This window comes from Papilio xuthus, unplaced genomic scaffold, assembly GCF_000836235.2.
Source record: "Papilio xuthus unplaced genomic scaffold, Pxut_1.1 DF828142.1, whole genome shotgun sequence".
NCBI lineage: Eukaryota > Metazoa > Arthropoda > Insecta > Lepidoptera > Papilionidae > Papilio > Papilio xuthus.
In genome coordinates, this window is record NW_013530507.1 from 3,571,856 (window position 1) to 3,716,034 (window position 144,179).

The window sequence follows — 144,179 nt, forward strand, 5'->3', positions numbered from 1 at the left end:
TCTATAAGCTGCATTTTAAATATAGGTTTTGAATTGAAAACTTATCAACAACCGAAAAAAAACTTGTAAATATTTTATTGATAGCCCCGTAAATACGGTTTAGTCTAACTAAAAGATTTTTGGATCTAGTTTCATAATCTGTCTTATTTTTCGTGGGATATATAGTTTTCAAGTTAAGTTTACTTTAAGCTAAACAACTTAGATGTATCAATTGTCGATTCATAAGACAAAACCTTGTTATCAATTATCAGGGAAATTAAAAAAAAATAAACATAACGAGCGATAAGTTTTAGGAGCTTTCGCTAATTGCATAGAATTGCAATTAACTTCTAACGCTATTTCTATAGCATAGCGTTGAATACTGATTAGGTCTATTTGGATTGTTTATGATGCGGCATTATCAAAGGCGTTTGATAAGACCTGTCAGAATACGGTAAAAGGCGACTAATTTATAGTTTAAGAAGATTGTTTTTGATTGCGTTTTATCTATATAATTTGCACATAAGAGTTTTGTGTATCAATGCGCACATTATAAGTAATTAACTACGGTGTAGCTTTCTAGATTGCAATATTTGTTTTATTAGACATATTACTATTATTATTTTATTAAGGACATTTCCAAAAAAAATATCGACATCACAGGGGACCGAAGAGCTGGCAGCTACCTCGGTCAAAGAATTAGTTTAGCTGTACAGAGGGGGAACGCTGCCAGTATCTTCGGGACCTTAGATAAAGGGACTCCTTTTAATAACATATTTTAGTGAATTATTCGTTTTTTTTAATACTTTATTTTATATCATAGATTTAAGACTATATGTAATTATAGAAATAAGCATGTATATTTTAAATTGCTTATACTAATAATATAAATGCGATTGTTTAGATGGATCGCAATAAAAATAGGTATAGATATAGAACATATATAGAAGAACTTATAGGCTACTGTTTGTCTTTTATTAAATCCTCACGCTATCGCGGGCGAATGCTAGTATTAAATAATTTAATAAAATGTCAATGTATGGATTGTTATTGCTTTTTTTTATTTGGAACAACTAACGACTACATAATTTATTATATAAAAAAATGTGTCTACATTTTACTCTGTGGTTGGGTTGTATGATATAAAGAAATATTCTAGTCTCAATAGCGGCTAAAATAACTGAATATATAAAAGGTATCTGCGTTTTCTTAGAATAGACAATGAACAATGTACCCGTGTGCCTCCGGGAGACAATAGCCCGCGCTCGCGCCTCCCGATGTTGAGTTAGATGTGCCCCGGGAAGCAACGGGAAGTTATCTATAGTCCGCATTCAATTTCCACGACTTTCTTAGCGATAGTACGGTGCAATGCAATACACTGGATTATACTAAACATGTCATGTTTTAAGGGTATGATACTTAGTCGTGGTAAATTAGTTAAGAATGCAACGATTTCGACTGTGGTTATAAATTGTAATCTATGGATGGAAGTACAATGACCCAAGAATACTTTGAAACCTTTAAACTAAGTTTTAAATTTAACTAAAGTTTAGCTCAAAGTTCCGATTGAGTGCTGTAAACAGTCTGACATACGTTTTAAACGTACGCATAGCTATGTTGGTGTAAAGAGGGACACTGAGCGTTACCTGTTGCGTAATTATTGGGAAATTCGCTTTTCATTTCCACACACCATTTAACTGCGCTGCGCATCGCTGACGGCGTCTGTCGGTCCTTCTGATGGTAAATCGCACAATCGTAACCACAACAGACTGACATCACCTTAGTGTTTATGCATTCATGTAAGGGTTTAAAGTGAAAACAAATAATGTTTGTAATTCCTATTAAGTCACTATAATCGGCCATTGACAGGACAGTAACGTTTGGTGGAAATATGTCATGGTTTAGACATATTTCTACAATGTATTATATTTAAACACGTTACATATAAATAATTAACTTATTCCCATAATCGATTAATATCGGATCACATAAAAAAAAGATCACATATGGATTTTAGCCCTCTTTTAAGGATCTTTGCTTTTAAGGATGTGTAGAGGAAATGGATTTGACGGAGAAAATGCATACGACGTAAACTTTTTTTGTGTGTAAATCCTCTGTAGATTTAAGGTAGGTAAAGCATCTGCGATTATTTCTATGGGCAGCAGTCGCTTCGCTATATCGTATTCAAGTGGTCATTTGCTTGTTTAACACCTTATAATATAAAAAAAAATCCAAACAAAATCAACACCTTTGTCGATCGATCACATTGAAAAATGATATGCTTAAAAATATGATATTTTATTCCGTTAAACTTAACTTTTATATAGGTCATAACTTTATAATGTAGATTGTAGATAGATTAGCGAGTAGCCTAGTTGCGGTTGTATAAACAACCGTACGACCCGCAGACTGTCCCAGTAGCAGCAATCGTCAGGAACTATCTATAACGGGAAACAAAAGCCTTAACAACTGTCGAACTAATTAATGATATCATTGTGAAGGTATTTAAAAATGCAATTACAATGCGAAAGTTTATGGATATTTGTTAGAAGGCAACTCCAGAACCGCTATACAGACCTCGCTGAAATTTGGCACAAAGAACATAGTTTGGACAAACACTAATTAAGTTTTTCTTTAAGTCTACGCGGACGGCGTCGCGGATGACAGATGGTTATAAGTAAGTCTAAAACACAACACACCCCGAGTAACCAAGAGAAGACAGACTGATTTCCATTTGGCTTAGTTCTGACACACCATTTACGTACGTAAGAGTTTCTCCACTCATATGTAAGCAATGAAATAGAAACAGTGTATTGAGGAATTAAAGATCTTTAACTATAGATATTTTTATCTAGGTTTGGTAGTGAATCACAATATATATCTTTCGTTCTTTCTACTTACTTTCGTAACGCACCCTTTGGTTTTTTTGCCTGCTTTGTAATGTCTTTTTAATATTTCTATAATTAATAGTAGTCAATAAATATGTTAATTAAACCACAGACACAGTTCGAATAAATACCGATTGGTCAATTAATAACTGTGAAGAAACGCATGTCACACACGAATGATTTAGTCGGAAGTTGTTGTAACATGGTGATTTTGTCGCTTCTAATTCTGTCAAATCACTCAAGTTATATTTAGTGGTCACGAGCTCAAAGTTGAAGGGAATTTTGGTAATGAGTGTGATAAATGATATGATTCCGTATTCGATTACCTGACGCACTCCGTGAGAAAAGCTTCGCCTTTTGTGAACATCTCGTGTTACAAATAACAAGTCGGGACTATTTATAAAGCGTCGATGGCTCAGAGGTTAAATACTTGCAATTTGCAGGTCTTGGTTTCGAATCCAATGTGTTTTTCGATTTACATATGCATCCGACGTTCTTACGATGAAAGAAAACAGTGAGTGCGTCGGTGGCTCAGGGGTTAAAGCACTTGTCTTGCAATCTACAGGTCCCGGGTTCGAAGCCCACCGTGTACTAATGTGTTTTTCTATTACATATGTATTATCCGACGTTGTTACAATGAACGAAAACATTGCGATGCAACCTACAGTTATCTGCGATGAAATTCAAAGATATATGTGAAGTCAACCAACCCATACTGGGCCAACATGGTTGACTATGACCTAGTTAACCCAAACTTACCGTGAGTGTGGACGTATAGTGAGCTGGTGATGATGACCTACCTCCATAACTTTTGTAAATAGTTTGTAAATAGTTTTTATTTCTTTTGTAAACTGTATTTTTAAATTAATTTTAATAATATTTAGTTTCATTGTAAAAGTTTTCCTTTTACAATGGTAGAGAAAATTCTGATAAAGTATATATTGGTTGCATTGGAGTTCCCGCTAGAAAATCAATCCGCCTAAAGCTTTGTCTACGTGCATATCGGCCTTAAACATTTAATTGCTACTCATAAAGTCGATTGTATTCGGCGCTAAACAATTTCCACAACTCTAAAGTTAGATTCTCCTTTCATTACCGTATTAAATATGTCCGCTTATAAATAATCGTATATCATATGTATTGAAACAAGATGTCATATTCTTGTACACTTCGCTTGTTATTATGTTTATTTTAATGGATTTAGTAACTATGTCAAACGACAGTTAAGCTAGTCCGTTATTATCCCAACAGTTTAAGGTTACATTAGAAATGATATGTTCTTTCTATTCGTTAACATTTGTTTAAGAAGGTCAATTTAATTTGAATAACTTTCGCTCTGTGCAACAGATATTTATTTCAAATAGATATTATTTTATGTTCAAAAGGGTATGGATAAAAAAATCGCGAATTCAAAATTTGTAGTGGAAGCTCACGTTTATTTTCTGTGTTTGTAATCTTGAATTTAGTAAGATGCTTCTAGCAAAACAAAAGTAAGTAAAGTTATTTGTGTAACATTTATACGCAGTGTCACAAAGGAAGAGCTATAACTTGGATGTGTTACCGCCAGATTATGGAATTCGTCAGCTTACAATCTGGACAAATTAGAAAGTTTGTAAATTGCGAACGTTTGCTTTCGATAATACATTATAAATTAAGTTATAATTTAAGTTTAAGTTATAATAAAAAAAGTAAAGATTAGGATTGTTATATTGGACAGTTATTAAAATATTGTAACCATTTTAAAAATAGACTTGTTGGCTTAAGTAAAATGGTTTGATGAGTTTCGAATTTCCTGGCGATGAATGATGCTTAGTCGGATTATAAACTGACGAAGTTCACAATATATCGTTTACAGATGCACGGCCGTGCTCGTACGAGATACAGATATATTGCCGTGCATATCAGGAACTCAGCCTTTGAACTTAGTCCGCTGGAATGCAACATTCGTTCGGGAAATAATACTAATTGTGATGTTAAGAAAAATATTGTATGTCCCAACGAGAAGGACTGTGGATAAATGGATGCTTTTCTGATTTTTCTCTACTGTTGGTTCCTTGGATGTAATATCTTATATCTTCAGAATATAATTTTACGCTAATTTTCTATTCAAATTATGTTTATTTTTAGCTACAAAACTAAAGCCGTGTGATATAATTAAAATAGACGACAGAGTTAATTCGAATAGGTAATCAAACGAATGTTTAAAAAACATTTCAACATTTATAATATTCAATGAGAAACGATCTGGTTGCAATCAGTTCGCTCGTTCGGAAATGGCGTGCGACGTTGACAGATGAAAGGGAAATGTAAAATTTCAATCGTTCGAATCTGTTCCACATCGCTATTAGAAATTATGCGATACTAAAAAAAACTAATTTCCGCTTTTCAATACAAACGTGAACTAGACGAAGGTTAGTAAAAAGTCTAAAGTCCAAGACAGATAGACGTAAGGCGATTTGTTCCGATCGTGTGCGAACTCGTAGAAAGAAATGTTTCAATCTTTGAAATATTCGAACGTATTGAATGAGATCAACAAACCATCAGAGGTAGGCTACTTTTTTGCGCAAGTACATTCGAAATTGGAGCACAAGCATAAAAGAAACATATACTATTGTAAAATTCTAGTTAAAAGTTGGTGCCGGCGTGGGTTCATAGCTCGGTATAGTCGATTACACGACGCGGCGGAGTACACACGTGCCGTACAGTTTTCCGACGCGCTCTCCACGCGGTTTGCACTTCGTAATTAAACACGATACCAACATCAAAGACAAGAACTTTTTCATAAGTTTTTAAACACAATTATCTATAGTTCCAAGTATTTAAACATTTTCTAGTTTGTGATTAGATAGTGTATTATTGTCCTGTGATCCGAGAATAAAAAGGTTAGTATTCTGGATAAATTACAATTATAAATAAATAAAAAAATGACATTTAATTTAATTACATATGTTTTTAATTCTAGTGTAGACCGGACACATCGATTATTCAACCTTAACCCTTGCCCAATCAAATTTAAATATTGTCGAAACTAGTTCAACCCATTTTAATATTGTGAATAATGTTCATCTAATTAACTAAGCATAATTTTGTTTACAATGCATTTATTCGTATATAAGTAAAAAACAATGATGTAACGAAGAAAAAAAACACGTTGAGGACACTTGTGTAATGCATCTCTACATGACAAATCTTTACTCTACTTTTTAACGATTTTTGCATCTGTAGAAAATTTAAAAAATATAATATTCGTTTTTTAAATACTGTTCTGATGGTAGATCTCTCTCAGGTAAATGATGTTCATGTCAATTATGTTTTCACGCTGGCACATAATCAATTATCAGAAAGCCATTTACAGCACGTATGACACAAAAAAAGAAACTTCCCAATATGTTGCAGTTGTGGATATACAAAGAGTTTTTATGAAGTTGTATAACCTGCCAGTTCGATAATTAATAAATATGATTATTAAAAGGCTTTCAATTAATATTAATGTATGCAATACATATCGTGGCTTATCACTTCATACGTGTTTTTGACAACTGTTTTTGCTCCTCGATATTCAAATTGACAACGGTTGGTTTTTTTATTTGAGTATTTTCGTCCTGAACGTTGGACGAAATATATATAATTTCTTAGTAATAATAGACTATTGATCTTAATTTTTTCCGGTATTCAATGATTTTTTTCTTACGCTTTATTTTTTTACGTATCTCGTTCTAAGTAAAGTTACCAATAATTTTGTTTTTAGTATACTTCTACCGTATTTTCATTAAAAATTATTAGTTTTAGATAAGTGATTAATTTAATATTTTTCTCATTAGAATTGTGTTATTCATTAAAAAAATATATTTTAAAGTTGAACTTGAGAGTAGAACATCATCAACCTGTCCTTGTCCTTAGAGGGTCGGCACAGTACGTACTACTCTTCCATACATCTCTATCAGCAGTCATATCTGAATTCACTACCTTCTTACGCATATCCTCTTTCACACAATCCATACATACATTTTTCGGTATTCCTCTACTTTTGTAGCCATTCATATTCAATTAAATTAAAAAGAAAAATAAAATGACCTTATTTGGTTTACATTAATTACTAATGAAAACTTAATGGACACATTTTAAGGATAGCTGCCAGCTGTACCCCGCGACTTCGTTCTTGTGGTATTAAAATTTGATTAACTTATGTGTTCTTCCAGATTTCGTTCTAGATCCATGCCAAATATCATCGAGATCATTCATACATACGAGCATTCGCACTTATAATATTAGTAAGAAGTGAGATTATTCAAGAAATTATTGTTATATGCGATCATCTCTATTTTGCTATCTTTGTACCTTCTATACTTTTTAATTATTATTTAGGAAATGCAATTGTAATTATCGGTTCAATATGAAATCAAATAAAATCGAATGGCGGTTATAAAAGTTCATTGAACTCTATATTACATAAGTTGTATCAAGTCACGCGTTTAGTTTTAATCAATGGACTTAGTTTTTGTTTGATCATTTAATTCTATTACTATCAATGTATTAATAATGATAAATAATAATGATTACACTCAATTGCAAAAAAAACGATCCATCAATTTTATATCTCTCAAACTCGAAATAAAATATGTCATGTGGCGCTTGAAATATGTTTGCTCCTCAAACAATCTTACTAATATTATAAATACTAATGTTTGGATGGATGGATGTTTGTTTAAAGGTATCAGAATGCGTGCATGGATCTCGCTGAAATATGGCATAGATGTGTAGAGCATAGCCTGGAAGAACACGTTAATTTTTACTTACATACTAACTAAGTTTTTTTACTCCGCGCGGAATAAAAAAACTTAGTATGTCAGGGTCGGACAGATAGTTGAATAATAAATTTAAAAAATCATTCAGTCTTAATAAAATGTATCAAAATTCCAATGCTCAAAGATGAGCGAAGAGATTAATTTACAGTACATTGCGGGTTCTCTGATAATTCGCTCAAAGTTGTGATATTTTGCGCGTAATATTCGCGTAATTCGGTCGGAGTGTCATTAAGGCTATAATACTGGTTAATCTTAAATGCTGATACATTGTCGTGCGGTGGGAGTGTAATTACAGTGTGGCTGTTACAGATAACATCTGCCGCATACCGCGGCCGTAATCCAACCCGCTAGTATTGTCCTAAGCAAATCACCGTGAATATTAATGGTGTTTCGAAGGTTTAACGATCATCAGATTCTTTCTCATGTTTTAGTATCCTTTAGTTTAGTAAGACAACAACTATCGTATTGAGTGTGATCATCCAAAGCAATCGTAGCAATCTTAGTAAACTTTTTAACACGTTCAGCGCTAACGATTTTATAGATCTTTTCTCGTATACCATATGTACATTTTACTGGACTTCTTTGAGCTTGCTAGACGAGTTGTCGATAATCAACGCGTTAAAATCTTTTCCCAGTAGATAAGCTTAATTAAGATATTAAAGTAAACAGTCGTTGACGCGAAAATTGACAACTACTTTAATATTATCCTATTCCGATGTCTATTTCCTTTTCCTGATTCAGTAGCACAAAAACAAACAAAATAGACACTTAGAAATTAGGAAGGCCTTTATTGAAGATTTAGTACGAGAAATCTTCACTAAAAGACCATTAAAAGCCCTCAGTGAGGCAATTAAATCTATTTTTTTTGTTTTATCAAAAAAAGGTTCTTTGACAAAACTGCAAAGAGTAACTCTGAATAACGAACACTGATTTAATGGGTTCGATCGTGTTATTTTTCTATTGGCCCCTCGGAAGTGGGTCGCAGTAGTTTCGATAAGCTGTATGACGCTAGCTCGCTGCGAAGGGCAAGCTGTTACGCCACAGGAAGTATTTCAGGAATGCGCAATACGAACATTAACACGCGTAATGACTTGTTACTCGTGTTCTCCCTTTTGTCCATACTTTTATGTACTATTTCGTTATAGGGAAATGGTTTTTACAACTTTAAAGTGACTCCTGTTTTTGATATAGCAGAAGTAGAGCTTCTGGCATTATTAAAAACGATTACCATGTTATCCTTGACATTGTATATTTGACAATTTAATCGATGCGAATGTTTAGATGGATGGATGTTTGAAGGTATCTCCGGAACCGTTCAACGGATCACGATGAAATTTAGCATGGATATAGAACATATTCTACGCGTTAATTTTTTAATCCTCATGGACGGAGTTGCGGGCGACAGCTAGTGCAGTCATATTGAGGAATATTTTTGTCATCATCAGCTCACTAAACGTCCCCATCGAGGGGCTCGGAGCCTACCCTAAGTTAAGTGTGATTAGGCCATAGTCAATCACGCTGGCCAAGTGCGGGTTGGTTGATATCACACATATCTTTGAATTTCTTCTCAGATATGTGCAGGTTGCATCACGATGTTTTCCTTCAACTTAAGAACGTCGGATAAATGTACATATGTAAATCGGAAATCGAAAAACGCATTGGTACATGGCGGGATTCGAACCCAGGACCGGCAGATTGCAAGTCAAGTGATCCCTGACCCACCGACGATTCTCGATATTTTTGTACGGAAAACTTTTATGTTGTATAATTTATTCTGGCATCAATTATAAATTTGTTAAGTATTGTATATCTTAATATGTACTGAGAGTATTGATTAATTCATTTAGATAATAAACATGAGTCTGGTTTTATACCTATTACTAAATTATAATTTTATCTTTTAATTAACATATCGATAATATCATATAAGTTATTGAGATTTGTGTTCATTTAATTGGAAATATTTTAGATATATATTTTGTATTTATATTTTTATAATCAATTAATTAAAAACCAATTAAAATATATGTGAATTCTTTAGATATTAGTTTTTTCGATGATAATTTTAACATTTTTGTTTATTTACTTATCACGTAACTAGCTGTTGCCCACGACTCCATCCTTAATAAGTAGACTATGTGTTCTTCCAGATATGTTCTACATCTATGCCAAATTTCAGCGAGATACGTGCAGCCGATCCGGAGTTACCTACAAACAAACATCTATCCATCAATCCATGTGAACATTCGCATTTATAATATTAAGTAAGAAGTAAGAAGAATGCGTTCATTTTATTTTTAAATGAAATCCAAACTTATTAAAATAATTGCCGTAGTACATTGTTTAAACTTGACATTAAAGTGAAATTTGAACAGTGTACCACGTCGTTGTATACCCGACTACTGGACCATTGGTCTATAGCGATTCTAACGACATTTACTTGTCAGTAATTAGCAGCTGTAGACATTTATTTTGTCATTGACATATTTACTGATGGTACAGAAAAATGTCGATCTGTTAGTTGTCTTGTACTCTCCAGCTGGTCAAGGTCATATAAATTTTCCCACAAAACAAACAGCTGTTAGTCACTATGATATATGAATGATTTTTTTATTAAAAATTAATTTACAGAAAAATTGTGACCTTCGTCAGTTTATAATCAGACTAGACATAAATTTAACTATCCATTAAATTTAAACTGAATAAATAACTATTGTTGTGTACTATAACACAGTTAAACTGAACGTAGCTTTTCACTGCCGACGCACCTCTACGTGTTTTACTTCTTACTTATATTATAAACCTGAAAGTTTAGATGAATGGATGTTCACATGAAGGTATCTCCAGAACGGTTCAATGAATTTTGATGAAATTTAACACACATGTAGAACATAGTCTAGAAGAACAAACAGGATACTTTTAAGATTTTTTTAATTCCGCGCGGAGGATGTCATGGGCAACAACTAGTCTCAAAGAGGGACAAAATATTTTCCTACTTTTCTTTTAAATATTGTTTAGTACATTCAGCTTTTGTGTGTAAAATCTTACTAATATTATAAATGCGAATGTTTTGATGAATGGATGTTTGTTTGAAGGTTTCGCTACATCTCCTCAACGGCTGCATGGATCTCGATTTAATTTGACATGGATGTAGAACATACTCTAGAAGACTACATATGTTACTCATTAAGTTTTTTTTTAATTCCGTGCGGACGAAGTGACGGGCGATAGCTAGTTAATAATAAAACTAAGTACGCGTGTTCCAACATGTATCTTATGCTCCATACTGTCCTATAGATTTTGTCATGAAATAAGTAAGAGCGACTATGATAACCCAATTAAGCGTGCTTATCACAGCAAATTATTTTTAAACGTTTTTTAATGTTGTCGGTCTCACACTACGGAGTCAGAGCCATGTCACAACATCGTCTAGTTAATGAATATCGTATTTGTTACGTAACTAAGTTCATTGAAAAAAAAAAGATTTCCACAATCGCATATGTTTTTAGATTGAGTGTAAGATGCACTGATATAAATGGATAGGCGATTGCTTGGAAATTAAAGCTTCGATCCATTTTGTGCATGTTGATGTCGTGGCTGTTAATTTTATCTATATTATTAGTTTGCATCCACACCATCGTTTCATACCGTGCAGCGCGAAAATGGCGAAAATCAAATAGGCACAAAATGCTATGTCTTATAGCCAGTCCATTTATATAGGTCAGTGGTGAGTTATGCGATAGAAGCGAGTGATTTCAAATAGGTTGATAGAGATGTTATATATAAAAGTAGTACTTATTGTGCCCTTTCGTAAGGAAATGGGCAGGAAAAAGAAGAAAGGGTTTCTAGATTTTTTACGTCATCTCTGTAACAATCTGTTGCTTACTACTTTTAATTAGGACCAAATAAGAGTGCAAAGGTTATCTCTGGCCGAATAAATTAGTGACTAATTACTGTATTGCAAACATGAAATGCTAATAAATATTTTTTGTTATTTTGCTATATAAACGTTACTAGTCTTTGGATTGAATTTAATTAATTTATATTTTTATTTTTAATTATCATTTAAATTTGGAACCGAATGATTTGAATTTAAATATGTTGTCACTTCTTTCTTCAAAAGAGTTAATAATTTTTAGAGCGGACAATGTTAAAACCTTGTCCGCTCTAAAAATTATTAACTCTTGTTGACATATGTAAGTAAATCGATATACCCGTATTGTAAAACGGTAACAAAAAACACATTCTTTAATATCTAAACTTTTCCACGTTGAATTCAACCGATCGATATTTGTTCAAGAATTTTTAAGGACGATGACTTCTTATGTCCATTACTAAATTAATGAGTAATAAATTTACTATAATAATTAGAACGAATGTTTGGCAATTTATTTTTTAAAGAAAGATAAAATGGCGTTCTGCAAATAATAAAGACTAAAATTATCTATTTTATTATTAAGATTATAGAAAGATCAAATTATTTTTAATATATTTAAAAAATACAGATGAAACCATCCAAAAAGTAACAGAACACTATAATTTATAAATAATTTTAATGCTTAATTCGCCAATGATTTAAGCGGAAAGATATTTAAAAAACGATTCATCATCATCATCATCTAAATCATCAGCTCACTATACGTCCTCACCGTGGGGCTGGGAGCCTACCCTATATTACGGGTGATGAGGCCATATTCAACCATACTGGCCAAGTGCGGGTCGGTTGACTTCACACATACATATCTTTGAATTTCTTCTCATATATGTGCAGGTTGCATCACAATGTTTTCCTTCACCGAAAGAACGCAGGATAAATGTGCATATGTAAATCGGAAATCAAAAACACATTGGTACATGGTGGGATTCGAAACCCAAGACCAATTGCTTAGATTGCAAGCCAAGTGCTTGACCCCTGGGCCACTGACGCTCTAAAAAACAACTCACAATTAGTTAAATTGTGAATCAAAATTAACTATGCGAGTTTAAAATATGTCACGATATATAATGCATTTAATTACATTTAATTATTCACACAATTAAATATTAACTATTAAGATAAAACTATTAACAAGGTGTCGTAATCTGCTCGTCAAAGAAGAGTACACAGCGGAGATAAGAATTACGCAATGTAACCTAATCGGGCACAGATAACGTAAACACATGAATCATTTTATTTTGATTTCATTTGTTTACATCGTATATAAAACGTTTGTAAGCACATGCTTTCTCTTTCCTGTTACACAGATAGAAAGAGAAAGCATTTGAATTTGAAAATGGAAACTGTCCAAATTTACTGCGTCTAAACCGTGGGTTTCTGAGACCATCACTGTATTAAACATATTGTTATATCTGTTTTGTCAAATCAATGAAAGGGATTACGATACATTTTATACAGATATTTGGTCTCAGAAACTAACGGTCAGAGTCGTCCAAGGGTTTAAGGATTCCTTACTGTATATTTCTCATATTTAGTATACACCAAGGTTCTCCAACAATGATCGCTTACCAAGCCATAGTTATTAGGTAGTGGTATTAAGCAGGGAACGGGAGATGATAATAAATAAGATGATTAATAGAACACATCACATCGCCTTCAAGAGGTATTTACGGCTTCAAGGGGCTTGAGGTGGCTCTTAGACTTCATAGACCCTTACAGATATAGTTTTAGTCAGCCTCATCTAATGGCTAGTTAAGATAACAAACGCATCAAACAGAAGACTTGGGTTATCCGATCCCATCATTCGATGGCCACACTTCCTTATTCTTACATTAATCAATATTTACAAAAATTTCAGTTTCCTTTTAAGTAAACAGAATAATGAAACTCTGTTTATTGTATACAATGATGACGTAATTAGTGACGTCACGGTCGTCCCTGTCTGTGAAGCGAGACTTTTTGTCCGAATATAGGTACGGTACCGATATTTAAACACATAACAATAGCTCGCGTCAGGTCATGGATGTTTGTTATTTATATGCAATTCTGTATACAAATTCTTATACATATGTATGACGATATAATGATAAGATAGTCTTTTTGAAGACACATTGTGCTTGCATTAATATATCCTTGTTATTTGTGTTCTTTATTTAACCGATTAACAAAAGAGTAACGCTATATTGACTGTGGATTTCTGGGTATCGCATGATTATATTTCCTATGTTATTCTAAATCAGGCCTAGCACAAATTTATTGTGTTTAGTATGAGATTTTTGCTGTACTTTACGACCCATATGCGCTGCATAAATTGTGATACAAATTTTGTCGACACGATGGCGCTTGTCAATGCTCCATTCCAGAGGGAGACCAAAGCTTCGATAGATAGACAGCGGATATCAAGATGCGAAAGTTAGCATAGCAAATTGGAAGTCCGTGGTCTGAGATAGACCGAAATTGAAAAAGTTGCTGAACCAAGCCAAGACCCACAAAGGACTTTAGGGCTAGAACAACAAGAAGAACATGGGTGATTATTCTAGCTAGGCCCACAGAATTATCTGACTTTCATAGTATGTCATATTTCCTCATGTGTAGTGTGACGGTCATGCATTTTATTACTGTAGACTTAGAAACTGTCCACAAAAGTTATATGAGAATAGGGTCTTGTGCATTTTAATTAAGTCTTTTATTTAGAATGTAATTTGGTTCATGGCGGTGTTGTGTTTGCTCAGTTGGCGCTCAGTTGGTGAACAAACTGAGCACAACTTAGACAATTGTTGTAACAGTAGATTTAACATCATTTTTCTGACGGGTCAGGGTTGCCTGTTGTGAAAATTGTCAAACACAAATTTAAAACAGTAATATAATTCAATTAAATATTTTGATAGAGTTTAATCACGGCTTACGTTCTTGTTAATTAAAAGAATATGAGCTCAAACTCGAATAGGTTGTATTATCATTGCAAAGTTTCTATTGACACCTTCCGGCTCCATCATCAGATCATCACCAAGTCAATATTTCCATTGTGATGCAATTTACAAATTGCAAAATTTCGACTCCAGCGGGAACCGGGACAAAACTAAACAAAAGCTTGTAAATGAAAACAAACTTAGCAAGAAGATTAATATTTTTTTTATTCTTTTTGACAATTCGTAAACGTGATATACGATAACATATTCAAATCAAAGGCGTACGACGACAAACGTAATTTTTTTATACGTATATTGATAGGTAACATTCGGTATATTAACTTGTCGAAAGTCTAATGGAAAGTTGGCATTGAAAAAAGAAAAAAGTTATATCCATCAGCACAATCAATAAAAGTAAGCATTGATTTCAATGTACAATAAAACAAAAGTATAATTTATAAGTATAATCTAAAACCAACTCTTCATTCCTTTAAACGTTCCACGTCAATTACTATACGTAATGGTCCCACGTCGAGGTGTAAAGTAAATTTGTTTTCATGATTGATTTTTGTAATACGATGCGCTACAAGTATCAAACATGAAACAAAAAGAAAAGTATAAAAGCATCAAGAAGATTTATAGTTTACCGTTCGTCGACAGATCGCGTTCATGCATTGTGGTATGTTAGAAATTTATTAAGTCTTGTACCGAACGAGCTTCCGAAAGCATAGACAATGAAGATTAAAAACGTGTCAATAGACAAATTGAAACGTCAGTTGTATTGATTTGTTTGGACGCCGCAAGGAGCGGAGGTCAAACTTTTCGACTATATTTCATTTAATAATTGAGTTAGATGTAATGCGATCATGGTATAGATTAACAAGTCAATATTTTTGTAGCAAAAATAATTGGCTTTTAATTTATTGAGACAAGTTAGTATTGAATTATGAGCATTTTAATTTAGGTTAATTTGCTGTTAGGTAATTATTGTTTGGATTGAATTATGGTGTTATTCAAAGAATAAATAATTTATTCATATAGGACTACGTCGTTTAGAAAATATATTTTTAACAATATTAATAAGGGGTCCAAAAAATAAAAATTACTTTTACTGACTACTGTACTTGCAGGCTTGTGTGTGGTTTTTACTTGACATAAAATAATATGACATGTTCAAAATTTGACATCATCTGCACAGATCTGATATTACACACCTAACCGCAAATTAATACCGAATTAAAATCAATGTAATAATACAGTAATGTGATTATGACATGAATAATCGTATTTTATTTAGTGACAACTAGCTTTCGTCCGCGACTCCGCTCGGCATTAAAAAAACTTAATTAGTAGCCTATGTGTCTATGTGTCCTTTCAGACTATTCTCTACATTAATGTCAAATTGCAGCTTGATCCATATAGTCGTTCAGGAGATATCTTCCAACAAACATCCATCCATCCATACATCCGAATATTCCTGTTTATAATATTAGTAAGCAGTAAGATGGTCGGTGTTCGGATTAGTAATATAGGTAATATTAATAATATGTTATTTGATAATCATTTTAAGCAAGATTTTTACAAGCAAGCTTAACTTATTTCTTCTATTAACAGTAAAGCATAATACGATCTTCGAACTAACTCAATTGAATTCCGTTTTAATAACTTAAACAACTATTTTAAAGTTTACATTAAGTTCATATCTAAGTTAAGACTGGCATAATCTGTATTTCAGTCTCCTTGTAGTTTAAATATAAAATGTTAATGATGAAAACGAACCAACAAGTCTTCGTTCAAAATAGAATTAGTTTCAAGGAAATGATAAACATCAGGTGCCGAGGACCAGAAATAGATCGTTCAGAATACCATTAACATAGTACTTGTCGATTCACCTGTCCGGTAGAAACTGCAGTACAGTTCTGCACAAATGTTAAAATATTCATAATTTGTATCATTTTGAGTATATGTAATAATTGCAACAAAATACAACAGTAATAAAATAAACGTAAAAAAACTATTTTACTTGTTAATTTTATTAATCTTGCTAATATTATAAATGCGAATGTTTAGATGGATGGATGTTTGTTTGAAGGTTGTGAAGAACGGCTGAATGGATTGCGATGGAATTTGGCATGCATATAGAACATAGTCTTTAACAAATTATGTTTTTCTTTGTTTCGCGCCGACGGAGTCGTTGCGATCGCTATATTTCTAGTCCTAGTAATGATGCTTGTTTATAATCCTTTAAATAAAACGTGTGTTAAAAGTTACATTTTTGCTTCCTATTTTTTAAATTTAAAAACAATTAAACTCCGATTACAACTTGTTTTATCTTTACTGCCAATTATATACCTATATCAAAGTGATTTTATTAGGCGTTAACTGTTGTTAAGCTGTTAAAGAATGATTTCACAACAACGTAATAAAATAAATGTTCGCAAAAACTTATGTTTAAAAGCGTTTGGAAAAAAGTATCCAACGCGTGACTCATTGCCAACGGTCGTGATTATTGAAAACAACTTAAATAAAAAGACCGTTACATACACGCTACTAGAGGCCGACGATCTGACTTCGACTCTATACAATTCTAAACCAAAATTAAAGTTTACGTAATATAATTGTCATCGTCAAATATAATTTCCTGTGACAAGCCTCATCTATGGATTTTACGGCAGCTTTTGTACTCAATCCATTATAATCGATGTCAATACATTTATAAAAAATCGATTTATTTTTCAATGTAAATAGAAATCAAAGTAGCGTGTTGCGCACTTGACAACACATTTATCAACTAGGTAAAAATATAGGCGTATCTTCACTAACCATAGTTTTAGACATTATTAGTTACAATCCTTTGGCACGAATGGCGCGCTTTCGTTACAAAGTCAAGTGTCAGAATGATTAGTGAGGGGACATAAATATCGACATTTTAGTAAGGCTAGTGTTGCTCCAGTACACCGGTACAGTGCCGGATTTTCATCCTAACAATAGGTATTATAATTGACCATTAAATGGCTATTTTATGAACTATCTGTGCTGAGGGATCAAACCTATAATTAATTAATTTCATAGATGCATCTTCACCACATACCAACAAAGTTCTCTATTCAAAACTGTAGGTAAATAAAATTAATTGTTGATTAAAAAATTACATTGCGACACCAATCTTAAAGATAAAACGAACAAAACCAAATCAAACTTTAAAGTAATAAAACTAAACATAGTAAATTAGTTAAACTTATCTAATTTTAAAATCAATCTAATTATAATACGATCATTGCAAAATATTTCGTAACAACCATCTGTTTTATTAAGGTGTTCTCAAAAAAGATGTTATATTTTACGAACGTGTGGGAAACCGAGTTATTCAGTGAGATCAGACGGCCCACGTTTACAAACTGAGTTATTTATTTTACATCACAAATTGATCGATCATTGGTTAGCTGTAGAGTTTTTCTATTTCTATATAGACGGCCGACACGCGTCGCAACTTAAGACTATCCTTTCGTACGCACGATATCAATAGATGATTTATTTATTTGAGAAATAAACTTATTGGTTATAATTAATTATTATGAATTGGAATTTTTATCGAGGAGATGCCTCGCGTCTATCAGAATTCTTAAGACTTTGACATGAAATAAGATTTGAGAGCGTCGGTGGCTCAGGGGTCAAGCACATGACTTGCAATCTGCAGGTCCTGGGTTCGAATCCCGCCGTGTACCAATGTGTTTTTTCGATTTCCGTATGTACATTTATCCGACGTTCTTACGGTGAAGGAAAACATCGTGATGCAACCTGCACATATCTGAGAAGTAATTCAAAGATATGTGTGAAGTCAACCAACCCGCACTGGTCCTGCGTGGTTGACTATGGCCTAATCACCCTTAACTTAGGGTAGGCTCCGAGCACCTCGGTGGGGACGTATAGTGAGCATCAGCTCACATCATCATCAGATGATGAAGATTTGAAAAACTGACCATGTGTTTCTGACATCAAAACCTATGTATGAAATATATCGTCATCCTATTTTTCATCTTTGACAAAACAGAGGATTTTGGTCTCAGAAACCCAGGGTGAATCTTACAATTTTATTATATCCATGATAACTGGCCATGCATGAACTTTAACGCATCTTCAGATTGTCTAGAGTTGCAGAATTCGATATGCGTCAATGATCACCTCTGTGTTCGAAACTCTCGTTTGCCTTATTCTCTCATAAAAAAAACGTGCAACATGAACAACAAACTGAAAGCTTTCATGTAATTTTCAATCATTACATTACCACTGAAGTTCTAAAACAAATGTGTATTTTAAAATCTACAGCTCTACTTTTACAACGTTTGTGATTTCAGTAATGCCAAAGTTTCTACATTGCTTCTAAACATATGTTATTCTTGTTTGACTTTCATAGTGACGAAATCTTTCTGTTTTCAGATCCACGAGAAGATGAGCTATCATTCGAAGTTACGAAAATGTCAAAAGAAGGGATCACTTAATTGAACGACATTTTAGTGTACAATGTCAGTTTAGTGTTGTGTTACATTAAAACAGAAGTGATACGTAAGTGTATGTGAAAGTTCATTAATATGGCGCTTCAAGGGCCTCTCCTGTTCTACGTATTTACAACGTGAGTATACCGCGCGTGCTTTGATTCTGTTTAACGTTATTAATCAAGATGTTCTTTGTTTAAAGTGGATTTGATATAAAGCTCTTTATCCCTAAAAGGGTAAGCAGATACCATGTATATATAACTAAAAAGCTGTTTGATATGTTTGATAATTAACCAGATCAGTGGAGAAATTTAACCTTTTTAAATATATTTTAAAACTTTCGTAAAATGAAATCTTACTAATATTATAAATGCGAGTGTTCGGATGGATGATTGTTTGAAGGTTTCTCAAGAACGGCTAAATGGATTTCTAATAAATGGCATACATATAGAAAATAGTCTGGAAGATTACGAAGCCTGTTTTTTTTTTATTCCGCGCCTGCGAAGTCGCGGGCGACAGCCAGTTAGTAACATTAACGTGATAGGAGTTGACTTACTGACAATATGCCGTATAGAGGTATACACAAAAATGTTAGGTTTCAATTTTCTATGCTTTACTTCAAGAAGATTAAACAAAAGACGTGGATAGCTTTGATTTTACTCTAGGGATACAATTAAATTAAATATATCCGTACGTCTACTGTTTCAATTGTTGGCTTTTATTGTTTACAACACCGACACTAAACATAAAACAAAGTCATAAAATAATCGTAAACACAGCTTTAAAGTTATCGTAAAAGAATCGGTATTTCTTTACAGATTGACACCTTAAAAGTAGTACTTACAATAAGATTTTAATGTTATGATTTATTCATAGACCACGGGACATCATTATAAAGTCAGGCAGGTAAAAGGATCGAATAAATTAAATTTAACACATTTTAATTAGACGAATAATGCTTATGTGGACTTTAAAAACTGTCAATTATTATTTTGTTTAAATAAATTTTGTCCTTAAACTATTTACTAAAATCTTATAACAAGCAAGCTTTCGTACGCGTGTCCGTCCGCGCGGAATTAAAAAAAAACTTAATTTATAGTCTATGTGTTCTTCCAGACTATATTCTACAACTATGTTAAATTTCAACGATATTCATGCAGCAGCTCAGAAGATATCTTCAAACAAACATCCATCCAAATATTTGCATTTATAATATTAGTAAGATATAACTGAAAATATGCTTTAAAAGCATTATTTCCAAATGTAAAACGTAGAATAAAGTTCAATGTATTGATGTATCTTATGTCTTAAGTATTTAATTGAATAGTTTAACGATGAGTATATTTATGACAGCTTGAGTGTAACTTTAAGGACCGTTTAAACATCCACTTACTATAGACGCGAAATAAGTATGCTTGGTTACTTCTAGTTAACAAACAGGTCTTCTAGCACATATCAAATTGTGTATCATTATACATCGCATGACTTAAATGAAAAGATGCTACTTATTTTTAATATTTTACGTATATACACTTATATAAAAACGGCTTAAACTCACGTTTATTCGTCCGATGGCGGCACCTACTAGTTTTGAGCCTTTCATCTTTGACGCGGCCCTTTGGAGCAACGGGCCGCGTCCCCGAAATACTACGAGTACCAGACCCACTCACCCTGATGAAGGGCGATGGGCTCGAAACTAGTCCCCACCGGACGAATATACGTGAGTGTTTAGCCGTTTTATATAAGTTTATTATAATGTCTCAAGAAAGTTTGAACAATTTAATATGTATAATACGTTAAGTACTCACATTAAGATAACTGATGTTTGGTTTCTAAGACCAAAATTCTTGTTTAAAACATACGTCATCATTGAGTTTATCTTTGGCAAAACAGAAATTTTAAGAAAGAGAACAGAGTTTTTTTTTTATTATAGAAGGTTTTTGATTTCAGAAAGCAACGGCAAAAACGAATCGGTTTTACAAACCATTATAAGTTTAAAGTGATAAAAGCTCATATTACACCAATAAACTTCAATAAATTAAATACGTAATGTCGTCATAATAGTACAGCAATTATTGGTCTAAAAGATTCCAAATTTCGTAAACGCGTGGTTTGATATTTATGAATGGAGCATTCGCGAGACCGTGGGCGATCTGAATAGGGTTGTCACCACTGTGGTTAGACTCGAATTCTTCGAGTTTCAATGGCGCATATTTATACTAAGAGTTGGTGTATTCGGGTCAGAGTGAGTTGTTTGAAAAAAGTCAGTAAAGTTTTTTCTTTCAACGGCCCAAATTTTTGATTCAGGGTTGGCAAGAGTCAGTTTTTCGTTGATAGTGTTCTACGGTTAGTTTGATTGACAGCCCTACGATCTGGACTAGAGACCAGTGGATTCTGTGTCGCCAAGTGATACAAGCCTTATCTCTTTCCCAACTAGTCAGTGAAATGGTCATTTTGAGAATGTCAAAATACTGGTCTTTACCTTATTTATGGGACTTGTTTTTGTTTGATAGTATCAGATATCACCATTGGGAATTAAGTGAAATAGCAAATTCATTAGTTCAGTTAGTCATTAGTTGTAATTATTTAAGAAGGTAAAGGGATAATTTTGTCAGAACTTTTTCAACAGTAATTTAAGACAATTAATCGTTGGTTTCTGAGATCAAAATCCCTGTGATTATTTCTGACAAACCTAAGATAAGAAATATTTTCAAAACTAGCAATTTTTGTCTCAAAACCCACTGTAATACGTTAGTACCATATTAGTTTGTTTCATAGCTTATCATTAGTTTACATTGTTTAAAAACGAACTAAAAATGTCTAACGTTGGTTTTGAGTTTCTCTCATAATAATTTATTCAGTGGTCAAATGTTCGTAATCCGAGCCACTTTCTTGACCAACTGTCAGAATGAGCATTGGCTGGCATTAGCATAATTGTCGTTAGTTTTAATTTATTTTGACTATACCAAGTTAAGATCTTGCTAATTGAGTACCGACCTACAAGATAAACGATTAATCAATGTTCCTTAATTATGTATATTTAACACTGGCTTCTGATATTTTTAAAACAAAATGTTGTTTATATTTCACGTATTATAAATTTATGTACAACTTGTTACTCTTACTAATATAAATGCGAAAGTTTAGATGGATGGATGTTTGTTTCAAGGTATCTCCAAAAGATCTGAATGGATTTTGATTAAATTTAGCAGACATGCAGAACGTAGTCTGGAAGAACTCATAGGCTACTTATTAAGCTTCATATAAATTCCGGGCGGACGGAGTCGCGGGCCACAGCTAGTACAATTATAAATGTACAATTAAATTGTTTCCTGTAAACATTTTCTTCTTTGTACATGAGCAACAAATTACTTTTACAAATAGGTCATATAATAATTTAACTTTATTTGCATAGCAGCGAAATCTTTGCAAAGGCAGACGGAATCACGTCTATTAATAATTCCACGCCTGTCATTCGTAGTATCTTGACCTATCAAAGATGGCAGCTAGTAGGAGGAAGAAAGTGTCGCTGCGTTTACACTTTCGTTCCGTTTCGTTTACTACTTAGTTGTTGTAGTTTATATTTTCATTTGCATGACTAATAGTGAATTATAAAAATTATAGACTAATTGTCGTCATCATGTCAGTTTAAACTTTATAGTTTATGCTGAAAAACGGTATGTCTCCGTCCCATCAACTGTTGGTTTCTTCCGAGATGACTGTTTATTTTCATCCAAATAAACAGAGTATACTCATCCCTGTCTTTCTCTTTAGATAAGTAGAGTTAACAATAGTTTCATACATTGTTTCGGCAGTGAAAACACAAATTAAGGAGTGTAAGCAACCAACAAGATTGTCAATGAAAGCAGTCGTAAAACACACAGATGTGCATATGTTTTTTAGCCGGTATACTTAAAAGAAAATATAAACATAATTAAATAAGCAGTTATTAAATAAAACCAGCTTTCCGGCTTATGTAAGCGGACGCAGGCGCCATCAATCGGATCGGTGATAAAATTATTAATTATAATAATTATAAAAGGCTCAGAATTGATTAATGATTGCAAGACACCGTGCGGCATTTTATCGTCTTATGTTCCTTTTGGACGATGGTATACAATGTATACTAATTAAATTTAAGATAATTTATTTACAGGATGCTCTTCCCAACACTTTAGTTATAGCTTTTGGAGTATCATATCGACTTATTTATACAGACAACTACTAATCATTTCGACAAAAATTGGATGAGTTTTAATTTGCAAAGTTCTGTGAGTTTAAGACCTAGTTAAGACATCCTGTATATAGCTTAATAATGTGTTGCTTTTAACAGACATATGATTATCAGTTAACATAAAAAATCAACACACCAAAAATACTCATCAGCAATATTTATGACTAAAAATAAAAAAGAAATGCATTGCATATTTTATTAAGCAAGCATTTTTTACGAACTTTAATTGTGTGCGCGTATAAAATTTTATAGTTGTACGAACGAGCAATTACTCGTTATATTTAGCCCTGTTAGGCGCAGAATTTATAGTGTAAGGGCATTGGAATAAAGCTGTTTTATTTTAGTACCGTTAACAAAATGCAGGATAAAAAAAAATCTAATAAAAAATAGTTCTCTTTCAAATAATTCAAAATACGAATTTTGCGATAGTATCAAAGAAAAGAACACGTCTTTAAATGCACATAGACTTTTGACTAAAATAAAGAAGACTTGAAAAGAATATTAAATTTCAAGGACATAAAAAATATTTGAGTCGAAATAGAACCTGAGACTCGTCTCGAAGTAATAAATTAACAAATATAGTTGCATGGTCATATACAGTATGAATCATGTCGGTCAGAAGAACATAATGCTGTTAATTTGGTAAACGGCAGTGTTGTTAGCCACAAAGGATTCAGTGTGAGCGCAGCTCTCGGCACGGCTTTTATTCACGTTTTGTATGAATATACGTAATGTTGTTAATCCCTTTTCGGGCGTTTATTGGCCTGTCATGACAGCTATATTAGGAACACACGAGAAAGGGAATCTCGTAGTCACACTGGTTTAGTGTGCCGCTACTAATTGAGTCATTTTACACAGTGCACTTTGAGTTATATTGATGTAATTGAGTGCCGACAAACACTAAAACTTTATCTATTAAGGACTCTATTTATAGTAAATATCTTATTTTCAACATACTCTTAATTTATGCAAACTAATATATTTTGTGTAATTATTTGGATTGGTGATGTGAAACCATTAGATAATGTAGATGTATTGGCTAGGGTCTTGGTTGTATCAAGCACCAACGTCATGTCTGACATATTCATAGTCGTCACTCGACAGCGAGCAAGGCGGTTGTGTGGTACGATGTACGTGATGAGTTGTTGGTGAGACATAAAACCCTCCAAAGACATAAATGACACTAAACATATCTGTAGAAAACTACAAAGATATAACGAACGTAAAATAAAACAAGCTTTAATTCCACAAATCATCTTTTTGCTTTTACATTGTATCAGTTAAGGGAGAATCGTAAAAGATATATTTGTCTCTGTCGGTGTTTAATTATAATAAATTAAAACTTCATGTTTAAATCGTAGAATATTATTTAAAGATAAACAATCATTAATCATTCCTAGTTCTTGTACGTGCGGGGTATTTTGCATTTACACTGGCAGTGACTTAGCGTGACATTGCAACAGGCCCTTTGCGACGTTAACTTCCCGGGAATCGCATGGCTAATTCAAATAACACGTTGTCAGATACATTATATAGATACCGTCGAGCTGTCTTAATGAATATACAGTTTATAGCTAGGATTCTTTTGAATTAAAGATACGCCTAGTCTTCATACAGTCTCTGGACGAAACTAAACGGATCCTGATCTGTTAACTTCGACTTTTAAATGGCAGGACCTGTAAATTATGCATTCTGGCAAAGAAAAACGAACAATAAGTATTACACTTTCTGGCACTGTTCGTTTTGTTTATGAGTGTAAATTTTTAAGTCACTATGCCTTCATAAAGACGTAATTGTCAACGTCATTCGCATTTATCGAAAAAAACAACGTATTAATGATAAGGGGAAGGGATTTGTTCCTGAAATACAATGCTTAGCCCTAGTTCAGGAGCCAAAGCTCCAAATTAGTTGTATAAATTAGTGTTACGATAAAGCATTTATTACTATTATTTATATTAACAACATTTATTCCTCACCCTCACGAAAAGTGGTACAATTTATTTTGTACAACTGCATTTGTTTAATCCATTTCTCTATAGTCAAAGTGTGTTAGGCAAATATTCTAAAGCGCATGCAACTGTTTAACAGTTGACATTATCTTGTAGATTGCGATAATTCAAAACGGTGCACGTCAACTTTGTAACTTGTAATGAAATTAACTAGTTTCTTGGCTTGTATTTAATTGGCCTTCCATTTATATCATCTTCAGATCGTTGTAATATGTAATATTTCCGTCAGATCGTAAGATTATTAAACTTTTCCCTGTTATAAGAAATACATATCCTGTAGAAACTCGTACATATCTTTTGTTTTGAATACATTTAAGTCATGTGCGTTAATGTCTTCAAAAGCACCAGAAGTACAAGCAGGAATCATTCTAGTTTTTTCAGAGATGTTTAGCGTAATTTATATGAGATTGGTGCTGCGTCTCTATAGGTTCCAAAAATAAGAAACTTTCGAGCAAAGAAAATACAATAAGTTACAAGTAATTTAAATATATAACACTCAAAAACATTCCCATATAATTAAATATGAACGCAATTTTTACTGTCATAAAATATGTAAAAAAACATACAGTATTTTCTAAAGGAATGAAAAGATGACTATGTATTTATACAAGTGAAAACTTACTTGACTTCTCTTGTGACATTTGAACTGAAACACGAAACAAATAAATCTTAAAACACTACACAATAGCAACCTTTGAGATGGCAATACTAATGTAACTCAGTGGGTGGTCGATCTTAACAAAAATTACGATCGTCTTTAAAGGTAAATGTATTCTATCTGCATTCATGTTTGATCTATTCTAATAGCTTGTATCGAAATAATTCACGATATTGATATTAACGTTACATTTAGTTCATAAATAAATAACTTTGTGATTATAGGTCAATATTTGACCGACTCCACATATAGTATGTTTTATATTTACAACCTAAATATTACGTCATTTCGATGATCGGAAAAAAGACGAAAGTATTTATAAAAGAACTAACTGTTGCCCGCATCTCAGTCCGCGCGGAATTAAAAAAAACTTAATTTGTTGTCTATGTCTTCTTCCAGAATGTTCCACATCTATGCCAAATTTTCAGCGAGATCCAAATATTCCCATTTAAAATATAATATTAGTGAGAAGTAAGATTTATTAAACCAAAAAAAGAATAGTAAAATTATACATATTTTAATACATATTTTTTATTTTTAAAAATCATCAAGGAGAGTCTTATAAATATAAGCGCAGCTTGAACTTTATTAAAATAGTGTCATATGTATTTTAAAATGAAAGAGAAACAACAAACGATCACAAATACGAAACAAAAACAATCACGGTTTAACATAATACTCATTTAAGTGTATTCTATATTTAAGTTAATTATACTATAACTTATATGCGAAGTAAACGCAACTGTACCTGTCAGTAACTGGTTCAACCTACGTAGGTAAGAACTAGACTCTGCATTGTAATAATGTCTGACAAGTAGTTCAGTAGTCGACGTTCATTCTTAGTCAATTGTCCTAAGGTCATATGGACGTTATCTTGTTTAAGACATTTTATAACATAAGATTTTCTAGGACCCATTGTTTATTCTTTTTTAAAATCATCATCATCAGATCACTAGACGTCTCCACTGAGGAGCTCGGAGCCTACCCTAAGTTAAGAGTGACTAGGCCTTAGTCAACCACGCTGGCCCAGTGCGGGTTGGTTGACTTCACACCAATCTTAGAATTTCTTCGCAGTTATTTAGGTGCAGGTTGCATCACCATGTTTTCCTTCGCCGTAAGAACGCCGGATAAATGTACATATGTAAATTGGAAATCGAAAAACACATTGGTACATGGCGGGATTCGAACCCAGGACCTGTAGATTACATGTCAAGTGTTAAAACCCCTGAGCCATCGACGCTCTGCTCTTATTGAAATGGTACTACGAAACTAAAACAAAAGATCTGATAAGAGTAATCTGTATAACATAGAACATACTCGTATTACTGATATTATAAATGCGAATGTTTAGATGGATGGATATTCATTTGAAAGTATCTCCAGAACGGCTTAACAGATCTTGATGAAGTTTGGCACAGATGTAGATGATATAATAGTCTGAAAGAACACATAGACTACTTTATTTTTTTAAAATCCTTGCAGACGGAGTCGCGGACGTCTGCTAGTAACTGTATGAAAATTGCAAGAGGTTCTTCTTTCATGTAACCACACCGTTACCTTGGCCTTGGCAAAATACGTTGTAATAATATTTAAATTAAAAAAGCTCACCATTACGATTCATACAATGCCAAATAAAGAAGAAACAATGAACAAACGTGAACATAAAGCACCTCACAACTCAGTCTTAAAATATACAAAAACAATTACAATCATATATTCAAAAATTATAGTCCCGTCTAAATTCAACGGAACAGAAGACAAAGAAATTCCAAAAATATGACGCAAAGCTAAATACGTTTTATGATGCATTATAAACTTAGTATGAAACAACTTTTGTTCAACAAAGCCGACGGTAGCCCAATAAGCAAATTTGCATGGTCATAAGGAAGAAACGAATAGATACGATCTAAGACTATCATATCAAAGGTTGAATCAAACTGCAAACAATTGTATAGGCCACCGCGACGTGTGAAAATGGCGCAACGATTGATTTTATGGTGAATTGTCTCATTCTCGTAATATAGTAATTTAGAACCTTCTGAATACATTTCGATGAATCGAATCAAGTGGATCAAATCTATATTTGATACTCTGGTACTCTTCAAGAGATCTGCAACATTGTAAAAGGACTTAAAAATCTCATTACATTCCTATCACATATGCTCGGAACGTACGGACGACGGACGTATCTTGAACCCATAAAATGTTCGTTGCAATTGTTATATGAAGTTACAACTACTGCGGCAATGTTTCGCTAATTGTAGTCAATAAACGAAACACTTAAGAACGACATTAAAAGTATTTTTATACCAGGATATTTAAAAAAATAGGTAAAGAATATTATCATGTTTCACTGAAGCTTGATGGATGAATGTGGGTAATCAAATTTACATAGATATGCCTATATTGTTAAAAGTTTTTTTTCAACGACAATTCTTTGGATTTAAATAAATGATAAATTACATGTTAATTTTAAACGAGATATAATATTTTGTAAAATTTATGCAAAATAAAAAAAAAATCTAAAGCTTAATCGTATTAGAATTATAACAAAGATCGGCAATTTATTACCGTCGTTGATATTGTTCTCGCAAGGAAAATCTTTAAATGAGACGCTAAACCATTTAAATAATGTCCAGTTTACATTATTCCAGTCCATGATCAAATCCAGTGCTAGATTACAACTGAAACTGGCAAACTTTGTGTGGATTCTATTGTGTTTTTACATATTTCCAGTTCCAATCCAAAAATCAGTTGGACTGGAATAATGTAAACTGGGCAAAAGAAATAACAAACTGTTAGGTATAAAAGTGTTAAGTTTATCAACCACAGAAGCCATTTGCATGCTAACTATAAAACTTTCGTAGAACGTTGACATAAGTTTGCAAAACAATTTTTATTTAACTTTAATCATCAGTTCACAATAAGTCCCCACCGAGGTGCTCGGAGCCTACCCTAAGTTACGGGTGACTAGGCCATAGTCAACCACGCTGGCCTAGTGCGGGCTGGTTGACTTCACACATATCTTTAAATTTCTTCTCAGATATGTGCATGTTGCATCACGATGTTTTCCTTCACCGTAAGAACATAAATAACATAATGTACATATGTAAATCTAATATTTAAAAACACATTGGTACATGGTGGGATTCGAACCCAGGACCAGCAGATTACAAGTCAAGTGCTTAAACCCCTGAGCCACCGACGCTCTAGTAGACATAGTCAATATTTATAAACTGCTACTGTGGAGTGCCATTTATTTAAGAAACAAAACTTTTCATGTGAAAACCTCACCCAAGATTAATATTTGAACAACACAAATCTTTTCGGTTCGTTTATGATTGTCAAAGTTATTTCGTGAAAGTAGAAACTTAGTAACGTATCACAAAAATCTGCAATTTTCATAAGCCTATTTACTTTTTTCACCTTTGTTCACAACTCAAGGAAAGTCCACTGTTATGCCTAAATTCTTCACCTACTTGCTTAACTGTTATAACACTTAATTAAGTTTATAAATTTCACTAATGTTCTTTAACCTAACAAAACACTTAATACTTAACAGGATAAATACAATTTAAAACATCTATCCATAGACTAATTAACATAAGAATAAATCTCATCACGTACGAGTACATTATGGTTATTACTTGTTCATAAATATTTACTCTAAAATCTTTTGTAGTTGGCGGTAAAATCATTAAAGATAATTAGTTATTTTACAATTCAGAATACATTCTCAACGTTCGAATTTTAAATTTAACCTCAATACGTGAACAAACAGCGTCCGAGGAATTCTATTCTTCCTGCAATTCTGTGATGTCATGGTCAATGTGTGAAGGTGTGGCTCAATATGCTAGTATACTATCATTGTTGACTTTTGGCCCTACGGACTGTCGACATGTACTACTCCATACATCTTTATCAGCCGTCGTATATCTGAATATACTCTCTTCTTATGCATATCCTCTTTCACACAATACATCCACACTTTTTTCGATCTCCCTAGAGGGATGGCTACAAAGGTCTACCTTTGTAGCCATCAACATTCAATCTTATTAAACAATACATTCATATTTTAGACATTATTAATTAGAATTACTTGGCGCTAATGACATGCTTTCGTGACAAAGTCCAGTTTCAGAATGAAGAGTGAGGGGACACAAACATCGACATTTTAGTAAGGCTAGTGTTGGGTATACTGACACATTTTCTTCCTAACAATATGTAATAAGATACAAAGTAAACTATCAAATCGGAACTGCGAGCAACTTACAAATTATCGCCATAGAACATCGATTTAATTTCCGAAAATTTTACAATCTGCTAAATAATACGAATATAAAATCTAGTGATTGTCTATCATCTATCGTATCATAGCTTAGTCAGAATAGATCAGATAGATGAGGATTTTGGATTATAATTTTAATACATCAGTCTATACGAAATGTTATTTTGTAAGAGACATTCTTTGAAGTGGGTATGCAATGTGCTAGCTGCCGCAACTCTGAACGACATGTTTAATGAGCATGACGATGCGTCATAGCCCGAAATACATTTACGTTGAATTTTGGCTTCAATTGGTAAAAAGCTGACAATCTGATTTCGTACATAGAATCTTACTAATATTTTAAACGCGAATGTTTGGATCGATGGATATTTGTTAGAATATATCCCCAAAACAGCTGGTTGGATCTCGCTGAAATCTGGCATAGATTTAGAGCATACTCTGGAAGAACACATAGGCTACTAATTTTTCTTATTCCACTCACGGAGTCGCGGGCGACAGCTAGTTGTTAATAAAGGTATGACGTTGATTATAAAGGTTTTAATATTTAACTTATACTTCAATTCTTAATTAGGGCTTTCTAAAAAGTTTAAGAATAGTTTATTAATAATATCCAAAAGGTTCACTCACTGATGTCAGATTTACAGGAATTATTCATCGAGATTACTATTACAATGATCGCTTGTCGCTTCTAGCAAGCACTCTCCAGCAACCTTTAGCAGAAATCTTTTCTTTTCCATAATTTCCAATACGAAGTCTATTCATTTGTAGGTTTCGTAACTATAAGTTGAGATCAAACAGTATGTTCTTAAATTCCATATATTAAGTTGTTGGAAGTTCAGTAGAACTGTAGTGACAAAGAGACTTTTGCTTTGTATTTGCGTTGTCGCAATGAGTACGGGCCCGCCGCTCCGGATCACCGGCCATCGAAATAGGCCACCCATTCACACTGCATCCAGACCAAGTTAATGGCTCATCGTGAATTGTATCGTATAATTGCATCAGTGAATGCGAATATTACCAAATTAAACTAACAATGTCGATTTAAATAATACGTATTCATTCAATGATAAAACAAAAACTTTATTTGCATTTGAGATAATGACAAATAGAAGGAATCTTTTTATTTTACATGCTGATACCCGCTATTCGGTCACAGCAGAATTTAAAAAAAAAACTTAATTCGTTGTGTTCTTCCAGACTATATTCTATATCGATGTCAAATTTCAGAGATCCATTTTGCCGTCTATCTATTCATTCATCCAAACATTTGCATTTATAATTATTAGGATTTAAATATTCTGGAATTAAAAACAGCCGCTTTTAGCAAGATTTTTAATCAGGTCGAGTTTTTAGGTGTTCGCCGAGTGGGCATTCAGTAAGTAATTTTGTATTCATAAATTTTATGGGTCTTGACCCATTTCACAGAATGGAGTTCTCACTAGTAATTACTATAATGATGGTAAAAATGTAGAAATAAATAATGTCAATAAGTACCGAGCTGTTTCTCGCCGAAGTCAAGTGGATTACGATTCTTAAATAACACAGATAATCCTATTACAATAATTGTACTTATAAAACTATAAATTACTTACAAATGAATTGACGATTACTGGCCACTTATAATATCATTATAAAGATAAGCATTTTAAATAGAAACATAATTATTGCCGAAATACATTCCAACATTAACATAACATGATAAATTGCCGAGAGGGAAAATCGTCTCGAAATGCGGCACGTGCGATGTTTTTAAAATTTTAGTAACGTTGTTCATAAGCTGATTAAGTCAATGAATCACATTGTAAAGAAGGATTATAATTCGGCGACGGTACCGCAATGATTGATAGTGCCGTGACAGCCTATTGAAGTCAGTTCAAATCGTGAGTATAGTCTACGCGAAGTAACACCGGGCATCTAAAGTTAGCTGCAGAAATATTGTTTAGATTTCCTATATCGAGTGTAGAAGTAACATTTCACTTCTTACTAATATTAAAAATGCAAATTTTTGGATTGGCGGTAGAACATAGTCTGGACGACAACATAGACTACTTATTAATTAATTTCGTTTATATTATTTCGTTTTCAATTACGCGCGGCGTCAAGGCCACAATTACTAGCACATAGTTGCGTGACTCAGAGACACACGAGCGGTAACAGGACAGGTCATCATCATCATCAGCTCACTATACGTCCCCACCGAGGGGCTCGGAGCCTACCCTATGTTAAGGGTGATTAGGCCATAGTCGTCGTAGTAAGAACGTCAGATAAATGTACATATGTAAATCGGAAATCGAAAAACACATTGGTACATGGCAGCATTCGAACCTAGGACCTGCAGATTGCAGTTCAAGTGCTTGACCACTGAGCCACCGACGCTCCTGAACAGGACAACAACGACGACAGGACAGGTACTGAAATATAAAGATGTCTTAGTTTTAAATATTTGTGCAAGTCTTTGTTACTAACTTCACACTTGTACTATTAACGGGCTTATATTATATTTATATGTCCAACTTGTCCCAACATTCGTGACTTGTTGCGTTCGTTATCGTTTAGAACGGAATTTGTAAATTTAAACGCAAGCATGTGAGGTGATTTAGTTAATTAATTTAGTTTCTCATTAGTCTAATAAAAATAACTTTAGTATTAAGAAATAATGTAAATAATAATTTTAACAGGCACTAGTAATTAGAGATACTTTACTTAAGCATCGTCATCATCAGCGCACTACACGTCCCACTGAGGGGCTTCCAGCCAACCTTCAGTTAGGTGTTACTTAAGTTATTACCTTACAAAATTACCTCTCAGAAAGATCTTTTGAAATTCAAATATCAGAGTGTTAATTACTGCCGCCTAATAGGTTACTCTCCAAATATATCGCAAACTGCAAAGAAATTAAAGCGCGATAAGATTTGTATGTAGTTATATTATATTAAAAACTCAACAAAATTTTTCTAAAATTATCGGCTCAGGTTATATCTAAATTAATGCGACATGTCATAAATGTAGTTTATAGTTAATTCCATCAATATATGGAAACATTTGTCACGGCATGGTGTCGCCTCTCGTGCCGCCACTGCCGCTCGAATTAAGAGACTGGAAAACTTGAAAAACAAGTTACCGAATGGAAAGAATTTATTACATCGACTATTACAAATTTCGCGGCATTTCACTAGTTTTTATAATCGACGGATAAATCTTTTAAAATAGTTATTTTTAAATCCAAATATATTAAAAACAAATTTCACTTAGCAAGAACGTTGAATTACGTTTTTCGTTATCTTTGACAATTTGTATTGTTATATTGTTCCATTACGACTTACTTAAATTATACAATCCAAAAAATTTATCAAACACATAATATCATTACCACAATGATTTAGACCCCGGAAAAATACGGTCAATTTCCTATAAACCCGTTGGAAACCGTGTGCCCAATTCTATAATTTATAAACCAACAAGCAGTCGCCTGCGACTCCGCCCGCGCGGAATTAAAAAAAGTAGCCTATGTGTTCTTTGAGACTATGTTCTAATGTTATATTATAATATTAGTAAAAAGTAAGATTTTTTAAATTTTATCTGCGATCAGTATTTAGTGCTTTAAACAGATGTTAAGAAAGAAGTAAAAAGTAAGATTGCTTTTTAATTTTTAAAACATAACTTAAAGATACGTAAATTAAAGGCTGCTAATTTAACTTTATCTTGGTTTTAAAGCAGAAAAGCAAATAATATGTTTTTTTAATTTCTCATTTAATAGCTTATTCCAACTTTTATTGCAATGAAATATCGACTAAGCTTTGTTCAGATTTAACATTAATGTTTGTTCTATCCGGTTTTAATGTGCGCTAGCTTGCACGGAGGCTGTATCTACGCTGTTGTTTAGGTAAACAGTCATTACGCGGTCCAATCACGCGAGCCGAGCATACAGAGTACTGACCTGCAAACACGTGGCGTGTTTGTTTAAAGATTATCCAATGAATTATAATTTCGTAGAATTAACGGTCAAGTCGAAGGAAGTGATAAACAAATATTTATAAATTTATTATTTATAATTTAATTGTTATGGGACAATGGTATATTATCTACATATTAGCATTAGGTCACTAGATAGAAGATCTATCCCCTAATTTTTTTTGGAATAAAACAACTAACTAAAAACTCTCCGATTAGCGAATGTTGGCGATCTATATTCTTGTATTTGACTGTCTTTTGCGAAGAAATCTATACTAATATAATATTATAAAGCGGAAGAGCTTGTTTGTTTGTTCTTTGTTTAAAGCCCGAATCTCAGGAACTACTGGTCCGATTTAAAAACTTCTTTTTTTGTTGGATAGTCCATTTATAGAGGAAAGCTTTAGGCTATAAAACATTACACTGCGACCAATAAGAGCGAAGCGTCAGTGAGAAATGTTGCAAAAACAGGAAAAAATATTCACATTTGAGGACTTCCGTTAAGTGCGCTGAATAAACGGTTTAACTTACTCAAATAATATGTAATCGTATGAAAGAATTATTCCTTGTTAGTAATAAAAAAAAAACCTGAAGTGTTTTCGACAACCACGCGAACGAAGTAGCGGGCACAGCTAGTGTATATCTAAATGCCGAGTCGCTTTTGTTTAACTTTGAAGTTATGCCAAGACTTAGTTGAATATTTTCATGTGATGTCACCATACTTTAGTTAACAAATACATGTTCCTAACGTTTCTAGGATACATTGCGTTCGTTGAATCAACAGAGATACTTGTTAGAAATATTTCGCGGTATTATCGTCGTGTGACAGCTTGTTGGTACCGGCTTAATCCTGTCATATCTAAATGCTAGATTATCTGCCAAATTAACATAGGATTTGGATCTTCGACGAATTACGGCGATTTAAGTATTTTTGACAGATAATTGATTCAGTTCCACGTAGGTACGTTTTAAATATAGGTGGTTAATTCTTAACTGACCGACAAGGCTTTCTGAACCGGTGGTTATAAGTCTATCTATATTATGAGAGCTCACTAGCGCCCCCCAGTTACCGTCTTAAAAATTTCACAAGGTCCTCCCTGTACTGTAGTTCTTATGTATTTTCTTAATTTGTCTCACGTCCTATATCTAACTATTGTTATATGTCTTACCAGCTATCGCCCCCGACTCCATCCGCGCGGAATTAAGAAAAACTTAATTAGTACCCTATGTGGTCTCCAAGGCTATGTTCTACATATATGCCAAATATCAGCGAGATCCATGCACCTTCGAACAAACATATATCCATCCAAAGATTCACTTTTATAATATTAGTAAGATATATTCTGACAGAAGCAACAGCGATGGTAGCGCCTCCCACCGGTTCAGATATTCTTGGTTTATATTTTTAATGTAACTATATTTGTCATTAACGGATATTCAGAATACTAAATTTTCGTTTTAATAGAACTGGAACCAAAGAAAACATACGCGAGTCACTGACGAATCGCAGTTTTCATTATAGTCGTACTAAAAATAAATTGTCACTCAATTTTTAATTGCGGAAGTCTCGAAATACTTTACTATATTTAGACGAAGGGACAATTTTATATGTTCGAGGAAGGAGCCTTTTGAAAACAAGTCCAATATAAACCGTTGAGTGTTTGTCAGCGTCTCGTGGTAGCCGGCCATTTGATCTTAATAACTGTACAAATACACAAAGAGGTTGTAACACGATATAGATATACGGATAGATTATTTACTCCACCAAACAATGTTATGTCGGCTCTTGTTACTCTTTTATGGACTACATATTTCATGTTAAAGTGGTTATAACCAAGTAAGGTCCTGACGGAAAATATAGAGCCGATTTATGCTAATGCCTATTTTTAATATCTATATTTAAGTGTTTAGTATTTTTAACTGCTTAAAAACATGTAAATAGCTTCTTACTTTGCAAGCAGATAGCGTTTAATAGATTATAACTTTTAAAAACATCCTTTCATCGAATGTTTAGATGGAGCTATGTATCTCTATGAAATTTGGGACAGATGAATATAGTCTGGAAGAACACTTAGGCTACTAAATTTTTTTTAATACCGCGCAGACGGAGTCGCGGGCGACAACTTGTTGTATAAATAAAAATGCAAGGCAAAGTATTTCAAATTATTTATTTTATTAATGGAAAATTGTTTTTATTATTTCTATATTTATTCTTGAAGACGAGAAAGTTCGTTCGTCTAACGTTAGCTGGATATTATAATTAAGGCAAAACGCAGACGTGTTTTATCTTCATGATCTATTTTCTAAACGAGTTATCAATGTTATCTTCCGTATCTAAGCTATACGAAAAGTTTCTTAACGCGTGTTTAAGGCGCCTCCATTTGCATTGAGCAATATTTGCGAATCATATTAGCACGTGAAATAATGTTGTGTAAGTTCCAACCGGCCAATGTTTGTGTTGATATAAAAATATTGAGTATTTACATTGGTAATGTTCGAATGTGTTTGGACAAATGTTTGTACGTTTAATAATGGATTGTCGATAATTTGGTATTAGACTTTAGTCAATTCAATGGTTGATACGACACGACATATTACTTCGCCTTCCAAAGATGTCGTATTTTTTTTTAGTTCATTTTGGTACTTATATAATTTTACTAGTATATTATATCTAGTCCACTACCTTCTTTATAAATCTATAATAATTCAAAAACATAAAAAATGTGGTATGTTTTATAAACTCGACAGAATGCTGTTTTTGTTCTCTATCTCCGGCAAATAACATTTATATATTTAGAAACTAAAAATTCTGTAGTTCTTTCAATCTTTTGTTAAAAAAATGATAACATTGTATCTAATAAAGTTTTGTTTTTGTGTGCGTATTTAAGCAATGGAATCCCAGGGTAATAAAAAAGGTTCATTTAGCCCTCGATTTAAGTTTGCTTTGATATCTCATGTTAGGAAGAAAATCCGACAATGTGCCGGTGTACTGGCACAACACTAGTCTTATTAAAATATCGATGCTTGTGTCACGCAGTTTGACACTTGACGGAGCAACAGGAGCTCGGCACGCGCGCCATTCGCGCTAAAATGATTCTAACTAATCATTTCTAAAACTAGTTAACAAGTGTTTATCCGAAAAATAAAAATCTTTATACAAAAGCTACCTTGGACGTTTGACACTTCAAATATGAATACAAACTATTTGAACAAAGGAATATTATGTTCGATGTTTAAAATTAAAATTATGTTTTAGTAATAATGTGTACTATCTCACAGGTCGGATTCTCGTCTAATGAATTCGAGTCGTTAATTTCACCAAATTACTTTTTCGTCTCAGAGCAAGGCGCCAGCGGACGCGACGACTGAAAGCTCAACTTATATTGGTCATTACATTACCAGCTATTTAAATGGTATACATAAAACGACTATGTCAAACTCTTAAAATGGTTTTGTGCAAATATTTCTTTTGTTAATCGCGACAAATAGCTCATTGACCACACCTGATTGATGATTTAATATAAACTTGTATTTAAATATTTAGTCGGTATTGATTTAAAATATTGTTTTATGTTGATATAAATATAAAGGCTTTTGAGTTGGGTAAAATCATATTTGTTCAAATTTAAATCATAAGAAATGAAACGTAAGCATATCGCGTCGTGTAAAACAGTTTGACCAAAAATTAAAATTTACTTCTTTGTCTTTGTATTCCTCCTAGCACTTTTACGCTATACAGCCTTTCCTTCGAATTTAACAGTGGTAGAGCCCGCTTTAACATCTTCGCACAATTCGGCCCGGCTCGCCCGGTGAAATACCACGACCACACAGAAGACAGGCCTCAAGTGGAAGCAATTCCGCGTTTCGTCTGATAAGTGTGCGTCCCGGTGGCCTAATTTAATCCACTTTCCCTTCCCACCCTTTTTCTCATAAGGAAAGGATGGGAAGTGGAAGTGAACTTTCCCGATAAAAGGATCCATGGAAAGGGAAAATATTTTCTCTCTGTGCATCCTCTCCTCCGTCAATTAAATGTCGGCAACGCATATGCAATTGCGTATGTCTATGGGCAACGGTCACTTCGCTATTTCAGCGATTTCAAGTGGCCGCTCGCTCGTTTGCCACCTTATGATATAAAAAAAAATATCCAAGCTTACATTTATTCATTGTATTTTATACTTTAAAAAATCCAAGATAAAATATTTAAGCATTTCAATACAATCAATTTAAATATTTACATATCTTTATTATTGCATTAATGTCTATGACTATTATTGTCTTTTTTACGTAATATTGATTGTCGGGACGTCTCTATAATCTTCCAAGTTATTTTTTCTTCATTTACAATAACAGGCTTTTATGATTATTTTAAATCTTAAAGTGCGTTTCTATTGTATAAAACGATATGTTGATAACAATGTTAACGTACGTTAAGGTGTAATGCATGTTATATACGAGATTAAGACATAACAGAATATTATATACAGATAAACACATGTAACAACACTAAAAAGTATGATAAGCCAAACTCATTTATATCTTATTTAAAATGTAGAGACTAAATAAAGAGATATTTCTTAACTTTGAATCCCATGGGACATAAACTTTAAGTATACAAAAACATTTATTTAACTATTTATCGCCCGACTCCGTCAGCGCGAATTAAAAAACTTAATTAGAAGCCGATTTGTTCTTCCAGGCTATGTTCTACGTCTATGCCTTTCAGCGAGATCCATGCAGCGGTTCTGAAGATACTTTTTAACGTACATACATACATCCAAACATTCACAATGATAATATTTAAAAGTAAGATGTTTACTACTACTTTATTATAATAAATCCGAACATCAGATATATGAACAAATAATTAGAAAACAAATCCCGAACGTATCCAAGGAGGAAACGCATAGACCAAAGACAGTTCTGGCACTTCTCTCGCCTCTTCCACGTTTATCATGTACCCCATACAAACACGTAGATATTGGGTAAATTTAAATAACTCGGAATCACATTTCAGACAACCGTAACAACCGCGAAGTCTGGGTCATAAGGTCGTCTACCTTACTATGGTTTGTGGCGCCTTCTATAAAATGCGCGATTAGAATATTTTATCCTGTAATAAAATACATAATTTATGTCTACAATACGATGAATCAATCAATGTTAAAATTAAATGATTAAAATCGATCGAATATTCATTTCGCTAATATTAGTAGTACTTCGAAAATCTTACACTTTTAAGTTTGGTGTATATTTTGTTTTAATATTAATTTCCTCTATAAGCAACCAGTCCTTAACATACGAGCCATTTACGTGTAATTCCTTAGAAATGTAACTAAGTAACCGTTGGTTTCTGAGGTAAAAATCTCTGTATATCTTCATCCCTATTATCTTTGACAAAACTATGACAACAATATGTTTTAAACGCGGATATCAGTCTCAGAAACCCATGGAATGTTTTTATACTGGTCAATAAACTTCTAAAATTTTGCAATGTATTAGACATTAATAAGTCGTATAGCGCCGTTTTTTTAGTAAAATCCAAAACTCATAGCAACTATAATTCCCATACAAAAATACTGAACTACGAATACACTGATATACACGCTAGTATATCTACTTGCAATATATCTTAGAAACATGTTACTAAAGTTTAAATAGGAATCGCTAGATTCACGGTCCGTTGCGCAGGTAAGATAATTGTGCATTCGTAGTTTATTATAAAACTAGCTTTTACCCGCGACTCCGTCTGCGAATTATCAATAACTTAATTAGTAGGGTAATAGTTCTTCCAGACTACGTTATACATCTATGCCTTTCAGTGGGATCCATGCAGCCGTACTGGAGATATCTTCCAACAAATATTCATCCATCTACATTCGGATTTATAATATTATTAAGATAAACTAATACACATTATTACGTTCGATATAGGCAAAAAGTTGTAACGAAAATAGAGAGAATTTCGTAATGGGCTTTTATGTTGAAAATAATTCAGGTAAATATTCAGATAAAGAGGTTCTCCAAACCGATGAATGGACTATTAACCTAGTCCTGATATATTAAAGAATTAGACATGTTTCCATTCATCAAACGAAAGAAAAACAAACATTTTACTTAGCGGATAAAGTCTGACACAAAAATGTTCACATAAATAGCGGATACGAAACAACTAAATTAATGAATCCTTCACTAAATCGAGAATAAACGTTCACTTAATAAATTAACCTTATTTTCTAGGTCAATTCTTTCAGCAACATCCATTGTTATTTTAATATTAACGGAAAATGTAAACATCGTGATTTTATGAACACGGCTGTTTAATTTTAGGAAGCTGCAAAAATTTCGGACAACAGATGTTATTCGCGCAAATTACGATGAGTATTCAAGCATGTTTTAAATTTTTTTGTAGATAATTTACGCGGTACTTAGGATTTAAATCTTTCATGTTCAACACTATATTACATTAAATGTTTTAGCAATATTAACCTGCTATTAAAACTACGTTATGTTCAAGCTGTCTTCACAATACTTTTTCTCTATTTAGATCCATAGTTTATGATACATTTTAATTTACGACAAAAACTTTGTTTGTGATTTTTATTTTCGGTAAAATAAATTAAAAATTATTTTGTTACACACGTATCTTAACAACGTAACTTTGTAATGGCGGGCATCTAATATTTTTTTATTTTTTTGAACTGGACAATTGGTAATCTTTTTTCAAATTTAAATTTTATATTTTTCTAATTGTCAATCGAATGTTACAATGTTGCGTCAATGATCTATTTTTCTTTTAAATAATGTAACAAATTATGCAACAAAAAACATGGATATTTCATTTTTTACAGTAAATTAAATCTATATATGCTTGAATTCCTTATCTTTAATTAAAGTTTTAAAGCATCTCACCTTACTCATCATCAACCTGCCCTTATCCCTATCGAGGGTCGGCACAGTACTACTCCTCCATACATCTCTATCAGCCGTCATACCGAGTCTACCCTCTTCTTACGCATATCCTCTTTCACACAGTCATTCCATACTTTTTTTGGTCTTCCCCTATCATCTCACCTTACTATGAAGCTAAAATTGATAGATGTCAAATGTGGCCTATTAAATTGGCCCACAAATAGTTGTACTATTAACCATTGGTTTGATGGTTATTGGTGATTGGTTGATACTAAAATTCCCGTTTAAAACATATTGTCATCTCAGTTTTGACAAATAAAAGACAGAGACGACGATATATTTTTAACAGAGATTTTAGTGTCATAATCCCACATTGGAAGTTATGATAAACGAACATACAACACAATAATGATAATCGTAGGATATATCGTTCATTCGCATATATTATGAGCTGTGATCAATGAAATTATTAACGTCAAAGACAATAGTGAATAAGAACGTCGATTCCGTTATTATGTTATTGGGATGGGCGATGTCGCGACATGTACAAATCGTTATGATGTCATTTGCGATTGCATCATGCTACTTCAACACGTACTAAATTATATCCTAAACCCCATAACTCAATGTCTATACCCCGTAAATCTTTACGTTTATTTTGGTTCACAATTCTTCAACACAGACGCAAGTAATTTTACACATAAATGACTCAAATTGACAATACTTACATTCAAAACGATATATATTATATTAGCTTTCGCCCGCGATTTTGTCCATCTTTAATTTTAAATAATATTAATTTGTAGCCTTTGTATTTTTCTAGACTATGTTTTACATCTATTTCAAATTTCAACGAAATCTATTATACCGTTTTCGAGACACATACCTTCTAACAAACGCCCATTATTCAATGTTCGTGAATATCGTGGATAATTTTATTTAATGACAAGTTAATTTTTAATGTCAAATTAAATAAAAGTGACGTTTTGATATTTACCCTAAATGAAATCTTTTCCTACACTTAAGCTAAATAAAACACATAACTCTCTACTTCTATACATCACGTCTCATGACAATCAGAGTTAAAAAGAACATTAAATCAATTGAAACAGTGGATCCAAAAATAGTGTTTTATCGACGTTTCTTTTTTATTTTGGGTTGATGTTTGTTATTCAAAACAGTAGTCAATAGATAGATCGATGGGGTAACCTTATTGACGTATTTAACAATGATAGAGATCGTGTGTGGCTGCCCTGTATTTATCATTTAACATCATCGCCGGCGCCTGCGCAGGCGTACGTTTACTTTAGAGGCGAACTTGAACCTCAATTGTTTTTCTTTGGGAAAAGTTGCATTCAAATTTGTTCTTTTTATAAATCTTTTTTTCGAATTTTGAATTAAAAATATAAACATAAAGACTTTCTGTACCATATTATATATAAATATTACGACATAACTACTACAAAGTACTCACCGTTAATATCTCTCTCTTAAATCAATTCTTTATAACATTCCTTTTATGATTTTAAGAATTTACTAAAATATTTTCCTAACAAACAAAAATACAATGATGATTCTAATAACGTCACTTTTATTGAGTTAATGTCGGCAAAATATTTTCTGTAGCTATTATAAATTGTAATTCATTGAACATAATCAGGTTACTCTTTAATAGTCAATCAATAAAGCGCGATTCCAAACGGAAACACGACTCGAGTCAGACCATCTATAGATTAATACCATTCAAACGATAAACACGATTAAAATATGAAGTAGTAGCTGTCGCCCGCGGCTCCGTATGCGCGGAATTAAAATAAAAACTTAATGAGTTGCCTATGATGTAGCAGACTATGTTCTACGTCTGTGCAGATTTATCCAGATCCGTTTAGTCGTTCCGGAGATATCTTGTAACAAACAAGCACCCATCAATCCATGTAAAATGAAGACTAAATTTTGCATTTTCAGAAGAATGGCGTCGATTTAATTCTTATAGGACTAAAAGTCAAATGTAAGTCAAATTAAAAAAAACAGATTGGCTTATCCTATGATAGGTAGGGAAAGAATACTAATCTTATTACACATATCTCTTTAAAATCTGTTAAACCGTAAGCTAGAAATCTCAATAACAGACAGAAAAACTAATAACTTTCTGTCACGTGCCAAGTCATAAAGTAAATTCAAAAGATTCCACGGTATTTGTAAAATATAATGTCAAGAGCTAAGCAACTAGTACAGTTATATTAATTCTATTTTCATAATTTAATAAATAAACAAATAATTCATAAGCACGATAAATGCCGTTCGAAGTATGCTGAAAAGGCAGGTATTCTATTCTTAAATTGTTATATCTGTTGCTATTTTAAGCGTACAACGGTATTCTGAACCTGACAGTACCTTCGTGAGATCGATCCTAGAAGCGCTCGCGCTTTGCTGTACTGTTATAAGACTATTTAAATTTTTATTAATATTTAAATAAAGTATGATTGTCTTTTATTTTATAAAAATAAAAAATAAATATTCGATAACTAAAATATATTATGATATATGCAGAGTATTATAGTCATAACGTTCATACAGAAAACAGGACCACCACTAAAAATTAATTTGGATTTTATAATTTTTTGACCATTAAAAAGCGACGCCATTTTGTAGCTCACACATGGTAAGAAAGAGAATGACATGTCTTTTCATTTATGTTAAAAAAAAATATATTATTGAAATAATAAATTAATGAGAGATCGTTTTAAATCTACATAAGGAATATATTTGATAAATATGTAAGGTGTATCCCGTTAGGCCGACCGGGCAAACTAATCTGGCGAATAGGATTAAATCCCTTTAGAAACACCCTTTATGTACAAATTAGTATTAATATTACATATAAATATTTACGCTATGAGTCATTGGCACATCTTGTTGTAGTAAGTTGTACGTGTTAACAAAACAGTTCAGAAATTACACATCCTGCCACAACAAGCAGAGGTACACTTCAAAATTCCGCTAATTCGAGTTTGTCACTTTCATTGAACCTTGTCGTATTACAAATGGTACAAAACAATTATATATTTTTACTAAGCTTTAGGTACATATAAAATGATTCGTTTAATCGTCTAAAGCTTTAAAAACAACCAAAAAAAGTCTCCTGAGAATCTAATCTCAAACTCGCAGTTGAGACAAAACAAAAACTTAGTGTAAAATCAATTTTCGGGATTAAAACAGTAAATTCTTCCTCGTATTGGTAAGGAATTAGGCTCGTCTTTCAGTATCGGTATAATTCGAACTCGTGATCTCATTCCGATCCAGAAACGGGAGTGATTTATCGTCAGATTACTGTGTGTCGATGTCGATGCGGTGACGCAACTGCTCAACCGTCCGTGTCTGAACACTCCTCGATGACTTGTCCTAAATAACCCATTTTTACAGATGTCATTCCTAACCTAATACTGTCAACAAAGTACCTACTAACCGGTTTCCACTGGAACAACACCTGTTAAGAAACAGATTGGCATCTTTTTTTAATGGAACAAGACTGATGACACTTGGTGCCGGCCGGTAAAAGAATGAGATATAGAGGTAAATTGTAAATAAAAGTTATGAAGATTATTTAAAGTCGATATCGATCTTATCAAAGGTAACTTCGCTAAGTTTAAATTTCGAATTCAAAATAAGGAAGCTGTGAGACTCGTTCGAAATTCAAATGTGACGTTAACGGCTTAGATAAGATAAATTTAATGATCGTATGGAAACAAAGGCTTGAAGATGCAGTTTTAGCTTACGTGTTAGCTTGCGGGTCGCGAGGCGATATATTAAAACATAACTGGACATCCGGCATTAGGCGCCGGCCCTATTGGCATACCAACGGCCAGGTTTAATGGACACCGATACAATGGTAATAGACGCTGTAAATATTAATAGCTTAGCACTGAATAAATTCATATAACAGGACTTGATATTTGCGACCCCATAGCACAAGTCTAAAATGTTCTAGCCCAAAGTTTAAGATGTCAATTCTCAGCAAAAGCTATATAATAAATTAAAATTCACTAACAACATTTATGTGTACCTTTATTTGAATATTATTCTTCTCTAAATATACATTCGAAGCATTTTATACCAATGTTAGTATTGTAAAGTTCCAGGGGAATATTACAAGGCTAAGCTTTATCTAAACTTTGTATATGCAGTAAATCCTAAGCCCTCATTCACACGAGTACCTTTTTATCGTGCGTTAATAAAGCGTTCAATAACAACAGCATTTCCATTTATCTGTTCACGTGGCAGTGGTTTTAAAACGCGACGTTTTTTTATCGCGCAGTGTTGCACTTTGAGTGCTGGATAAACGGAACAAGAGTGATTTAAAAAGTCGCTCGAGAGTCGCCAAGGCTGCGTTTTAATGCGGCGTGGAAAAAACGCCCGTGTGAATGAGGGCTAAGGTTCAGTGCTTCGTAATAGGATTTATCAACGTTGTCATTCGTGAGATGACGGCCAATCGTGACCGTGTCTGTTGGCGCCGACTGTTGGACTATACTATGAATATACAACCTAACTACGCTAACTTAATGTCCATTTCCACTAATAGGATAGCATGGCTGCAATTTATATAGAGTAGTCGATTTCAACTGGTGCGTTCTGCGAGTACAATAAAGAGGGGCTAGTCGTTTTAGGGAGATAGTCACTTAACTTTCGAGCTTACATCTACCAAAGGAAAATCAAAACAAAAACTCAAACCAAAAAAATCATATCTTCTATATCCTATTTCAATTAAAATTAAATGAATTAACACATTTGTATTCCATTATACAGATCGATAAATCAGTTTGCTAATCTAAAGCGTGCTATTCGAAGCCTGGAGGCGTTTAGTATTTCATAAAGGCATTAGCCCTTCCCGATGTTATCGCCTACTCTGTATTCAGAAGGGCCCTCTATCGGCGGCATAAAGAACAAGCGCCGATTGTGACGGAAATGCTAATTGGTTACATTTGACACTCGGATTAGTATAGAGGGCCCTTTGTTACCTAGAGTTATTTACAGCCCGTTAATAACAGTAGAGAATGTCTACGCCTTACTCGCTATTACCATTGTTCTGTTACCGATTCATTTATAGATAAATCACAATGTGAAAAGCAATTTGAATTTTGAGGTTATATTCAGCTCAAAACATTAAATTAAGGTCACCAAAAAGTTTTTATAAAAATATGATTGACTTGCCAATTTCTTTTTTTAACTTGAAGACGTAAATTTTCATAAGCAACCTTGATGAATTTCCTGCATAAATACTATTTTACCTTAGTTAGTGATAAATTAATTATAATATTTAATATTTGTGTACCCTTTACTTTTTTTTAATAAAATTGTCTTGTTTCAGATTAATCACAGTTTGCACGAGGCAACCACTAACAACTGCACTATTGACGAGCACTGAAGTTGGTACGGCGGTAAGTAAAATCATTAAATACAAAAATCAGTATTCGAAAACAAGGGGACTTACAAGGATACTAGGAGAACATAAAAATAGATATGAGTAGATGTAGATAGTACGAAGGATGACTTTTGTGCCCTACATAAAGTGGGATAAGGACAGATAGATGATGATACGATTCCTGAGTAATATTAATATTATAAATGCGAATGTTTGGACGGATGTTTGTTAGACGATATCTCTGGAACGGCTACATGGATTGCGCTAATATTTTGCATAGATATAGAACATAGTCTTTTAAATTAGTTTTTTAAATTCCGTGCACACGGAGTATTGGGCGACAGCTATTATAAGGTAACGTCGTTCTTAAATTCAAATTCATTTTGTTGTTTGAGGTTTTACAATTCGCTATATTATTACGTTAATAAGAAAATAAACCGAATATATTCAAAGAGGTGTTCGTGGTAATAACAGAGTTGGCGTTCCATCAAAGAAATTACACCATTTGTTTCCTTTTAAACGTAAGCCAGCTTGTTTGACGTAATTCAAATGTTTTCTCAAGTTCCGAACTACACTTCAAAAACATGTAACGAGTCTGGAAAAACAGAATTAATAACGGTAATAAAATAAACGGTGAATCTGCTGTGATACCAGGAAAGAGTTGTCTATCTCTGAGTTTCATATTTCTATTTAAATAATAATCTTACTTTTGTCTATGACTTATTCATATTATAAATACGAAAGTTTGGATAAATGAACAGAATAATGTTTGTTACGGCTGCCAGGATTTCGCTGAAATTTGGCATAGATGTAGAACACAGGCTAATCAATGAGTTTTTTAATTCCGCGCAGACGGAGTTGCGGGCAACATCTAATTAAAATTATTTGCAAATTGCATGTTACAGGTTGAAAGGACGCAGAGTATGGGAACGAATAGTACAATGTTCGCTTGGAGCACGTGGGGTGCATGGGGCGCGTGCTCTCGAACGTGCGGCGGCGGTGTGGCCGTGCAGGAGCGACAATGTCTTCCTCGGGACCCCACAAGGTATGTCACATGTTAATACATGATTCTAATCCTATGACAGCTCCTGGTTAGCTGCCAGATGCAAATAAAACATCAGTAAAAAAATCCAGAATGATTTAGAATTAGATCCTGATCGATAGAATATGACAATACAAAAATTCGATTTCTCTGCTATTAGGGATATACATGAACGTCGATTCCCTTAGATGACCTGCTGCTCATTATTATTTTTCTCCTTTAAAAGAAATACCCGAAAGAATACAACATGCGCTCGGTACAAAGTTAGATATAAGCGTACTCCAGATAAATATCTCGAATCCTATTAATATTCAAAAACCTTTAACGGACAAGGGACGAGATAAAAATTAAAAGACGTCCATCTTGTAATAATCCTCTATAGTTTAAAAATCGAATCAGTGCTCGACGCGGGAAAACAAACAAGCCAGCACGTGAAGAAGATTAATGTCGGACGTATTTACTTTTTTTTTCTTCTATTGTTCGTTCCGTATTGTCTTAATTGTTTCATTATAAGGGCCGATACAGCTATTAAGATAAGAAGCATTGTCGTACAAATGAACTAACCATTTTATAACTCCTTTTGTGTGTACAAAAAAACAAACGTCAGATAGGATGAAACAATTTTGTAAGCGGCCAGTTTCGTGTCCGGAAAAATATTAGCTCGGTTACAGTTTCGTAAGCAGCGTGAGAGAATTCCCAATTTTTTACGGAGTCCTAAGGACAGTGGGATTTATTGAATGAAGTTGCAGTCAAGCATCCTAGACAACTTTATTTGTCAATGTCACGAATCGATAGGGGTGGGATCAGATAATTTTCCAATAGCAACTATACACCATGTTTTTTATTTTCTCTTTATATATATTCAATTTTCCTCTCACCAATGACATTTATGTTAAAAGTAATCGTAGTCGTATAGAGTAAAATTTAAAAGGACATATATATCCTTCTTTAAATAACTTATTGTAGGAATAAATAATTCATTGTCATTCTATTTTTACTTTTTCTATAAATGTTAATTTAATTATTATAGTTATTTAAGATAAACATCACAAAACATATTATGTTTACCTTTATGTTTGTTCAACCCTAATCTGTGGCGTGCGCAGGCGCAACATTGATCATAGATCACAATGATATCTAATGATACGGCGCGTGATCGATACTCCGACGTCGCCTCCTTGGGAGAGCCTTCCACGCTCCCAACTCGCATTTATCGCAACTGTACTTTACGCATCCCTATCTAGCCACTATCGAGAATTCACGCTTTCAAGGAATTTAATACCATTACGATTTATGTTGTTCTTCGTTTGAAAGAGTCTGTAATTTATTCCTTGTCAATTCAAGGAGTCCAATGGATTTTATCTATCTTTCCTTTTGCATTTTTTTTATATCATAAGGTGGCAAACGAGAGAGCGGCCTCCTGATATCGCTGAAATACCTAGTATAAGTAACCGTTTACCATAGATTTACGCAATTGCATATGTATTGCCTTTAATCGACTGACGAGAGGATGCACAGAAAGAAAATATTTTCCCTTTCCACGCATCCTCTCACCCGGAAAGTCCACTTCCACTTCCCATCCTTTCCTTATAATAAAAAGACGCAATCTGATAATTTTTTACGTAATATTTTATTTAGTCCAATTTCTAAATCCTCCAAATACGCTTAAAAATATTTCTTAACAAAAAATATTTCTAGGTTAAACTTATAATGTTATAACATTCTTGTCAATCGTATACATTCACTGAATAGCATTCTAAATTTCGTGTTCATTTAAATAGAATTGGGTTCTAAACAAACATTGACCCTAATTGAAGTCGGTATCGTTATTTAATAAGCAACGTATTCAAGTTCTTCCATCGCACAATTGAAATGCGTACGTTATCAAACTATGACGCAAATATTGAGTGAGATGTGCCGGTTACAAATGTTGATTGGACACGTGAATTTCGTTCGCCTCTCAAATCATAATCAAGCGCTTACTATTGACTGTTACATCTATAAATTAAGAGAATGTTGACAAGCATACTTTTTTATACCATACGGTTGTAAACGAACTAGTGGCCAGTCGAATTCGCCGAAACAGCAAAGCGCTGTCCATAGACATACGCAATTGCAGATGCGTTGTCTACCTTCAATCGATGGAGAAAGAGCGTTTTGTCCTACGCGTCCCTTCTGTCAAATTCAGTTTTCTTTCAAATCCTTTCCTTATAAAAAAGGTGACACGGAAAACGGTCATCAGATAAAACGCGGCTTTGCTTCCACTTCATGCTTGTCTCCTGTATGGTCGTGGATCGTGGTATTGCACTGTGCGAGCCGGCCCATTCTTCCAACAGATGTTGTTGCTAGCGTCTACAACTGTTAATACGGTATAGATAAAGCTAAAAAGTCACGATCAAAAGACAAATCTATGTTTATGTTGGTTATTAAAAAATGTATAAACAAAAGACAAGCATAACGAATGTTCAAGTTCATTGTCAGAAATTCGAATCGATTCGATGTCGAAAAGTATTTTAAGGGCAATTTTGGCATGTCTATTCTTACATCGTATGATGTTCTTTAAAATGACCCCGTCCGCCCTTTGCGTATAACATACCAAATTAAGCCAATATTGAACTTTAATGGCTCAACCGTATATACGGTTACAAGTAACACACGAACTTCGACAGCGGTTTTGATCGACGGACAATCACTTGATGTCCATTCGCCAGCTCTATCGATTGTTATCTCATTGTTTACACCGAGTTTTTTGAATTTTTCGATGTGAATGTACTTTAAGACCATTAATGTGATCGCTGAGTCAGCGTGTATCGTATTGTCTGGTGTCTGGTTAACGAGACAACCACGAGCGTAATAATGGATTCTCGAGACAAGATGACAGAACACAGTGGAAGCATACCTTTACAGTTTTACTTTAAGAATAAAGATGAAAAAATGTACTGCTATTATTTGATAAATGTATTCATTCATTCATCACATAACCACAATTTATTTTATAAAAATAATAAGTTCTTAATTAAGAAGAAGAAAACGTAATCTTATATATAAAATTCTCGTATCACAAAGTTCATTACTATAATCCTCCGTAACGTCTTAACTGATCTTAGAATCGGTAACTGTCTAATTCCGCATGGACGGAGTCAGGGGCAACGACTAGTGTCATGTATTTTTTTCATAATACGTTTAAATAAATCAAATGCAAGAATGTATTGCTTGTTAAACAGCAATGTTAAACTTTGAACAATTCTGACTGTCAGAATTACGTGTATTTGTAATTTTTACGGTCATTATATGAACGGAACCGACTATTTCCTACAGATTTACGATCATCCGTACAAACGTAGATATCTGCGTCAATAGAGTAATTAAACGCACTGTAACGACTCGCCGATCATTACGGCCGCAATATTAATTTAACCAGTCATATAAATTTTACAAGACGTAAAACAAGACGTATGAAGTTTGATACTCAGAATTTGGTAGAATATTGTTAGAATTCAACATTAGTGTTATTACTCAGTTTTAAGAGGTAATGACGTTTGAAGTATGTAATATGATTTAACTACGTAGCAGTCAGTAGTCCAACTAGAACAAGATTACAAGGAATTGGCAATAAACGATAGTCTTTATAATTGCAACAGTGGTATAACCCACAACATCTGTAGCACAAAGGCAGGCACGCCCATTTAAATAACACGAACACACAGAATACAGGTGTAAGTGGAAGTAATTCTGCGTTTCGTCTGATGCATTTTGTCATGTGTACCGGAGACCCAATTTTAGTCCTCTTCCCCTACCAGGCCCCTTCCCCATCCCCTTTTCCTATAAGGAAATAATGGGAAGAAAAAGCAGATTTGTCGGAGGACAGCGCATGTTAACAACGCATCTGCAATTGCGGATGTCTATGGACAACACGCCGTTATTTCGGGGAATTTAGATGTTTCTTTTGCCACCTTATAATATTAAAAAAAAACAAGAAAATTTATTATCTTCCAGTTGGGATATACTGCTTTAGTGACTTTTACTATTACCTATGATATTTTAAACGTCGTAATTTTACTTGTATTCTACTTAGAGAGTTATGGCTTGTTGTAATAATAGCGTTCTTATATAGATACTGTGTTGTAAGTTTTCTTTAAATATTTATTATCCTTTGTCAGTTATGTATGCGCACAGATCGATCTAACCTATTCATACTTTTACCACATGTGACCTACATTTTTACCTTACAATATGTTTAGATGCTTATCCAGGTACTGTTTACATTATCTAGGTTGTATAAATTTTCTTGATGAATACACTTCTCAGAATATTTTGTATAGACATTGTGAAGGCATAAATAATTTTTATCTCCAGTTACAGCGATAATTTATTCACTATTTAGAAGGTATCTACCTAAAATAGGCGCATTATCTGTGTAGAATATTTATAGAAGGTACAGTGGACCGTAGATTAAAAAAGGTATACGGTTGCCTCACTGATTTGCGCCATAGTCTACGAATCTCTCTGTGAGACTGTGAAGTCTTACGGCCTGGCCTATCCATACCTGTCATAGGAAGGCCTAGTGAAGGACGTATGGAGAGGATGTAATGAAAAATTCTGGATCGATCTGGCTGATGAAAATATGATGCACCAAACTGGAATAGAGTGGAATAAGGATAGTGATATGGAGTTAATGAACAAATCTTACTCATAATATAAATGCGAATGTTTAGATGGATGGATGGATATTTGAAGCTATCTCCAGAACGGCTGAACGGATCCCGTTGAAATTTGGCATAGATATAGTACATATTATGGTAGAACAAATAGGCTACTATTTTTTTTTAATACCGCGCGGACGGAGACGCGTGCTACAGCAATTCAGAAATAGTTGTGAAGAAATATTTTTCATATTCGCTGATGATAACATCGCATTAAAATGAATTTAGCTACCAAAAAAGTAGTTGCTTTAAAATTGACTCGCGTTAGAGATTGTTCACGAACTGTCAAGATAATTAAGTCAATTGACGCTTTTTGTTGTAAATATCTTTTAATTAGTAGAGCCTTGACCTCACTGACAGAATTATGTATGGTTATTTATAATTAATTACGACCCTTTTAAACTTTGTCAGTTTTAAATGGTCACTAATGATCGTCTTTAATTGTAAACTGGGTACTTTTATAGCTAATGATATTTTTTTATTTTTTTTCTTTCTAATGTATTTATGAACTGCCAACCCTTCGATTAATTAATCCTTGCAGATTTAAGGTTTTAATTAGTCAATATCGGTTACTCTTTGTTGCATGTTCTTAGTTTCCTAGCTCTTAAAAATTTATAGAAAATTCATATTCAATTTTAATTTGGAACTGTCTCTCGGAATCACATACAAGTTGTAAAAGTAATCTATGGTCCATAGTAAATCACACTAGCCCAGTGCCGGTTGGTTGACTTCACACATATCTTTGAACTTTTGTATGATACAACTCGATATCTCAAACCTTTTAAACCAATTAAGCGTCAATACCCTAATGGTTAAGGGTAAGGGTTTCCAATTGCGAGCTCGGGCCTATGATTCCCGACATTCGACTATTGTCGTAAACCATATCCTAGCACAAGCCTAAAGCTTAGTTGGAATGGTAAAAGAAATATTAGTAAATTTACAAAAAAAAAACTGCTAATATTTTTTTTTAAAAAATTATCTCAATTACTATTGTAAGATTAATTTTACAAATTAATTATTAAATAATTTATCATTTATTTATATTTGTTAACAATGATTTTGATTTACGACTAAGATGTTTACCGTTTACCGCAAACTGACCTTCCCAAGTAGAGCTGGCAGCTTTAGTCACGATCCATTTTCAAGTCAGATGTTTTCGTGCACGATTTTTGATGTGTAACTAACCGTTAATATCTTTGTATCTTACTGTGAGTTTCCACTGTCGAAATACTTAAACAAAAACATTTTAACATTATCCCAGTTATTGAAAAAACAGAGTATTAGAATCTTATAGACCTTCTGCCATACATTTTGCATAATCATATTATTTATTTTGTTTATATTTCTTACTAGTTTTTGCCCGCATTTCCGTCTGCGAAGAATTAAAATAAACTTAATAGATAGCCTATGAGTTCTACCATACTATGCTCTACATGTATGACAAATTTTAGCGATATCAGTTTAGCCGTTCTGAAGATACATTCTAACAATCATCCATTATATATCTTAACATACAACATAAAATATCTTAAATAACTTTATATATAATAATTTGGAGAAGATTTCATTCTCGATGTGTCGATATGGTGCCGTCCAATCGGCTAGCATTTAAATATGTGAGAAGATTATAAAAGAAGTTTATTAAATACCCAAAGAAACGTATCGTTGGAATAAATATCATATTTTATTGTTATTAAAGAGACCAATTAATATGTTCGACAGGTAATAATTGGAAATACGTATAATAAATTGGAATACGTACATGCCGCATTCATACAACCTTAAGCCCCAGTAAATTACATAATATTATGATCCTGTTTAGTAGTTACATTTATGTCATGTAGAAAAAAACGCTGCAATATTTCTTTTTATTTTATTATACGATTCAAAAAGAAGAAGGTTGGCAAGCACAGAATGATATTGGACAACTAGTCCACATGTAAAAAAGAAATATGAACGATGTATAAAAAATGTATACTATACTAGAAAAAAATTAAAGTAAAAATGTGGTGTATAATATAAAAAAATTGAACAAGAATTGCGCATTTAAAGATATAAGATAAATGTCAAATAAATAAAAACAAATGACTAGCATCGGTTAATTCTTCCTACAGATAAAATTTCTGTAATGTTATATGTCTTAGTTTCGCGTGACGTGTACGTACGAGTACATATCAAATGAAACGCAAATCCTTGGCGCTTATTTAAATATCATTCGAGACACACAAATCAATGTCATTGTCACTGATGCCTGATATGAAGAATTATTACAACGTTTTGTTTTGGAACGCATTCAAAATACGAGCGTTGAACGTTTGATTAACTAATAAGGCAGTTGGTAGATGGCTTTAACACTATGGATATATACGATTCAGAACTAAGACTAAACATGCTTCTTCCAAGTAAATGGGTTAAACTAATTTAGTTGAACTAGGCCTTTAGTGCTCTGGAAATTTTATGTCGTTTAGCCTACAATAGATCAAGATGATAGGTAATTCATGCTGAATTTAGGCAACTATAACTGAAATCTCGATTTTTGTGATTGACTAGACCACAGTTGCCTTAAGCGTATACAGTTTCACCGGGCTTAAGCTTAGCTTCACCTAAACCTCGGCCAATGTTAGTGTAGTCACATATTACGTTACAAAGAATTAAATAATGCATCTTATTTATACAAAGTTAACATAATAATTAAATAATCACTGTAGGAGACTTATGAGATGCAATGATATTACACTTTCAAACATTTTAATTATTAAACAAAAGACGAATGTGTGGCTTCCCGTGGAGTGTATCACTGGCATAAAGACGAAGGGAAACAATACGATTACTTTGATATGAGCTTGAACACAAATATGAACCTATGGATAACTTGATCACCTTTAATACTCTTGATTGCGTGATACTGCAGAAATGCATGTGTATTCTAGTTTTTATTTTACGCATACGTAATGTGTTATTAAGGTAGGTTAGTTTTCTTTTTAGAAGTATTTATAATTGCTTTATGAAGAAATGAATTTATTATCGTCTTAATTGACTGATTAGTCGAATGACTTTTCATCTTAGATTTAAATTAAAAATAATTTCATCACAAATGTAAATGCTCTGTTATTTATAAATTAAACGTCTTAATAGTTTATTTTTTTTAATTTGAAACAAAGAAATACTAAAAATATTATTTATGGTAAAGTGTACGTTGTTTCGTACTTCATATTACGATTACTCAATCACGATTCAATGTAATAAAAATATCAACAATAATAAATCAAGTTAGAATTATCCTTTACATTCATGTTATAAGGATGAGAGTGTATCCTAATAGAGACATTCAATACGCGGGTCAGTCAATGACAAAACGAACGTCAGTGTGGTACGGGTCAGTCGATGTCAGTCATGACATTCAACGTCAATCGTATCCGACACAAGCGGCAATCAGTCGGCCACCGTGCTGACTGCCACTGACACGGTGAAATCGGCCCACCACAGTAAATCACCGTATAATGTTGGTATAATGATACTGCAAGAATCTTGTAGTTATTGATGAGTGATAAAAGTCAGATAATATTTATTTCTACATATATAATGTCTACCTGTAGACTGTAACGTAATTTTGTAAATAGATGAATTGACACTCACCAACTCGATGCCCCGTTTATCGTTTGCAGGTGCCTGGTCACTCTGTCGGTGTAAAATCGAGTCAAATAGTCTTTAGGCGACAGCGATGCTGACCTCTTGATGCACCCGATTCATCGCTTCCTGTAACCGCACTATAGACGCGTCGTGGTTGAACCGAACGCGAAATTATAAACTGTAACTCATTCCATACAAATTCCGTGGACTACCCACTAAGAACTCTGCCAATTCACACAAGGCTCCCGTGGCCCTGCGCCCGATCGTACTCTTAGAATATAACCCACTTGTGCGGGAATAATAAAAATAAGTCGACCTACCTACATTACCTATATAGCCAGATTCAAAAATGCATTTAACATGACGAAGTACATCGTAATTAAACCCAATACATTTTGCACGAAATGAAGGTACAGATAGAAACATCAGCATCTGGGTCATGGATATGCAATGACAATTGTTTTGGTACCAGTACTTGTAATGGAAACATATGACATGCAGAACAATTTAATCGCTGTAGATAAAGGCAGTTTTGCATTGCATTCTATTAGAATATAAGACACTTAACAGAATGTGGTAGTGGTAGAATCAATTTGACGGATTTAAAACAAGATATAGGAGTTAGCAAAAAAAACATTGTACTAATGAAGAGTCTTCTAATTTGTTTTCTATACAAAGGGTAGTTTAGCAAGATATTTTGTTGTACAGTTCTGATATTTGGTCGTCTGGTCTATACACAAAATTATAAGGTAATAAATATTTATTTATATTATAAAATATAAAAACTATTTTAAATAAAATGATTTTCATTTGGCAACTTTCATTTCCGTTACAAGATGCGATATCATAAATATACTGTTTTTACATATATTTAAACTAGTTGTGTCACATTAAGATTTAAATCTTATCTCTATATCAGGCATAAGTCAAGCTCTTATATGTTAATATAATACCCCAATATGTGTCAAATTTATTACTAACATTACAATTAATGACTTAATAAAAGCATCCAAGCGGCTCCATATAAAAATATTAACAGTCCTTACAAAAATAACCAAATTTTAATCATTTATTTATCTATAATTGCCTTACAATCACTAAGGAAATAACTTGATATAACAATTGCCTTTGACTTCGTCCGCGCGGAATAAAAATAATCTAATAAAAAATCTACCCTATCTCACCAGGGGATAGTGCAGCTAGTCAGCAACAGTCAGCAGTGAAAGAGTTTTTTTTTTAAATTGGTTTAGTAATTTCGAAATCTATTCAATGCAAACAAACAAACAAATCTTTCATCTTTATAATATTAGTACAGTAAGGCCCCTTTTCCACTTTTCCGCTTAATACGTGACTCCGGCCGAGTGTGACTTTCATTTTGTACTCATAGATTAGGTATAGCAATCGCACTCGACTAAAAGGAAGAAAATAATGCATCAGCGATTTCTCTGGTGGCGCCGGGCTATGATCACTTTGTTTGTATTACCACTTCTCGTTTGCCCTGTTGTCTTAAAAAAAAGTTGTCTCCGTCTCTGCGCCCGCGTTGAATTAGAAAAAAAAAAATTAGAAGCATTTATACCAAATTTAACGATTACATTGAGCCTTTCTGGATATACCATCAAACACACATCCATCCATCTAAGCATTCGCATCTATAATATTAATAAGATGTTTTCCGTTCCCTACTAAAATAAATCTCTTATCATTTCAGATGGCGTCGCAGCAGGAAAAGAAGAAAGCTTACGAGAAGTGTTGATTTCGTCCGGCGGTCTAGGAACATCATCACAAGACCGGAACCGGACTGTGCGGGCCTGGGGCGCCGCTACCACGAGTGCAACACCGCGGTGAGAATTGCATCCTATTTACTGTCATTACGACTCGTTACTCACTCGAACGTAATGTGCCGACCGCACGGAGCGTATCGAGAAAATGATAGGGGTCATTCACAGAAAATCACGCATTTTTTATTGTCATTTCTGAAATGTTAAAACCTTTGGCTTTGCTTTGTCGGCTTTACATATAACATTAAAATATGTTTCTTCTCAAAATTTAATTTACATAAAAAGCGGAAGATAAGAATCAACCATTTCAAATGTATTTATGGTTATCATTAGATTCATAAGTTTTTAACTTTTGTAAGTATTTAGATTTTGGTCATAAATAAAATTGCAAATCACTAACCAATTTAACATAATATGACGTCATAACATGACATTTTTTCTTTTATTATACAATTATGCACAAGAATATCCAAGGGCGTTAAATGATTCGTTCTCACCAGTGACGTCATTCAGGCTATCACAGTGTGTTTTTTTTTATATATGAAATGCAAACGAGCGAGCGGCCACCTGAAATCGCTGAAATAGCGAAGTGACCGTTGCCCATAGACATACGCAATTGCATAAGCGTTGCCTACCTTTAATCGACGGAGGAGAGAATGCACACAATGAAAATATTTCCTCCTCATAAAGAAAAGGATGGGAAGGGAAAGAGGACTAAATTAGGCCTCCGGGACGCACACTCATCAGACGAAACGCGGAATTGCTTGCACTTCACGCCTGTCTTCTGTGCGGTCGTGGTATTTACCGGGCGAGCCGGGCCGATACGTGCGAAGATGTTAAAGCGGGCTCTACCACTGTTTCTCTTCTGTCTCACCACAAATCCAAATCTTTAATAACACCACTATCTCACAATATCTCCAAAGTCCAAACCATCGTATTAAGGAAACGAGACCACCCAATAAGTCGCTTATCACGCTATCTTTTGTCTTAAAAAACTAAACATTAATTTGTTATATTGTCAAACGCCTACTGATTTTTAAAACGCGTGAATTAAATACGCCTGCAAAATCAAGAATGGTAATTAATTATAGTGACCAATTTAAATTCACAGCATACCAGTCGAGTCAGTAAACTGGGCACCATATAAATGTCCTGTCCGAACCAAATAAAACTTGTCGTTTAAATTCCATCTTTAGATTTAATATTTATTTAAACGTTTATATAAAATTATCAACACAAGAAATGTTACTCGTATAATTTGTGGCGTAGATTTAACGACTTACTTTTATAACTTTGCAATTGTTTTACATACGAAATCGAAACAATTTCCTTTCGCGTAATCTTTTAATTACAAGCCAAAAATATAGTTAAACTAGCTGTCGCCTGCGAGTACGTCCACGCTAAATTAAAAAAAAAACTTATTTAGTAACCTACGCTCTCCAGACTATGTTCTAAGTCTATGCCAAATTTTAGCCGGATCCGTTCAGCCGTTCTGGAGATGCATTCGCACAAACATCCATCACCTATGCAATAAATATTACCATTTTATATATAGTCTAAGATAGAGTCCTTTAATTATCACAAGGGAGTCCCTCAGTATAGATTTAGTCTGAGAAATCTACACTAAGTGACTCTTTTAGTCACCATAAAATGACTGAATCCACAATAACCAAGGGTTATCGAAATACTGATAACTTGAACATAAAAGTAATGAAAAGAAACTCATGTATATCAAACAATAGCTTGTTTTAAGATTTAAATAGATAAACTATGACATACACGTGAACGCTCTTAATCTGTCATCAGATAAGTAATTCTGACACTGCTATTAAGTGAAAGCTATAACATAAAGTCAAAGGGAACTGGCACAAAACATTGTATTTACATATTACTACGACAAACTTTGTTTACATATACTGTATAACCTTTAGAAGATTATAATAAGAGTTATAAATTGAGGAATTATGGTATGACAGTATGCTAACGTGATATGGTTCATTTATCGTAGATTTCTGAGTCCTAAAAATCCCCTTTTAAAATTAAATTGTTACCTCTGTTTTGTCAAAGATGTAAGACACGGTTGACTATACAATTTATATAGAGATATTAATGTTAGAAACCCACAGTTAATACTCTTAATTTTTTTTTGTATTTTTTGTATTTTTCATCTTTGTATTTCTTCATACAAACACTACTAATGAATCTGATAGTTACCAAATTTTAATTAAAAGTGACTTCGAGAGACTCCAAATTAATGATGACAATTCCTTAGTTACGAAGGTATCAATGTAATTGTGGAATTTTATGTTTCTCTATACAGCCATGTCCTGGCAGCAAGCGGGACTCGAGAGCCGAGCAGTGTGCGGTATACGATCGCAGGCCCTTCCGCGGTCGCTTCTACACCTGGGTGCCTTATGTCGATGGTATGTCAAGCATCAGCTCTCTGCCACCCCCATACACAATACATTAAACGTTAAAATTATTCTTGACTATTTCTTTTTTATTAAATAGAAGGTGTTTTACAGGTAATGCTCCTTGCATTCTCAACTGTAGACCTCGTGGTCAGCAGTTCTATGCCTCATTAGCGCTTGTAGCTGACGGTACGCCCTGCACTAAGCCGGGATTCAGAGCAATTTGCGTGCAAGGAAGCTGTAAGGTGAGTAATAATTCAATAAACATAATTTACAACGCGAGAATTTATGCTAACGAATCTGCTGGAATTTTATTACAGCGCCATCTAGCGGCGCATAGCGGAATTACAACTCATTTATGGCTACTTGAGTAATAATGTTGAGCTCGCATAAAAGGTGTTTAATAAATTTCCTTGATGTATACCCGTTTAGGCAAATTTGTTAATCGTATCGACACCTAAACACGAGATACTAATTAAGGATTTACCGTTTTCTTGGTCGTGTCGATAATGTATCTGGCTTTATACAAAATTTACTATTGAATGTAGATTGGAGTTGGAAAATCTATGTTGGAGTTTGTTTCATAATCGCCACCGTTGCTAAATACCAAATTTCCATATAAGTAGATTTCATTTAACAATAAATAGGTTGGATATTAAAATTAAACCATTCTTTGGGCCTAGTATTGACACTTAGTAATTTTTGTAAGTACAATATAGTACTCAAAAAACAATTTGAGTTGAAAATAAGCATTTGCCAGTTGTAGGTCAACTTTCCTATGTTCTTAAGAATAAATAAACGCATAGAAATCACATGCAAATTCTAAATCTTGTCATGAGAGAGTTTTGTTCAGTTGTTTTCTTTCTATTTTAATATCATATAACGTTATCTATTTAAAAAAAAAATAAGTTAAAGTTAATTCTCAAGTTTTAGTAATTCTTGATGAAAACACAATGAAAATTAATTTTATTATATATTCAACATCTTTTTATAGATAAAGACATAATATTCATATGTATTCGTATGCAATAGTACAAAACCATAAGTTAAGCGCCTGGGGTGTACAACTTACTTCTGACAACGCGTCAGTGTCGGCCGTTCTAAGCTGTGATCCATCATAACAAATTGCAAGTAGTATGCTAGTTACGAACTCCAAACACTTAAATGGCGTATAGGAACTATTTGATAGTAAGAAGGGGAATTCATATTTATAGGGGTTATAAGTTATTTTGTTTTTCTAGGGAATTAATGGAAACATATCAGAACTCTTATAAAATTATACCTATTTTGACCATATAAAAGATGTGTTTTAGACCGATGGTTCAATTTCATTTTCTTTGGTCCAATCAACAATAATTTGAAAGTTCTATTTCCATAAACTTATATAAAACGGCTAAACACTCACGTATATTCTTCCGGTGGCGGCACCGACTAGTATCGAGCCCATCGAGGGCCCATCAGGAGTAAGCGACGGGCCGCGTCCGAGAAATAATACCAGTCCCACTCACCCCATACTATAATGTCTCACAAAATTTTGAATAATTCTATTTTCATCTTCAAGTTATGTTCTGCTGGAAGAACATTGTAATTGACCTATCGGAGTTACTGCCGCACCAAAACTCGTTAAGTAATCACACTTACTGTAGATTTAGTATGAGAAGTGCATACTAAAGGTCTTCCTTAGTGGCCAATTATAGATTTTGAGTGCGGCAGTGAGACCATTTCCATTGTATATAACATCTAGGAAGCTAAACGTCCGTCTCTAGCAATGATTTATGTAGTTGGTAGATTTATCGTATTGCGTATTCCGTTTATTGTTGTTCTAATTTAATATTATTGAGATGAAAGGTTTCTGAGACCGGGCCGTGAGGCATAACGGTACTGAAGCCTTTGACAGTAATCGCTATAGATTGCCGAGCCTTGCCATCGATCCAATTTCAAAGCTATTTGGTCCCGAATTGCCTATTATTGTTATTTACAATGAAAATACCGCGAAAATTGTACGTTAGGAAATAAAATCAACTTCTGATTGTGATATATTTGCTGTTTATTAGTCAATAGGAAACTTATATTTATGTTTAAACACACAAAGATTGTTTCAAAGATTTTGATTTTAGAGTACAAGAAGGCAAATGCGAAAGTATGGTGACTTATGTAAAGGTCGGTTTCTATTAGTAACTAACATTTATGAAGTATAACGACAATATTTTTCGTATCTTTGTATAAGGAAGGGAAGTATAAGATTCACAGTCTGACGACAAAACGCTGAATTATGTTTATCCATAACCCACTCACGTATTATTTGGTTATGGTAGATTCCAGTTTGGTAAGACTTGCGACTTTTGCTTTATTATCTATTGGAATTAGGATTAAAATAGTAATAATTCTTTCATTTTAGATTCTAGCCTAATCTGAAATCTTACTTAATATTATAAATGCGAATGTTTCGATGGATGGATGTTTGTTTGAAGGTGTCTCCGGAACGGCATAATGGATCTTGATGATTTTTTTTGCACATATACTATTAGATGGTTGCTTAGATGGTTGGTTGGATATTTGTTTGAAGGTGACTCGGGCACGGCTCAACAGATCTTGATGAAATTTTGCACAGATGTATAACATAGTCTGGAAGACCACATAGGTTATTAAAGTTTGTTATTCCGAGCGGAACAAGCATGTTAAACAATTAAAAGCATAAATACAAGAGACGCAATAAATAAAATAAAAGTAATAATTCGAATCACGAAACGAGAATCGTGTCGTGCGTATCTTACAAAATAAATTCCATCCACCATATCAGTCGATCATAATAGCTAACAGCATGTGATAGCACAAATAACTAGCGCCTTTGCACGCAGACTTGGGTAATGGGCTGCAGATGGCCGATGAGATGGGACGGCTAATAGACATGCAGTAACTAACCGGAAATACACATTAAGTACTAAGTATTAGTAACTTTTAATCTTAGTCTTACTTCTAACTAATATTATAAATGTAAATGTTTAGATTGATGGGTGTTTGTTTAAAGTTATATCCAGAACGGCTGAAGGGATCTCGATGAAATTTGGCATGCACATAGAACATAGTCTGGAATACAGGCTGCTAATTAAGTTTTTTAATCCCGCGCGGACGGAGTCGCGGACGACAGCTAGTATTTCAGATAATAATATTTTTTTTAGATCATTCAAAAATACCTAATATACTTTAATCTTTTTACAATCACTGTAATTGAATTGCGTAAAAATATTTTGCTTTAATTCTACGTTTATTCTCATGTATATAAAACTGTAATTTTGAGCTTTGCTTTATAATTTTAAATTGAACACATCCTTTTGTATATAAATCGATGCCAATAATGTTTAACATAAGCAAGCTCTCCCATAAAAATCAAAGAAAGGCAAAAGAACATAAAAACACATAATAAACAACTAGTTTAACTTGCAATATATGCAAAAAGTAGCTGAGTTTTAATTTCCTAAAACATTAAAAAATATCTACTATCCAATAAAATATATTAAAAGTATTCCAAAGTGGTTTAATCTAAATTCGTACTTCCCATCAAAATGAAACGGCAATTAAACATAAAATGAGCAATTTATGTTAAGAATTAATAGACGAACTCTATCAGACAGGTTTTTCTTAATTAATATGATAGTTTTTGTCTCATCTAACGGTTTCATAGAATAAGTTAAAATTGTTTGGTAATTCGTAGAACAAGTGAAGAGAAATTCAAGTGGCCCAGAAAATAATTGACACACTTAGATACAAATATTGCAATAATTATTACCAAGGAACGTCTCGCTCAGCTGTGAAACTGCCACAAATCTCAATAATACGACAACGCTATCTCGTAAATATGATACATTTGTGCAGCGATAACATATCATTGCTGTCACATCGAAAGCTGCTATTTGCTGGGATCCTTGTGAGAGAGCGGACGGTAAGCGTCATTGGATATCGAACGGGACTTAAGATCGTAGCGATGTTCGAATGTGTAATAACAGTACGCAGCTGTGTTTACTCTGGAACGGGCGACAAATTAATTGTACAATAATGACAAGTCGGCACCCTGTCGCTTGATGTACTGAAATCGTGTTGGTCGTTTTCTATCGCCTGGTTATTACCAATACGTTGGCATTGCGCTACTGTATTTTGATTGTACGTCTGTTTTCTTTAACATATAATTCTATCTGGCTTTTATTTAAGAGTAAGTCTTGATGATTTTGCACACAATATTGACGTTTGTCGCAATGTTCGTGAATCAAAGTATGAATCATTATTATATAATGTATTTTAATATTACGATTTTCTTAATTTCAACTGTGAATAAGACAAATAGATTATGTAGAAGTATTATTAAAGCTGTTTACATTTATTGTGGCTTATAATTAAGCCAATTAAATTGTAACAATATACACAGTAAAGAGGGTTAATACGAAGTACATTGCCGATATAAACTTTCATACAGCATGTTTCAAATAACAAAATGCCAAGACAAAATATACACCCTGTAAATCTATAAACATGGATGTATAATAATTATTTATACAACACAGATGCGCTATCACATACTATAGTACAATATGCAGCAATTACGTGCAATAATTGACATGGGTTTATATCCTATCGATTAATCGAAAGATCAACTGCTACAAATCCGCAATATAAAGGTTCTTGCCCATTGGCCCGCGGCGGACGACCTCGCGCACGATCAACAACAGATTTTAGTTTACTTTAGAAACGCGTCCATTGCCAATGCCGGACGCTCCGCACACACGGCAAGCTACAGATTGCTTGTTGATAAATGCCGTCTTTCGATGCGAATAATGCACGTAGCTCTATGTAAAATCATATAAAGCAAAGTCCGTTTCGAGCCGTGTGCGCGGTGCGTCCGGCGCGGGCCAATGGACACGTACCTTTAAACGTTATTATTCGATTGCAACTTTTGAATTATGGATCGTGTATAGCTAGTCTTAAATAATGTCATATCAGCTGATTAGCAACGATTTCCTTGTGAAAGTCGCCAGTACCCAATTAAGTATCGCGGACTTAGAAAATGTGCTAAAAACAACTGAACCGCTGTATAATTTGTCTACTCGTCAAATACTGAGATAAAAGTGATTGCGAATGTACCAGATTTCCTCACCACGCCCCTGTTCTAATATCAAACGCTGGAGTTTAAAATTATAGCTCTCTTGAGGTACTTGAAATTAAGATTTCATAATTTTGTAACGTTTTAAGTATACACGGTAATAAGTTTATTTGTCGCTAAATATCAAAATGGCAAGTATCTTGAGAAACACATAATATCTTTCGATCACTTGATATCTTTAGATAGGGTTAACATGGATGTTATATATATATATATTATAACTATAATTGATCAATAGATTCACTCCTTTACAAAATTTACCATGGGTTTCTGACACTAAAATCTCAGCATAAAACATATAGCCATCCCTATCATTATTACAAAACAGAGATGATATGTTTTAAACGGAATTTAGTCTCAGAAAACCACGATTAGTTGACTGTCATGGTACCAAAAATTGTAATACTTGATTCAGCGTCTCTCATTGAGTCATTTTCATGATTCATTGTATTATTAAATTTTATCGGTTTCTTGTTTTGAGTAATCCATAATAATGGGTTTCCATGGCAAACCGATTTGTTCAAAGAGAATAAGCGAGACGACAATAATATAGTTATAACGTCTTTCAACAACACTCCTTGTACTAACCAAGATAGTATTTAGTCAGGTGATAAATTAAGTAACTAAACGTATCTGAAGAACGAAAATTTAGTCAAAAAAATTAGTATATTATTTAGTTGAGCCAATAAGACACTTTAATTACTAAATTGTTCATTACTCTAAAATACTAGGCTTGATGCGAACAAGCCTTTACCTACGGAAACAATCTCCGAATGACGCCAATAAATTCGTTCCTCAATCAGGCTGTAAACTATTTAATGAGTTATTAATCATCGTCATCGGACCCGTTGTTAATTAGCTATGCAATTCTAAATAATTAAACGACATCGTCTAATCATTTAAAAGATGAACAGATCTTGAAGCTTGGCGCCGCGTCAGGGCGCACTTTAATGATCTTATACAATTTATGAGGCCGTCCTGTGTATCGTGGTTATTAAGAAAATTACTGTAACGGACGCTTTGATAAGGCGTTACGGTAAAACTAAAACACAACTAGTGTTAGTATCAAAATCGAATCTGAAATGCCCACAAGAAAGTTGCTTTTGCTAGCAGGTTTTAAATTTTTGTTAAAACCATCTCAATACATTGAAAACAAATAAAGAGCTATTCTCTTTGTCAGAGAGAAATTCTGCGCTGCCTTATGGATATATTTCACATGTCTTAGTAAGTTTTTTTTTAATATTCGAGTTTTAAATAAGTCAACATGACAAAACAAAAATAACATAAACATAAGTCGCGCGTTTATCGTTACAAACTTTTAGTAAAGTATCCTTAATCGAAAAAAAATCGATTTAATTTAAAGGGCGAACATGAGTCGTGAGTGATCGTTCAGTCAGTAATTGGGAAATTACAGCAACGCCAATTTCACGCCCGCGATCCCTAACCCGGCATGCGCCTGCAGTACATCCACAAACAACAGAGTAATATTCCATCAAATCTTAATAATATTACAAATACGAGTGTTTTAGCTCTAGGAACTCACCGGAAATAATATACTACGATATATAACAAAACACTGTTATGTTATTAATTTAAACGTAGTCTGTATCGTGAGATGCGGTAGCAATAATATCGATATTATAATAACTATATTCTGTTATTAATATTATAGAAATATAAATGTTTAATGTTATTTGTTACTATTCTCATGCGTATCTGTAATTGAGCCGTATCTAGACGTACACTAAAATAAAGATGGCGCTAAAACATAACCTATGGTTTGCTATTAAACAAGCGATTGAGACAGACATTTTAAAATTTAAAGACCTTTATAATAGGTAAATTTAACGCTTAAATATTATATTTTGTAGAGAGTAGACTTTTGTCATCATATAATATATACTAGCTGTCGCCCGCGACTTCTTGCGCGGGGAATTAAAAAAAACTTATTGAATAGCTTATGTGTGTACTATACTCTACATCTATGCCAAATTTAAATTTTTCAAACTTTCGTGAGACATTATACTAAACTGATACTGACTGTAGTGAGCGACGGGCCGCATCCGCGAAATAATACCAGTACCATTCATCCTGATGAAGGGCCCCCGACGGGCTCGAAACTAGTCGGTGCCGCCACCGGAAGAATATACGTGAGTGTTTAGCCGTGTTTATATAACAGTTTATGCAAAATTTCATTAAGATCAATTCTACCGTCCCGGAGATACCTTCACACAAACATCCATCCATCTAAACATTCGCATTTATAATATTAGTAACAAGTAAGATGTTGCAAGTCATAGGATTTTAGTAATTACTACTAACACCTTAACTGCCAAGGTAGATTCATTAATCTATTATCGAATAAAACTATTAAAAAACACACACATTAAGAATAAAGTATGCAAAACGTAAACACAAATAATGACACAAAGTCATAGTCGCGGTTTGTAACCGCAACCGTGCCGTAATAATGTACTAACTATAGTTTAAACTGGGTTTTAGAGCCGCGAACATAAAACCGGAGAAATACACGTCAATACGAAATACCGTTTGACAATAGCAATCAATTGTTTGACTCTTCAAAATTATTGTTGTTATCTAACTATCTTGTTACATTGTTTTGTTTTGAATGACGAATTTATAATTTTTTATTACATAACTTCCAAACCATAGACATTTACGTAAAACTCTATCAATAGATAAACGGTCAATGACCTTAAAGCACACGTAACAAGGTAATTCTTGTATTAAGCTTATGAAGCAGTAATTAGAAAATCACTAGTTGTAAGGGAAAGACTGCTACATTTTTTATGCAGTTGACAATTTTCCAAGGAAATACGTGAAATGTTTTTTACCGCTTCGTTTCTTTAGCGACTTTATGGTTCGAATTTCAAGTTCTACAACTTACATTTTTAATGATTTATGAAAAAAAAAATAGTTGCCTGATATATATAATAGCATCCGTATTCAGCCACTAAGCGTTTTCCCCTTGATCTTTTTTTAAAAAAAAGATAGCAGCGTTTTTGGTATATTTTTAACGTTATTAGGCCATCGGTTCTATTTGCATACATGACAAATACACCTTGCATTATTTGCATATGTGATAAGATAACGCATGACACGGATTGTTTTGTGCTCTACAATTTTGGTGACAAACAGACATCTTGATAGCTGATGTTTGTGAACTCACTTTTGTTGTTTTTTTTTTCTTATTAATTACTCTCAACCTTGCCGTATTCAAAGTTGACACTTGACATCGATCAATCTTGTGAAGGTCGGTTTTTGAATAATGGAAATATACAAGGATTCACACGAAATTATTTTAAAACGATTTTTAATTTGTCATTGCCGTATGTGGGTAATTTTATTAACGTTTGCCTTTTTAACGATAATTAATAATGTTTGATTTTTCATTCTTTTTTAATTTGCCGAAATACGTACAGAAAATGTGTCACAATTTTTTATTACTGTTTATTTTTTATTCATTCAAATATAGCAAATTTATTATAGATGTTTTTTTTATGTTTGAAATTCTTTAAATTCTTTTTTCTTAACATTGAGCTGAAGAAAACGATCTAAAGACCTTTTATTTAAATAAATATCAACTTAACTAACAACAATACTTTAAAACTTAGCAATATTTCTTGTATACGTAATATCTGTACTAGCAACGTCCTAATATATTTCAAATGTTCTTGCAAAATACTAACTCAGGTTATAATTGACAAGATGTGAACGCGACGTACAATAACTGCAACTTTTCATTGCCGAAACTCTCATACAAAAACATATTGTTATCCCTTTCACTCTGCTAAGAAAACCTGAGATAAAAATATGTTTCATTTTACGTGATTCCGCGGTTATGTTGACAATACTAAAATGGTAATGTCAATATTGTTGCTAAACTTTCTTGTTTTGTTTATTTTTCTACGCCATAGTCCCTTTGATTGCTTCATATCACACGATGCCGACACTACAAACATTATTATGTTACTAATATTATAAATGCGTATGTTTGGATGGATAGATGTTTGAATGTATCTCGACAAAATTTGGCATACATATAGAACATCTGGAAGAACACATAGGCTACTTCTTTTTTAATTCCGTGCGGACGGATTTGCGGGCGACAGCAAGTGTTACATATTTCTTTAATACGCGTTAAGCATTATGGTTTTCAAATTATAAGCAATAATTTTTATCTAATATTATTATAATATTTATAGACGGTTTAGAACTGTACTACTCATCTCTATTGATACACGCTGGATACGTCGCTTCTTGGATTACAGCTTCTTTTCGATTTAAAGCGCCAATTGAAGTCAATTCTACTTTTGTTCCAGTTTCTAAGATCTACAACTAGCGTCAAAATGGTGAAAATCAAATAGGCACAAATACCACGGCTCATAGCCACCTTCTAGTATAAAAAAGCAAACAGTGTACTGGATGAGACTTGATATAAATTGGTATAATCCAATCGATTTCAAGATGTTGTATTAAAATAATTGACAACCAAATGTCATATTTCAATTCGAAAGGTAATTGACAATATATCTCCAATGTATATTTTAGGCCAAGAACATTCATCTGTCGAGCATCGGCTCAAGGTATCCATATATAGATGAGTACATTTTTCATTATGTTAAACCACAAATTGCAAGTCGGACATGAAATATAAACAAACCTGTCACTCAGAAGGATAGGTAGAGATTATTTTCCATCATCATGACTTTGCAAGTTGTGTTCCATTTTATATATCTACATATTACACTTTATTTATTACTAAATTATTCGTTTTACAACAATATTTTATGCATTAAAGGGTTGAATACATACACAAGTCATTAGCTTCATTTAATGTTATCAAATTAAAAAAATGCATACTCACTGCATGAAGACCAAAATAAGATGAACTATGCAGGTATTTTGCTATGATTTCCACTATTTTTCTGTTGTCAAAGCCGTAAATTAATCATTAAGGTTACCATTACATTACCTATAGTATGGATTCCTCATATTCAATCTACACTAGATAAACAAAAAACAACTAAAGGACTCAAAAAATCTTGCAACCTTGGAAAGAAATTCATACTTGTCAATTACTCTTTTTAGTTAACGGCCTTGAGAAGTAGCATTGTTAATATGACCAGTAGACAGTCAAGTACTTGACCACCAGTAGGTCAAGCCGTCATCGTACCACATAAAGTATATTCAAAGAAGCCTCTTCAGCACGGAAACTGAACCATGGCGCCAAGTATTAACGCATTGACCGAATATAATATGGTGAATCATGCGCGAGCGCATGCGGTCTTACTTAACATTCCTATAAGATGTTATTCACATAATTACTAAAATAAATCATTTGATAATAACTATATTGGTTAATTCAAAACATATTCTAGTAGTACAGCACAGGCAATAGTTAATAATACGTATGATTCAATTTTAAAAAATGAGTCAATATAATCCTACACCAGCAGAAATAAAATATATCTGTTACATCTACTAAAATTATTATTCTGACTGACTGACGTACATGAAATGTCTGTGCGTATTAATGTTGTTTTTATTATATTAGACTCAAGAACGATGATGATGATTTTATTTCCTAGTTGACCAAAGAAAGTATGGATGGATTGTGTGAAAGAGGATATGTGTAAGGAGGCAAATTCAGATATTACGGCTGATTGAGATATATGGAGGAGTAGTACATATTGTGCCGATATTCCGTAGGGATGAGGTCAGTTTGATGATGAGTTTTAATACAAAACGAAATACGTACTCTTAACTAGAACTAGAAGAAACGAGAGGTGTATGGACCACGCAAATGGAAGTCCGAGGTCTCTGCTTACCGCTCTGGGTTTCAGGCGTGAGTTATTTGGATGTAGTTGCATATCAAAATCTTCAAAAATCATCAAAAGCAGTTCTAATCTAATATCACGAAGAGTTTTCAATGCCAACTCAGATTTGTCAGTTCATCAGACTTATCAGCTTCTATTGAAATAAATTTAACTCTTGAAAGCCAAGGACATCATTTGGGGATCTTATTTATTATTATATTTAGAACAATAGATAATAAGACAACACAATGAACTTGGATTAATGTATATAACGTAAACACAAACGTGGATAACAAAAGACGGAATTTTTCCGGAATAAGAAATATGGAGGTATTGTACGCGTGCGCAGGAACCATGAATTGAGATAAGCTCCTAAACAAATTTGTTTGCCGTCTTGTCTTAATTCGGCTAAGATCTATTGGCTATTTATAATCAAGGTCCTGAGTTCAATGATCCCGACGTGTAGGATCAAGTATACCATATTATTATAGACAAAAATTTAATCCTTTTAAAAGGACACCAAATTTTTAACGACCAAGAGAAAAATTTCTACAAATTGGCTCAAATTTTAAATTACAAACCAAGGCAAAAATATTTCCAAACCATAACGCATTACTGAAATTTCTTTTGTAAATATTATATTTAGTATTCTGACAAATATGACATGAAAATTCAAGTTAAATCTGAGAAGAATGCAATCTGTATAATTCCATGTGTGACTTTTGATGAATAGAGATAAAGCCACAGCGCACGCGTTTGTAAAATGGGCCAAGAATAATGACGCTTCTAGATTGTTTGTATGCGCGTGGTATCGGCTGTGAAAACGTTCGAATTACGTTGCGTACGCGCAAGAATGATTTATGAGGGAGCCAAGTGACACTTTGTTACGACCTTTTATGGGAAATCTTTGCTTTGTGAGCACCGCAACAATGCTTATGCGCAATACATTTTCAGCATCGATAAACATTGATAAAGGGCTCTTACGATATATTACTGAATATACGTTTACCCATTTAATATTTTGTGCTAAAAACTTATTCGTATCTTTTGTTAACGTTGAAAAAAAACCAACCAATGTTTAAATATGTCTAATTGATTTTTTAAAAACCAAATTAATTTTAACTCATCAAACCGACGATGAAGACGAGGAAATTAATAATGATGACATCCCATCCTCTAGCTATATGGATCTTTATTTAGATGTACATTACTGACTTAAGAAACATAATATGATCCTTGGTTCAAATAAATCATTTCAACGCGTTAAAGAAATAAAAACTGACAGATGAATTTTACGGTCGATAGCATTTACTATAATTTTCTACGATAATTTTTCATAATTATCTAAATCATTAAGAGTAAAAAATAGCGAAAATGTTTGATTGTTATCACATTTAACATCAAAGGATATCTTTTGTTTTCAACAGACCGTTCAGTTTTTAATCGACGCTCGTCGAAAGAATCCCATTATGTTGCGAGCTCGTATTTGTTTACGGAGAATAGTAATTTTTTTTTAATTTCAATAACAGATCGCACCAGAAATATCTCAGTGTCAGCTCCAACGTCAATCTTATTTGCATACTTTGGCTGTTAACATCAGAAATAAATGTCGATAACTCAATTTTATGTTAGAATCCTTTTTAAAGACTTACGTATCCGTAAGAAGATTTATACGAAAACTGTGACGTTAATTTACGACGGCCGGAATGCAGAATACAAACATTTGTTATCAGACTTGACTCTAGTTGCATAATATTTTGCTAAAATATTCGCAAATTTGGACAGCTATGTCGCTTTAATAACATTGTAAACGTTGTCTGCAAATTTTTACAGCGATAAATTACCTGCCTGTTTATTAACATGGAAATGAGGTTCATTGACACTCAGATTTTTAAGTGTTACTGTTTCTATTTTTGCTTCTATCGTTCTAGAAATTAAAAATAGATTAATTAGAAGTCACATTTGTTTTTTAACTGGTTTATTTTAATAATCTTAACAATATTTTGAGTTGTTTTAATATTTTTTTTTATATCATAAGGTGGCAAACGAGCGAGCGGCCACCTGAAATCTCTAAAACAGCGAAGTGACCGTTGCCCATAGACACACGCAAAATTGCATAAGCATTGCCTACTTTTAATCGACGGAGGAGAGGATGCACAGAAAGAAAATATTTTCCCTTTCCATACATTCTCCCATCCGGAAATTCCACTTCCACTTCCCATCCTTTGCTTATAGGAAAAAGGGTGGGAAAGGAAAGAGGACTAAATTATGCCCCCGGGACGCACACTCCTCAGACGAGACGCGGAATTTCTTCCACTTGACACCTGTCTTATGTGTGGTCGTGGTATTTCACCAGGCGAGCTGGGCTAATTCGTGCGAAGATGTTAAAAGCGTGCTCTACCACTGTTAAACACGCAACTAGGCAGAGGCATATAAAAACGGCTAAACACTCACATATATTCGTCCGGTGGCGGCACCGACTAGTTTCGAGCCCATCGGGGGCCCTTCATCAGGATGAGTGATCGCGTTTTTATATCAGCTTAGTATAATGTCTCACGAAAGTTTGAATAATTTAGTGTTAAAAGATTGTTGTTTTTAAATTAATAAAACATTAATACTGTATCTGGATATAATCGATTCGACTTGTCTATGTCGGACATTGACAGGTGAGCATGTCTTACAGCACCCAGTAGCTACTATAATTATCAATGAAACATTTATTGGATAGCAAGCAAAAGTTTCGCAATCTCACTTAGCCACTTTAAATATATCTGGTAATCTTTAAGGGCATCGTTGTTTACTCTAGCAGTCTCTACATTATCATCAAACTTCCATTTGCTTTGCAAACTGGCTAATTACGGCTGTCTGTCAAAATATTGTTATCGATGGATTTATCGTAACTTACCTGCAAGCATCACTTTAAAGGAGATAGTGTTGTTCATTTTGAATAAAATGGAATGTTTAGTTTCATTGATTTTTACAGGTTACACATATCTTTCCTTATGCAAATGAGTTTTCTAATTTGCAAAATTTTGGTTCACCGCGTAATATATGAAAACAATTTTCTGATGACAATTTCTTATCGTTGTGATCTAAGATTTATTCTCTGATTTATTATTCTCTTTTTTATTCTTATTTTTTTTTTGTGTTCTTAATTAAATATTAGGTTAGTAGAAGGGCTAGGAATAAACCTCGGCATGAATCTATCGTTCCAATTCTTGCGGCCTACGCGGCTTTACAATAATCACAATGTCAAGACATTTTTCACGAGACACGCACCAGTATCTAAATACGACGATTTGTAACACATTTGTCAGACTAACGTAACAAAGATGAATTGATAAAATTACATTTTACAAAAAAAATGTGTTATAAATAATTTTTCACGGATTTTCTATGTCGTTTGTTTCATTGTCATATAAATTAAAACAATATGAATTATCTACAAATCTATTTGTCTCTTTTTAATGTTTCAAACTTTTTTATTTTTATAAGAAATTATGGTTTAAAACAATTTTTTTTAAATTTAATTTATGCAAATATTACAAATATAAATGACAATATTTAAATGGATGGATGAATGAAGGGATATACCTTCATACATCCATCCATACGATACATAGACATCGATTAAATTGGGTTTATATGTAGATCACAATCTTCAAGAACACATAGATATATGATCCTTGTACGATTCCCGTAGGACAAGTTTATTTCACATATAAACTAGATAAGTACGCAACAGTTTAACAAAAGTTATTAAAATTTAGTACGCAAAAATATAGCACAGATTCGAGTAACATATGTATATTTAACCCCTTTTATTACTATAATTTTCATGTATCCAAATCTAGCGTTGGTGGCTCAGGGGTCAAGCACTTGACTTGCAATCTACAGGTCCTGGGTTCGAATCCCGCCATGTACCAATGTGTTTTTTAGATTTCCGATTTACATATATCTACATTTATCCGATGTTCTTACGGTGAAGTAAAACATCGTGATGCAACCTGCTCATATCGGAAAAGAAATTCAAAGATTTATGTGAAGTTAACCAACCTGCACTTGGCCAGCGTGGTTGACTTTGGCCTAATCACCCTTAACTTAGGGTTCGAGCCTATCGGTAGGGATGTATAGTGAGCTGATGATGATGATGATCCAACTCTATACTAATAAAATAATTGCAGTTTCATTGGAAACAACCAACTCAATGAACATAGTAACAGACACTTTCAATTAAAATCGCCTATATTTATATTTTATTAACAATTTATTAATGGAAACCATCCAATGTTTCAATGCTATTAATATTCATAGCTTTCAATATTATCTTTAGAATTATTATGCTTGTATTCGAGCTAGGCGAATAAATACAGAGATTACAGTTTTGCTTTCGCTCAACGTTTTCTCATATTTAATTTCTAGACTTCGACCTTCGTTTCTTTAAAAGGAAAGAAGTGGAACGGTACTGGGCGGAAGACAGGACGTATAGCAACAGAATATTCTCTTTTTGTACATCTCTACATCTGTCTATTAGGTAAGGCAGACCATCTTCTAAATTTTGACTTGTTACAGATATTTATGGGTAGAGCAATCAACACTTCGCTCCTTAGTGTAATGAAGTGGCCGATTAGTGCCACCTTTTGACATAAAAAAAACATAAAAACCATAGACATCGTTATAGACTTATTTGTTTAATTTCCTTAGTATTTTGTAATGTAATTTAACTGAACCAGCTGTATAAACATAGATTATAAAATTCCATGCAAAGCGAAACGCCCTCGATCAAGTTTTCTCCGATCTCTTTTGATTAATGGCAGGATATAATAATTATCTTTGATATCTGTAGGGTATTAGGTTAAATTTTAAAGGACGTATTTCAAGTTGACTTGATTTAATAAATATAGTGTCATATTTACCCCGGATTTACGTATCAATGAAAAATTAAATTAATAAAATAACTACGAATTTTATATGTTTATATAGTTAATTATTCGCTTAGTAATGTTTGATTAGAATTTAACAGAAAATGTTAATAATGCGCATAGTATGCGAAAGTGATTTGTAATAGTGTTCATGTTTTCTTTGATTAATATTCCTATTATTTCAAATACATTGATATTATTTAGAGGAGGAATATGATGAGCCGAAAATAAAGTATAAGCACAGATGGCAATTCTGGTTTTCTTCTCGTCTTTCTCAGAATAAACACATTATAAGATACTCTAAAATAAGCTGATGATATGTACAAAATGATTGGGATATTTTCAAAATTTATTTGTTTAATGGTATGCAATATGTTTTTACAATCCGTCGATATTATCATAAATTGATGCGTTTATTTTGAGATTCTAGATTGTAATCCCACACAGAAAGAATCCTCGAGAGGGGCCACGTGATGTGTTCCGTCAAATGTAACGCTATACATGTTGTTCAATTCTGCGTCACGCTCGTAAATCGTAAGGCAGTAGACGGGGCGCAACGAGATACCGCCACAGTCTTTACTGAGACAGCGCGAGCGCGCCACCATCTCCGCAACTCGTTCACGTTCGCGCGTTCCGGAAAATTGGCGCGAAAATGACCAACTGTCAAAACGTACGATTGACGTTTTAATTCCCGCTCAACGAAGCGATTTGAAAACGCGGACAAATGTGAAGTGTTTCTAATTTGATTTTTTAACACGTTTGAAGTGATAACGTAATTATTTTCGATTTTCCGAGTATTTTATTTGAATGTTTCCTCTTAACATATTTTTTTTTTATTTAAATTATAATTTTAACACTTATTTTCTTATTAAATATAAATTAAAATCATTCCATACTTCCAAATACATTTTTATAAAAGTTAAAAATATTAATCTACGCACGTATATTTCATCATACTTGTATAGTACAACTTTATTTGATTTTCCTTTCGTTTGTAGCGTGGCGTGTAGCCGTCTACGGTATGTGAGTAATAGGCCTTCTTTAGATAAAAACGTGACGGCCGCTTAATTTATGAGCTTATATCGTTAATAATAAGCCATATATTTCGACTACTTTTAAGATGTCTTTGAAGATACCAATGTTTGAAATACTTTTTAATGGCAGTATTAACTTTTTGTCGTAACAAAGTGAACATTTTCATTGTGATTGCTTGAATTATTTTATTTGATTATTATAGACATAAATAGCCTTGTTATAACAACATTGATTTTAAAACAATATTTTCATTCATGATTCTTGATTTAGTATTTATTTTATAATCTTTTATTAAATTGGGTAACTGGCAGTTTCAATTTATTTTTCTTTTGTTTCATAATAATTTTAAGTTGTAATTAGCTTACAAAAAAGGTTTTATTAAAAAGTAATTTATCCACGAAAATTTTGATATGCTTCGTAGTGACTACGGCTTAATTTTCGTAGCAAGGTCGTTCAGATTCAATGTCATGTTAGAAAAGGTTGTTATCACATTATCTGTGTGGCCTATTCGTGTTATCAAACCCACATCATGGGGGACAAAGTGGGTTACACGCGGTGGGGACACAATTTTCTATGAAATGAAAATTATTTTAAACTAAAATAGTTCTGTCACATAACACGCATGCAAAATGAAATAAAAGAAAAAAGCATGACAGCTACAACAAGAAATACATCTTATGACATTTTTTTTGTCATTGACAGGAGGGCGCTAGTGTACTATTATAATTTAGTTTGACCTAAGTACACCGGGTCAGATAAATTTGTCGGTCTATACTTAACATTTTTTTTTGTTAAAACAATGATTTAAATCGTTTAATTTGTCGTAGTACTTAGCAGATAACCAAAATTAAATAGCAACGATTCGGAAATTGTTAATCTAGTGATAAATAATTGAGGTAATCTACAACCCATTTTTCACAGAACAAGTTGGTAAGTAATCAAATATCAATAAGATTCATCTTTTGTTACTGTATTTGAAACTCTTAATTATTAGCAATGTACATTTATGTACAATCTTATTTTTAACATGGCTTACGAAATATTACTTTTGACAAATATTAATTAAAAAACACTATATATAAAGATGTGTCCATAAACATTAAGACCAGTTTATTATTTTACTTTGATACGCATGTATTATTGTACTAGCTGTCGCCCGCGACGTTGTCCGCGCGAAAAAAAAAGTTAATAATTAACCTATGTTTTCATCCAGACTATGTTCTACATCTATACCAAATTTCAGCGAGATCCATGCAACCGTTTTGGAGAAAACTTGTAACAAACATCCATCCGTCTAAACTTTTTATATGTATATTTTTTTATATATAATATATTAGTATAAGCTAGCGCTTGACCACGCATTAGCTTTATAATATTAGTAAAATTGTGAAGTATAAGAAAGCCGATTATATGAAGCACTTCAATAACGTCTCGAAGAAGCTTATCGTATAATACCAAAATAGTCGTACGTAGACTGGTTATAATTCTATCACTTACCTATAGTTTAGTTCCTAATATGTTAAAAATCTGGACGGTGTGAAATTCAATACATAATCCAACTACAGCGAGAACAAACTTTATTGGTAAAATTATATCTATTACTAAAGAATAATTTTGTTTTGATTTACTGGAATTAATTTTTAATCATACTAATATTATAAATTCAAATGTTTGGATGGATATTTGTTTGAAGGTATCTCTAGAACGATTGCATGGATTTTACTGAAATTTGGCATAGATGTAGAAAGAACACACAGGCTACTATTAAAGTTTTTTTTTAATTCCGCGCGGACGGCGCCGCTGGCGACGGCTAGTATTTAAATGATTGTTATTCTCATTGCGTATTTTTTGTGAAAGTTCACGCATTTTTTTTATTTAAAGATTTTTTTATTTTTTTTATTAATTACGAGCGTTTTAATATTTCCTGCCTTTTAATATCGATCGATGTATTTTAATCGAACATACTTTTTTAATGAAATGTAATAAAATTGTCATATTTAAATAAAAGTTTTAATAAGTTTAGTTTTTAAATTTCCAAGCGATGATTCCAAAACATTATGTTAACAATAATTCTTTTTTATTGTCACATCTTGACTGGCTTTTGTAAATATGTCGCGTTAACCTATGACAAGAAACATTTTTTGTTTAAACAAGATAAATAAAAAAACGAGTTTTAGTAATAAATTACAAAGGTGCTTTGGAATAAAGAAATATTTACTTATCGTAACTTTTTAATAGAATTCAAATTCATTTCAATAGTTTAAATTTATACTAATTTTGTTAATTTAAGGCATAGTCACCGCTAATTTGGGTAGGATCCTACCTCCAAGTTTAAAATAAATACTTAGCAAAAAAAATATTTTCTTAATCTTACTAATATTATAAATGGGAAAGTTTTGATGTATGGATGGATGTTTATTACAAGATATCTCCAGAACGGCTAATCGAATATTGATGTGATTTGGCACAGATATAAAATAGTCTAAAAGAACTCATAGCCTACTTAAAAAATTTGATTTTAATTCCGTTCGGACGCAGTCGCGGCCGACAGCTTGTGTAAGTATAAATATTTAAAAAAAACACCTTGCCTAGCTTAAAAATAATAAACTCGATACCCAATAAATCGATAAAGAAAACAAAAAAAATTTATCATAAAACTACAAAGTTAAACAAATCGGTATTGCGACATGATATTGTTTCAAAAAACTGGGCTAATTACATAAAATAACAAATATTGCGAAACTTAATGTTTGCATCCTCGCGTACGCCCTAAGCGAAACGCTTTACCTACTCTTTGCTTTACTCGACCTAAATTAACGAAAAGGGACCGAATTTTATCTCGTTATATCAATTCCGCGCTCATCTATTTTCTGCTATACTTACTAGAAAAATATTGCAGTACAAAAATTATTATTTTATTTCAAAAACAAAAGAGTCTTGAACTTTCAATGTGACGTAATATTACTCTTCCTTATTCCAAACATTTGCATTTATAATTTAAAAGATATAAATATTGTGTTTCAATAAATATTATTCTATCTGTCGCCATGACTTCATTCGCGCGGAATTATGGAAATAATTAAGAAGTAATCTATGTCTTCTTCCAAACTGTCTTACATTTATGGCGAATTTCAGAGAGATACCATCAGCGATTTTGGAGATACCTCTTAACAAACATCCATCCGTCCAAACATTCCCATTTACAATATTAGTAAGAAGAAGAATCATTCTTGTAAACCTTCCTTAACGTTTGCTTAGAACTCGCGAACTTGAAAACTATTTGTGAGGTCAAATGAGGTCACTATTAAATTGTCATTTCAAGTAACAAAAAGATTAAGCTACTGTTTAAACAGATTATAAAACTCTCCGTTAAAATAAAAAAATATTGATTTGGTACAAAGCTAATTTTAGCAATTTCTTGCTTTGCACAGCTGCGTTGCGGAACGGTCTGTCCTCGGCGGTATTTTCAAACCAATACGACTTAGGGACTTTCAAGAAGCGAGCATACCATTTCCTTAAAGACCTGCAACGCATCTGCAGTTCTGCAGTGTTGCAGATGCCCATGGGTGTCGTTGATCACCTCGGTGTTCCCGCCGCTCGTTTTGCCCCCTTCTCTTATAAAAAAAAAGTTGATTTTAAACAAACCTAATACAAATCTTGAGTATAGCAATAAAAATACTCTTTTAACAACGAAATTACATACATCCCGTAAAATAGTAATCAGTTAACGCTAGCATAAACATTGTTCAAAAAGAAATGTAGGTGAAAATTGGTCGGTAATCAATTTTTTGTAAACTTGTAGACTGAAACTTTCAGTGATTTTGGCGTAATAAATAGAAATACGCAAACACGAAAAACGTCTTTGTAACTCCTGACACAAATAAATGTAGAGATAAAAACTAATTGACCTAATTTTAAAGTAAAAGGAGACAATTTTTTACTATACATTTTATATATAAAATTCTCGTGTCACAATTTTCGTTCTCATACTCCTCCGAAACGGCTTAACCGAATCTCATGAAATTTTGTGAGCATATTGAGTAGGTCTGAGAATCGGCCAACATCTATTTTTCAATCCCGCGCGGACAGAGTCGCGGGCGACAGCTATTTTACTATAAAATATTGTATCTACTAACTGTCGACCGCAACTCCGTAAACGCAGAACTAAAAAAAAAACTTAATTAGTAGCCTATGTGTTCTTCCAGACTGTGTTATACATCTATTCCAAATTTCAACATGATCCATGAAGCTGTTCTAGAGATACCTTTTAACAAACATCCATCCATCTATACATTCGCATTTATAATATTAAGATTAGACGTTTTAAAACTTATTTGCCATTTATTTGTAAATGATGTTTTCACGAGTTGTAAATTTAACATCGGCCAGAGATATATCGCGTCATTAGAAAGGAATCCAAATAAAAGCCGTTCTTATCAATGTTGACAGAGCAACGGTGATCAACATGTTTCCTTACTGTTTTAATTTAAGGTGGAATTTTTTTAGTAAATATAACCAAGCTATGATTATAATTTGTTGAAATAATTCTAGACTTTTCAATCAATTTTTAACGATAGCTACGATATGGAACAATTATTTATTCTAGACGTTAGTAATAAATTGATGCAGACATACCGTGAACGCCAGCGCCGAAATACTTATACCAAATAAAAAATTGTCTCTGCACGGTTAGATTAAGCACATTCTCTCCAAAGCGAATGTTATGGAATATAATGAACTTCATAACTGTATAGAAATGACAATAACTTTCAAGAAGTCACGTGATTGTCGCTCGTCATTTTCATATATTTTTGAAATTCGCTATAGAATCGATTAGGAGCGAATACACATATCCTACTTGCTCTATTAAAAATTACATTTATGTCTATTACGTTTCGACAAGGGGAATCTTTTATAAAATTACATTTTATCTATTTTTCAACGAAATAGGTTAATTTATAAGAAGGAAATTCATAATAATCTTGTCATCGTTTGTAAACATTTGCCTTCCTATCGTAATGCAATATAAAGTTGTCGATACCTATCCCCAGTGTGTATTTATAGCATTACCTTAATGATAACATGCTTTCCTTACAACACTCATCCAGAGTCTTTTAATTGGCTAGTATAAACTACGCTATAATCTCCGGACAAATGAGAGGAATCGTCTATCTTACCCCTTAATCTTTGTAAATGAAGCATATGATATTAAAAGTAGAAGATAATTTCCTGAATAAAATTTACAAGAATACAATCGCCATAGTTCATAGCCAAGTAAATTTCCTATGGAATTATATCTATGTAAAATCATGGCTTAAATCTATCATGGCAGAATATTTTTATAATCTACATATTTTGCGAAATATTTTCCTTTTTATTGATTAATATGATTAAGTCATTATATTAGTAAACCGATTCGATATCGATTCATAAGTAAACGATAATTTTTTATTGCCGTTGTGGTTAACAAATTAAGAAGCGCATTCATAAATTTAATTTATAAATAAATCTTGGCGTCGTCGATCGAGACCACACCTATCACGCCGATCTATTATCATCTGACTTATATCTAACCATCGACACGGCCAATTAACATGCCTAAACTTGTTTTTTTATTCAAATTTTTAAATATGGAAGGCGTATTGTGTCTAACCAGTATCAATAAATATTTCAAAAAAGGTTTTATAATGATAATCAAAAATGAGAATAGAATAGTGTTGTGTTGTTTTTTATCCAAATTGGTTATAATCTACAATTTACAAAATACGCAAAAAAATTAAAAGCTACCGATGTCAGAATGTTTGTATTATATGAATCATAGTTTGACATTAATATAATCTTATTATAATATAGTAATTTTTTATCGTAAATTAATAAAAAAAAATTATAACCAGTAAAAATTATACATCGTGAAATGCTTAAATAATTGACAACTAAAGTGTTTTAAGCAGATAATAAAATAAATTCAAATTAAAAATATAGAACAGATTCAGTTTAATAAATTTAAACAATAAGAAATAGATATAAATTGTAAATACTGGCATCCAATAAAGAAGTCGTTAAACATTAAAATAATGATTGCATTAGCCGCAAATCGGCCGCAGACCTGCGTAACAAATTCGCCAATGACGAACTGATTTATAGATTCGCGGAAGAATTCGGATATACGAAAAAAAAACATCGTAATAGCGTAGTAAAATGTTGCGAGAACAAAGCGATCGACCGTGCTGGATATATGCCAGAACTTTTTACCTAAACACTCTCATTCAGATACCTCATTCATACCAATAAACTTTTGCAAATAGTTTACCAGTTGTGGTAATGAACAAAAATACTTATCCATTGATGGTTATATTAAACACCATCACTTTAACGCTCATATCGAACACGCATACGAATCTCACATTTAAGTAATACCGTAAGAAAATTATAATATCGGAAGTAAGCGATTGTTGTTTATTAAAATATTCATCCATTAACATCCATGCTAGATCATATTATTTAAATAACTGTGTCAAACACGCAGTGAATATGTCTTTCCCTTTAACAATCTCTTCGTACAATTATTACGAGTATGTTCTAAATCTTATCACGTTTAATTAAACTGCGCGATCCGGCGTCGACCCGTTTCGTACTAATTCAAATTAAACCGACGTAGTTTATCATAATTCCGAGTTCATGTTAACATTTTTCAATTCTAAAAATAAATCACATAAAACACGTCGATGTTCAATAAAAATGTAATCGATACATAATCTATTTGCAGACGGTAATACAAAATATTTTTACACAGTTATAAAAGTTGTTTGGTTTACTGCGACTTGTCCTTGAATAGGCTCACGCGACTTACAATTTTCCAGCCGTAAATCAGTATCTATAAATACGGCTTCAAAAATACTGTAATCTGATTTATGATTAATAAAAACTACTCTGATTGATCGGAGCTACACATTTCATAGTTAAAGGTATTGTTGAATATAGTCTTACGATATTATAGACCTGTTAATACCAAAGAAATTTAGACATGACAACAAGAAAAATAATAACCTAACTCTCCTTAAACGTCATTACTAACGGATCACAAACAGGCAGGTCTAGTGTTAAATAACTCAGTATGAACAAAGATAGAGAATTAATGGCTATCATGGAATAGACAAGAGAGTTCACAAAAAAATAGAGAAGAGTGAGAGAAAGAAAGAGATATTAGAAGATAAAAGAGGCGTACGAGAGGTAATGTCTTTGCTTTCTATAATGTCCAGGTACATCTTCTGTTATAACCCAATCTGACTACTACTTGGGAGACCTGTTTTGGCTTGAATTGAATGATTTAACAGAGATAAATTACTTTTGGGTCGTTTTGGTGTCCATCCAATTCTTTTTTTAAACGCAACAGAATTTGTATATTACAAGGACTATGGATATTTGAATTCGAAAATATTTTGTTTGTTAAGACGGTATCTCACTCGGAGCTATTATCTCGTTTCGCTTGTTTGTTCGCGCTCAATGTTTTATTAACACAAAGCCTATGTACTTGAGAGACGAAAATTACGAAACACCAAATCGTTTTCAATAAAACCAAGAGAAGAAAACAAGTTTAAATTTGGCATTTTACCGTTAGAAGTGTAAAAGGATCGTGACAAATTAAAATCTATTGTCCATGTGTATCCCTCTGGGTTATGGTAGTTTGTGTTACCTCTACAAGGGAAGAGAGTACGGATGTATTATGAAAAGAAAAATGGTAACGAATAGCTTCTATTATTATATTATGTAATATTCAAAACATTCACTATCGAGTGATGCGATAAAGTTTGTAATTATAAAACATACACAATCCAAACATACCCCTCATTCATTCTCGGAAACGTAAGTTGTTTGATAGTGGAAACTTTCAATCCGTCCGGCTTTACGTGATCCGAGCACAAATACTATTGCCGACAAGAATTAAAAATTAACGCATTTAATTCACGTATCGTCGAGTAATGTGTCCCATAGGTCGCAATCTGAATATCAAAGTTTACGTAATATCTTAGGGCTCGCTTCCTTATTAAAAACTCAACAATTCTAAGGTCATGCGTAACAATTAACAGGATGCTATGATAATTGACATTAATAAAGCATCTCGATTTCCGTATAACTACACGACAGATTATATCTCACTAATATTATAAATACGAATGTTTAAATGGATGGATGTCTGTTTGAAGATATCTCCTGAACGGATCTCGATGAAGACTTATACACATACATAGAGTACTAATCAAGTTTTTTTTTTAAATTCCGCGCGGACTGAATCACGGGCGATAGCTAGTTACTCATAAATTTAAACTCATGGAAATAACTTATAGTCGAAAATTAAAATGGCGACATGAATCCTTAAAATGAAGAGAGCCTGAACATTCTTAATAGCACAACTTAAGAAAATTGCTGGCTCTACAATTCGAAACACATTTAAAAAGGTTAAAGGATTAAAAAATTATGGCACGCAGACTTAATTAGCAAACTCTTATATTCGTTACTAATATGCGCATAATTTTTTTAACAAACAGATCTATTCAGTAAACATGATCCTTTCAGAAATTATAACATTATTAGCTAACCTCAATGTTAATCAATCCATTACCATATACAACACAGTTTAATAACATTTCACGGTCAATGCCTTAACTGCAGCTTACAAGACGGTCTAATGTATTAGAACATTCGCAGTTTTCAATTAGATCCGTCATACTAAATTACTTCTAAACTTGCGAATTTTTGGCTAAGCTAGATTATCATGGTAATAGCTACTAACTTTATTAAGTAATGTAGTCATTTGTTTTCTGATCTAAACAAAAATCTAGACTTTATAACTTAGTAGTAAGGTAGAGGATGGCTCTATAGGTTGCCACGATTATCGACTTAGTAAATCTAAATAACGGCCCTGCACTGGGTCAGCGTGGTTGACTATGGCCTAGTCACCCCAAACTTAGGGTAGACTCCGATCCGATCAGTGGAGACACCTAGTAAGCTATGAAGGCTAAATAAAAACACCAGTGAGCTATTCTGGCTAGAATAAGTCCATCTATAGCAAAATACGCGCTAGAGTACAAATAAAAGGAAAATCAAACATTAAGTTAAAATATCAGACTTCGTTATTTTTTTAAATTCCCATTATAAATAAATATAATAAACATATGTGCAAGCAGGAAACACTCATTTAATTCTATATCGATTCATGAATTAAAGATTGAAAATAATACGAACAATTCTTACCCGACAAATATAATTTTGTCTTGTTAAAGAAGTGAATTTAGTGCATCGCAAGGATCAAGATGACGAGTATCTTAATGATATTTCTCCTGATATTTGTAACGGTAAGTAACTATTACTGTAAAAATGTATTAAAATTTGTAATATTGTCATCTCTTTTATACACTTTGAAAAAACAGAGACAATATGTACTTGCACGTTTAACAGAGGTAAAGCTAGAAACATCTTTTCTTTCTATGCATCCTCTCCTCCGTGGATTTAAGTTTCGAAATCAGTTGTCCGCTTGCTTATTTGCTACCTAATACTATAAAAAATGTAGTAACACAAATGTCACGTTAGTGTAGTTCTGCGGTTACTATATTTAGCAACTATTAAGCTAATTTACTTTTAATATCAGGTCAAATGGAACGTACAAAATCATTGGCAACGTGTTAATGATTGTAAATTGCCAGGCTGTCTAGACGCTCAATTTTCAATGATTGTGGTCACCTAGCGTTGATTAGGAAATTTGTGTACGCGGTGACACTTGTTATAGATATGTTCCATCAATTTAGGTCACACGCCTAACCATTTATTGTAATTCACATATCGATCTTTTTAATCAATCATATGTTATGTATTATTTAGATATTCCAGAACAATCTTTTCGATTTGATATATTGATACGAAATTTTATTTATTCCTTTTTTCTATCTTACTTCTTACTAATATTGTAAATGCAAATATTTGGACAGATACATGTTTGTTTGAAGGTATCTCCAGAACGGCTGCATGGGCCTAGCTGAAATTTGGCATAGAAGTAGAACACAGTCTGGAAGAACATATAAGTGACTAATTATTATTTTTTTCATGCCGCGCGGACGGAGTCGCAGGCGACAGCTAGTATTTACTAAAAACATAATAAGAAAACTAAAAAAAAACATAATTAGTAGCCTATGTGTTCCAGAGTATTTTCTATATGTATACCAAGTTTCATCGAGATCCGTTTAGATGTTCTGGAATTACGTTCAAACAAACATCCATCCATCCATCTAAACATTCGCATTAATAATAATAGATAATTAACAATTAAATTGTTGTTAATCTTAAGATTACATCCAGACAATAAGAGGTATTTTTCTATTTTTCTGAAGGTAAATTGATCCGAAATGCATATTGGTATGGACCAAAATAAATACGTACATACTTACTGTCCGGATGTAGAACGTAGATCTGTTTTCATTTCCTCTTTATGTCTGTTATTAAACATTGCATTTCTAGTGACGTGCTTGTTCGAATAAGATAAAAAATTAAAAACTCAACATTCTTCTCAGAAAAACTGAGAATTTACGTACGTTGCCTCATTTGCTGATCGTAAAGTTTGACATTGAGATTGTTGGTTCATTTTTAGTACCAGGAAATCAACATTAGCTTGTCGTCGGTTGCGCGGTGGTTGCGGGTATTATTCAGAGATCGTTTTACGAGCGATGTGTCCCTTGTTTTAACTATATTGCCCGCTTATGTTTAATAAACCGTGCTGGCGCCGACCAGGCGTACGATTTGTTTGGTTTTCACTAACGGATTATGTCGACTTCGCGTTAATAATTGTATTGTCACGGATTTTTCACTTACGCGCAACATTGTGTTTCATTTATTTTTCAATGAAATGAATATAAAAATGCCTACAAAATAATATTAGGCAATCGTAGCGGTTTAAACAAGTGTCCCAACGTGTGTAAATTTTATAAATATCTGGCTAAAGAAATAATAATTTGTTTGGCATTTTTTTTCTTTAGGGAATTCATTGTGTTGCATCACGGTGTTTTCCTTCACCGTAAGAACGTCGGATAAACGTACATATGTAAATCGGAAATCGAAAAACACATTGGTACATGGCGGGACTCGAACCAGAACCGACGCTCCGCTCGAATTATTAGATTACAACTGTTTATATACATATAACAAAATAAATCTTTGAAATTATTTTCTATTTATACATAGATTATCGTAAATTATTTATTCATACATAACTTCTCACATTATACATAGTAGCCTCGTATTTACATTGGCAATAAGTATTGTGTCGCACGATGCGACCCAGTTGGAGTAGTGTTTGCATAGTCACTTCAAGCAGACACCTTTGTCTCACCCGACTGAGACTCAATGGCTAATTTAGTATTCCACTAATCTGATTCAGTTGTTCAGTCGACCTGGATATTCGGTCATATAAATTTCATGCTCGTGTCATCGGTTGGTATTCCATTGTTTCTGTACCAGACGTTATCAACAGCGTCCATATATTTGATTCTAACGATACAATGACTCAGCTATCGCTTTGTTAATAAATAAAAGGGTAGCTAGCGTCTAGCAAGAACGCTTCTAGGTAAAGAATGAAGTGATCCAATTAAATCATTAAATTAACTGTAATAGACGAATTAAGAGAAGAAGGATAGAAGAAAAAAGAAAAGAACGAAAGGTGTCAAAGTGATATCTAAGACGGAAGAGAATTTAAATATGATGACTGATTCATTTGTAAAAGTTGTACTAACTTTGCCGTCCTTCCATAGGAAAAAAGGGCACGGAGATGATTTGACAGCACAAAAAGGAATGGTGTAACTTCGTGGATATATTTTTGCACAGTTCAACTCCACGTACATTTATCTGCTATTACACATCTATTTCAAAACTCTTTAAATTCCTCGCATATTAATGAAAAATGTAACCAACAATTTTATCGGAATTTGATACCATATAAGCGTGCGACCTTGTGAGCTTTATCTGTTGACACTCATGACACATTCTACGTATTCGAGTGCAATAAATTGCATTCCCTAAACGTTTCGGCCTTGCCTGTGTTTGTACACTTTGTACCGCACGAAACAATTGACAACTAGCGATGTGACATAAACGTATCTGATTCTCATGTGCCGAATTTAGAAGTACAGATAATAAAGAAATCAATTAATTCTTGTTCTTAAGGCTGACTTTACTGTTATATTTCACTAACGCTATGATTAATGAGAAGATTTTGAACTAAACAATTTTGATTGGTAGCCCCTATAGCTTATCTCGCCGTTAAACTCATGAAAATGTTTAAAGAATATGCGAAAACGACATACATATGTAGTTGGTATCAACTACACGCTTTGTTAACTTCACTTTAAGAGCTGAATAAATTAAACTTAATTTAAAATCAAACTGTCAACGTTCAAGTTCAAATCGCTACTTGACCAAATTCGGTCGTAGCCTATAATTGTGTTTTATGGGGGCGTAAATACTTATGTTTTGTTCTTACTCCGGCATTAGGCAATTTAACTATCACCGATTTTATATTAACCTTTCCTCACTCAATTAACTGTCATTTCTCTGCTGCTAAATTTTCTTACTTCAATTCTACTTTCGCTTGATTTTCATTCATCGTTCGTGTGCTAACCCGCATTCTTGTTTTAACTAATCATCACATTAGCGCTTGACGATTGAAACTTTCTATACAAATAATATGCACAAGTAACTACTACATAACTAAAAGTAAACAAAACATTGTTGACTTTCAGATTATTTCTTTTGCTATTCCTTTCCTTTTTATTTTGTCGCTTATTATACTCTTATTACGTTATTAGTTGTACAAAAAACTATGTGATATTTGAGCGAGTGAATTACTAACCTGACAAGCCGAAGACATGACGTCATAGAACTAGTCGACGCATATGTATAGACATATCAAGACGAGTATTACTTCAGTAATGAAGACGATGAAAAGAGAATTACTAACCTAAAAGAATGAAGGACATTAAGTTTCTATCAAAATATTCACTGTGTAATTATTAAGATTGGATTATAAATAACTATATGATATTACTATTGCCTAATACATTCGATAATAGAAAAACTGTAATGGTACAAGCTAAAAGCCAGATTCTTGCACCACAGTAGTATGAATCATATCCGTCTTAAAAATTCAACAAAGTTCCCTTGCGATTGTCGATTGAGGCAACTCCTGTGACCAGTGCGAGATTTCGATGTTGTTATCTCAGAGCGGCTCATAAAATTGACATTACTATACGCTAATGTTCTACACGCATTAGTGTCACATTTAATATTACGAAATGATGTAAGCGTGCGTTATGGCTAAATGCATTTTTGTATTGAACTGGCTCGTATCTTTTTTTTTTCATTAAAAAGCTTTTAACATCTTGATACATCTAACACGAACAAATTACCACCGGCTCGAGGCTTAAAAATTATAATCCTATCGCCACAAGAATGTAAACACTACTAATAAAACTCGTAAAAAAGTCACTTAACTAAATGAACTAGTTTTCGCGACATTCTGAATTAAGAGATGTATTCTTAGAACTTTATTAGTAGCACCCGTTTTAGTTCCCCTTCTTGAACTGACTTGATATTTACACTTTAATAGTTGCTTGACGTACACGATGGCTTTGGGTCCCGAGCATAATTGCCCATAGATTACGTGTTGCAGGTGAAGGCGTAATATTGTAAATAGATGAAGTGGCACTTACCAACTCGATGCTCCGTTCACCGCCTGCAGGTAGCTGGTCACTCGGCATCAGACAAGTCAAATAAGTCACTGTCAAATAGTCTTAAGCGGCCAACAATGCTGTAGTCCCGATGTACCGCTTCCCGTAAGCGGTAAAGACGCGTCATTACCGAACGCGGTACCGTAAATTTACGCGACCCTGTACGCAAGGAAACCGACACGACCGATGTGTAAACTTCTTACAAATTTTGTCGACTGTCATTAATGACAAACTTCGCCGCACCGCCTTCCCCGCACAAGTCCCCGCAGGCCCCGCGTTCGATCGTAGCGGTGAGGGATTTCTAACTACCCACTTGTTCGAGATAATAAAAATTAACTCGCCTTACCTACATTAAACCGCATATACCGAACCGAGAATTTTAAAACTATAGTTACTCATTGAATATGACGAACCACAAAGCATTTATACTGGACATCTTCATAATATCAAACATCATTACCAGTATTGGATATGCTGGTACTGTATAATTTATCAATTAGTCAGACTTATAATAGAAATATTAATCACATACATGTTACATACGCTTACTTTTGTCACATGTCATCTCTTAATGATTAATTTGTTTTAGACTACTGGGATAAGTTTTAAGTACCGATTAATGTTTAAATGTTATGACGACATATTATGAAGTTGCAGGTAAATCGTGAAATTTTAAAACCTACTAATGAGCAATAATATTTACCGATTTATTTAAAAAAAAAACTTGTGAAAACCTTAGTTATTATTTTTTTTTTGTTGTCTTTAATGTAAATAAAGTTAAGAACAATCGTATATAATTGTTTTTTTTTTTTAATTTGACACTTTTTACTTTACATAGAAATCAAAATTAAGACACAAAGAGAAACAAGTATAAAATGTAATTACAAAATGAAGTCAGTTAAAACCCCTTTCCGTTTACATAATTACTACGATTCGAATGAATAGACAGGGCACTTCAACTGGATTACATAGATTTGTTAGAAGTATAGACACGGCGGAGTATTCCTGTTCGGCTCACCTACCACAGAGTAGCAATTTCTTAGACTATCCATTATAATCAAGAAATACGTGACCCTTATCTTACAGCGCTACAGCAAATTACATAACTGACTCATTAAATTTACCGCATTCAATATAAATCCATAGATGTTCATGATTGTATTAGATACATTACTTTTTTTATATTATAAGGTGGCAAACGAGCGAGCGGTCACCTGAAATCGCTGAAATAGCGAAGTGACCGTTGCCCATAGACATACGCAATTGCATATGCGTTGCCTACCTTTAATCGACGGAGGAGAGGATGCACAGAAAGAAAATATTCTCCCTTTCCATGCATCTCCTTATCGGAAAGTCCACTTACACTTCCCATCCTTTCCTTATAAGAAAAAGGGTAGGAAGGGAAAGAGGACTAAATAAGGCCTCCGGGACGCACACTCATCAGACGAAACGCGGAATTGCTTCCACTTCACGCCTGTCTTCTGTGTGGTCGTGGTATTTCACCGGGCGAGCCGGCCAATTCCGTAGCTTTTGAAGATGATAGAAACAAGAAAATTAAGTATATAATTGAGAAGAAACCTCGTATTGTTTGAATTTAATTGTTATTGTAAATATTAATGCTTATATTTAATGTCACATATCTTCCTTGATTATTAATTGACTTGTTATAAATTGTTAGGAATCTCATACATATATATAAATAAATACCACATCAGAAGCACAAGAACGAGGAAGGTCTGTTCTATTTCCTAATCCTACATGATTGACCGTTTGATAGCTACGTGGTCTTTGATACTATAAGTACGAGATGAAACGAAATTCCTGGAAGAGTTACTAGGATTGCTCCATTCTAATCCTATTCGATTGTAGTGTCACTTCCAGTAATTCATCTCAAAGCTTAGCAACTTTACTTTGTTAACAGATGTACCAAATATTACAAAGTTTGGCTTAAGAATCTATAGTTTTAAGGGAACGTAACGCATTTTAGCTTATTCATATCTGGGCCCTTATATCAGAAAAACATTATATTAACAAAGTAGTTAAGTCATATTTGGTCCTATATACAATATTATATAGTACTGTAGATAAGACCAAATATTATAAACATTGTATATTACAATAGTATGTATTTTAAAACAACGGTGAAGTCCAAAATATAAATCACCGGCTGTCAAAAAGTTAAGACACGTGTTTAACAAAACAGTGTCTTACTTTTGGGGATTACAGTAAATGTACTAAATATGCGTATTGATAAGATCAAAATAACAAAAATAGATATTAAAATATTTTAGACCAAACATACAATTGCTTTAATTTTGGACCTTCGCCAAGATTTTATCAGTGACCAACGAACGGCATGACTACATTACCATGGTACGAGTACAATGCCTAGTTGTTAAACTGAGTTTTTAGTTTTGTACATCGTGTTTATACCAATTCATCTATCTACTTCACGGCTCTTAGTCTACTCTGAAATTTTATTTTATTATAATAGCTGATGAAATATTTTTAAAATGTTTATTAAATTTAATTAAAACATTCCTTTCATATAGCAATTAATATCAAATTCATTACGAGAGCAGAAACGGTAAGGTTTCATTAGGCGCTGTGCTGACTCTTCAGTTGGAATCCAATTAACGCAATCATTAACATGCCAGATAACATCAGACTCTATAAATAAACAAAAGCAATTGAACTCTTAACACAAATACTTCCCGTGCGGTGCGCTATGAATCGACATTTGTATCTAAATTGTAATTATCTTAAACGTTCATATTAACAGATGGTGTTTAGATCATAACAAATCTACAATTTTAGTTAAATTATTAGTCTAGAATCTAACTATTATAGCAGTGATAAATCCAAAAATTAATAAATAAAAGAATTGGAAAGTTATAGGTTCAAATTGAGTATTTTAAAGATACAGTCAAATATTTCCCAGCAAATATTTATGCTTAGTTATTTAGATTCTGGTCATTTGTCTTCTTCTAACTTATAAGTAACTCATTTAAAGCTATGGATTTTGTTAATTACGAAAATATCCGCCCACTTTTCCATGTTCAAAGCGCGACATCCGTGAAGCATCCTGACAGCTTAATCCGTACAATACCATTCCTGACATAAATCAACTGGAGAGTTCATGTAAATTTGCATGACTAATCTAATATTGCGTCTTGTAAGTTTTTCGAAAGTCGTGAGAGGCGTAGCAAATTGATTTGTCGTTGGAAAAAGTCTGTTGTAGGTGGGTGGTATTTTATTTGTTTAATAAAATTAAACTACACAAATGTCTTTATGTTTGATTGCAAAATCTTTTACTGCGCTTTACCTTTGTTTTATTTCTCACCTATATTATTTTTTTATACGAGTATTTACTGTGACAGATCTACAGATATTTTATGGAAGTGTTATCTTTCTTATGTTATCTAATTTGTGGCTGCAATCCTATGATCTACTAGCTACAGATGATATAATTTCTACATTAGAGACATTTTGATACATTTTCAGTAGACTTTAAGAAGCTGTAAAATATATACATTGTAAGGTATACTGTCCTATCGGAAATAAGAATGTATTCCTTGTCCTGATTTAACTAGTCTTGATCCTTTTGATATAAATTTAAAGTTTTGACATAATAATCTAAAATTAATTATGTGTTTAGGTGGTGGGCCGCGAAAGTGTCCTAGCTTCAACGGCTAATCGCGAGCTACGGTGCGGCCGGCGACTGGTGTCGGGGCTGTTCACGCGGCCGCGGCTGCCGCTCGGCTACTCGCATGTCGCCACCGTGCCACGCGGCGCCTGTCGCCTCAACGTCTCCGAGATACTGCCCAGTGACAATTATATCGGTACATACACCACACAATTTATTATGTTCTGCTTGACTATTTGCAGGTTTCTCATTTGACATTAATATATTTTAAGGTCTATTAAAAGAATTTTAAAGCTTCAGGCAAATAAATGTAATAACAGTTGGTGAGCTACATTGAATGTAGAAATCGTTCCATTATTATTTTATTATTAAAGTGATTTAGTCGATACATAGTAGGTCACGAGAGATCTTAATAGAGAGATGAAGTGCCTGCCAGAGCAAAGATCGATGTCGAATCGATTAATCGGAATTGCAGGCTCGCACCGGCCGAGCGCGCATCTCCTCAATAGAGGCGCCTACGCCGCAAATTGTGAGATAAATGGAGATAGCCGCTTTTGCAATTGGTATTTAATTATTTGCATGACGCAGATCGTAATAGTTCGAGACGTCAATTTACTGTACGCTAGGTTGTACGATACAATATGTTGTTTAATTGTTCTAGCGTTGAGGGTGACGAATGGGTCTTACATTGTAAACGGAGACTTCGCTGTGAGCGCGCCGGGAACATACGAAGCGGCGGGCGCGAGATTTCTCTACTCACGTAATGCTGGTCTCGATAATGTTTTCGCCATGGGACCTGTACATCAATCTATCGATATTATGGTAATCTCTTTTTCATATTTCTATCTAACATAAATCATGGGCCCTTCAAAGACTCCAAATAGACCTATATTTGGTTGCTCAGTATTGTCACTCAAATACTTACAAAGAAAATTACAATGTTTATACAACCTTAACATTTTTTTTATAGGTGTTATATACGCAACCAAATCCAAACATAAAGTACGAATACTTGACTGATTCACCTCCCGACGATACTTCGAACGACATCCCGACCACGAGCGTACACCATCAGACTGCACGGCATCATCGCCACCATGCCGATTCACATACCAGGGCTCTTGACAAGTCTGAACCGTCCCTAGCCAAGCAGCCAGAGTTCTCCTCGGTAGAGAGCCAGTACCAAATAGACAGCAACGTTATTGAAGACAGAAAGTTTATCTGGAAAGTAGTATCGTTTACGCAATGTACGCGTACATGCGGCGGAGGGCTGCAGATTGGTAAATACAAGTGCGTGGAAGTAGGCGATAAAGATCGGGAAGTGTCGCCAGCACATTGCTCTGGCAGCTCTCCGCCTGCACGGCGCAGACGCTGCGGCACTGCACCTTGCCCGCCAAGGTGGAGGGCCGCCGCTTGGGGACCCTGCCCTGTCTGCGGTCCTGCTCATCGTACCAGAATTGTTGGCTGTGTACAAGATCATGCTAGAGGAATTACTAAGGTACCGACTTTATTATTTGGTATTGTATAAAGAAGATGTAACTTTACAGTTCTGTTTTCTGCCTTAACAGTCATCTATCAGATTTCAAAATTAAATGTCACCAATTTATTGAACCATTTATTCTATATTTTATAAAGACACATATTGTTATTTCACTAAGCTAATGGAAGGACTGTAATGCCTTGGTCTTACAGATAAGCGATCAAAAATGCCCTCTACCGATGCCACCGAGCAGTGAGCCGTGTGACATTCCGAACTGTGACGGCACGGCTGTTAAGACGAGTACGGAAGCTCGTTTAGACTCGAGGCGTCAGGTGCGCCCCAAAGATCGCACGGAGACCTTCCGAGAGGGACCGGTCGTATCCCTCGCTGCGAACGCGACGGAGAACGAAGTTACACCTACCATGGAGTCGTCGTCATTTAGTTACAGCGCACCTGGAGGATGGCTTTACACTGAATGGTCTGAGGTACATACACGAGTTTTTCCAAATACAATTTATGGAATTGTAGGTTCATGCTCAAACAAAACTAAATTACTTTACTTCTATAATAGCTGGGAACCTCCAATCTCAGAGGCCTCGGTGGCTTCACAGACCAAAGCCCACTTTGGATCGATACGATATAATAGTTCGGAGGTCGTCATCCCATTCTCTTTCTATTGTTGTATTACTCTGTGCCTGATACTTATCTTGTTTTATAGTGTGTGGGGTGGTGCGTGGGTGGCGGCGTGCAGTCCCGAGGCGTGCGCTGCGCGGACCCCACCGGCTGCTCCTCTCACAGAGCACCGCACCCGTCACAAGCCTGTACTCCCAGGAAGCAGTGTGATGCGCAATGGTTTACTGGTAATATACATTGGTTCAGATGTTGCAAAGAGGTGAAATATTATTCTTCTAGAAAACATCGCTAGGGATGATGTAAAAATTCCCAAAAAACAAACTAGACTCAGATTCCCGCTCAAGACTATAAAGCAATTGACTTTTATAAATGAGGATCCTGATAGCTCGTCTGGTTTAGCTTGATATAGAGAAAATGTAGCGACCAACTATGCCAAACAGGAACAAGTAGACGAACATTATTCGCAGCGTAAGCTTAAAAGCTCGCAAATTGTATACAAAGGATAGCTTTTAACTATTACATAATGATGCAGGCGAGTGGTCACCATGCTCGGCGGCTTGCGGCGGCCGTCAAGTGCGCGGTGTGATCTGCGTGGGCGGCAACGGCAGAAGACTGCGCGACGGTTCCTGCCGCACACCACGCCCTGAAGCTGAACGGGCCTGCGGAGGGACTTGTGCGCCCTCTTGGTATCTTAGTGATTGGGGAGAGGTAAGCATATAAAACATCGCCAGGAGTTTGCATCGGCATGATTAATACTACTCATATTTTTGAAAGTCTGGACACTAAAACACGTTCACTGCTGGACGGTTGTTGTTGTCTCAGTCACATGTTGGCAGCATAACCCAGAGGACTGCTACTATTTTGCCTTTATCTGTCTATCCATATGTATGATATATGATTTTACCTAGACTGAATCTCTAACTCTTCCTTGTTAAATTAACTGTTAGATCTCGGACATAGCTATATTGAAAACATTGCAATTACTTTCTTGATTTATAGTGCCTTGGTAATAGTGATGTTATACTCGTAATAATTAATTATTATAAACAGTACAATTCATTTTAGCAAAAGTATTCTTCTAAAAAGTTTTCCTAGTGTCAATAACAAAGTTCACTAGGCTGACTATATTTAGTATCTGATAAAATAGGCAGCAAATTAGGACTTTTCCTTGACCCAGTTTAATAAGCATCGATATAAATTGTCCAATACACGAGGGCGATGAAACCAGGCCCATTAGAACGTTTCTTATACGTCAATGCAATGCACTTAACAATACTTACGAACGAGGCAACGCACCTGTTACCAATTACGTTATTTATTTAAATTCAAATACTTTATTACGTCCACATTCATCTTCTCATATATTGTTTGTATTTAATCATGGAATATAAATTGAAATGAATTATGCAATACATCCATTACCTACATTGTTTTAGCTACGAACATGTATTAAGAACTTAGTATAAATCTTAGTCACAGTTATCTTAGGGTTAGCTTCGAGCCCCACAGTTTCGATATATGACCTGATGATGAAATTTTAAGAACCGTAAGCTCTGTACAAATGTTTTCCGATTACTGTTAGGAAAGGGCCTAAAGTAAAATCTTATTAGGAAATTAACTTTAATAAAAAACATTCACATTTTGTGTTTTGTAGCGGTTAACAAGAGTGCTGTAACATCGTAGTATATTTTTTTGTAGGCAGACTCGTGTACTATATAGCACTTCAACATTTTGTTTTACAAGCCTGCAGCGGTACACATCTATAAATCTTCATCTACATCGTCATGTTCTATAGACATTTATGGAATTTCAATCGAGACCTGAATTATCTTTTAACTTTCTCCGCTTTTGTTTTTTTCGGTGCAGAACATATGTTGGACAGATGTTTGCATACTGATTCATTCTATAGTAGAATGTGTAACTATAGCATTGAGAGGAATCTTGATACACAAAATATGATGAACTTCATCAATACTGTACTAGAGTAACTTATATCTTAACAATATTTTGTTTCTAGTTCGTATTCCTCTTATCCGTTTATTGCAACTCACCTTTATCTTTTCACAATGTAAAATACCTATCAAATAAATAAATATTCCTAATTTTACCATAGCATTATCTTAACCTAATAGTTTGACTGTTACTTAAAGAAACTATGAAATTGTTGAATCGTATTCTTTCACGGAATACCAAAGGTATGGTCAGTCGAGCTTATTTTTTAATAACTACTTTTTCCGGCAGTGCTCTGGTCCTTGTGAGGCAGGCATCCAAAGCCGTACCGTATGGTGCCTGCGTGGCGGTGAAGCTGGAGCTAGCGGTGCCGCTAGGGACGCTGCGTGCGCCGGGCTACGGCCGCCAGCGCGCCGCTCCTGCGTTCCTCCACGATGTACCACCAAGCCTGAAGTCAAGCCTGCTGTTATCGCGCCTGTGTCTGGTAACATTTATCTTTAAATTGTAGTATTATTTACTTTTTCTTTCCTTTTAATCTCTTTTCTCTGGCCTTCCCTTTGGACCCTCAAATTTATCATGTATATCTTACTGCTAAAATTGCTTGAAAATTAAAAATTATACAATTAATTATAGACCAGATTTTTTTTAAAATTTAGTTGCTGTTACAGATCCAAATTTGGATAAACTTTACGCCCAAAAGAAAGCCTTAAAATCTAAATTTTACATCTTAAAGTAGGTAGATGGAATCAAGTCAATTACTGATTCATATTTAGAATATAATGCCTTATTTCACTAGTTACAGATCCTCAAAGAGTGACGAGACACCAAAGCCATAACACACAGAACTTCAAAGAACGATCGCCGGCGCAAGGTTAGTTCAACTCCTCATTGCACATAGAATGGAATAGAGTAGTCATTATATCTTAATTACTTCTTACTAATATTTTAAATGCGAATGTTTAGATAGATGGATGGATTTGTTTGAAGGTATCTCCAGAACGGCTGAATGGATCTCGATGAAATTTGACATACATATAGAACAAAGTTTGGAAGAACGCGTAGGCGGAGTCGCGGGCGATAGCTAGTTTTTTTTAATAAATGTTTATGTTTTAAATTGTGTATTACGCAGGTGCGTGTGCAGATAAGCTGAGTAACTGCATGCTGGCGGTGCAAGCGCGGCTCTGCCATTATCCATACTACGCCGACTACTGCTGCCACTCCTGCCACGGACGATAGACATATTACTATTATGGTAACAAATTAAATATCACTCATTAATAAAGAGAATTCCTGTCTTTTATGTGATATACAAATCTGATACTTAACCTATAACTAGTTATTTTGCTGTTTCAAAAAAAAATATTTTTTCGATTTTCAAAATCAATGTCAAAAAATTTTTTGGTCTCAACATATAATATTATCAAGAGTAGAATTTAAATATAATACTTTTATATTTATTTGTCACTGGTGAATATATTTATAAGTAAGAATCTATAATATTATTTCCATTATTTTTATCAGGTAATGCGTGCGGTGGAAAGCTAGTAAGGAAGCGACTACACGGTGTTAGACCTATGACTCATAGTATTGTGATATGTAATGGACGCATAGTGAGTTCCATGATCAGTGAAATACCAAACTAGACGCACGAGAAAGCAGCATTTGTCATTTAAGGCTCTGTAAAACCTCTATGTTCTGTAAGTCCTTACCTTATTGTAAACGCATAACGATAGGGTAATATGGAAGGACCTTAAATGAAACAAATGTCGATCTAAACAGCCATACACCTAATATTTAATTACGCTGTTTCTAACCTTAACGCTATTGAGTAAGGTTCATAATAGCTTACGCATTTTAATATATGTTATGCGATTTTATTATACATTTAGTTTCAATAGGTATTAGGAATAGTGTCGTGATCTCTAGACTATAGTTGATTTATAAAGTAGATCTGTCAAACTGTTCGAATCAATTCTAATATTAAAATAAGTTTAAACGTTTTCAATTTAAACGTGGATGTATTTTAATATATCTAGTGTACATTTTATTGCGTTTATTTTTAAAAACAAAGATAAAGAAAACAATATTTGTTTAAATCTTTATAGACTTTCAAATTTGAAAAAATATCTTGACGTATCAAATTCATAATTTGTCAGATAAATATTACAATGTAATTAACAAAAGTGGTAGTGTTTAAAAGTATATTAATAAACGCGATAAAATCCATTGTATTCCGCTTTTAAATAATGTAAAGAAGCTCATTTTATCACAATTATCAAAAAGAATTTCGAATAAAATTGTATTTTAAGAGATTAAAAATGTATTATAAAATATTTTTATTAGTTTTTATATTAGCAATGTTTCTTTGTGTCTGAAGTTTGCCACAGAATAGAACGCACGTCACACGGAGTGAGCAAGACGGATATACACGAGAACCAAAGTATGAAAGAGAAGGAAGATACACTAACTTCAGACGCAATGAAGATACGTAACGCGTATAACTGCATGAATGTAATTCATAGGATCTTAGTCTATGCGACATAGAATAGAAAATTATAGTATTCTTTATTAATGTAAAATTAAAAACATATGTTTTATTATGGTGTGTATTTCTTAGAAACTATTTTAATATGTGTTCATATTTATTTACGCTGTTTTCTATATTATTCTATAATTTGTAATATTATTATAGAATTTTGTAAATAGTTTCATGAATAGTGCATTTATTTACTGGCTGTTCATAGCGTATAGTCAACAATAGTCAGTGGTGTTATATCAAAATGAAATAAATCAATTTCGAATAGGATAATATGTTTTTATTTACGGTTTTTAATTAAATATATCTGTACTAATCATGCATATAACAACGTACAAAAATAAAAAAAGCTTTAAACACTGTTCGTTGTTTCATTTCGTAATTCAAATATTTATATAACACTTTTTTTAAGAGAGCGTCGGTGGCTCAGGCGTTAAACTCGACTTGTAATCTGCAGCTCCAGGGTACGAATCCCGCCATGTACCAACATGTTTTTCGATTTACATATGTACATTTATCCAACGTTCTTACGGTGGAAGGAAAACATCGTGATGCAACCTGCACATATTTGGGAAGAAATTCAAAAATATTTGTGAAGTACTATGGCCTAGTCACCCCTAACTTAGGGCAAGCTCCGAGCCCCTCTCTGCGAATGTATAGTAGATGCTTCTGCTGACCTTTCTTTGGAAAACTTAAGAAGTCCTCAATTTTTTATCTTAATTAATTTACATAAACATTTTCTTCAGTCTTGAAGTTAATGAAATAAAGAAGTCTATAGAAACTGCTAGAGTGAACAGCCAAGTGAGAATGATGAGAGATTTCACAGCGTTATCATTTGCCATCCAATTCTTGAAGGAATGTGCATTAAAACCAAAGCACAAGGCGGCAGTCGCACAAAACAGTGTAGTTATACTTGTGACGTAGTGCGTATATCTGATGACAATCACCTTCTCTGATGAGTTGAACGTATGCGCATTATGCAAGAGTGCTCCATTCAGAAAACTTAATATGCAAAGTATTAGTGCGCATAATGCTGAAAATTGTATAGAATTAGTTGTACTGGTTTGAAGGAAAAACATACAAGTACGTTAGAATCTAACTAATATTATAAATGCGAATGTTTTGATGGATGGATGGATGTTTGTTTGAAGGTATCTCCGGAACGGCTGCATGGATTTCGCTGAAATTTGGCATGGATGTAGCACAAACATAGCCAGGAAGAACACATAGGTTTTTAATTAAGTCCGCGCGGACGGAGTCGCGTGGGACAGCTAGTATTTTTTATAAAAATGGATGGCGTTAGTTGTCAATATAAAATTAGTATGTTTTTATTCATGTAAAATAATTGTTACTCTCATTGTAATTAAACAATCACTGCAAATGCGGAAATTTAATTCTCATGGCAGTATAGAAAAGGCCGCGCCGTGACATAAATTCTGAACTGTCATATTAAGAATTAAAAATGATAACATAAGAGTTATGTTACATAAAAACGACCATAACAGAGTTTTGAATAATGCCACCTGTAATATATTTTTCTTACCGAGTATACCATGTGTCGTGTTAAAATTTGTATGTTTTTCCTTTATCATTATAACACTACCAATAATGATCAATATGATGGCCAATACTTGAAGTATCCAGTGCAAATGTTTGCGATGCCTTCTCTTAAGTAAAATAGACCAACTATTGTACTCAGAGAGTACCAAAATTCCTTGGCACATAAAGAATTGATACTGAAAGTAAAAGTTAATTAAAAATTAAATTAGGTCCAGACAAGAAAAAATCCTTTTTTTTTAGGTTTAAGTTTTATCAATAAGTCCATAGCTAACCTCATCAAGAGCCCAATTTAAAAAAAAAATTGTTGAATTGACTAGAATTGTTGTCCCACTACTCTAGTGGTAATAAAAAAATCTTACATTAAAATATTTAATATTAAAATCGGTCCAAATTTTTTCGATAGGCTAAAGTACCAATAATTAAGTATAACACTTTTTTCATATTTTAGTATTATATCAATAGGTATTTCGATATGTGATTTAAAAAAAAAAACCTTACGTAACTTACCCCCAAAACACATAAAATTATATGGAGATCAAAAACGGTTAATTTTGTCGATCTACATGAAAACAAAAGACTCACAAAAACAGTAGTGAAAATTAAAATGTTTGTAGCAAAATTAATTATTAGTCTAACAGTTTGTAAGAAAACACTTTCTGTGGTTTCCACTGCTTTCAAATGGATAGAATCAACAGTTCCGTCCATTGCATATAATGTCTTTTGTTACGAAATAATGAACGATAACAGAAATATAACTTGGCTTGTATTTATAAAATATCTTAGAGAGGTACTTAACTAAAGTATATTTTGTTATGATAACACTCAATATAAAATATCTGTGATAATTATTTTAAAAAGTAAAATCAGACTAGAAAAGTCCCCATACTGTCCTACCAAAATGCTTTACCATGGTCATAATAATAGTAAGTTAGTAGAAATGTTTTTAAAATATCGACTCCGGAATGAAGAAAGTGATTTCATCTGTATATTTTTTTAAAAACTTTTATTTGTTGCATAAGAAAATGACAAATGGGTGTAATAACTGATAAAATCTAACTTCGGTTCAAACGATAACATCAGAAAACTGTAATGATAAGACCGAGATATTTCCAATAGTTTTATCTTGTGTCTGATATACCATCGAATAGTACAGATTGATTCTTCTAAGTTAAATAAAGTCTTCGAATTAATCATGACGGTACAAAATGACTACCGTCAGAATACGAACGTAGTTCAGATTAACGTAGATGAGAAGGCACCGTTTGTTGTATTCATGAGTGTTATAATCACATTGACTCACATATTAATCGGTGCTATTGCTTTTAATGCAATATTCTTTGTTAATATCTTTGATATTCGAAGTTCATTTGAGCAACATGTATATCTGTGTGTTATTGGGGTAAGTGTTTTTAGATTTTTTTTTATATTTTTTTTTTGTTTTTTTTTTTTAAATATAATTACATGGAGATATTCTGACATTTTTTAATTATTTAAAGTGAAGTGAATAATATGACATATTTTAACAATGAAGATGATATTAGACTTGCTTTTATCTGCAAAATGTCATATTACTTCAGTTAGGTTCTTTCACCGTGACTTCCCTAAACCAAAAACATATAACCATCCTTTCCATCTTATCTTTTCTTCGTCGTTGAGGTCTTTTCCGACTGGTCATGGTCATCAAGAAGTAGTGACCCGCTTCACGAGGCGCCATCACTCCTCCCTAGCTTACTCTATCCTTCTCATACTTTTTGAAAAATTTGAGACAATAATATGTTTTGAAATGTATGTTTCAGTACATCCTGCTGATGAGCCAAGCTATTCTTTCTATGAATCCTTATGCGAGTTGGGCGAAGGTATTGAGCTATGAGAACAAAAAGATGATCCATTGGTTGATGCAGATTTTAGGATCAGTTCTAGCAATAGCCGGCAGCATTGTTAAGTTGGTCGATGGAGTTCCTAACTTCCGATCAGCTCATGGAATTCTTGGTTAGTGTTTGTGGAAAAATGTTTTTGTAATTTTAATGACTTCCCCTTAAGTGATGAGTTAGTATTGGGTATAAATTTTTTTCCTGAAAGAGAACCTTTGTCCTTTCTAAAAAAAAAACTTTATTCAAAATGTTTTTAAAAATACACTGAAGTATTTAACCCAAAAAAGAACAATTTAAATTTTGAGCAAATTATATTCAATATTTTTTTTTATAGTGTTAATGTTATTTTTTTTTATTTCCAGGTACCGTGGCGATGCTTTTCACGATAGCCAGTCTCATCAGTGGAATAGTAAACTTATTTTCTATGAACTTTAGTAACAATATTAATATTATTAAAATAGTGCACTCTGTTTTAGGCGCATTAGCACTTTCTGTTGCTTACTTAAGTCTTTGCTTTGCATTCCATGATGTATACAGAGTTGTTTATGGAAATAACAACGCTAATCTTTCGATTATTCTTACGATAGTCACTTTAATAGGAGTTTTGACATCTTCTTGTATAAATACTGTTAGAAGAATTCTCCCATGAGTATTTCATGAGCAAATCTGAAGTGCGATCACGATGCGCAAAAACTTAGACTATGTTTTAATAACATTTTAGCTTAAAATATATTAACCTTGCATTGGCTTCTAATATGCGATGTTGACAAATTATTAACTATCATTGTAAGCAGTTTAGGTGACACATATTTAAGGGTAAAACATACTCTTTTATAATCATGTTGAAATTCAAAACACATTCTATCTAGGGTCGTCAAAGGATTTTAACAAGTGTCTAACTGTTTTATTCGAGTCATTTTTTAGTTAGAGCTTAGGGTAAGTTCAAGATATTATCTTTTATTAAATTATAGCGGAAGGTTTAACTTGAACGAACCACTGGTAGTGTCTCTTAGAATAAGAATAAAAATAATTTTGGTTTAAGGTGCCATAGAATCAATAACATTCCCTGCAATTTAGTGACCGTCATTTGTCATAAGTGTTACTCTGTTGTTATTCTGTGGTGCGATTTTAATATTGTCTTGGCAAACTTTTCTACTGCACAAGGTATGATTGTTTTGCAAACATTATTTTTATAAGCTTTGTATCCACTTGTTTCATCACAAGTTGTATTTAAGCGTTTACATCAGTATCATCATCAGCTCAATATATGTGTAACCACTGAGGGGCTCGGTGCCTTCCCTAACTTATGGTGACTAGGGCATAGTTAACCACGTTGGCCTAGTACGGGTTGTTTGATTTCACACATATCTTTGAATTTCTTCTCGAATATGTGCAGGTTGCATCACGATGTTTTTCTTCACCGAAGGAACATCGGATAAATGTACATATGTAAATCGAAAAACACAAAATTAGTATATTTTGTAAAATATTATTAGAAAATAAAAATATTGAAAAAATTTTAATTTTTTTTATTTATGGTCGCCTATATACATTAGTTAATCAGTACAATGCAACGTTACAATCTTAATATACTAAAAGGATTTAAATTTTTTAATACTTATCTTAAATAATAAATCTTTTAAAAAATAATATATCTCTCAAATATAATTTACAATTCTGAGAAATAATTAAATATCACACCAATTTCATAATAAAAGTTAAAATAGATATTGAAATAAAATATTATCAACATTGCAGATAGTCCAACTAAAATCTGAAATGACACTACACGTGATGAAAATACTTTAGACCCTTTTTCCACTAAGCTATTACATACGAGACTACGATTTCTTTTAGGAATAAACGATTCCAATAAGACTGCTTACAGAAACAGCAAACTTAATCGCGTAGTGGAAAATAGTTATACTTAAGTCCCACGCACCTTTGAGTTGAACTAACTACATCAGTTTAAATATTTTTGTGATGACTCTTCAATGTATGTCAATTATGTTAATGCAGGAGTTGCAACAATTCCTGATATAGTACATATAGTGACAGAGGCGCGCCTGCACGGCCAGCGCGCAGTTGCTCAACCTGTCTATACAATCTGTGAAGGCAAAAAAACATTTCATAATATTTCAATATAGTTTTTCAAAGTATAAGATCGTATAAGACTCAAAAGAAAACTTGGTGCAATGTTTTGGACAACATTTATAGATGATTTTTGAACATTCTAAGCTTAAATATTAACTAAATGATCTACCTTTATCGTCGTTCCCATCAATAGCACTTGTTTGAGTTGTGGAGGAGGTCGTAGTTGTAGTATATTTATCTGCCCTGTGAGAAGCTGCAACAAAAGTGTGAACTTGTCTTTGATGCAATTTATGACTTCACTGACATACTCAGAACCCTTAATTTGTTATTGTCGCCTCTCAGTGTTAATTAGCATGATAATTAGACTAAGGGTTTGCTGAAGTAGCCAACACCGTTGAAGGGTAATATACATACGGCTAGTGAGTACAGCTGCCTCTATGCTGTCAGCCGGGCATATAGGATCGCAGGGGCGGTGTGCAGGAGGGCGCGGCGCGGTGCACTCGCCCTCGTTGGCGCCGTTCCTACCGCGCGCGCATACCACCGACCTGTGCTGGACTCCCGTTTTCAACGAACAGTTTCCTACGCACTGTAAAATATTTTTATATCAGCAATAAGGAGATAGAATCACGAAACAAGGGAAAAACGAACGGCAAGCTATTAAACAGATGGTACGCTCGTTTCTCCAAGAATAAGATCTTGGTGCAAGATATGGAGAGAATCACTGAGCTAGTGGCGATATTGGAAAGTTACAAGAAGAATCAGGTGAATTCAAGATATTCAATTTCTAATGTTATGGGGACTCTTGGTAAACTGGGGTTAATGTAGTGTAATAGTATTATTAAAAGAGCAGTAGTAATAGCAATTTGAGCAGGTGCCAGGTAGTCCCATGTAGGTGAAGAAAAACGCGTGGATAGACATGGCCTGTGTAAGTTTTTATTGTATTTCGCTCTCCCGATACCAATTTTGAACTGGTTCCCATTTTTGTGCAGGCTTTCACACGATATACCGAGTCGCCATAAAATTAAGATATTATCGTACTTACTTATTTGTTTATTAATTACATTAAATTATTAGAAAATTATAATTAAGTAATTTGTCCGTTAACTTAGTCCTTATGATATACGCTCTTGACTTCTATTTATATAAACAAGTTTATAGCTAGCGATTAAATATTAATGAGTATATTGCATAATTACTGAATGTCCAATTCATCTTCGTACAAATAACATAGTTGCGAGACTCGTTTAAGGTGCATTAAAATTTAAAAAACGCTGAAATCTAAAGCTTTATATTAAACTACTACTAATGATTCAAATAATATTCGCATAAATAAAGGAAACATAAAATAATAGTATATAATGATACATGATGGGTATATCTGCATAATGGTTAGTAGTGACCAGTTTAGAGATCTTGCACCTCCCGTTACCTTATCTACTAATGGAGGCTGCATAATGTATCTATTACTTAGTAGACACAAACTTGTTACCGGCGCCCGAGAGTTCATTGTCTCGTACAAGGTTTCATTATCCGATATAACAAATTCATTGAAACTTTACAATCAATTAAGGATTTCAAATTATTACTAGAAATACAGGAATATTTAACCTTGAGTTTCGCAGCACTTCAATTAACAAGCACTGATATTACCAATAAGATTTAGAACCTAACAAATTAATTACAATCAAATATCGACTATATTTAATGGTAATACTACGAGTAATTGGAGTAAGTATACATGTATGCTGACCTTACTCCATTCGCTGTAGTACCAGATGGGCGCGCAGTCGCCACAGTCGCGTTCGTTCGCCGGCTTTGGATCTTTGCAAGCCGAATCTCGCAGGTGCCGGCCAGTTTCACCGATGCAGAGCACGCCACGGATCTGTTTGCCCCCACACGGAGCCGAGCAAGAGGACCATTCTCCTAAACATTATAGAATTAAAAAGATTTTAGGGATTAACAATAATCCATAAAGATGCTCAATGTGATTTCTGGGACCAATAAAAATACCTGTAAACCAATGTCCCTCATGAGGGACACACGTGACTTTCGCAGTGCAATTTCTTCTTACATCTGGTGATATTTGTGGTGAACAACCAGATGGGTCGCTGCAACGCACACTGCGGGTCTGTAAGCCACCACCGACGCACCATCCAACGCACTAAAACAGTTTTTATCTTTTTCGAATTTTAAGACTTAAGCAAGATTACCAAAAATTGTGAATACGTACTTTGGTTGTAAGTTGCATTTGAAACGCAACAGTGATGACCAGTTAATTTAAATTTGAATTAAAGTAAATCACAGTAAATTAAATAAATTAAGGGAAAAGTACCTGTGACCAGTCAGAGGAAAGCCATCCAGCAGAAGCACTTAAGCTATACTCGGGTCCGAGATCGGTCTCGGAGTTGTTCACTGAAATCGTATAAACGGGACCTTCTCGGAACGTATCTGTGTCCTCGTTCAGTCGTATAACATGTTTCGATTCAAGAGTACTATATTTTGGACAATCCGGCACATTGCATTTTTCACTCGTTATAGGTTTTTCAAGAGAACATTTATCATCATTGACCTAAAGATAAAAAGAAGTAAAAATTAAGATTTCATCTATTTGCAATAAATTGCTCATCAGCAATAAGGTTGACCTTTGTAATTCCTCTCGAATGATCTTGCACGCATCCAACGATTCTAGTTCGATTAGCCGGCCCACATGTTGGACACGGAGACCAAGCAGCGGCCCTCCACCTCGGCGGGCAAGAGATCATGCCACAACGACGTCTTTTTCCTGATGGGGCAGATCCAGAGCAATGGACTGGTGATATCTCTCTATCCACTCCTTCCGCGGTTTCTTCTACACAGCGATATTTGCCCACCTGGCACAAAATATTAAGTCAGTACCTAAAATAATTAAGAGTACAAACTCTTACAGTTCAATCATATTGTAGTTCTTCAAAACTCACCTGAATTCCACCACCACAAGTTCTAGTACAATGAGTATATGACAGAATCTTCCACACAAATCTTCTTGTTCCAACTACATTTTCATCTACTCCTTTTTTCGCTATTGTATTTTCTTTCGATAAGCCAATGACATCCGGATGCATGTTATCAACAATAAATTTGGGATAATTATCATAACCGTGATGTCGTCTGGTATGTTTTGCAGTTGCCGTGCCTTGAGTATCGATAGAACTCAATTTAGTCGTTGGTTCTTCTGTCTTTACGTCTCCTGGTAGAGAATCCGTTATATATTCGTATTTGATATTAGGATTTGGAACTGTGTATAAAACCTGAAAATATTTAATCTAAATAAAACAATACATACGAAGTTGTTAATTCAGACTACCGAACATCAGATAATTACCGAAATATTTTTTCCCTTCCCCAATCTGTTTATCATTAAGTACTATTTTTAAGAATAAAGTAATTAACACGAAAATTTCTAGAATTTGATAAACCTTTTATAGGTAAGGTACATAAGCAAGAAAAAATGATGCGTCAGTGTAAATTATGAAATTATTAAAAAAAAAACAATTATCCTAAGAAATAAAAGTCAATCAATTATTATGACCTACCATAATATCAATAGGATGGTGGATAGGTCCAAGCGTAAAGATAGAGTCGAGACCTCGTACTCTTGAATATATGAACCGAGCGCCGACTGCATCGTATGTACCCGGCGTGCTAATGGCGAACTCTCCGTTAATTACATACGATCCATTTGTCATTTTCAAAGCTGAAAAAACAATAAACAAATAAGTATAGCCCCATTTATTCAGATAACTAAAGAGTTATGGAAAAGAGTTCATAAGAGATTTTTAACAGAATGAACGAAGAAAGGTAGGCTTCGAAGACTTACAGTTATATAATGAAAACCAATTCAGCACAATTGTATAGAATATATGACATTGAGTAGCAACAGAACAACGTGGGCGCTGCCATAGTAGACGTCGCTGAATGATTTACGATGTCATTCTATCTACGACTGATTGATAAGTACGACGAGCCTCATGTTTGCGGATCATTTGCCTTCATCAAAGGATCATTCAATATAGTGAATTAATGAATGAGCGCCGAGTAAAATAGCTAGCTTATGTCAGCAAGGATTCATCGATCCACTTGCAGAGATAATCTTTTGAAACCGGTTCACTATGAATAGCGGCGATAGTAGTTTGCTGCGTTTAACTTACATCCGTGCTGATATAAATCTATTAAGTACAAAATATACTGAGATATAGCTAAAACATAAACGTCGACGATGATGAAAAATTACAAATGAATTGTCAGTATCTTTGAAATAAACGGAAACCTATTTTAGCCATGAACAGTTGTGATATGGGCATAGAACAAAATCAACTGTCAATCTGGGTACCAATATAATTGTCACTGGGCAGTATCTCGGAGACGTTGAGGCGACAGGCACCGCGCGGCACGGTAGCGACATGCGAGTATCCGAGTGGTAGCCTCGGCCGCGTGAACAGCCCCGACACCAGCCGCCGGCCGCACCGTAGCTCGCGGTTGGCTGCCAGCGCCAGCACCGACTCCCGACCCACCGCCTGTAGACAAAATTTCAACACACATTTCATTGAGCAAAGAAGTAAATTAAATACATAAACGTAGATTGACTGTAAAGACAATACATATTACGCATTTTATTAAAAATAGTGTGTTTGTCAAAATAATAGATTGATTTCTTGATCAAGATGTGTCCTGTGAATCTTTCCCTTACTTAGATACCAATGATATGAAATTCAAAGTGAATAGCTTGACTAAAAACCTCATTCGATTTGTAAAGTTCGAAGTAAATCGTAAATATAGCTTAAAGAGCCAAACAAATTTGAAAATATGTGTGCCGCTTTCGAAACAGGCTTGACCGAAGTCAAATGGGGACATTTATCAAACGGCAACATAAATAAGATACATAGAAGCGAAGTCACAGCACCAATTAGATAGCAGAGACGTCTTTATGGTACGGCCGGCGACGCTATTGATGCCAACCGCCGACAACCGAACACAATGCTTCGTATTAATGGCACCGTACAACCATTGTTTGGTGAACTTCTCAAAACTTATAACTGTTATTGTACTAAGCTAGAAATATATCATTGATTATCAAAAATAAACATCGTACTTTAGCTCTCATCTACAACATAGTGCAGTACGGCTCAAAAAAAACCCTCCAGAGATTGTCCAAGAAAATGTCAAGAGTTAAACTAGCGATTTTTTAGAGATTATTAATATTTTTGCTTATTCATGGAATGATTACGTTCTTGGCGCCATAGCAATTATCTCAGTATGATATTTATAAAGGACCATACATTTGTCAAAGTATTTTTTTTTTGGAATTTCCAATTAAAATTGAAACATAATTATTGTTTTCTTCGTCTCTGCAAATCCTCTTATTTACATTTTATCGTGTTAAAAGTTAAAAGCATTTACATACGTTTCTGTTACTGCTACTCCCCCGCATTTTTATTGTATCAATAACCATTTTCATATCTCTCAACATGTATTTAGTCGCCGCATGTAAATGTTCAAGCAGCTTACTGTCCCATACATTTGTTACTGCTAATAAAATTTACGATTTTATTGACCACATATTGACAGAAAATTTTATAAAAATCCTATATTTTAACTTCATCAGAGTGTTTTTTTGGATTCATACTATCATTTGCAATTAAATTAAAAAATTGTTTATACTTCTCGGAATTTTCTTTGGGAGACCCATAAAACTAAAATTGTTTTTCTTTTTAATTGAATCCTGTCGTTATGATCTTCTGGTGAATGCGTGTCATTTGATAAAGACATAAAATGTCTTACAACTTAAAGTCCCACGTCAAAATCCATGATAAAAAGTAATCATATTGTAATTTGAAACAAATGTTCAATATGGTATATGCGATGGCGCCTTACTTGCAAATGAGTTGTGTAATTTACTAACATTAATGTCATGTTAATGGTTATAATACATTAAAGGTCCAATTTAATAGCAATTTTATTATCTCGTCTTTGTCTTCACAAAGTTTGCGGGCAACTTTGTCATTCTTAATGTCATTCTTAAGGACCACCGTAAAAGCTTCGGCATCTTTTATTTAGGTTTAATGACATATGAATATTATCCAATTGTACATCGTCTGCGGCGTGTCGCTTGTCTTTTGCGTTATTAAATCTATTGCTATTAATTTATTAAGCAATCTTAATGGGATTGATATGTTACTTTATTGTTTATTTCCATGTGGGCGAGTTTCTTATAAGTTTATAGAATGTCAATATGTTTGCTCTTAATTTATTACGCAATGCCATTCTTTTACTAGATTTATTTGGTCACATTTTACGCAAGCTCTGTCATTGTTAAGACTACCGATTACTTTTTCTATTCATTTATAACTATAAGAATTTGCGACCATACTTTTTTATTTTTTGAAGAAATTCAAAGATATATGTTAAGTCGACCAATCCACATTTAGCCAGCGTGCTTGACTATGGCCTAGACACCCTTAACATAGGGTAGGCTCCGAGCCCCTTTTTGGAGACGTCTACGTGGATGATGACGTGTTCCGAACGGAGATCCCGCAACCCTCGTGAGCGCCGGTGGCGACCGCCGTGGGGTTTTAGTCGGTGCAAGCCCGACATTACCAACTTTGTCCCCGCAAGGATGGTATGCGTAAGGCATTTCCCCACGTCAAAAAACACGATGGCTGATGGTCAGGTCATCGACCTTTTTATTTCTCTGTTAAAACTTTACCGAAAAAAGAAACAATTTCATCTTGATAATTACGTTTGACTTTTATCTTAAGAATCACTACTAGTAATGGTATTTCATATTATTAAAATCTGATTAAAATTATCTGTAAAACCATTAATCAGGAAATTGTTAGCGTAGATATAGACGAATAAATCAAAGTAAGTGGTAATTGAAAACGTCTACTAATAGACTATTAATTAGGATTAAGTGTGAGTTAACGAATTACCTGTCGCCGGCCAATTGGAATTGGGTTTGGGTTATCATTTTAAAGGCGGTACGCGTTGATCATTATCTGTAGAACGCCTTATTCAAACATTTAGAATACGTTTTGAAAACTAGAATAGTCTTGTTAATGAAAGAGAAGGAAAAATATGTAGGAAATAATTTCTCTCCAGTAGTTTTAATGAGCAAACAAGTTTGTTATAACTTTCAGATTTAACTATTCAAATTTTCGTGAGACATTATAATAAACTTGTATAACGGCTAAAAACTCACGTACCAGTCCCACTCACCCTGACGAATGGCCCCCGATAGGCGCGAAACAAGTCGGTGCCGCCACCGGACGAATATACATACGTGAGTGTTTACTTTACTTAAGTTGACTTTCAGATTAGTCAAATGCAAAATGCCGACATGAAGGCAATCGGGCTGACATGGCCCGAGACTAAACGCAGAGCCCAAGATGGAGCGAACTTGCGGCGCACTGTGGACGCCCTCTGACCCACTACGAGAACATAGGACTTTAAGTCAAGTCAAATGCAAAATAGCGCCTTAGCATTGCCAAAGCAAATCAAAATTTTACTGAAATTTACAATGACTGACTTTTTAGAAACTGGGCGTAAGAAGCCGGGATTCCAGTTATTAATGGATTTGATAACGGAGTTCATCAATTTGGAAGCTCATTTATAAAAACTGACATAATTTAATAGTGATACTGTTTGAAAACAGTGTAAATTTTTAATTAACCAATTAATTATTAACGTGTATTTCAAATTTATAAACACACAATAAAAAGACAAAGGTAAATTAACAAGAGTTAGTTAATTATATGCAGCGTTAATGGTTATTTTACTAAATTGATTAAAAACCTTAATTGGTACTAATGTGTTTCCATTAATCAATTTGATAATTGAATAACTGTGGGTTACCAACATCAAAATCTGTATACAAAATATATAGTCGTCCCTGTCTGTCGTGATTAATAAAACAGAGTTAACAATATGTTTTCAACGGGTATTTTGAACTCAGAGATACATGGTTAGTAAATTTGTTTTAAAGACAAAACTAAGGCGTTTAATTTATAAAAAAAAAATTAAGATACCTACAGATGTTTATAATACCGATTAAATATAAGTTGTGATCTTAAAAAGTAAATCAATATTTAAAGTAAACATAAAAGATTATTTGATTATTAATAACTCGATAAAAGGTTTTTAACTTTATCAACTCTATTTGCACTTATCGACTTATAAATATCGATAAAAAAAAACACATCACTTACCCAAATCAAACAAATAGTCACGAAGGAGAAACAGGACACCATGTCGTTCACGAATCCAAGGTTAATTATAATAAAACTTTATATTTTCGTACAACAATGTAATTACATACAAATTTTCACTTGAACAAACACTTGCTCGTAAACACAGTTCATTTTAGTCTCTATATTGCTAAACAAATGTATGTATTAGTTTTTATTTAATAGATGTTTTTTTATTTATATTGATCCCTTTAATATGACTGTAAACCTTGAGTTTTATGTATGCTTTTAGCCGTATCGAAGTAACATACTGAATACAAAAATATGCTAAGAATGTGTTCTAAAAAGAATACCTATATCTACTATTTGAAATATTAATAATAATATAATGCAAACAAATTCTTGAAGCGAATATTAGGGTGGCGGCACACTAGAGATTTGTCAATAATAATACGCAATAAACATTATATTAATACGTAAAACGAAAGCTTTGTATCACTTTTCAAAGAAATTACGAAAATAGATAACCTCGTTTGTCACAGTTGAAGTTAATTTGAAGAAGAGGATAACTTATGAATGATTAGCTGTCGTCCGCGAATTCTTCCGCGCGGAATTAAAAAAAATAATAATAACATAATTCTTCCAGACTGTGTTCAACATATATGCCAAATTTTTGCAAGATCCGTTGAGCTTTTCCGGAGATACCTTCAAACTAACATCAATCTATCCAAACATTCGTATTTATAATATGAGTAAGATTGTCAAATTTCGACCAATTAGCGACCACTAGTATGTATAAAACCATCTCAATGGTGTATCGACACCTTTATATTGTATTATAACTATGCCGTGCATTGCTGGCTTGCTTTATTGTTTGCACTAATCGTAAGTGTTGCCAGTAATATCCCTTTGATCTCATAACGTGAATCGGCTTCAAATCCCTATTGATATCTTTATAGTAGTAGCGGTCTGGTAGGCGAATACCATTTGTATTATTAGTAGTTATCGCCCGCGAGTACGTCTACGAATTAAAAGAAAACATAATTAGTAGCCTATGTGTTCAACTATGTTCTACATCTAAGCGAAATTTCAGCGAGATCCATCCAACCGTTTTTAAGAAACCGTCTAACAAATATCTATCCATGCATACAAACATTCACATTTATAATATTAGTAACATTAGTTACGAATTCGTGATATTTGAATTAGAATTTATCATATTAAATTAGTTTCCTTTTACTATTCAATTGTGTTCTATGAACACGATTTGACTTTTATCCTATTTTTATACATTGCATTACTGGCTGGTGATAATTTTTCTTTTAAAATGTAAAAAAATCGTTCAGAAAGAATAAATTGTTATTTTCATTAGTACTGTATTTATAATTTTACGTCTCATATTTTTCAATAATCTTGTACAAAAATGTATTATTGTACCTACGTGTTTTAATTATTTAAACAATTCACGTATTACGTAAACACTGACGGGGAGCTAACATAAATGAAAAAAACACGCGTTGTGTAAATCAGAATAAGTCAGATAAATCGTGATGTTAATCCTTAGATCGCGTTAAATCTGAAGCTCGGCTATAACTGATTGTCAGGAAGGAATTAAGAAGCAACATAATACCGCATATATCCCGAGAGTTGCGACGTCCTAAGTCTTGTTTATACGACCTTATTCTGAACGTGATTGTAGGCGAAATTTCTCCAAGATCATAAAATAGGCGATGGCTTGGCGCCAAACTGTAACTGCATTTTGTTGCGTGATTATAATCTTTAAGTAATGTTGCAGTTTTAACTGTTCCACGACATTCTTGTGACGATAAATTAGCATGATCGCTTGAATTTGATATCCACGTAGATTTGTAATAGTAAAACAATTGACTGTCAAAGTAAACAAATACTAAGTATAGGTTTCCTAATCGTGGATTTCTGAGACCAAAATATTCGTTTTATAACATACCGGTATCGCTGTTTTGTCAAAAATAGTTATAGAGAACATAATGTATTGTACAAAGATTTCAGAAACCCACTATTAGGTCTTCAGCTAAGCATGGGAAGGGAAAATATTGTCTTCCTGTCCCTGTCCCTCCTCAGACGATTATAGGTGACCAACCGATCAACAATTGCGGATGTCTAGGGGCAGCGGTCGCTTCGCTTTTTCAGCGATTTCAGGTGGCCGTTCGCTCGTTTGTCAACTTATAATATAAAAAAAAGCATAGCGTTGAAGAGATATGTCATTACAGATCTTCAAGTTTTTCGAGTTGCAATAAAATATTTTAAGAACTAAGTATTCTAACCTTTTTTATTATTATTTTAAGAGGGGGAATGCGTTACGCATACCGGGTGCCTCGGGGAAAGCCACTCCGGTTATGTGGGTCTCTCCACATCCCTAATGGGACATGGAGCCTACCCACTAAACCCCCTCTGATTCCCTCGTCTCACTGTTTTTCGGGGTGTGGGCACATGTTAATACTCTTCGCACACAAAGGATTCTAACCTAATAGATACGATTTACAAAGTAATCAAACCACTACACCTCATGTTTTAAAAAACATTTTTGATGAGTTGTTAAGATAGCTTTGTTAACACGAGTTGTTCACATTTATTCTTCGATTATTATCTTGAAAGAAGTCTTTTAAAGGTTGGCGTTACATGTGACTACATATAAACGTCTTGTTTCAAAACAGTCGTAAATTTATGACCTCATGCTCCTGTCCACACATTAATCTCCCCTAAGCGACGCACAATAGTCTGACCTTTACATATCACTATCATGAACGACCGAACATTAAACAGTAAACTTGGCACCTTTGCATTTATGAATTCAAATAATGATCAAATTCACTATTTACAACTGCATAAATTACAATAATATATTTTTAGTATCTTGGAAGTAATTTATAGATAAACGTTTTAGTTATGAATCTAGCTTTCATCGTTATCTACTTAATTTTCAAACAGTTTATTTTCTTTATTTTGCTTAAAACCTAAGTATTATTGACAGAACAGACGATGTAAAAGAAAAGGAAGTTCCCATTTTCTATGCTTTCTTACTTTTGACCATTGTCATGGCATTCACCGAAACAGCGAGGCGATCACTGCCCACGGACATCTGCAGTTGCAGATGCGTTGCCTTTAATATTCCTAATCATTTTCCCTTCCCATACGTCCACTACGTTGTCAATTCTTCTTCGTCAATCTCATCATTTCTTTATAAGAAAAAGGTGGTAAGGGAAGCTATGGTCACAATAACGGCAATATCTAAATAATGTTATTCTTTTGATTTGTCATAACCTTATCTATCCCTCCTTATAAATTTCATCTTCAAACATTATTCAGTAGTTTGACAGCAATAAATTGTCTAATTTCTTTTTATTATAAGTTTATGACCGCTCTAAACATCGCTGTGGTGTATGATTGAAATTAATATTTTGGCTTGCGGAGATTCATTGTTTTTTAACTACTCGTCTTTGATACATTTATAGCGCGTTAATTGAAATGTAAATAGAGTTTCACTTTATATTTTGGTATTATATTAAATACTAGCTGTTGCACGCGACTCCGTCCGCACGGAATTTAAAAAAAAACTTAATGAGTAGCCTATGCATTCTTCCAGACTATGTTATACGTACATATATGCGAAATTTCATCTAGATCCATAAAGCCGTTCCGGATATAGCTTCAAACAAACATCCATCCATCTAAACATTCGCACTTATAATATTAGTATGAAGTATCATTTTTTGCACTTATATGCGTATTGTTTACGTTTCTCTTTGGTTACCTATAAACTTATAGGTACAACCAAATTCAAGTAATGCTATATTGTTAGCTTAGTCGCTGAACTCACTAATTTAAACATACCATAGTGATAATTACCGTAAGAGTGTGTAATCAGAGACAACAGAAAAGATTTAAATTGTATTTTATTCCTAAACAATTGAAGTAGAGCCATATATAGCTTTTATTAATGATATTATAAACGCTAATGTTTTGATGGATGGATGGATGTTTGTTAGAAGGTATCTTCAGAATGGATGCATAGATCTCGCTGAAATTTGGCATTGATGTAGAACGTAGCCTCGAAGAACAGATAGGCGTTTTATGTTTTTTTTTATTTCTGCACAGACAGACTCACGTGCAACAGTTAGTACACTATATTTTTGAACTACTAGAAAGAGGAAGTACCAAATAAAAATTTGAAGAAAGAAAAACTGCTGTCTAGCCTTTCAATGAGAATTTCGAAGAACGGGAACGATGATTAATGACTATGCGTCCAAATTGAGATGTCGTTTGTATTTATACTTAGGTTTATCGTAACTTTGTTAGGGCTGCCAATTAACTTATCAAACATTAAATTAAATGTGTTATGTCTTTGAAATCATCGGTAAGTAATATTTATTATTTACCTTTTGCTACCGATAAGTTTTTATTTCTTCACATCAAGATACTATTTGCAATTTTTTCTTATTCATTTATTAACCTTATTCTTTATATATTACATTTCATATAAAAAATTATACAAAACATATTATATAAAAAATAGAGCACCACCGGCTGCGGAATCCGATGACTCAAACAACCAGTGGTCAGGGCTGCAGAGACAGGAACCTTCTCACGATGCGTGCGGTTTCTAGGATAACTGCCTTTTGTATCGGGCCCTTAATCCAACTGTTTAGCGAGAGCTTCTTGATATGTTGGTCGAAGCTCTTCGCTATCAATCCATTCACCGATACGACTATCGGAATAATGGTAGTCGATTTCATACGCCACATGGTGGTAACCTCGTGAACCAAATCTAGGTATTTTCTATTTGCAATATTATTAAATTCATATACTCGTAACAAAGATATACTTCTAGATGGAGCGTAACATAAAAGTTTGACATTTAACCATGTGACGTGACAAAACTGGGGAACACAAAGAAAGGCATTATACGCCTCACTTTTGTGCTCCGAAAGATTTGACAATAATTAACAAGCAATAAAATTTCAATATTGAAATAATAAAATAAAAAATCAATTTTATAATTCTAGACATCTGATAATGAATAACACATAATAATATATAATTTTCAGTAATTACCGAACAACTAAAAATTGATTTTAGGTAAGTTAGAAAGTCCGCCTACAATAAATCATCGTTTTAAAAGGGTCGGTTTACCTGTGTTTTTTATTTTTCTCGACAGCCACAGCCCTATGGTACGAAACGATTCCGTGACGGACCTTGCACTAACCCCAATTTGTTGTTTGCTACTTTTTAAAAGCTTTATAGCGACCATTTAATAAACACTTAACGAAAAATTAACACGCGCAGTGTGTAGAATGACGCCGCCCAAATTACGAACAGCCACTTCTTGACGCCAGAGTAACATATGGTAGTGTTTATTTATCATACTAACTGTCGCCTGCGCCTCCGTTCGCGCTTTATAAAAAACTTAGTAAGTACACTATACGTACTTCCAGACTATGTTCTACATCTGTACCGAATTTTATCAAAATTCATTGAACCGTTCTGGAGATAAATTCTAAGAAAAATCCATCTATACATACAACCTAACATTCGCATTAATATTAGTTCCATTTCAGCTCTATAATTGCTCGTTGTCTGTTAATATTTTTTCCCTTTGACTCTTGTTTATGCTTATGTATCCTTTTATATAATTATTATCGTAAAAAGATGTGAAGAAAGCACGAGGAAAAACACTAAGAATGTGGTCTCTAGAAAAGTATAAAAAACCTTATAATATAGAACTTCTAGAACTTACATAGTAAAAATATACTAGGTATCTTCTTCACAAGTTTCTATCATATTTTCGATGAAACGATAAACTAGTCTAGCTAGTAACAATAGCATAGATTCTAATATAATAGTGCTGTAAAAATTTTCAACATACACAGAGAGGCAACCACGCGTTAACCTTCCCAATTCGCTCTGTTACGCGCAATAAAATCGTAAGGATTGGATTCAATGTCAAGGACAATACACATATATTTAACAAAAACCTATTAACGGTAGATATGTTTGTGAAATTTAAGACTTACATAATTTACTGTAACAAATTAAAGACTAGTAATGAAATTGCTACCTATGAAATAATTAAATTTTATTACTAAAACTTTGTATTAACTGGAAAATAGATCAATATTTAACTGACTACGGTGCAATACAAAGAAAATCGTATATATGTTCTTATTAAAAAGTTAAAAGCAAATATAAGAATCTTTTGTTTTCCATGACATTCAGAATGTTTAATTAGTGCGTGTCTGACGCGCACTTGGCCCAATTTTCCAATTAACAACAGTTGGGTTTAGAAAACACACAAAATGAAACCGAATTCCACTATCAAAACTTTTTTTTTTCTTACTAATATTATAAATGGGAATGTTTAGATGGATGGATGGATGTTTGTTTGAAGGTATATCCGAAACGACGCAACGGATCTTGATGAAATTTGGCACAAATGTTGAACATAATCTGGAAGAACACATTAAGTTTTTTTAAGATGCGCGCGGGCGGAGTCGCAGGCGACAGCTAGTAGCTACAATAAATTGCACTTGCAAAAATTATCACAAGATAATATAATTAACGCCTTTTCAAGGCACAACACATCTTTCTCTAAACAGTTTGGCAATGACATTTTAAAACATGTGCGTGCGAATAAAATCAGTCCATATCTTACTAATCATACTAATATTATAAATGCAAATGCTTGGATGGATGGATGGATGGATGTTTGATTGAAGGTATCTCCAGAATGGCTGCATGATTCCCGCTGAAATTCGTCATAGAAGTAAGACAAAGTTTGGAAGACACATAGGCTACTAATTAAGTATTTTTTTCACTTCACGCGGACGGAGTTGTGGGCGACAGCTAGTTTTAAATAAATACGTTTAATTGAAGACATTTAATTAAAGTTAAAATAATAGAAATCAATTAGTTCGATTTAGGTCATTAACCCAATCTGTAAGATCTCGTTACAAAGTTCCCTCGCTTACGATAATATGCAGATTCCTTTGACGAGATTACGAATAACATTTCAAGTGCTAAGCAAATTGTTGAGTTTCTCGAAGAATCACATATTGAGAATATTCACTTCAAAGTAACTAATTTGCATATGAGTGAGTTAGTTGAGTGTTACTTTAAATGTCTTGTAAACTTGAAAAGGAACTTGAAGATTTTACTATTAGATTTCATAATACAAATAAATAGTAACATTTTGAGTTAATTTAAGCTACTCTATCTTGACTGCCTGAGTGAAAAATATTTTAACGTTATATCTCCTTAGGAAATTAACAGAGCAATCTTTATATGCATTTTAGATAGCTAATTAAGTAGTAATCATGACAGATTTTGAATACATCTTACTTTAATATTATAATTGCGAATATTTGCATAAATGAATGGATGGATGTTTGAAGGTATCACCAAAACAGCTGTATGGATCTCACTGAACTTTAGCATAAATGTAGATCATAGTCTGGAAGAACACTTAGGCTACTAATTAAATTTTTTTATTACCGCCCGTCCAGAGTCTAGTTTTCAGTAATGTCATATTTTTTTGTAATAATGCCTTTTTGAGTTGTTGTTACTTAAAACCTTTATTTTAATAGATAAGTACATAAATTATTTGTCTATGGTATCCTCTGATCTTTAGTTTCGATAGCAATTTGTATTCGCGTACGTTAGCGAAGATTTGTAAAGGTCAAGCAAACGGAATACCGTGTTTATATTTTATCGTTACATTAATACCTGTATTATGTAGCCTTTACATTGTCGTTGAATAGATTGTAATAAAACAAAACAGTTATGGTTTACTTACACTATTAGGTATTTTAAAACTCGTTAGTTTCATTAAAATGTACTTGCACTCGCCCGAGACTCCGTCCGCGCGAAATAAAATGAAACATGAATCAATAGCTTATGTATTCTTCCTGACTATGTTCTATATGTATGCCAAATTTCAACCAGATCCGATCATCCGTTCTCGAGATATCTTTAAAAAACATCCATCCTTCCAAACATTTGCATTTATAATATTAGTAAGATTAATACTAATATTATGTAGCCTTTACATTGTCGTTGAACAGATTGTAATAAAACAAAACAGTTATAGTCTACTTTCAATATTAGGTATTTTAAAAATCGTTAGTTTCTTCATTTAATGGTGTACTAAGTTTATCGATGTTTAATCATGATTTAACTTTAACTCTTCTGATTGAAGCATATAGCAATGATGCTATAAAATGTTGCAGTATATGCTTATTATGAAATAAGCATATACTGCAACATTTTTATTCTTAGCAGTAAAGTACTAAATTATAATTATAACTTAAATTTCATAGATTAAATTGAAGTTTTTATAAAATGAATTGTCGCGACTCATAGTAATTATTAAGTGTAGTGTAAAAATTTAAGAGTGAATTTTTTCGCCAATATCCTGCTTTTGCCATAAAAAACTGTACGTATTTTTAATCAGGTATAGATTTTTTTTTAATTTTATGACCCGGTAACATAGACCTTTAGGTCATTAATCAGGTATAGATATTAAAGTTGTCAAAGAATAAATAACATCATAGATTAATCGTCGTCATTGTATATTTTTTAAGTCTTGTATGTAAAAGATTTAAGGAAAGGCTTTAAAATTAACATACTCATGTCACTGTATACTGGTTGTTACTACACTTAACACGTTGATGTATTCTTTGACTACCACTACGAATTTTTTTAAAGGAATTTTAATTATTTATCTTGTTTTTCGCTTTCATATTATTACTAGCTATTCGTTTACAATGTCGCCAAAGCGATGTAAATAATAATATGGGTATAGCGATTGATATTGGTTCTAGAGCTTTCTAACGATAAAAGTATTTTCAAATTTAATTTAGTAGTTACAGACCTTAATAGCTTGAACGACATTTGTGCGTTACATTATTAAATTACTACAAATTTATTTTTTTATTTTGAATCTGTATCTATTTTAATATAACGCTGTATATTTTGAGACGTATCATGATTGAAATTAATAGAAAATAGAATAATAATTAAAGAAAAAAAATAATTATTAAAATCATAATGTTAAATATTCATTTTACTAAGACGCACGTAATTTACATGGAATAAAACCTTCTTCGTTTTGATGATTATATTTTAACACTGGCACTTTATATTTTTTTTTCTAATTTCGCGTTTTCTTTCGAGATAGCGCGTTGAAGCGGCGCCGCGCGGTGCACTACTGGCGACTCTCGCCCACTGCTCGCACGTGGAAAACCGACCTGATATAACTGTGACCATTACACACTAAACGAATAAGTACTTTGTTTTTGTTTGACTATTTTATGTCTGGGAAAATTTATCCTAGTGAAAGAACTCTTTCATTTTGTCTCTGTTCCTCTAAGGATTCAATGTTGTATTTTTAATGACATGGAAGCTACGTAAATTATTTCAAAATTAACAGTACTATTAATAAAGCAAAACTAACAAGGCGTAATAACAGATATATAATTTCTTTTGTAAGTTGGCGAACTTTAAGTAGATTTGGATTCCTTTAGTGTTACGAAATTCAGTAGATTTTTTGACAATGAAATCTAAACAAAAAATATTTAAGAAATCGAACTGTGGAACATTGTAAACCTAACATACTTAATGACTTTTCATTATTTTTTGGATGTAAAAAGTATAAAAATCCTTAGTGTGCTACAATCCTAATACTAATGCATTAAACGTCATAAACGGATCCAGATTTAGTTTCGTAAAGCTCCCGTTGTATCAGATAACTTAACTCTATTGAACTCTCCCTTTCCCATTTAGAGCGACAAATATTTATATGCAATATTCTCTCCAACGTACCCATAAAACTAAAAGCTGGATATCTTAAGCTGTCTTTGGCTATTAATAGCTTAATTTTCATATATCCCTAGTCCCGTATAATGTTTTGCCAGGAAGAGAACATTAAGCCGTCAACTATTTATTAAGACATCAATTTAAGCGCCGTGTAACTCCTTACTATACATTTATGCCAGCGTTGTCGCTATATTTTACAGACTTACCCATTCGTTGTCACCTAAATCGTTCATTAACATAGCAGCGCATTAACCGTTAGTTTTCATTGCTAATTACTAAATACAGATCTCAATAATATATATAGACAAGTAGAGTTTCATGTGTTTTATGTTAATAAATGTTTTTTTTTTCTTTATTAATAGAGCAGATAAAAATATTTAAGATCACATAGTAAATTATAAAAGTATCTTCGTTTACAGAAAGGTTATAAAAAATTAGCTTTTGTGGACGTTTTGGATGATAGCTTTTTTAATTGTACTTCTTACTAATATTATAAATGCGAATGTTTGAATGGATGGATGTTTGTTTGAAGATATCTCCAGAACGGCTAAACGGATCTCGATGAAATTTGGTATACACATAGAACATAGTCTGGAAGAACACATAGGCTACTTGATTTTTTTTAATTCCGCGCAGACGATGTGGCGGACAACAGCTAGCTTACAACTTAATGTTAGCATATTAAACTTAATTTTCTTTGATTACTTCGGGTTTCTTTCATAGTGTATTTCTTCACCTTTCATCCGTATGACGTAGGTTTAATAGGTCAAGATTAGTAATATTGAGAGCGGTACAAACGAAACACTATATTTATTTATAGATGAACGTAAAACGGCTAAATCAAAGGCAATATAATATATACCAGTTGTAAAATTATGTTTGAAAAACATCGCGTTATTTAAAAAAGATCTTTTAGTTAGGTTCATAAAAAAAATACCGCAAATATATTAACAATTATTGCATATAAATCAATACCAATAACTATAAAAGTAGATTTTTTTTATTTCACAGATGAAATGTTAAATTTATTTTCAAAGCGTTTTTACTTGCGACTTTAATATACTTTTTAGGGTTCCGTACCTTGAAAGGAAAAAAACGGATTTATAGGATCACATTTTTATCCGACCGTCTATCAAGACCCTTTTTCTCAAGAACGCGAGAAGGTGTCTAGCTTGAATTTATTTCTTATCACAATAATAAACATAATACCTTTATAATATTTCCCGTAGGTTTCTAAGACCAAGATTCCCGTTACAAATATATTGTAATCTCCGTTTCATCAAAGATGACAGGGATGATTATATGTTTTATACCTAGATTTTGGTTTCTAAAATCAACGGTTAACTAACTTTACAATTGACTACAATTATCTGAATCCTTCGCATTGATTCAAATCTATTTAAATTTTATAAACCGTAAAGAAATTTATAGCATCTACTAAATTGGTGAGTATTTAAACGTGGTGGAGATACACCACGATGGTAGCGGTCACGTTGATATGCTGACTCTACCGCAGAAATAGTACGTCACAAAATATAACGTAGATATGTTCAGTTGTATTTATATTACTTTTATGATCCTGGTGACTGAGTTTTCCTCAATTTTATGCTCTTAATTTAAAATGCTTTTGTGTGATTGTGTGTTACGCGTAAGAGATTTTTTATCATAGTATCAGGAACTAAAAATTTGGTTAGTCGTTAGTCGTATTATTATTTTTAAAATTTATCGATCATTAATACTTTATATTAAGACTAGCTTTCGCCCGCGACTCCTTGCGCGCGCAATTAAAAAACAACATAATTTGTAGCCTATGTGTTCTTCCAGACTATGTTCTATATGTATGCCAAATTTCATTGAGATCCGTTCAGCTGTTCTAACCAGGAAATGCAGATGTGTTACGGGCCTTTAAGAAATTGTATGCTCGCTTCTTGAAGGATCCTAAATCGTATTGGTTGCTGTCTGCAAACTGAACGACGCGTCAGACAAAACTATGCAGCGTTAATTTGACTCAAAAATGTTTAAACAAAAGTGGTACTAATTAAAAAGCCAATTTAAATGAGACAATTTTTAAGCAATTTTTATCTATCAGAACGTTGTCTGCACAATTAAATAATTAAAACACTGATTCAATGATGTCATTCGCCGTATAATATTTGGCAACTGATTGTGTGTCAAGTATGAACTGTGGATTTCAACTGTGGAAGCACTTGAAAATATATATTGTCGTCTCTATTTTCATATTGACAATGAAAGGGACGATAATATTCAGCAATAGAAGTCACGACAGTGGAATACTACGGTTATGTGTAATGAATGTGTCACTAACTCGATTAATAGTGGTAGAGCCCGCTTTAACATCTTCGCACGAATTGGCCCGGCTCGCCCGATGAAATACCACGACCACACAGAAGACAGGCGTCAAATCGTAGCAATTCCGCGTTTCGTCGATAAGTGTGCGTCCCAAAGGCCTAATTTAGCCCTCTCTCTCTTCCCACCCTTTTTCTTATAAGTAAAGGATGGTAAGTGGAAGTAGACTTTCCGAATGAGAGGAGGCAACGAATATGCAATTGCGTATGTTTATGGGCAACGGTCACTTCGCTATTTAAGCGATTTCAGGTGGCCGCTCGCTCGTTTGCCACCTTATGATATAAAAAAATCTGTGAACGAGTAATGTTTTAAAATATTTTAACATACTGTCAGTTAGCACGCGGTTGCTGAGAGGTGACCGAATAATAGGATTATTATCCGCAGGTGGATGAAATTCAGAATGAATGTATATGTTGCTTTTTCGTTCGATATTACCAATCCATCCAATACTAATTATTGTTTCGTCTACAATAGACAAAACTTTATACAGGAGGCTCTCTTATAAAATTTTAATCTGCATTTTTAAATAGCAATAAAATATAATAAAAGATGTAGATATTTTAAAACCACTGACATCTTTTATAGCGCATATTTCAGCGTCGTATTTTCAGGAAAGCTTTACCTGTTGCTGTAAGCATTTATTTCACAGATAATAAATTTCATTTTTATCGTCGTGACATGACATGACATAATGAAGTGCGTAACAAGGTGTAGGACGCGACAATGTTATTGCTAAATATATTTTTACGATTATCATTTGTTTTAAATAATCCTATGTAGTCACTATTGCGCAAACTTGCAAAGACGGGATGCAAGAAATTTTTGATTATTTTTATATTTCGAATTGACAATAAGGTATTCAGTTATATTTAAGGATTGTAGTATGGTAAACAATCAATCAATACTTTGGGATAAGCCACATTTTTTGAAGCAAGTTACACTCATCATCATCAGCTCACTATACGTCCCCACCGAGGGGCTCGGAGCGTACCCTAAGTTAAGGGTGATTAGGCCATAGTCAACCACACAGACCAAGTGCGGGTTGGTTGACTTCACACATATCTTTGAATTTCTTCTCAGATATATGTAGGTTGCATCACGATGTTTCTTTCACCTTAAGAACGTCGGATAAATGTACATATGTATATCGAAAATCGAAAAACACATTGGTACATGGCGGGTTTCGAACCCAGGACCTGCAGATTGCAAGTCAAGTGCTTGACCACTGAGCCACCGACGCTCCAAGTTACACAAATGCAAATAAAAGCTATTTTAAATCAGTTTCCAAGTGATGCTATCTAAGCAACACATTAAGACATTCTAATCACGGCCAATCCTGTCTGTAATCTTTAGATAAACTTATATGGTTAATAGTAAGGAATGTCGGAATTGCCTCCTTTCTCGACATTGATGATCAACGTTACTAGAAGAGACACGACGGACGTATAGTGAATTGATGGTACATGTTTTAATAACCTTTATCATGACATAAACAAATGTATGCCTAAATAAATGCAAATATCTACTGAGAAGAACAATTGAAGACAGATTGAAATACTCCCTCGTATAATGTGGTAGTCATAAAATACTCGTACGTAACCATACTTTTACATTGAAATTTAAAAAAAACAAATGCTAGTTCACAATAACATCCTGTATAAAGTAAAATGAAGTGACATAGTAAGCCACATCTAGTTAAACTTTATCACGTCGCCCGCGGCAGTGAATCGTAATCACCGATCTATGGGCAATGAGCATACCGCCCAGCGCGTCACTAGCCACTATCCACTACCGCTCCACGATAACCTGTCACTACGGAAACCTAGCCGTATTCCAAATAAATCATGAACATATTAATGGTACCCCTTGGCGTATATTTATTACATTCAACATGTTATACGTTCAAATTGTTGATGTATACAAATTAAATAGACCATAGTGATTTATTTTACTCGATTCGCGATCCAATTTAGAAATATATTGACTACTAGCGGTCGCCCACGACTCCGTCCGCGCGAAATTAAAAAAATAGCATGTCTTCCAGACTTCATCCTTTTCTCCGTCGATTAATGGTAGGCAACGCATGTGCAATTGAGTATGTCTATGGGCAACGGTCACTTCCCTCATCATCAACCTGCCCTTATCCCTATCGAGGGTCGGCACAGTATGTACTACTCCTCTATACATCTCTATCAGCCGTCATATCCGAGTCTACCCCTTTCTTACGCATATCCTCTTTCACACAGTCATTCCATACTTTTTTTGGTCTTCCCCATACCCTTGTAGCCATCCACATTCAATCTTATTACTTTTTTGCTTATATCATCATCATCCCTCCTCATAACATGTCCAACGGTCGCTTCCCTATTTCATCGATTTCAGGTGGCCGTTCGCTCGTTTGCCACCTTATAATATATAAAAAAAGTTTTCATATCAAGATTCCATTGTATTTCAATTTCAACATCCACCAAAGTGATTAAAGATAAATTCAATTGTTTTAATCTCAGTTAATTATATATGTAATTTATAATTATTTTCTCGAATTAATATTTCAAAACAAATAGATATTTCTGCTGGGTAATTAATTTAATGTAAGATAAAGTTCAAAGATGGCGCCTTGGCTGCGGTTTGCGATATAAAGCATTTGAACTACGTACTTAAGAATTATAACGCAATTACTATTAATAGCTCCCATACCATTTAAGGGTCTGATGAATTTATTTTAGTACAATTTGTAGTTACTAAAATTTACAACAGCATTGCACCTACCAAATTGTTTACTGATACTTCACTTTATGAGCCCATTATCCCACTTAAAGTCGGTGCAACTAATTTTGTTTCATAAAATTTATTATTCGTAAATAATACTGGCGAGTAATTGCTTGAAGAAAATGGCATAGCTCAGAAAATTTTGTGATACTAATTAAGAGATTATAAAAAGTTACTGACGTCCTTTCATAACCCATGTAAGTAAATCTTATTAATTAAAAATTAAAGTTCAAATAAAGTTGTTAGTAGTTATAATTGTAATGCGTAATAACTATTGCAGTTATTAAACTTTAAAATAGGTTGTACAAAAGGACAACTATAACATATTAAGTGTGATCTAGGATTCGTGATGTTATTTTGTTTTAGTTACAGTAAGGATCTATTATTTTGCTATCAAGGCGAATATTTAGATGGATAAATGGATGTTTATAAGAAGGTAGCATTGCTGTAGAACATAGTCTGGAAGAACTCATAAGCTATTTATTCAGTTTTTATTTTTTAGCACGGACGGAGACGCGGGCGAGTGCTAGTATTATATGAAATAGTGTTTCAAGTACAAGTTAATTGTACGACAATAGGCTGTCAACATTGTCACGTAATAACTAACAATAGTTTAAATAATTTACGATTACGAGGCGACTGTCCTTGTCTATGGTACAGTTGCAACGATTGAACATTATAGAGCGGACAAGAGATTCATATTTACTCAATAGACAAATCATTTTATTTTATTGCGCCTACAATCGAAGTCCGATGACTGTGACGTGGATAAATACATGTGTTTGATTTTAAATATAAATGTACGGACGTCCCTAAATAAAAATATAAATGTATTATAGTTTTAGACATTATTAGTTAGAATCCTTTGGCGCGAATGACGCGCTTTCGCTACAAAGTCAAGTGTCAGAATAATTAGTGAGGGGACATAAATGTCGACATTTTAGTAAGGCTAGTGTTGCGCCGGTATACCGGCACATTGTCGGATTTTCTTCCTAACAGTATATATTGTCGCATAGTTATTTAATGGCCACTAAGGGAGAGCAACGTTGAAAGGGAATGGTTAATTGACTGTTGGTTGGTCCTTGCAAAGTCAAGAAATCTTTAGTTAAATTGGAAAAGGCGCTACAAACATGCCCAAATAAACCACAATTATCTTAATACGGTAATTGTGGATTACAGCAAATAATTCAAATATCTAATTGCACTTAAATAGACAGTTATGATAAAATATTCATATTTATAATATTCACATAATTTTATCAACAACTTTGCTTTGTCACGGCTTTACTGAATCGTGATCTAGTTTTAGCAATAGCGAATTGAGCACAGTTTGTGAATTAAATGAAATTAATTCGATGTTTTATATTCACATAAAATTCAGATTAAATGCACCATGACATTTTAAATAATTTCTATATCACTTCAAAAAATATGTTTAGTTAAAGACATGTTTTAACCCTTTAAATGCCGGTGAAGGATATTATGAACTTCAAATTGCTAATATGTTTTACCATAAATAATTTATCACTACGTTTTTTTCGGTACCTTCATTTCTTGGTCAAGAACTCATATTGTAAGCCGCAAAATAATGTTTTCAATAGCTACGATTCGTCTAAAATTTGCGCCGGACGTTATAATCACCGTAAAAAAGATTGACGTATAGTTAAGCTAAAAAAGATTTGTGACCCTATTTTTTTTTGTAGCAAGGCCCTTTGTGTTCTTCCCCGAAAGGACAGAATCATGATATTATCACAGATATCTGCTACATATGAAGCATTTTAACTATTACGGTAACATATATCCGTGTCAAAACTGGGTGCGTTTACCCTAACTGACTCAATAAATTATCATTAATTCTATCGGATATAATATCCTGCAAACTTGGCCTTGAAACTCGACAATAGGTTTATGTAACGGGCGTAACCAACATAAATACACATTTATTAAACACGATTCTCGGTAAAGCGGTCATAAATCGGAACAGCTTGAATAAATGAATATGCGAGGTTAACTACAGTCAACTGGGGTTTAATTACAAAGGCTAAAATTAAAAACTGTAATACGAGCGGACCTGTACCTTCCAACTAGTATAATCACAAATTATTAATTGTAAATACGATGCTGATAAAATCAATTCAATGATGTTAATTTATCGTTAATTGTCAGCTGGCGCTACTTAGCGTACGGTTGATAACTTTTGTTGCGCTTAAACCATTCATTGGATATGCATCTATATATAGACTAGTTGTCGCCCGCGGCTCCGTACAGGAGGAATTATAAAAAAAAATGGTAGCATATGTGTTCTACATCTATGTCAATTTCCAGCGAGATAAATACAGTCGTTCTAGAGAAACTTTCAACTAAACTTTAGTATTATTTTGTACTAAATCCCTATCAATACACGTTAAGTCGTTTAATATGTTGATTAAAAAGTTGTCTAACTTCAGTTTCAATCACTTAAATTATGCTATTATTCAAGAAATGATAAATTGACATACCTTACAAACTCCCTTGACACATATAGCCCTGTATCCCGGCTTGGTGCAAGGCGTGCCGTCTGCCACTATCCCGAGAGACGCGTAGAACTGTTGCCCAACGGGACGGCAGTTCAACATGCATGGTACATTACCTGTCGACAAAAGTAATCTATAGCAACATTTTAAAGATACACTGATATTGCAAATCTATACTAAGCGACTACCCTAAGTGTAGTAAGTCGTACGAAACTATAATACGATTCTGAGAGCGGCAGTTACACAATAACAGATACCATATCTGATAAATTAGGTTAGTCTATTTCAAAGCAGTAAGGACGTTGCCTCCCGCAAGATGAATCGACCTGGTCAATGGATGCGGACAGCACAGCACTGGGCATTGTGGCAATCGACGGGAGAAGCCTACGTTCAGCAGTGGACGAATCCTGATTAACAATGATGATGAAGGACTTTCGAGAGACAAAAACTTGGTTGGACAAAAATTGGTTAATAACCATTGCAAAGATATTTAAACTTACTTAAGAATTGAATACAATGATTGTGACAGTGTTTTTTAATAGTAAGTTACTAAATTATCTCGTATCGAGATCGCATATAGGAGATGATGTAAAAATAATGTGCCTATTATAAATCATAGTAACACCGATAGAGCAATTTACTATAACAAATGAGAGGTTATCGCTATCATTTATAACAGTCTTTCCCAAAGTGGGCGGTAACGCCCCCTTGTGGGCGCTGCAGGTCTCAAGTTGCGGGTTATAGTAAAAGTTTCGTTTAGAATTCTCCGTTAATATACATATATATGTCACAATAATTAATTAATTTAATTTGAAGTTATAGTGGTTTTTGAATATGTGAAAATATGGGGGCGCTAAAAAATAATTATTCTCAAAGTGGGGAGTAGACAAAATAAGTTTGGGAACCACTGATTTATAATATCAAAGGCATATAACGCACGGAACTTGTTAGGCGTAGGGAAATTTGTTTTACTAAATGCGCTCAGTTCAGCCCGCGGCCTCTCTCACGCGGACATTTTAATAGGTGGTTATAAACTTAACTTGACTCGTAATATGTACTTATAAAATAAGCATAATTCTGCTAGTTCCTGTAAAATAGCATAGAAAACATGACATACATTATATTTTTTTAATTTTAAACGATGTAGATTATGCAAAAGTCTTCCTACATTTTGAAAAAAGAAACAAGATTTTCAAATGCCAGAGTACACACTGGCAGAGTATAAAGTTCATAAAAAAAATAAAACAAAAATGTTGGTTAGTCAGTTTGCAGAAATTCTTTTCATGATTCAATCATCCGGAACAGAGATTTCCTATAGCTTATATATTATTATATGCTTAAAATATTCTTATTATTTTGTTTAACTATAAAGATTTTACCCACACTATTATGATTGATAGAAAAAGATTCTATTTTATAAATACTATTGTGCTCTATAATATTCCGTTTCTGATTATACATAATATATCTGTTTTCATAACATCTTATTCAAAGTTCCATAACTTATTATAATACTATTAATGTTTTGAAAAACATGTTAGAAATGTATCTATACACTAATCCAGGAGTATCCGCAAGTTTACTATAAAATCAAACACAAACGAGCAAGCGGCCGATTGAAATTAGCCGAAATGGCAAAGCAACCGCTGCTTATAGACGTCCGCAATTACAGATGCGTTGCCTACCATCTCTATTCATCAAATTTTAACTATAATTCTTGATATGTTTTTCCAAATTCAAATTGCTTTAAAAAATGATCTAAATGAAAATACCCTCTGTGTTTCGTCAGCTGAATATTTAATTGAACACAGTTCACAAACTCGACTCTTAATAATCGAAATTTAATAACAATTAATCAGACCCGTCAATAACCGATAGCTTGAATTTAATTTAACAGCTACAAGTGAATCATTGTACGCAAGCAGAACTGCATTTAATCGTTATAATTAACACATATGGTTTCAAAGTCATGGGAATTTGATTATTAAATTAACAACTTTATAGATAAACGATAGAACTTGAATCGAAATCAAATGAAACTAAACTCTGGAAGTTATGTTTTATTTTAATTGAGATGTATAATTACAAGACGAGTTTTGGTTAATACACTTTTGTGTTAATTTTATTTCAAAAAATAATATTCAAAGTGAAATGTAAAGAAAAAGCTCTCATGTACGAATCTTTTAACGATTTAAACTTTAATCTATTAATATAATCTATTAATTATAAAATAAACTTAGTAGCCTATGTACTCTTCCAGACTATGTTCTACATCTATGCCAAATTTCAGCGCGATACATAGAGCCGTTGTGGAGATACCTTCTAACAAACATCCATCCATTTGTTTAACTTTTCGCATTTATAATATTAGTAAGATATACGTACATACGTTTACGTTCTACTAGATAAAAAGAATCGGCAATATGCCACGACTTGCACATGCCTTACACATTTTACAAGCCGTTCAAATATAATAAATAGGTATATAATACATAGGTATCCATACAAATGGAGTAAGGTGCAATAGCATATCTTAGCAATCGACGGACCGATTTGTCTTATAGTCCGGCAACAGGTAATCAGGTAATCTAAACCATTTTACCATAATAATTAAAATCATGTTATCCATTTAATCAATAACTGTATGACATAATATTAATCACGCTATTTTAATTAAAATAACGAAATTCAATGAACTTTGTATCCAACTAAGGCAATCCCAGTACTACCAGTACAGTGCGAAGCAATTTATCTTAACAAGCAAGTACGGGTCGAACATCGCATGTTGCGGGACGCATCTTCATTTGATATCATTAATTCATTTATCTCAATTAAGTGATTACATTGGTGTAAATAAACTTAATTTATAGTTGTTCAAATTTATTGATACTTACTTGTTATACTAAGTTACAAATAAGTTTTCAGTATGGTATACTTTTTGAGTAGGTTGTGTCGAAACTTTCTCACTTAGATCAAAGTTTCGTTTGACATTTTATGCTTAATACCTTCTTTATAGCTTTGCTTTGATGTTTTGACTAGTTAGCTATTTTTTTTAAGGCCAACGTTGATCTTTTACTCCTTGAGAGTGATAAAGAGCCGTTGGCTGTGATGTGTTATTTACATGAAATATTTATAACATCTAAATTGATAAAAATACAAATTTTATGTAAGACTAAAATAACAATAAAAAGCTGAAGCTTATACCGTAGTTTTAAGACTAAATATAATAACTAAAGTAGAGCTAAAGACGACCAAAAGTATAGAATGTAAGTAGAAAATGAGTAGAATATTTAGCTAAATTAAAAGATATAAGAAAGACTCTTGTAGAGCTATAATCTCAAAATAAACTGACACAGATATCCGAGGCACAGGCTCGCGAGGCTGTACTACCATAAATTATATTAACTCACCATCAACATACGGCACCCAGCTGTAGAAGCGACCGTGGAAAGGTCTCCCGTCGTAAGCTGCGCATTGTTCACTGCGCATGTCTTGTAACTCCTCGCCGACAGAGCAAGGCTATTAAAAATATTCATTAATCTATTTAATTGATGAAAAAAATAATAAAAAACAATACACATAACTTATGACATAATTAATCGATGTCATCATAATCATCATTATCAACCTGCCCTTATCCCTATTGAGGGTCGGCACTATGTACTACTCCTCCATATATCTCTATCAGCCGTCATATCCGAATCTACCCCCTTCCTACGCATATCCTCTTTCACACAGTCATTTCATACTTTACTTACATACATTCAATCTCATTACTTTTTTGCTTGTATCGTCATCATCGCTCCGCATAACATGTCCAAACCACGCTTATCTTTTACTCCACAATTTCTCGATCACTGGCGCTACTTCCAAACTTCCTCTAATATACACATTTTTAACTTTATCTTTTCTTGTCACACCACACATCCATCTTAGCATACGCATTTCAGCTACATGCAATCTTCTATCATCCGAAACCTTGGTGGCCCAACATTCAGATCCGTACAATACGACAGGTTTTACGATGGACTTGTAGATCTGTCCCTTAAGCTTCATTGGTATTCTTGGAACAATAATCAATCGATGTATTCACTACAAAAGTAAAAAAAAGTCTAAATTTAATAGTCATGTACGGAATCTATAACTCGGATTAGACGGAACAATAATGGCGGAAACATTTACGAGGTCGTAAATTGGAACAAAGCGAGCGTAAAGAACTTTGATACTAATACGCTTCTCTACAGACCGTGTCGATTGAACAAATCATTAAGGGTAATGAGCCCGTAACGTAAGAATGTGGGAAATATTTGGTTTATGATTCAGCTTTACACACAGAAGTTATAAAACCGGTAGCATTTTAATTATAACTAACTAACCGTGAGTTTCTGAGACCAAAGTCCTCGTTTAAAACAGGGATGACGATATGTTTTATACAGAGATTTTTGGTGTCAGAAACCCACGGTTAGTCATCATCATCAGCTCACTATACGTCCCCACCGAGGGGCTCGGAGCATACCCTAAAGCTAAGGGTGATTAGGCCATAGTCAACCACGCTGGCCAAGTGCGGGTTGGTTGACTTCACACATATTTTTGAATTTTTTCTCAGATAAGTGCAGGTTGCATCACGATGTTTTCCTTCACCGTAAGAACGTCGGATAAATGTACATATGTAAATCGGAAATGGAAAAAAACATTGGTACATGGCGGGATTCGAACCCAGGACCTGCAGATTGCAAGTCAAGTGCTTAACCACTGAGCCACCGACGCTCCATAGTTCCATCCATGGTTAGTGTCATACGGTATTCTAGTGCACGAATTAGAAACATTACAAGTACTATAATATAATTAATTACTATGACGCGGTTGAATCAATGGATTAATAAATATATATGCAATTAATTAATTTATCAAGCGTACAATACGGTTATGTCCACGTTCCCATATGAAGATAGTATAATCCTAGGGATCAATAGACTTGTACTAAATACTAGTATAATAAATACTTTGCAAACTTTAGCTTGTAAAAATACAATAATGTGTGCTATTTTACAAAGATATATTATGGTTTATTAGGTATTTCTCTCTCTCCAGAATCGGTCCCTCATGCCTGAGGATCATGGTCACCATCAGGGTTGGTTCTGGAGTAGACGATTCGCTTAGGTATTACAACTTGTTAATAAAGATGTACATTCATTTGTTTTATTTATAACATTTCAACGTCTTACACTAGTGTTGCACTCGTGGTATCGTCTGCTAACACCGGGGCAATCAGCTCGTTGAATCCTCACTGAACCTTCTATAGTTCCGTTTGTGAGAATCTTACGTTTTCTGAAACAATTGATAAGTTAAAATTAAATATTTTACTCATAAACATAACTTACTGGAGTTATGCTACACCAAAAAGTATCCAAAAATTATTTTAAGTGAATTTCAACAGTTTTAATAACATACCAAACATATTAGCTGTCACCCACGACACAATTCCGGTGAATTAAAAAAAACCCTTATTAATAGCCTATGGTTCTTAAAGAATATGGTTTTCATCTACAAATATCAGCGGCATTTGTTTAGCTGTTCTAAAGATACGAAAGTAGAAAATCTAAGTTACTGTAGAATAATGTCTTAACATCATATGTATGTGTTTTATTTGATACACTGATAGTAAATGCAGTCACATAGTAAATCAAAAATCTAGTTAACAAAAATAAAACCGTTTAAAAACTGTTACTTTAATGTAGAATAGTATAAGATAAATTGTCTGTAAGGAAGAACTAGCGATAAATCTTCTTAATTGTAATTACGTTATAAGTTACGGGAAAATAATAAAAGCAATAGGACATGGTGCGGCGCAGCCAAAGGACTATGTAATATCAGCGCCGCTCGTTACGGAAAATAAGATATGTTGCACAAGGTGGGCGATGCTATAACTATGATATAAAAGGCCTTAGTTTGCTGATTCATATTTTTAAAAAGATTTCAAGGCTTACGTTTTTAGATTACATGTAATTCATTGATCGGCGACAGTAACTTAAAAAAGTTTGTGGTTTTTGGTTATAACAATTGTCACTAACGTTGAAGTTTGGACTTTTTAACGAATTTATTCATGGTAAAATAAAGTTAATTCTTAAAAAACATAATGATAATAGCAAAGAAGTAAGAATACATATAGAAAAAGTTTAGTTGTTGATTTTTAAACCAAAATTATCTGATTTATGCATAACAAAAATAGAATTATTTAAAATAATTATTTAAGTATTTTTGTTATCAATTTTAAATGAAATAAAACGTACTCGTTTTTTATCAATTACTTTAGATAACACAACAAATCTTAACATTTTTATAAATAAATATCCATAGTATAATATAAATAAATATATATAGGTGGTATATTCTTCTTCGGAAAAATTTATAGCGATGCGATATTTCTTCTTTACTCTGTGTTAAATCTTTAAAGACACTATAATCTAATTAAACTGATATTTTATTATTTAAGAAATTTGTCGGTGTTAGTGGAAGCAACTTTTTTTATTGCATATTTAACTAGCTGTCGCCCGAGAATCCATCTGCGCAGAATTAAAAAAAATTAATAAGTAGCCTATGTGTTCTTCCAGACTACGTCCTACATCTATGCCAAATTTCATTAAGATCCGTTTAGCCGTTCCGGAGATACCTTGTTACAACCATTCATCCATCCATCCATCCATCCATCTAAACATTCGCATCTATAATAATAGTAAGAAGTAAGATGAAAATTTACAACTTAGCAAATAGGCTACAGTATGTAAATAAATCTTTTTCTCATAACTGGTATCATAAAAATGTCACCTATATTTTTTTTTCAATATATTACCCTAGTATATATAACAAGTAAATCAAACCATAGTTCACAACAGAATCAGTTAACTGTCTAATAAAAAAACATTGAAGTTATAGCGTTCAACAATTCACCGCAAGCAGCGTCTAGACAATATTTCATTCCGTTCGGTCAGTTATAATACTGACCGAAAGGAATCGTGTACAGAACTTTTGACAAATGACGTCGAACTTAATTTGTCGAGAATGTTACGCCGCAACGTACCAGCAGGATACTTCTTAAGTCTCTAATGAATGTATATCATAGCACTTTAAATAATTTATTTCATACGCCAAGGCATAATGAACGAGAAATAATTGAGCTTCAAGATTCTTATGGAATGTGATCTAGTTTTATGGTAAGCTAGCTATCGTTCGCGACTTCGTCCGCGCGGTATTATAAATTAATTAGTATAATAGCTTATGTGGTCTTCTAGACTATTTTCTACGTCTCTGCAAATTATAGCGTTCTTTTGGAGATACCTTCATCTAAACATTCATCCATTTTGGATTTTATTTGTTCAATCTGACACGACGAGGTTTAACATTGATATAATATTGAAATGATACAGCATGCTCAACAAAACTCATAAACTTAAGTGTAATAATAAATATGTAATCCGATTAAGAAATAATCATCATCATCAGCTCACTATACGTCCCCACTGAGGGGCTCCGAGCCTACCCTAAGTTAAGGGTGATTAGGCCATAGTCAACCACGCTGGCCAAATGCGGGTTAGTTGACTTCACACATATCTTAGAATTTCTTGTCAGATATGTGCAGGTTGCATCACGATGTTTTCCTTTACCGTAAGAACGTCGGATAAATGTATATATGTAAATCGGAAATCGAAAAACATATTGGTACATGGCGGGATTCGAACCCAGGTCCTGCAGATTGCAAGTCAAGTGCTTGACCCCTGAGCCACCGACGCTCTAAGAAATAATAGCCACACTCAATTATTCACAAAGTAGGACCAACTTACTTTAAGTACCTTGGTCCGCCTAATCGTAATAAAACGTAAAGATAATCCCAAATTTGAACTAAAGATTTATCTATATTTAAATAATATTAACTGTCAGTCATTTAAAATGTTTTTTAAGGTAACCAGAGAGCCTATAGACTGTCTATTATTATATACATAGATTATTTTATATGTAGATAAAGAAATTTTATCTTAGCGTTATCAAGTCTTGGAATGGCTAACGATCAACGTTGCCACCTCCTTTAATTAAGAGTGACGGTACGTTAATTGCCTACTTAAATCAACAGCACAACGTATCTTTTCATATTAATCCTGACCGATATGCTTTAACAATTATCTCTAGACCCTTCATTTGTAAACAAATAGAACTTGCGTGACTAACGGTTTAACGGTTATCGAACTAAAGATTAATCTTATGGTTCTTTAATTCATTATTAGGAGAGTCAAAATATTTGTAATTAATAATACATATTGTTTATGGCTACTTCGAAGAGAGAGAAAGAGAAGAAAGATACTAATCTATCCTGTTTTTGTAATAGAGATACAGTTATAAAATAAATAGAGAGTCTCTGGCAATAGATTATACGTGACTAGCTGTCCCACGCGACTACGTCTGCGCGAAATTTAAAAAACTTAATAAGTGGCCCATGTGTTCTACACCTATGCCAGATTTCATCGATATCCTATTCGATTCTAACAAACATTGGTATTTAATTTGTAAATAAGAAGTAAGATAAACTGGGTAACAGACCACGAAAATTTCAGAATCGTACTACACAATGTATAAAAATAAGTTGCATAAAAACTCATGCATATTGGCCGCAACGATAGAAAGAAAGAAAAAAAAGAAAGAAATAAAAAAGAAAAAATAATCTATGATTCGAAAAATAGTGGAGCGAACGCTTGATATAATTGACAGTAATCGCGAGCTCATTACTGGCAACACCGACACTGATGTGTGTCAATCACGACGCGAGTGCAATCAATGGTCGTACAATAACAGCTTGTTACAGCCCAGCGCTACGGGGTCTCCATTACCTTAATTTAATCTATAAAAAGCGTAAGTACACGAATATGGTTAGGCGTGCTTAACCTTTGACCCTTAACGAGCACTTACATATAGCGAATTTTTTAAATTTCTTTGTAATTTAACGTCTCTGTGGTTCTTAGATTATAGAGTACTTTATCGTATATTCTACAAAAATATATAATAAACGTCTCGGTTTATAAATAACTAGCTGTTGCCCGCGACTCCGTGCGCGGTATTAAAAAATACAACTGAATTGACTATGTTCTACATCTATGCCAAATTTCAGCGAGATCCATGCAGCCGTTCCGGAAATACCTTCATACAAACATCCAGCCATCCATCCAAACATTCGCATTTATAATATTGGTAAGATTGCCTAGATATTTTGCACTAAACGAAAAACAATAATAATAGTAGGATTTATAGTTTTCAAACAAAATAAAAACTTTGCAGACGAGTCGGCTTAACCCTTTCCATGTCCACAGTCTTTTTTCTGCGGATATTTATTTAAAAAAAAATTGTCGAAATACTATAAGACGGTCACTTTGTTAGAAAATGTGACTAACAGTAGCTTTGTTGCATAAATCCGCGTAATAGTTGACGTGAAATATGAATGAACGGGCTCGTAAATAAAGGAGAATTATGGTTTTCAGCACGACCTATATATCTCCTACACTGAAGACGTAGTTAAACTGTTGCAAGTAACATTTTGAAATCCAAATCTTTAATCAGTACCGTATATATGTGGATATAAACTTAATAACTTAAGTTTAACTTTAAGTTAAGTTATTAATTTAAAATAACATATACTGAAAAACTCTCATTGATGGCGTATTAATTAAAAAAAAACTATGAAAAATATTTTCTCCTTTAACGCTTTTCTCCTTTATGTCATGAATTATACATGAATTTACTATGTTAATATTCTGATAATCTTTATCATTTATACCTTGGAAGACATTCCCGTTCCTGTACAGCCACTCCTCCACCACAAGTCCTTGAGCAGGGCCCCCAGTTGCTCCAAGACGTCCACGCGTATGCACTACCCAACGACTGCTCTAAAGCCTGGAATATAAAAGGTAGTAAGAGTTAAGGATTTGCTTCTTCAATACGACAGAAGTTTTCGACACAAACATTTTAAAAATCATAAAAACCAAACTAACATAGAAACCAGAGTTTGTTTCAAACTTCTTTACAAAGGCATTAGGTATTAATTGATATTTCACACCTTTTAACATGAGTTAATCCATCATTCATGTCAAATAAAATCATTGACTTGTTAATCTTTTAAATAATCAACAAAGAAATGCAACTTAATTTAAATTCCTCATGTAATAAAATACAATCTATAAGTAATCTTATTTACCTGAAGAGAATCGGCAGCGATGTTCGTTGCCATTATGAGCATGGCCAACTGCACAACTGTAGCCCTGGAAATAAGACAACATTCAAACTTCAAACAATAAATTATAAAATAAACGCAGTAGCTTAGTAATGTAATATTAATTAATATAATCAATTAAATCATACCAAATATTGTTCCTCATTTTAAAAACACAAAGACCATTTTTCAACCACAATTAATACGACCCATTGGTGGTGACCTATTGTTTTTAATTATATTATTTTAACTAACTAATATTTGAAATATTTCTGCAAAGATTGCTTCAATTATATTCATGATTGTTTTTTAATTTAAGTCAACTTATTTTACGAGGTTTCTAAACAATTAACCTTTGATTTCTGACAACAAAACCACCGTACAACACATATCGTTATCCTCGTTTCATCTTTGACAAAACAGAGATAACATGTTTAAAGCGAAGATTTTGGTCTCAGAAGCCTACGGTAAAATAGGATATTAAACCATTATATTCTTACTCTCTATGCTCCTTTAAGCTTTTCTAGAGCATTTCTTGTTCTTATGTTCATTCCTTTGTGGAACTATATCTCATTTTAATATCTATAGATCAGTTTCACACGTATGACCATAAACAAAGATGATGTAAACTTAAATCATTGTCAAAAACAAACGGTAGCTCTTCCAAGATTTACTTGTTACGACGTGGGTGACAGACTATGACACAGATTCCCTGACATACCTATTTACATTGCTTTCACGATTCCGTCATGCTATTTATTCAATAGGGTTGTCATCGTGGGAATTTTTATGTTTGACAATTTATTTTCACTTTGATCGGGATAATCCAAATACACAGAACAATCAATGTTCATATGTATCGACATTATTAAGCCCAAATTGGCACGGACGTTTTTTTAACGCGCGATAAAAAGCGTTCAAATAGAACAAATTTATATATTGTGTAATTTACATGTTTTTTATCACTCAATGTTGCATTCTGAGCATTGGGCGAAGGAAGCAAGAATAATTTAAAAAATTTCATCACTTGCCAACCGACAACGCCAAACTTTAACGGGCGTTAAAAAAGCGCCTATATAAATGCACTGCACAATTGTTACACCTCACACATTTTTGCACATTTATAAACTAAAAATCTAAAGAATAATAAAATTACTATAATTATTACTTTAAAAAGTCGAAACCCTATTTTAAAAATCAGGTAAGAATAAAAAAAAATGATTGTTTTTGTTTATTTATATTCAGTTGTCCATTGAGTTTGAGAACCGCTGACCTGTAGGGTCACGACACCCACGCTGCTCTTAGACTTTTACGCAACCAGACATCTCCATTAGAGATTCAAACCCGGACGATACAAGCGATCGCACCCGCGTCTCCATAACAACCATCAAACGGCTGTAAAACGCCCGAACGAACTTCTTAAGTGCCTTATAAAGTGCCAATAGCCGTTATTTCCATGTTAATACGCTTTCGATCCACAAACACCAAAAATGTTGCCCTCTTTATTAGTGCTTTGATGTCTCAGTGTTACAATTAAACATTAAATATATTAAAATATAAAAGGCAGTAATATATTAAGTATATCAAGCTACTGAATTAAAAAATAATATATTTATAGCTAAATTGTTCTTATGTATGTTTAAAAATATATATAACATTGTATATAATATAGGAAATCC

The 144,179-nt window shown here is 33.4% G+C and overlaps 3 protein-coding genes across 4 annotated transcripts in view; 2 read left to right on the forward strand and 1 right to left on the reverse strand.

Annotated features, from left to right (window-relative positions):
* The first annotated feature begins 5,549 nt into the window (after positions 1-5,549).
* LOC106114432 (A disintegrin and metalloproteinase with thrombospondin motifs 7) lies at positions 5,550-101,358 on the forward strand. Of its 2 annotated transcripts, none has more exons than XM_013307649.1 (17): positions 5,550-5,749; positions 18,956-19,148; positions 46,426-46,495; positions 47,385-47,524; positions 57,563-57,695; positions 59,953-60,055; positions 60,158-60,288; positions 94,420-94,603; positions 95,069-95,229; positions 95,378-95,905; positions 96,100-96,372; positions 96,606-96,747; positions 97,053-97,228; positions 98,762-98,954; positions 99,267-99,341; positions 99,600-99,722; positions 99,992-101,358. In XM_013307649.1, exons 2-16 carry the CDS (start codon positions 19,108-19,110, stop codon positions 99,704-99,706), a joined length of 2,457 nt encoding a protein of 818 aa, XP_013163103.1. In that variant the 5' UTR covers positions 5,550-5,749; positions 18,956-19,107; the 3' UTR covers positions 99,707-99,722; positions 99,992-101,358. The 2 variants fall into 2 exon arrangements, with proteins under 2 accessions (XP_013163103.1, XP_013163104.1); XM_013307650.1 differs by having other exon boundaries at positions 99,273-99,341.
* A 2,362-nt stretch (positions 101,359-103,720) lies between these two features.
* LOC106114143 (uncharacterized) lies at positions 103,721-105,793 on the forward strand. Its single transcript, XM_013307237.1, has 3 exons — positions 103,721-103,965; positions 104,363-104,555; positions 104,800-105,793. The coding sequence occupies exons 1-3, from the start codon at positions 103,759-103,761 to the stop codon at positions 105,084-105,086; spliced, it is 687 nt and encodes a 228-aa protein (XP_013162691.1). The 5' UTR covers positions 103,721-103,758; the 3' UTR covers positions 105,087-105,793.
* Positions 105,794-106,126: 333 nt separating this feature from the next.
* The window catches only part of LOC106114521 (ADAMTS-like protein 4), a 53,836-nt gene continuing 15,783 nt past the window's right edge, over positions 106,127-144,179 (reverse strand). Inside the window, exons 3-17 of the mRNA XM_013307765.1 lie at positions 142,486-142,549; positions 142,069-142,184; positions 137,477-137,579; positions 135,662-135,770; positions 132,237-132,367; positions 110,901-111,084; positions 110,104-110,264; positions 109,489-109,818; positions 109,174-109,401; positions 108,864-109,100; positions 108,542-108,692; positions 108,282-108,454; positions 106,946-107,117; positions 106,701-106,784; positions 106,127-106,544 (exon numbers count right to left, since the gene is read on the reverse strand). Of these exons, the coding sequence (XP_013163219.1) occupies positions 106,429-106,544; positions 106,701-106,784; positions 106,946-107,117; positions 108,282-108,454; positions 108,542-108,692; positions 108,864-109,100; positions 109,174-109,401; positions 109,489-109,818; positions 110,104-110,264; positions 110,901-111,084; positions 132,237-132,367; positions 135,662-135,770; positions 137,477-137,579; positions 142,069-142,184; positions 142,486-142,549 (2,359 nt within the window). The 3' untranslated portion in view covers positions 106,127-106,428. The remainder of the gene's footprint in view (positions 106,545-106,700; positions 106,785-106,945; positions 107,118-108,281; positions 108,455-108,541; positions 108,693-108,863; positions 109,101-109,173; positions 109,402-109,488; positions 109,819-110,103; positions 110,265-110,900; positions 111,085-132,236; positions 132,368-135,661; positions 135,771-137,476; positions 137,580-142,068; positions 142,185-142,485; positions 142,550-144,179) is intronic.

What these genes read in the sequence shown, in the direction of transcription:
- LOC106114432 (XM_013307649.1), top strand. Translation starts at nt 19,108, where the DNA reads ATGGCGCTTCAAGGGCCTCTCCTGTTCTACGTATTTACAAC. An exon ending in CTTCCTCGGGACCCCACAAG is followed by an intron (nt 47,525 to 57,562) that starts GTATGTCACATG and finishes TTATCATTTCAG; the next exon opens with ATGGCGTCGCAGCAGGAAAA. An exon ending in TGATGCGCAATGGTTTACTG is followed by an intron (nt 96,748 to 97,052) that starts GTAATATACATT and finishes ATAATGATGCAG; the next exon opens with GCGAGTGGTCACCATGCTCG.
- LOC106114143 (XM_013307237.1), top strand. Translation starts at nt 103,759, where the DNA reads ATGACGGTACAAAATGACTACCGTCAGAATACGAACGTAGTTCAGATT. An exon ending in TATATCTGTGTGTTATTGGG is followed by an intron (nt 103,966 to 104,362) that starts GTAAGTGTTTTT and finishes TGTATGTTTCAG; the next exon opens with TACATCCTGCTGATGAGCCA. An exon ending in ATCAGCTCATGGAATTCTTG is followed by an intron (nt 104,556 to 104,799) that starts GTTAGTGTTTGT and finishes TTTTATTTCCAG; the next exon opens with GTACCGTGGCGATGCTTTTC.